The 108,967-nt window shown below is 42.0% G+C and overlaps 2 protein-coding genes across 2 annotated transcripts; one reads left to right on the top strand and one right to left on the bottom strand.

Annotated features, from left to right (window-relative positions):
* Positions 1-14,943: 14,943 nt before the first annotated feature.
* Positions 14,944-44,769, bottom strand: znf438 (zinc finger protein 438). The gene is made up of 5 exons (XM_088283568.1): positions 44,622-44,769; positions 42,783-42,872; positions 26,945-27,021; positions 17,653-19,434; positions 14,944-17,519 (listed from the first exon to the last, which is right to left on the bottom strand). The coding sequence occupies exons 4-5, from the start codon at positions 19,404-19,406 to the stop codon at positions 16,934-16,936; spliced, it is 2,340 nt and encodes a 779-aa protein (XP_088139694.1). The 5' UTR covers positions 19,407-19,434; positions 26,945-27,021; positions 42,783-42,872; positions 44,622-44,769; the 3' UTR covers positions 14,944-16,933.
* Positions 44,770-58,670: 13,901 nt separating this feature from the next.
* zeb1b (zinc finger E-box binding homeobox 1b) lies at positions 58,671-107,908 on the top strand. The gene is made up of 8 exons (XM_088283280.1): positions 58,671-58,774; positions 92,292-92,444; positions 97,600-97,761; positions 99,303-99,505; positions 100,386-100,491; positions 100,810-102,530; positions 104,087-104,267; positions 104,985-107,908. Exons 1-8 carry the CDS (start codon positions 58,717-58,719, stop codon positions 105,569-105,571), a joined length of 3,171 nt encoding a protein of 1,056 aa, XP_088139406.1. The 5' UTR covers positions 58,671-58,716; the 3' UTR covers positions 105,572-107,908.
* The last annotated feature ends 1,059 nt before the right edge of the window (positions 107,909-108,967 follow it).

Genomic DNA, 108,967 nt, shown 5'->3' with positions numbered 1-108,967 from the left:
CAGCCTGATTCCTCCAACGCTCTTCACTGGCAAACCTTCAAGCATGAATAATTACTAGGGGAGAGTACTGTAACGTATTGATCACTTTTGTTTAGTTAGCAAAGTTAGACAAAATTGATTTTCATTCAACTTTGTGTGCCCAGTAAGAGAGAAAAGTGAATATATATTTATATATTAATTACCAATTAATTACCAATTAATTACCCTAACATCTATGCTAATTTCTGTTAACCCGTCTTTCAATAAATTAAATGACATTGCTTGCTTCAAAATAAAATGTTTAATTCTCTTTAGTCTTATAAATCAGAAATGACAAATAACTTCAAGCCCAATATGCAAATTCTTTGGACACGAATTGTCATGAGTGTCTATGCATTTTTGTGTTCAGGCGTATGTAAGACACAACTTTCTTCAGGCGTCTTATTAGTTCTCATGTCCTCATAAATGATGTTGTCGCGTCACCTGTTATCAACCTGTTTCCAAGTCACAGCATGAGTTCCCAATGCAGTATTTCTCAATCTGGAGAACATTTCCCACATTTTTAGGATCCAGATTCTCAAAAGGTCAATATAGCGGACTTGGCAGGCAGCCTTGAAACAGCTGCGCATTTACTTTAACTAGGCAATAGATGTGTATCTAACACGTTACACAAGTCTCACGGCAACAGTGGAAACATAGAGCGAGTCATCTGGGGAATACCAGCGCTCACAAGTGTAATACAGAAAGTCCAGCTAAGTCACGTCTAACCAAGGAAAAAACAAACAACGCCGCATTTTATGGTCTTCCGCTTAAGTGGAACCCACTTGTATGTGGGTCTTCTACAGAGTGGTATAACTAATATTAACCGAAGAATAAGACTTTGCCATCCCTTCTAAGGTCGCTTGCCTGTTTTTGTCTTCGCATGGAAGCTGACTCAGTTATGCCAGCAAAGCCAAGCGTCATCCGTGACAACCTGACAGGTGGAGCAGTGCAGTTAAAGCAGAGATGGTGTCATCCCTCCGGCACGCTACTCTGGCGCAATGTCACTGCTTGATGGCAGAGAAGAAAACTTTAAAAAAATAAAATAAATAAAGCCAGCTAAACGTGCTCTTTATTTGATTGTTAATTATAATCATTATTCAAATACAATGCGTTTGCACGATATTAAATCATGAATTGAGTTAGCAGTGAGCATTACATTAAATCAAATAAATGCTTGCGTTGATTTTCATAATTCGCTGTCTCTCCTGTGCAGACCTCAAAGTGAATATATTTCCAAACTGTAGAGGGAGCCCTGGAGCAAAAAAGGTCACTTGGTGCTTTAAAGTGGATTATGTCACATATTTCCTGAGTTTGAGCAGGGCGGGACATTCATTATATTCAGTGCCCTCGATTAGCAGCGGTTACCTCAAACCATATTGTCGGCCACTTCAAATATAGCTCCGCAGATGGTCATTTCATGGTCACTTGAACATACAAGGCGTTTTCAGATTTACAGCCTGATTGTGTCACCTCTTGCGACGCTCCACTAAAGCAGCTTCTGTGGTGAACAATGTCCAGCTTTGTATCTGCAGCAAGTGGTGGCCGAGTGTCACATGGTCAGGTGTGCGAAACCCTACGCTCAGTTACACACATACACGTGCAGACACACACACTCGGGGGCCCAGCATTGGGGGCCGCTAGGGCAATGCACAAGCAATTTCAACAGAGGGCACTATTTATATTCCTTCAGGTATGTGTTTAACTAGTTTTGAATATACACACATCACCTGCAAAGGATCACTAATGTAATTTATTCTCTGCCAATAGAAGGGAAGTTGGAATTAAAAAGACAGAGAGCGATCTAATTTTCCAATCAAAGTGGTCGGTGCCTTACCAATTTATTTCATATAATAACACCACTGCAAACAGCCTTTAATTGCGTTATACTTATACGGAAAATGATCAATTGGACAACAACACATACATATTTGTTCGTGTGTGCCAAAATGCAGCGCCGTGATTGCCACAATGCAATGTTAGCCTAACCTCATTTAGTTCACGGTAAAAGGAGTGGTTAAATATTTAATGTATGGCAACCCCCCCCCCTCCTCCCTCTCCACTTGCGACAGCATCAGGTGTAACTCACTCCTATAATCTCTCCCAGCTTGGTGCACGAGGGTAATTATGGTCGAATTAACTGTAAAAGGCAGCGAGTCGACACCAGGCAAAGCTTTGTTGCTTTTATGTCTGCTTGCAAGTTTATAGACGTGCTGCTGCTTTCGCTCGCAAGCGCTCTTCGCAGTCTTTCTCCCAAACATTATTGCTTTGCCTTGAGATTAAGTAATTAGCTTCCATTCTGACGGTAAATAACATTTTAAGTAGACTTAAGTTCGAAATTTAGAGTTGCACACTACGTTCAGCTGCAATATGGCGGCGAGCAGAGAACATATGCTTGTGAGTGTTGATGTCGGCCTATGCTGTGAGTTCAAGGTTTACCGTCAAATTTATTCAAATTTCCCTTATATCAGGGGTGGGGAAACTTTTTAATTGGCGGGCCACAATGGGTACTAAAATTTGACAAAGGAGCAGATGATTGGAGTGTTTTGGTAACCTGACTTCATCGGAGAAAAAAAATACATTTAGTTTTAAATGAAAGTGAACTAAAGAATTTTAAGAATATATATGTCTTTGAAAAACCACAGTATTTAGAAAATAAAACATTAACAAGGTTTATTAATTTTTTTTCAAGTTCAGCGGGGCGGATTAAAACGTTTAACGGGCCGCATGTGGCCCCCGGGCCGTAGTTTGCCCACGTCTGCCTTATATAGTAGCGTTCAGCTAATGGATAGGAAAGAAAGTTACAAACTACAAAGTACGGTACACGATGCATATATGCAATGAAAAATATTCAAAATTTTCTCTGTGTTCAACATTACGGAATAGTTTCAGATCCTTGACAATTTTGAGGAAAACCATCCTTAACAATACAACACATTCAAGATAATTGACTATCTTACTAGTCGGTGACCATGATGTGCACTGTTGAAAGTATTCCCACCAAACTCACGAGCAGCATCCTTAATCAATGCACCCCCAACAATATAATCCACAGCGGTGAGAAGAACAATAGATGGCAGTGTTAAGCGTTTCCAAAAACGGGCGCCTAAACGCCAGTAAGCAGACAATTGTGGAGCGCTAAAACAGTGACAGTGGGCGTCTGCTTGAGCATCAAAGCGTGCACTCACAAAGACACAGAGAGGAGGATATATGCTTAAATGTCGGTTTTTATACAAGTAGTGAATTGTGACTTTAATCCATTTAGGTGCATGGCTCCTCCAAAAAAGATCCCTGAATATGTAACGTGAGTAATAAAGCAAAAGGAAGGCACACGCTTTACCTTAATCCCACACACTCATTTTTTTGTCACTAATCTGACAGATTAACACCCTTTTATTACCTGAATACGCCGCCTTCGACATCTTTTACCTCAAGCCGAATCCTGTTTAGAAGTATTTCAGTTCTCAGAGCATTTCTCCATGCTTGCCGAGAACCTTTTATCTCAGACAACAGATGAATAGGACGTGTGGAAAAAAGGTAAAATGCTACCTCAGCTAACCAACGTAGAAGACCTTTTAACTTTTAAAATTGTGCCAAGTGTCAGAGAGTACTGGAAACCCAACTTTAAATCCACATTACATTTCAGAGAGGATCACTTTCTTTTTATTTTGTTTTTCTCAAGGATGATGACAGTAAAACGCTGTTGAATTAGGAAAGCAAGGGACTTCAAAGGTGCAACTTTTTCATTTGTTTTAATCCTCCTGCATATTCACAGTTCACGCTTGACTAATTTACCTATTAGGGAAATGCTGCCAAAGCCTGGCCTAAATAGGAATTGGTGTCAAGGAAGTATGTTGCCGTGTTACATCCTGACTGAGAGAGAAGTTTTGCATTTTGGGGAGGAGCTAAATTTAGCCTGGTTTATTAGAGGAAGTCTTTACTGCATGTTTTTGTTTATTCGCATCTCTTTTAGGAACCTCTCCTATGTTATATTACAAAAGGCAAACCCCTGTCTAATATAAAAGTATTGTTGGGTGTCAAGAGGGAGAAGGAATGTTAATTTGAATCGGCCATAGCCCCGTCTAATCGACTATTCCAAAAGTTTGTGGCATTCATAGGCAATAAAAACCTTTTGCGGTGGGTGGGGCCCCAATTACTGGCCGATATTCGCAAGTTGCAAAAGGGGCCACTTATTGTACCGGAGCACTTTAGTCTCTGACTACCACTTCCCAATTTCTACATTAGAAGTGCTAAAACCGAGCTTAACCTTTAGCAAGGTCTTCACATAATGAGTTGAATGGCACCTCACAACACAGCACAGCAAACAAAACTATTTCAATCGACAAACCCCAAACCAGAAGTCTTGGTAAAGCCATCTCTAATTAAAATTGGTCTCCCATGATGAGTAATAACAATGTAATGAAATTACCAAATAACAGAGAGTGCAGAGCTTCTTCTACAAAAGTCAGGTTTTTAATTTATTTGATTTTTTTCTTCTTAAGTTTGCGCAATACAGATTTTAACAAGCATTATAATTTATTGCTAGAATGTTCCAGAAAAAAAATTCCACCAGTTGCTGAACCGACAGAAAGGACTGTACCTTTCAGGTAGACTCGCCGGGTATCCCCCAAAAAACAAAAGGTTATTGCAATGAATATTCCCAGCAAAATGAGAGGTTGTGAATGATTCACCGCGGGTGTTATCTTGTGAATTGAATAATCACCAGATAAAGATTTCAAGGGAACGACCACGGCGAGCAGAGACTCAAAGTGTTTGACTCAGGTTCTTTCCAGCGGGACCAAACAGGCGTGTTTCTGTCAATGTTTTCGCCGCACTTTCAGCATTGCCTCCAATGCACAGCTTGTTCACACGAGCTTCGCAAGATGATAGAAAATCTCCAAGGTTGGGCTGAGTGGGCGGAGGTGAGTTTTCGTGAAACAACTGTGGGAGAGGTGCTTGTTTCCCACAAGTCTTCAGGGATTCCCCTCTCCTCCGCTGTAAAAGCACCACTGATGGACGTCTATGTTTGGCAGGTGCTCATATACACTTGGCGCCTACCGTTGCCCACAGCCGTGAGGCTGTCAGGACAGAGTGCATCGCGAGTGAGCCGAGAACATTAGAATTGACATTATCTCGCAACAAATAGGCTATTTGCTGCTTGTTGCAGTCCGGAGAGGCTCATCAGGAGCTGCCAAGCTTCAGGAAGGGAGAGCTTGGAATCTTCATGAGGTGGATGATGGGGTGGGTGGTTTTAGAGTGGGTGGAAGCTGAACTAACCTGCCGGTTAATGTAAGCAGGAAGAGCCATGAGGTTGATTTCAGATTGAAACCAAAATGCAGTCATAACTCATGCAACATTACAAGGCAAGTTTGGAGAACTCCAAAATATTTTGCCTTTGTACTTCTTAGAATTGTCTACAGATACCAAAATATGGTGTCAAAGCACTACTTTTCTATTAGAAAGCGCTATGACCAACCAGTCTAAATAAACTATTCTTCATTTAACTTCAACATAATTCCATGGCACCAACATGCCACCCAAAGAAATATTTTGATATTAGACTGCTTTGGCGTGAGCACATGCATCATCTAAGCCACTTCTCCTCACGGGGGTCGTGGGCATGCCGGAGATCATCCCAGCCGTCTTCGGGCAGTAGGCGGGGTGCACCCTCACCTGGTTGCCAATCAAAGGCAGGGCACACGGAGACAAATAACCACAAACGCTCACAATCACAACCAGAGACAATTCAGAGCGGCCCATCAACCTACAATGCATGTCTTCGGAAAGCGGGAGGAAACCGGAATACCCGAAGAAAAGCCATACAGACAGGTTGGAAAACATGCAAACGCCACACAGGAAGGCCGGGACCGGAATTGAACCCTACACTTCTGAACTGTGAGGCGGACGTGCTAGGCCTGAGTACAAATACAGCAAATAGGTGAGTTTCCACCAATTAATAAAGTAAGATGTTTGTGTTTTAGAAACAATTGCTCCCCCCCACCCCCCATGGAAACACTGCAAACTGTCATAAAATGTTTATGAACTGCACAGGCAGGAAGCATTTGAGTAGTTAGCAAATGTTGATTATTCATAGGATAGAAAATGTACTTTCTATTGTTTGCTTATAAATAGTTGAGTCTCTGGAGTGCTTGCCCACCCGTCAAGTGTGAAATGAAACAACCAAGTAAATCTTTACTGCAATGCAGTGTATGAGTTGAAATGTTTGTATTGTCTTTAAAAGTCCTGCCTCATTGTTCCACTGCAGAATGATGTACATTGACGGTAACCGAGTTTGTTGTCCCAAAAATTACACCCGAACATATTATTTGATGAAAGCGTTTCTATATTCACACGCATGTTTACTATTGTGTGTATTGTCACACATCTGCAAGCAAGGCTGTACACTTCTGACCTGTTGATTTAAATGCTACAAGTATTGGAATCATTTTCTGGCCAGTTGGAGTATATTTAGTAAAGATGTGATTACATAAACAACACAGAGAGCGGCTCACCTTGTAGCCCATCAGAACCTTGAAGAGATGGAGCCAAATATTTCACTCACTCACTCACACGTCTCTGGAAATACCTTTTCACTGAGTGCCCCTCTTTTTGCTCGGTGTTGCGTAACCGCTCTTGTGTTGTATTATTGAAACGTTTGGCTCCGATTAGAGCAGCAGATGAAACGGCTAAATGCTAATGTGTGATTTCCCGTGGGGCCGCCCGGTTTCATGAGCTGCAGGTGTTTGTCGGGGAGGAGGAGGGCTTTTAAAGCACATCGATGCCAATTACACCCGCCATTGTTTGGATTTCGCGTTACTCGTCGGGCAGGTGGTCCAAGTTTGCATCAGAAATCCTTCAAACGTATCGACCCCCCGACATCCAAACCTGCTGTCGGCCCATCAAATGCAGTTGAAATCAGTCAGCTGTTAAATAAGAAGACAGTTGGGTGTAGCAGGAAAAACCTCTGCTATCGCCCATAACATACTTTTGATTATCTTCACGTAGGCTGAAAAAAGTGAGGCGACCGCGTCATTGTTCACAAAAAAAATTGTTATAAATGTGTTGGGGTTTTTTTTTTTTTGTACTTTACAGGCTGCTTTTGCATCTTGTCAGGAAACAGAAAGGAAGAAAAAAGAAGCAAGGCCAAAACAAAGAAACGAGAAATAAAATAATGAAATAAGGACAAAAAAGGTAGGCCAGAAGGGAACAATGGAAAAAGGAAACTAGAAAGGAACTAACAATGGAAAACAGGAAACGGGGACAGCGCGATGTAGTAGTGGATAGCAATTTTTGCCTCACAGAATTAGGTCTTGGGTTCGAATCCTGGTTTGGGGAGTAAGAAAGGGAGGGAAAAAGAAGGACCGGAGGGCAGGAACTCATTTAGCTCAAACAAATTAGAGTATCACTTTTTTTCCGTATACACGAAACCCACTCACAACCAGTCCAACATATAATTGAGCTTCCCTATCACAACAAAAATACAAGTCCACATTTGCATGTTTGCCACTTCGGCCAAGAAAGAGTGCAGACAGCTTCCAGCTGTAAGATTTTCTCTGAGCAGTGAGGGTCCATAGGTGAGTTGAGTGCACTGGCCACCCTGACTCCTCGTTTAAACCTCACTTCCTCATCTCGGCCCTTTACGCGACTGCGCCGCATTTTTTCTTGCTGTGCTGAGCATGCAAAAGTGCCTTCCGGGTTTCCTTCGCTTCTCCTTCATTTATTTTTTTCCCCCCCTCCTCCTATAGTACATCACTGCAGATTTATCACCTGACACTGTATTTTTTTTTTTTCCCGAAAGCATGCAAAAGGAGTGGAATTATTCCTGGATCCTGACAGGGCAGCCTCAGGGTGGTTGGGAACGGGGTTTGGAAAAAGGTGGGGCGAGGTGCAAGAGATGCGCACAGTAAAGGGAAGAAGGAAGGAGTCTGAAAAAAAAAAATGTGACTCATGTAAATGCTGCTGAGGAGAAGAGGGAGGGCAGAGGGGGATGAGTATAATTGATTCTGACGACCCAAGTCAGATGGCGTTCTTCCCAGGGGGGGAGACGGTGAGTGGATCCCAGCCAGAGTCACCGTTACGGAGGGCGAGGGAGGTAAAAGGGAATAAGGTAGGATGGAGGTGTGAAAATCCACTTCTATATAAAAGTAGTACGCGTGCGTTTACATGGCAACAACGTAACAAAAATTAGAACATTTGAGAAAAGGGCCATATGGCGTCTACTTCACTCCGATCCGAGTAGGCATCCAAAAACATGCATGTTCAAATGATTGAAGACCAGAATTTGTCAATAAGTGTCAATTTAAGTGGGAATGGATGTCTACAAAAAAAAAATACTGGGTTATTTTCAAATTCATTCACTGGGTTGCTGTGGATTTTGAGCAGATTGGGTTACTTTTTTGGACACGGGTTGTGTATGAAAGTTGAAGTCAAATTTATGGAACATTCTCAGAAAATGCTCATGGTGACTGACTGTGGGGTTCAAATTGAGGTGAACGCCAAAATACAGTTGGGTCGTTACTTGGGTCCAACTTTACATCATCCACAAGTGGAGATCTTGCAGCGCCTCATAAATGGACTTAAGGCGTGCCGATCTCCTACATGGACTTCAGCAAGTCTGTTACGCACCACCCTTGCGCAGACTTTAGAACTGAGGGAAGCCACTTTGATTGACTAGGAAATAATCCAGCCGTGTTCACTCCCACAATGGCGCAAACGCCCATTTCAACCTGCGCGAATTTAAAAAAATACCATCCGGAAGAAAACTCCAACCATGTATGGTCATAGCATGCTTTGTGCTTGACTTGCAATGGCCATGACAATAGGGCCGTTGGTCTTTGAAGGGTCGTTGGAAAATCTTGAAACAATAGGCGAGTAAAACAGTACAAGAATTAAAAATCCACGATTTGTCTTATTTGCTTGTACGAAACAAAATAGCTTTTAAAAAGTCTAACAAACAAAGCAAACTGCAAAAATGTCTCCTCCACACACATGCAAAAATTCAAACATTTCTATGCAGAAAAACACTCGTCTTCTTATTACCCACGCACCCATGACTCCTTGGAGCCAGACTGTGTAACCAAATTAGCCATTCTAATGGCTTCTTACTTGCAAACCTTGTTAGCTTTTTGCGCTACAGCAAACACAGACATCCTTGTTGTGAGTTGTGTCTAGAACTATTGTATTGATGATGGTTATTAGCCGCGCGTGTGTGCGTGCGTGCGTGTGTGAATATACGTGCTCCTCGTGTGGAGAGCGCGCTCGCCCTTCCAGCAGGCCTGATTCATTAACCTCATGTAGGAGACAACTCAGTAAATGTAGGTTACTGCTCAGTAATTCCCCAAAGGCAAAGTGTCGGCATTAGCATCCGGTTATCTCGCCATATTCCCCCAAGCTGAGATGACTCCGGAAAGATGCTCTCCGTCTCATTTAAAGCATTGTTGGGCACACACGTGCAAATGTTGACACACACGAAAAGAATGTGATTCAAACAGGAAAGGTAATGGAGGAAAGTGTCAACAATTTTTTTTTTTTTTTTTTTAAGTCCGGATTTTTTTTTTAAAGTTCTCAATAGATGTTTTGGAAATAAAGACAGAACATGACTGAATAAATCCATATATCATGTGCAAGATTATGAACCTGGACATGAAGTGGATAGCAGACTTTGAGTCATATGAGAAGTGAGGGCAAGATTAGAACAGATGGCAGGAGTTCCCCTGGGCGAATGGCGCCTGCCCCACTGAACACTGGGAGCTCTTGACCATCTGGACAGAAAGGCAACGAGCAGCATCCCAGAGAGGATTCCCCACTAAGTGACATGGAAAAGGAGAGAGGGGGCAGGCCCATTTGGAGCAATGTCACCAACATTATGTCCATGAGCTATGTGAGAATCGGGTGACAAGTGGCCTTAGGAGCGGGGTGGGGGTTTGTGTGTGTGTGTGTGGGGGGGCACATGTCCCGACCACATCCAGCAGTAGGCGCTCTCTCTCTACATGCATCTGTCCATTTTCTAAATCAGGGAAGGTAACTTAAATTCTACAGGGGTGGCACCATTTTGCATCATTGCTACTGTGGGGCCACATAGGACTACAGAGATCCTAAGCAGATGTATGGCAAAAATGTGATTTAAAATATGGACAAAATACATGCTCTTAATATTTGATAGATAATACATTTTTAATGTATGTATAAAAGAGCCACAATGCAACCCCAACAACAAACGGTTTGAAGCAAACAACAACAAAAAAATAACATTCAAGTACGGCACAAAACTGCGGAACATAAAATCAAGAAGCAAGAACTTTTTTTTTTCTCACAAAAATCTCACTCAAAATTTTAGTATTATTGAGGTACTATGCTTGATCCAAATCAGCAAAAAAAAAAAAATTAGGGACCTACACATATTGCGGTAGTAGCCAATGTAAGATCTGTAAGCGCAGCAAAGACATGTCTACTGACTAGTGGTGATTGGTGATATTGCAATTTTTATTTTTATTCATGGTTCTCACTCACCGGTTTGCATATTTGCAGAATTATTTTTTTTCAATTTTTTTTGTATTTTGGATTTTTCCCAGTTTTTCTGGGATCAAACTCCAAACTTTTTCTTATATTTTTTTTGTAGAAATCTTATATTGAATGTTTATCAGCATTAACTGAAAGATGTTTTGAGTTTGTAAAAAATATATATATTTTTTTTTTCCGCAGTAGGCTAAACCTCCGTACAGTTGTCTTCAGTCCAATTAAATTTAAGACTTAAGCACTAATGACGATCGTTGCCTACGTGATATGTAATAATAAGAAACATTGGGGAAAAGCTTCCCTGGTTTGGAGCCTATACCAAGTGGGTGGTGCCCAACTATTTTTAACAGGTGTCATACACACTAAAAGGTTGCGTGATCCAATCATCTGCCTTGGCAATCTCATGCTGGGTTGCAGATGGAAATTAAATCTCAACCATCAACAGTCAAAGAGTTCAACCTGATGTTTCACGCACGCACACATGCTGAGCATTTCTTGAATCTCAGCTGTTGTGGAGGAGGGCGGGTGAGACGGAAAGCTGCAGTTCTGAAGCATGCACGCTGGAAGGAAATCTCAGTAATATTCTGTAAGCTGTCCATCACCTCATGTAGTGTAAGCAATTGCTGGAATGTATGGAGCCAAGCTTGGCAGAATTACAAATCAAAAGCATATTTCTGGTTTTGGCTTTGGGAAGTGTGCAGTCATCTCTCATGCTCTTCAGGAAGCTTTAAATGGATCCAGACTGGAAGTGGAGTCGGGGCCATGGTATGTTTAGTTAAGGTAGATGATTTGAACCAGAGAGTTTATTTCTCTTATCTTTCCATCATGGTGCTTCTACATGAGGTGTCTATGAACATATAAACATGGAATATATAAGGAAGAAAAGAAAGACGAGCTTCCGTTTCGTGCGTGGTTCATTTGAGTTGTTTTAATAAGCACTTAAACTTTGAATTTTTTTTAACGATCCAAAAAAAAATTTGCCATTTGCAAACTATGGCCCGGGGGCCACATGCGGCCCGTTAAACGTTTTAATCCGGCCCGCCGAACTTGAAAAAGATTCAATGAATAAACCTTGTCAATGTTTTATTTTCCAAATACTGTGGTTTTTCAAAAACATATATATTGTTGTAATACTTTTTACTTTCATTTAAATTTAAATGTATTTTTTTTTTTATCCAATGAGGTGAGATGATCTTAGTACCCATTGTGGCCCGCCAATCAAAAAGTTTGCACACCCCTGCTTTACAGTCTTAATTACAAGAAACACTGACAAATTCATTGAGACTCTGAGTTGATAATAATACTTTATCTTTTCGGGACTTGTTTAGGGGATTTAAGTGGCCCATTTGTTTGCATGCTGTCGTAAAAGTAGAATAATATAGCTTGGCATATCTTTTCATTAGATTCCAAGTTTGTCAGCTTGGCGTGAAATGCATGCAAACAGGTGTTAGTATTTAGAGGAATTATAAAGTGCACAAGCGTAGGACGACCAGAATACGATTCTTTTGCTTGAAAATCACTTGTGGACCAGTTTGTTGGTACCTGACTGGATTATCTCAAAGTAGAGTGGCATCTTAATTTTAGAGTGATCCATTTTAGGAGTTTTGTGAGTTACTTGCCACTGCTTGGCCAATGAAGATACACTAAGCCAAAATCAAGAGCACCCAGCCATTTTCCTAACAGACCTTTATCTGGGTCTGGGTCAGGACAATTTAGATGTCATGAGCCTTTCATATTCGTAGTCAGCTGGGATAGGCTGACCGTAATGAAGACATAGAAAACGGATGGACATACTGCAGATGTTTCTAGGGCCTTTGGTTTGGTGGTAACCATGCCTGCTTGTCTTCCTCTCTACTCCATTTGGAGCTCCAGCGGATCGATGACTTTCTCCAGCCGCCCGTCATCAATTATTCACCTGATCAGCCCCGGTTGCTCATTAGATGACTAATCTCTGAGGGCCAAGGGAGACGGGACACTTTGAAACCTGAGCCCAGGACAGAGGCAGCAGGGGAAAGGAAGGTCGGCTCACGTGTCCATATTGAGAAAGAGACACGCAGGGAGGGAGTGATCCTAAATATGGGCCTACCGTTTTGTACATGTAGTTCCTGACATGGAGGCGCTTTATAAATCTTTCATGTAACCATAGAATCACTTTGATGACTGCGCGCACATATCACCGACACGCCACATGTGCCGACAGAGTCGTCACACATGTTAGTGTATCAAGACAGACTGGCAACCACCGGCGGGGAGGGAGCCAAGTGGAGTGGAGATCATGTTCAACAAAACACTGCATGTTGCGCTCACGTTACAACGCCACTTAAGATGTTCTCAATGGTCAGTACATCACTTTTTTTTTATGCGCCTATAAATCTCGGCCATTTCATCACCTTTACTTTTTCGGGTTTTGCCGCATATTGTGATGTTGCGTCCACTAATCTACATGCTTGATGAGAAAAGACCAATTCATATTGTTTGTGAATGACTAACACTAAAATGATCACATGAAGAAGGCCTTTCATTTATTGTTCTATCGTGAATTCTAGCCAGTGAGTCAATGCTCATGTCTGAATTTCCACCATTTGTCTTCGACTCAACATACCCTTTTAAATAAACTGTAAATGACGTCACACATACAAACGACAGTGGTAGAGAAGAAGGCTAATTTAAGCCTTCTTTAAAAAAAAAATTTCATTTATTTTTTATATAAATTTAAGCCATAGGCCTACAAGAGCTGTCATGGGAAAATGTCTCATTCCCCCCCCCCAAAAAATAAAGATAAAATAAAAATAAACAGCCTGCGTCTAAGGCCAACTCACAAGGTGTGAAGAAGCTGAAACCACACAAAGAATTGGACCCAAAAAAGGAAAAAAAAAAAGAACACTTCTGTTCTCCATTCTCAGTGATCACGAAGTCGGGGAGTGGAGAGGGAGGGGGGGGGGGGACTTTGATCAGACGGGTCCCCCTGAGATCCAGGCGGAGGTGAGAGCGCTTGCGTGACGGCTGCGCTGCGCGTTGACTCTGATTAAAGAGAAATATGCATCAATCTATAGCGCACTTCTTTTCATCTGCGCCCGCCACGTGTAACTGATGTTGCACCTTCGGCGGCTGAAGCAGCACCTGAAGTCGCTCATTTAGACCCTTTTGAGTCTTTGCAAAGTCGAGGAAAATAAAAGAGAATCGGGGCACGGTTGAGGAGCTTTTTGTCTTTGACGAGCTGCAGAAACCCTGCCAAAGGTGCCCTTTGACCTGTGACACAGAATCATGTGCTTCCAAAACAATTAGAGCCAAGGACCTGCATTCTGCACGGCTGTGGCAAGGCTCTCCCTTCCATTCGGTCCACTTATTTTCCTCTCTGCTGTCTTTTGGGACTTGGAAAAGAGTGGAGTTTCATGTCGCTTGAGAACAAGAAGACAAGTAGGCATCGGCCTCATCTATTAAATATGAAGCAATCAAAAGGAATACTGCTACTGTTCAAATGCTCGGCTTGGAACTTGATAACCTCACATTCCTCTGAACGTCTTCTCTTCTCTACTGCATTTATCTTGTAAAAGACAAAAATCACCAAACTAAGGAGCTGCTGATACAGTGGGAACTCTGGAGGTTTTCAATGATCTTTATGCATTTAAAAAAAAAGGTACTTTTTAGATAGTTTTTTTCACCTGTGAATGATGCAAATGGTGCAAAAAGAAAAAAAAAAGACAACAAAGCGTTTGAAAACGGCCACAAATAAACAGAAAGTGTACTAAAATCAAGGCCGGAGGGTTACATATCACACTATTCATCTTTTTAGAGTGAGAACATTTTCCGGTACCATGACGACTTGGAAGGGGGGGGGGAAGCGAGGGGTGGTTACTTGTTGCGTGCTGGTTTTAAAAAGTAAGTGCTAAAACTGCGCATCACACACACAATCCCTCATAAGGGATGGAAATTTCACTTAGAGAAGCAGCACTTCATCACCAACAGACATTTGTGACGTCATTGCGTGACAAAAACAGAACAACTTGTTCAACAGAGATTTTTTCACACACCAAAGAAAAAAATAAATACTTCAGAATCAAATTTCTATCCTATGTGTCTTGGCTGTGAGACAAACATTTGACCTCAGTCATCTGATGTCATATTTCAAATCAATAGATTTGTTGGGATATTAATACCTTGATGCCTGAAGATCTGTTGAAAACTGAGCATGGCAGATTGAAACGTTACCTTTGTGCCATTTTATGTCCTTTGAAAACGAGAGGTCTATTTCTTTGGCAAGAAAAGTTATACCTAAAAGTTAAAAACAGAAATAAGAGTATCCCATTAAATAAATTTCAGCAGAGAAACCCATTATCAAATTAAAAATATACACAGTACGTGATCAATAAAAAAAAAAAAAAAAAAATTAAACAAGTCAAGCCATGTCAATTGTCTCAGCAAAGCATTTTTTTTTATTATCATAAACAATTTGTTCTCAGGGTACACCAACAAGCACAAACACAAGAAACTTTTTTTTTTTTTTTTTTTTTAAACTTGTGGATGTTACTCATGTTATTGATGAGTGCGGGATTCCCACCTGCAAACTTATTCTGAATTCAATAAGCAAATGTAACCCTCAACGCAACCACTTCCCTATTGGGGTTGAGGCTTGCGGGAAAAAAAAAAAAAAAAAAGACACAAACACACCCACGCAAACAGGCATTCAATGAGCACTAGTGCACTGCAGTTTGGCCACTTCCAAACTGAGTGTTCTGTTGTGACCAACAAGTGCAGCAGATAATCTAAATATATCCGTAAATATATGTATACTGTATTTATAATTTTCCACAATATATCTATTGTATCTATAGACTACATCCATTTATATCAATATAATGTATATTCATAGATGGATACTTTCACTATGATTTTTGCAACATTTAGGTACATTCAATTGACCCTGTCATTTTGTTTTCATATGAAAACAGACAAATTTGAACCAGAGAATCTCCCAACCAAGAAACTTGAATCAAACAAACATCTCAGTAACACCTCATTTAACACAAGCGCACGAAAAGTCCTCTGTAATCATCTCGTATAAAATAGCATATTTTTCTGGACGACAGTACAGTACAGAACTCCACAGAGAGCGAGTCAATCGATTTCCTCAGGTGCATACGTGAGCCGGCAACAACATTAACTAGCTAAAACAGTATCATGTCAGTGGTTAAAAGCTTAAAACACAGATGTACAATCACTGATGTGAATAGAACCTTGGCATATCACAGAATACACAAACAGGCAATCAACGAGGAAAGAGATCTCGGCCACCAAACTGAAGCCACAGAACACATGGAGTACTTTAATTTATTCTTTTGAAGGCCACAAGGCAGTCACATGACTGCTGGTCAGGTATGTGCTTGGGTTGCATTTGGCAGCGGACCCTATGAAGGAGTATTAGAACAACACCATAGAAAAAAAAAAAATAAATATTGTGGTTTGAATTGCAAAATAAATTTAGAATTAAGAAGGGAAAAAGTGTAAAAATTGAGAGACTTACGGCACAATTCTACTCAAAGTTTCAATCGTCCACTATGCTAAATATTATGGGAATAAAGTTGTAACGAAGGGGGAAAATATTTAATTTAAAGAATAATAGTTGGAATACAGTTTGCTGAAAACATGTTAAAAGAAATGCCAGTTTGGGCACATTGACAGAGTTGCCAGTTTAATGTGACCGTGCAAATGTTTGTTTCTGGTAAAATGTGCACTAATCTGATGCGGTGTGTTAATTTAGAATATTCCAACTTAATCCAAATGTTGCCCAAATACTCCAACATACTGTATGACCAAAAACACTGCCTTTAATGCTTTTCTTTTTCATTACAGTAACAATATATTTGTTTAGATTGCGATGTGGTCTTACCTGATTATGGCCAACTGATTAAATGGTCTTCCAGTGTAGATAGTTTTTTTAGCTAAACTACTTACACCGCTCAGGACAAAAAAATAAATAAAAAATACAAATGAACACTTCCCATTGAGGGTGTAACACCATGCAAATTTTGAGCTGGTTTTGCAATATTGTCAGACAAAAAAAAAACTGTTTTGTTGAATAAACCCACAGAATAACCTTCAACCCGAGTGTGAATGGAACAGTGTTGTTGGATGCAGACGTCCCAGACAAGTCGGACCAAAACTACATTCATGGCTAGCACTACAATCAATTATAGGAATATAGAGCTTTGCATGGGATATTTGAACAGTTTTACAGTTTTTTTTAAATTAACATTAAATAAACGAAAAGTGCAACATAAAATGAACAAGACCATAGTTTATAAATGTGGAATATTGAAGGATGGGAGAAGTTGTGAAATGTGAGAGAGTTACTAAATCCCTGCCTTGCTAAAAGTTACAACCAGGCTCCATGTTGGGTATGCTAATGTGGACTTGGAACAGGAGTGTCCAGACCCCTATCGACGTCATCGTCTTCCAGGCCTGAGTAGGCACTCAGAGCTGCCCATAGTAAGCTAGGTTGCTCACAGTGGTGGTAACCCCTCCAGTGCTCCAAAACCTCTTCTTTCATTTTCAACACCTTGCTGCAAAGTACACAGTTCAAGGCGGAACCTGCTGCAAGTACCCCGAGGCATCTGACGGCAGCTGACGTCGGCACAGTCTCGCTGTCCTCCCGCGCACTTCCAAGGTGGTGGAGTGCAACGTGCCTCTTGAGTTTAGCAAAAGAGAAGAATTCCTCATCGCAGCTGCCACACTTGACAAAGTTACGCTTCTTGTTGAGCTGCCGCCAGTAGTGTGCGGCACGTTTTAACAGTTTTTCCTCAGCATTAAGACCGCCCGGTGAGGGTTGGCCACCTTGAAGTTGGATCAGGACCTCCTCCCCGTGAACATACACGAGGTGCATCTTCATGTCGGCAAAAGTGGGAGTGACCACTTGGCAGCGGCCACATTTAATCTGCAGCTCCACCGATTCTTCAGGATCCTGTTCATCTAATGCTTCTGAGTTGTCCCTGTTGGGAGACAATGAGTAAACTTTTGATCAATATTGACACACACATAAACACGCGCACAAAATTGTGACATCTCTGTGTGTATATTGTAGATTGCTCACACAATTTGATAAAATGACAAGAATTGTCTTACCCCTCAACAGCCACGTCCTCCTCATGACGTTTAATGGACGGCTCCACTGTAAGCAAGACCTTGTGCACCTCTCGCAGATGACTGAAATACACGCCCACATATCCAAAGGCCTTTTTACAGAACTCACAGCTCAGTGACCGACGAGCTCGGGCCTCGGAATGGTGAAGCTTCATATGGGTGCTCAGGCTGCCCGCGTGCGCGTACGCTTTGCGGCACACCGGGCAGACATACGGTCGACTGTTGGTGTGACTGTTCATGTGGCTCTGGAGGTGATGCTTAAACTGGAAGCAGCGACTGCAGGTGGGGCAACGATGGATGGAGCGGTTGCCGACCAAAATTCTGGAATGGGAGGTACCGCTCAGATGGAGAGCGACCGGGGGGTGATGTGGAGGACAATCTAGGTCCTTAGTCGCGGTGGGTGTGGGGAGCTGATGACTCGGTACAAGATCCAGTTCAGAACCATCTGAAGTACTGGCAGGCAAGCGAAGTAGCTGGGGAAGCGCCTCCATCACAAACAGGGGCTTGGGCTGAATGCTACGGTACTTCTTTGAAATGTCAACTTCTTTGTCCTTGGAACCTGAAAGGACGATTGATTGCTTATCAGGCACCCTTCTACGAAAAAAGGACAATGACCTCTTTTTCCGGGCCTCATATGCTAAGATGTCTTCCATTGTCTTTCTCTTTCTTCCTCTTTTCTTTCCCGGCAGTTTTTGAAGGTTACCCAATGGGATGAGTGGGTTCTTACTCGGAGGCTGATGAGCTGAGTTTGGCATCTGGCCGCTACCCCGAGTAAGAGATTTTTCGTGGATCAAGGAGGAAGGATCTTTGGGGCTCATGGGACCGGATTGGTTTAAGCAATCCTTATCTTGGGACAAGTTGAGCTTGGCAGCCGGAATGAGTGTGGTCTTCATTTTAGAGTATGGTAGGATGGGCAGTTTACCCTTAGGAGGGGAAGGGATAATCTGCACCGCTTTACTGAAGATGGCTGGCGAGATAACAGCGATGCTGTTTGGAGGCTGAGCTGACGCAGGCTTAGATTGGCACATCCTCATCATCGTAGCGCTTTGCTCCAGGGATTTGCCCGGCGACGTTTTGAGAGCAGTTGGGAGAATAGAAGGTGGGCATACATTTTGAATAACACCTGTCATGGCAGATTGTTCAGCTTTTTCTGGGGCTTGTTCTAATTGGGTTCCCGGGTACAGGACAGCATTGTCTGGTAAAAGGGCGGGGACAGAGATTTCAGAACAGGCCGGGTCTATAAAAATGACCTGCTCTGACGGTTCCCCCTTTGGCTTTTGATTTGGAGTGACCGTGCACTCTTCTTTCTTTTCCTTAATCAACGACGACGTGCTGCTCACTAGCTTTTTTGTCGCTGCAACCCCAGAGGCAGTTTTCACCCTTGCAGCTATTGGTGTTGACCTAACCTTATCTGTGATCCCTGCTCTTCTCACAGGCTTGTATCTGGGTATGGGTAGTTTAAGATTCCTTTGAATGGACTGGGTTTGTTGAGGTTGTTGCTGTGTTGTCTGAGAGCAGACAGGAGGGGTCAGTGCCACCAGAGAGAATGTGCCATCTTGACCAGCTATTTGCATCAGTGCATAATTTTGGGTAGGCACGACGATGGATTTAGGGGTGGAGCCGCTATTTGCTTCAGGGAGGGTAGGGGGAGGTTGGCAGGCTAAAAGTGCAGAGGAAGGGGAAGGCACAATGACTGGGGCCTTGGGGGCGATGCTGCGGAACTGAAGGCTCTTCATTTGAATGGCTGGATTCACTGGAAACCAGCTGAAAGACAGACCAAATTCTTGTATTAGATATTATTTGGAAACAAACTTTGAAAGACTGCAGATAACAGCTTAGCAGCACTACAATTGCAATTTTTCACTGGTTGACATGAAACTTACATTTTTGAGAAATCTCTTCGGGATTCAAATATAAGACAAAAAAAAAAAAAAGAAAGTATCTGCAATAGTGTGACAAGCTATCCATTTAGCCACATCTCTTTGGTCACACATAGCAGTTGTCCCCCCGAGGCTAAGGACAGAATGCCTTCTTTGATTTGAACTCAGCGGGTAGTCATAGTTCCTGCTGGGCCGTTGCAGTGAATTCCTTGCGTCATCCCCCAACTCACTTCCTGGAAGGTACAGCCAGTAGGAGCCTGATGGCTCCAAATAGGGTACGCAGTTTTCCCATAAAGCAATACCACATCTTTATATCAAAAGGTGGCAAAAATAAAACTGGAATGCGTCAAAGCTTAATACACGGCATTGATTTTCATAGAAGCATTTAGAAGAGACATCACTCCAAATCCACAATCGAATACTAGGTTTACGCATTCTAGAGGTATCACAATTACACTGCAAGAATACAAGAAAATAAACAAGAGAGAGAGATAACGTTTTTCAAGAAGAGGCAGTAATGAGAAAGACCTAAAGGCATACTGTTAAACAGCTGGAAGTGTTTTGGGGCAAAGAATATACCTGACCACATGATAGCTCCATAAACGTGGAGGTATTCCTTCTCTATATACAGTAGACAACTGATACGATTTTGATTGTGGCTGAACACTCAGAGGAATAAACCAAAGGTTGGCGTGGACTTCGGGGCAATTTATGTTGGCCATAGATTTGAACTGTGAGAGGAAATTTCTTCCACCATGTGAAATATCAGTAAGACATGTTTCAAGGAATGTTGGGTAATAATGGCTGAAAAAAAAAAAATTACATTTGTCCCGTAAAGTCTGAATCTGAATCGTCTTTATCAGCCAAGTTACTGTCAATGATGACTTGGCAGCAGTCATTCAACAAATACAAGGTTGCATATGAAACTTAAATACTCAGATATGACAGACATCTGATAACTCTACCAAGTGGAAATTGGAATGCTACAAAGTGATGACAGTGGTCTTGACAGTGGGAGTCGCAGGATAATTGGAAACAGCAGTCTGTTTTTTACTCGGTTTATTAGCTTGTGGGTTTAATATAAGCGTAATGCGACCGTGGCAGTTAGCATCTTGATGTGCGTCAAGAGTCTGTTGTAACGGAGAGAAGCCGGTCACTTTTCAAAATAAAATATTTTTCAGCTTTGAATAAATAAACCTGAAGTACTGCAGGTTTTTTTTTCTATTCCCTTTCATCTGTGTGGCCCCACGGACCGGTACCGGGCCGCAGCCTGGTGGTTGGGGACCACTGCTCTACATTGCTAGAACAGAAGGGGGCTGTAAAACCTACAATTGGTGTCACAGCAACAACCAAAACCTAACCTGACCAAGAACCTGATCTATGTATCTATAACTATCAAAAAACATCCATATGAAGCAATTTTCAAGCTAATGATCAAAAATGCAGTCTATAACCAAATAAAGGGTGTTCATGACATCCATCAGACAGAATGTGCGATTTTTGCAGTCTCCTGTTACATCTACAGAAACAGCTGCTGCCAATCTGTCAGTCAAACCACCTTTGACTCAAAAAGTGCAGTTTGACATTTCTTCTTGTTTTTCCACGGGGCGCATAAATCTGTCTCTTTTGACAGTTGAATGAGACCTGGATGGGGAGATAGCATTTGATCAAAACAGTTTACCAATTTAAAATGGCTTACGTATTTTTCGATACAGCTGCCCAACAGGTTCCGCCTTCCCCTATGGACTTCTGAAGCTCAAAGTCACGTCTAACTAAACTTTCAGTTTTCCACACTGTATTCATTTTACTCTAATCTTAAGACATCTTCCCTTTGCCAGCTCTAAATTTTACAGCAAGGGTTTATGAGGCGTCCATTGTGGAATAACACAGCAAAACATTGGAATACTTGTGGAAGTATGAGGTTTCATTTCACTCAATCTGCCATTGGATTTTGAACGCTATCGGGTTTAATCTGACTGGGGTCAAAGGTCAGGGGTAGGATGATGCAGAAAACTTGTTTTTGTTGGGGGGGGATTGAGAATGCAGGGGACAGAGAGAAAGGGGAGACAGATTAACAGGTGAAGCCAGAAGGGTGAGAGGTGAGGCACGTATGTTTATGCATGGAAGAGGTCAGGGTTGAATAAGAGGGCAGTGTGCGAGCAGACCAAGCATGAAGTGAGCAAATTAAAAAAAAATAAATAAAAAAATAGAACTTTGGACGCACAGAGCTGGGGCACATGCAAAAATGTAGCCCATGCAAAAAAAAAAAATAAGATGCCAAACAAAACTGGCTTCAATTAATAAGGTCAAGCCAGGTTAAAGTTGTACTCAGTGCATTTTTTTCCAGGAAATATAAAAGGTTTAAGTGCTTTAGAAAATAGTATATAAAATTCAATGCAAATCAATAATTAAATGGAGAAACATCTCACTAAATCCGGAAAATGATTAATTATTTATTATTTTCAAAATATATATAATAATAATAATATTGAATAATATCGCTTATTAGTTGTGAAGTCTTGTTTCAAGGAACAATGTATCTATTATCATGCTTATCCCGAGGCCAAATATCAAAACGTACATTTGTTGGATGAGAGAACATTTACGGAGAAACATTTCAAATTTCTTAATTTTATTTGGTCGTATACTGTTAGTTTTTTACATTTTCAAGCGCCAAAATTATGTTTGGAAGTGCTAATAACACTGGGAGCATTCTGAACCAATTTACTTTTATCCGGCCAACTACTTTAAAGGGTTGACAAGTACGTTTTTGGGATTACTATGTGCCATATTTTCTTTATTTACTGATTACGGTCATTGGAACGCGGTATCTGCAGGGCCTTGAAAATGATTTAGTACTTTTTTTCCTGACTGTTACCTCAACAAATAAACCCCTTCGACGCCTTTTATGGGGACCATGACTTATTACTTGCTATAAGGTGAAAGTAAATGTTGATCAGCAACAGTGAAAGCGCTTAAGGCGAACACAATCCAGTCTGGTACACTGGTGAAAGTGTTGTAAGTGTAAACATTTCAATTAAATTGGAAGTAATAAATAAATTGGAATACCTGCACTTTTTTTTTCCTTTTCAAGATAATTAGTTTAATATTGTAGGACTTTCAAATTTGAAGGTTAAGCCATATTTGGAGCGCAGAGATGTGTGAACTGTCTACTCGAACGCAAGACTTTTGACATGTTTGAGTAATTAGCTGAAAATTCTCTCTTTCACAATCACACGATTTCAGTGCCCAAATTGAATTGCATTACTTCCACATTTTTTAAGTCTACAATTAAATTTTTACGCATGGTGTCATTTAATTTATTTTTTTTTACCGTTTGGATTGACAGCAGGAAACATGACATTACAAACTGAACTTGTATTCTGAGGAGAGGACAGCAGAGAGCATAGTTGTGAGGTTTGTTATCTCCTCGCTCGGGAAAAGCAACGCTCATCTGGGACTCCAAGATAGGGCCGAGAGATGGAGCTAGTCTGGAATGAACTGCGTGTCCATGTTGTGAGCGGGAGGGGTAAAAACACAGCAGAGGCCAAACTCCCCCAGGTTTTGGCGCAGATGAAAGGCCAGGATCTAGGCTAGATAAGAGGGCAGATCACGGGGGGTCGGGGCCAGCCGGCTGTGAGAAGCCATGTCTAGCAGTCATCTTTCACAATCCTCTTCCTCCACACAAACGTAAGAGAAGTCAATACATGTGAATATTTTTAACAGTTTAACTATTCATTTTGAATCCACCTGAGCACATTTCTTTCCCCTCTGATTGCAAACTGCTCAATCACAATTGGTGAAAACAGTCAACTCCAACGTGTAAAACTGCATGCGAGCGTGCGAGTAGGAGAGTTAAGCTCTCTTGTGTCCGGAGCACGCGCAGTCATGGGGAAAATGAAATCGGTGTTTGCGGAGGTCCTCGATTCGTCCCATGGCTCATGCTGGATGAAACGACTAGGAAGACAAACAAATAGTGTTTTGATGGGATCCAGCTGTTACTTTTGTCTTTCCGTTGGGCAACGAGGAAAGGTGTTGCTCTCTCTCTCTCTCTCTTTCTCTCTACCACAGCACCATATGGTATGCATGGCATGTACAAACAAAACACACAACCATATGTCATCCACTGTCACCTGAGCAAATCAATGCACGGGAGAAATCCATTGTAATTAGGACCATGGCGATTTAGCCTGCATGTGGATGAAATGAATCGATATTGAGACCTCACCGCGAACCCGCTATTGCTCATACACATCCCTTTAACTGACTTGAATGGATTTAACCGCCCTTTTTTGCCACGGGTGAAAAAAAAAGTTCATATTCATGTATGAAACAAAAATATAAATCTAAATCCAAATCCAACCTAAATGCGAACGTTGCCTATTAATGTCAGGATGATATCAACCTCGAACAACCAGCCACACTCTTCAGCAAAGCTGTATTTCATCAACGGGAAGTTTCAATCACACAGTGATGAACATCACATGTGAACCAAAAATGAGCACATTTACAAGCTAACGCATACGTAATAAATATGGCAAAAGGATCTGGAGGTGGGTGGCATCAATGCGGAGTAAAGGTGACAGCAGTGTGTCCAAGAGCATGTCTAGAAATGCGTGTTCGTGGTCTCAAGTGTTAACACCCTACCCCTCCCCAGGCAGCCAGACTGTCTTAGTCATCCAGACTTTGCAACGCTAAACCTTTACCTGACCTTTCCTTACGCGGTGACATTTGGACCCATTCGAATAGGTCAAACAGCACTAAAGAGTGTGGAAGAAAAATGGAGGGGAGCTGGAAAAAATAAATAAATAAGAGAAGTTGACTGAGAACTGTCGGCAGCGACAAGAGGTGTCCAGGAAAATAATTAAAGATTTTCTTACATTTTCCAAGATTGAAATGCTTACAGAAAGAAAGAAAACCAAGAGGGTGACTGTATGGATTATAAAATATTGTGTGTATGTCCCATCTTAGCTGGGTTTTTTTTTTTTGGTGCTCTAAACAACTTTGCACTTAAGTTAATAACAAGGTGTGCTTTGGTACATATTGCCCCGCAGGTGTCTATATTCTCGTTCAGTTCCACCGCTCACCCGCGAGGCTGGCCTTTTTTTCCCTTTAAGAATAAGTGTCATTTCAAGTGTCTTGTCTCTCATGTTCCTAAAGATACAAAAAGCATCTGAACTGCAGGGGAGGAAACGCTTCCCCTTTCTACCTAGCTCGCCACTAAACCACTTTAGATTCATCAGCATTTTTTTATGCTCTTCTCAAATACAAGTGGGTGCAGCGTGTGATGCAGCTCTAATATTTAAACATTGCAATATACGAAATAAACACTTCAACACGGCATCTTAAAAAGAGTTTTGATCGGATTGGCACCGCCGGGGGGTGGGGGGGCATCGTCGCAACCTCGAATGGGACACAAACACCTTAATGATCATGCGACTCAATGGGACAAATTCAATGGGGAAATCTGAGAGGAAGGAAGATGCCTTCATGATAATTTTAGTCCCGATGCATCTCAGATGAAACACTGGAAAAAGGGCAGAGTGGCGTAGAGAAGCAGGAAAAGTTCTGCGCATCTAATTTTTGACTCCCCCTCCACCCCGCATCACACCGTTCTTAGTATCATTATCTCATGCAGCCAATATGAAAGAGAGTCTCATAGCGCTTTGATTTTCTGAATCATTCCTCCCTCTCTTCCTGTCGCCAACCCTCATCGCCTCTTCCTTTCCGCAGCTTTCATTCTCACCTCCCTCCCTTTTCCCCACTACCTGAGTAAATAAACAGTGTTATGTGGATGCTAATTACAGCTGGTTCAGGGACGTAATGGGCCCAGAGACAGATAAGCAGCAAGGTAGGAACAAGGAGGAATGAGAGGCATGGGAGGGGGGTGAAGGTAATTTACCTCAAGGACAAGCCAACAAGTCACAAATCACAAATGTTAACGTCGGACACACAAGTGTGGCTTTGAGCTTTTAACCCAACCAGTTGACTGAGAAGAAAAATGCGTACGCAACGTCTTGACGGACTTCAAATGGAGTCAAGTAGCACCGAGAGAAGAGCCACATGTTTGTGGTTCAGCTTGAGAGACAAATGGGAATGTTGTAAAACTTCCTTAATTACATCTGCTCCTACAGACATGGTGCCCAGATCAAAAGAAAAGGCACACAATTCTCGTGTTGAGGTGAGACCGGGCTCAGTTCAGACAGGAAATAAAACATTTTAAATAAAATAAACTATGAGTAACAATGGGGACTCATGTTCGAATTTGGAATATTTCTGACAGTCCAAACTTGTCTCCAAGTATGGATGTTGATAGGAAGTGTCAGATACAGATGTCATTATTTTAAGGAAACTTCACAAATAGTTGGGAGTCTAGTGTGTCTACCCACCTATCAAGTGTGAAATGACAACCAAACAACTTTTGTGAGCTGCCTATTTGTGAAAATGTGTTTGTAAGCCACTGGTTCTGAATTTGGCCCAATTGTGATATTGCAATTCATCTACGGGGGTTAAATAAAATAAAATAAAAAATAAAATAAATAAATAAATAGATAAATAAAATAAAAGTAAATAAATAAATAAATAAATAAAAATAATTGTGGATGCATCACAAGAATTGCTCAGTTCAGCAAGCATCAAAAGATTAAATCTACACCTGTGTTAGCGAGGAAAAAAAAAAAAGACCAGCATGAAGAGGGATTTTGAGATAGGCAATGGTAATTTTCAGAACAGTTGACAAATTGTACGCGGACAGTTTGACCATGGAAAGAATCATTGCAGTTTTCAGTTAATTCTAATTTTCACTCAAATGACGGATAGGAAGGTGAAACATTGCAAGAGACCAGGTGAAAGGATCAAGGGGAGATACGTAGCTAGAGGAATTTTTTTTTTAATGTTATCCTGAGTGGTTTCTTGATTAAAAGAAATCTTATGATCCCAGATTAGGACTCGATTGGTAATGACAGGTGCAGGAGAAACCTTAATGTTACAAAGACTTGCGTAAGCTTTTAATCTTGTGTTAAATCCACTGCAAACACCGACAGAGAGACAAAGTGGAAAGAGAAAGGTAGGAAGGATCACAATGTATAAGGGATTGCAGAGGAGAGGGAAAATTGAAAAAAAAAAATGTGATGGGTGGATAGATGAGCTATTTTTATAATGAGGTCAGTGTGAGCTATGGGATTTTTTTCTCTTGGGAATTACACACACATACATAGACAAGCTGTAGTGATGTATCCTGCTGTGCATGGCTACCTCCATCAACAGAAGAAATAGGCAGAGGTAGATGACGTAAGAGCGCAATACATTTTTAAAGATGTCCTTTTTGTAAGGACAAGTCACGTCAAATGAGACGATTGCGACCCTCATTCAAGATTCAAAGAAACTCAGATTACCTATTTGATGATTTCCTTCGTCATTAGGTGGCGCCTAGGCCGCGGTCGGTCCTGCCCCCCACCTCTCCGCACTCCCCCTGCAAACACATCAAGCATTTCACCTTGAGATTCATCCTGATGAATGTAATGTGCGCATACGACATCATCGTCTTTTCTCCAAGCATTCAACAAATGTCCCCTCGCCGTGTGGTTTGGCTGTAAAGTTCCCCAAAGCGAGGGTGACAAAGGTGAAAGATCTCTCAAGCGATGTTAAGTGTAAAGAGTAACACGGTGCGGCGACGAGTACATTCGTCAGGGACACGATCCACACGTGGCTTTGCGCATAACACACGCAGACACACTCCATTTAACAGAACGAGCGCTCGTTTAGCCAACAGTGTCTCGGCAGGCAGGGACACACAGGCTGCCCACTCAGTCAGATCCATCCATATTAAATAAATAAGGAGCGCTCTTGTGTGTAAATTATTCATTTAACACGCCTTATCCTCTTCCAACAACCTTGTTAGAGCAACTCGGGAGTGGAAAGAGGGGGGGGGGCACAAAGCGACGGTGCCGACACCGTGGCTCATGAGCGACTCAGCAGAACCTGTGGTGCATCTCTAAGCTCTCTGGGCGTTCAGTCATAAGGGGGCTAATTCGGCCTGACACCGCCTTTGTTTCAAGCAGAAAAGAACTGCGTACACACGGTAACGCACGTGCGCAAGGCCACACAATTGAGCTCACACTGGCATGCACAAACTTGAAGAGAAAGAGCATAAGAAATGAATTTTTAGCGTATATTCATAGAATAATCATTCTACTTGTCTGGGTAAATTATTGAAGAACGGGAGAGTGGCACACGCAATGGAGTAATTCAGTGGATGCTTTCCCGTGCCGCTTGAACTAAGATCAGAAAGCACAGGAAATCAACGGTTCACCAAATGATGCTGACAAGCCGCCAAGTTTTTAACACTAATATTTTACCTGTACCATGCGAGTTCTGCAAAAAAAAAAAAAAAAAAAACGATTGTTGATGATTACGATTTTTCGGGCATTACCATTAAAAACTGGTTTGGACCATTGAGAGATTTTTCTACACATTTTATTTGAAAATGGTTAATTACGTACTGGTTTATTTTGCCCGTAGTAGATTATGGAAATTTTGTTAAAGGCCATCACCGTATAAATGAATTTTAATATTCATAAGAGTATGAAGCAGAATACAAAAATTTGTCTATATAGGACAAACTAGTCAAACAATCATGGCTCAGCTTAAAAAAAATAAGTAAGATGGCTACAAACAGGTAGCTTTTGCTGCTTAACTCGTATTCCACAAACACGATATTAATAAGAATGCCATGTTTAGACTAGTATTGTGGTAATGAACATTTTATTGCAATTTTTACGGGGGGGTTGACTTTAAGGTTTACCTTTAAGGTTTGTTACTCAATTTATTATTATTATTATTTTATGAAGTTTCACACTAGTTTCTCAGTGACTGCAGATACAGATTCTGTATTGAATTTGTTCATAAGAAAAAATTCATGTTAAGGCAAAAAAAAAGAAAAGACTTCAAATTTTTTAATGCAAAGGAAAAATAAGAAAAATAAAACAGGTGTCCCACAGTGGCAGGACTGCAATCTAAATTTGCTGGGACCACATGAAAACATCGTCTCTATTCCAGGCCGTGGCTGAAAAATTACAGCCCTGCTCGTTCTACTCTAGCATTAAACCTCAATTAGCGCACGACTTCGCCAATGATGTCATTACACCAGGACTCAAGAGTCCCGAAAGTAAGGGTTACTTCTCTTTGGAAAGACAAACGCTTGTATCTGAGCCACTTTCACGTTTTCCCTCGAGTGGTTATACAGCCGAGAAACTTTCACTCAGAGTAAAAAAAAGGTGACATTCTTCAAATGTGTCTTGAAAAAACAAAAACAGGAGTTTGTTGTCTGGTTTGGCTAAATTTACCAAGACTGGTAATACTATCATGACGGAGCTTTTCCAAGGTCAGCCAGGAAAGACAAAAATAAAAGGTGTTTGACCTGTAGTAACCTGACAGAAGAACGTCCAATGGGACAACAACTGCAACGGGAAGGAACATCGAAAGGGAAACTTGAGCTTGTCGTCTTACAATCAAGAACAACATTTAAAAATCAATAACGATGGATTTACTAGACTATTGTTGTTTGTTCACTCAACTGCATTCATCATTTTTATTGAATTTATTGGAAAGTTTCACGTGGTTGTACATGCTCTAAAGAATACAATAATTATTCGTGTTATCACTCTTTAAAAGTTGCACCACACAATGAGGACAATTGATTCGAAACATCTTCTTGCATGCATACACTTAGATCCATTTAAATAAAAAAAACCTGATTAGAGTGTGAAGGTGCTGTCCTGTATGGCGAACAAAGGAAGACGTGACATCAACACACTCCTTCAAGGCAGCACCTCCTACTTTTCTTTTTCTAACAGTTTCCCCTCTCTGTAAATTATTTATTGCTGCTCACAGCAACTTCTCACCCAAAGACCACAATCATTCTCAAATCTTCAAAGAGAAATCAGTTACGTCTAAGTTTGTGTGTGGGATTTTTTTTTTCCTACTACCCAGTGGCTTAACAAAACTTCTTCTTCACTACTCACAGGTGAGAAGCAATGGGCTGAGGGGCCACTTGCACCGAAAGTGGAACAGACTTTTTTTTTTTTCTTCCGAGCCAAGCTCGGGCAAAAAACTTTGAGAAGGGGTGGATTTGGAGAGGGTGAGATCAAAAGCCTGCAAGTTTCTGGTGTGCGGATCCAATCAGCCGAGAGGGCCAAGGAGAGGAGGAGAGACAAGTACTTCCCTTTTAAATTGATCCCACTGAGACCCTCAAGGTTCCCCTCGCAGGACTCGCGGAAAAGCGCTAAAAATCTGGCCCGGCGGATCTGACGAGAAACGGGGAGGAGAGCGAGAGAGAAGAAAGACTGTTTTGGGTGGGGGGGTTGGGACGCAGAAAGAACAGAGAAGTGTGAGGGAGAGACGCCAGTTGTGGCAGATCAAGAGAGGTGAGGTAGACAAGGAGGTGGGCTCATTTGCCAAGGGGGCATCGAAGCATCAATGTGTTCCAGCAAAAAGCCAGTGTGGAGAGAGTGTGGGTGGTATCAGCTATCAAACCAGTGCTACCCATACTCTATGATGACGAGCTCAACCAAACGCAAGTAGATCTTTATTCTGCCCAGGTCTTGGCAGCAGAGACGTTGGATCATTTCAAGCTGGCCTGAGATCAGACCCTGGACGAAGATGGTGTCATTATACAGCAGCGTGTTCGGCTCTCAAAGGAACAAGCGCTATCGGAGCAACCCAGAGACTCTGCAGCCTGCCAGACTCACGACCGGCTAAGCGTTTGCCAACTTGTGCACAAAATACACACAGTGAAAGTGGATATGTATGCCTTTTCAGTCACCGAGATGTTTTTTTTGCGGTGACTACGTTTACAGTCATCAACAAAGAAAGGAACATCCAAAAGACAAATGTTAAATTAGTTCTCGGAATTGTATCATTAGGCTGGTAAGTTTTTATTCGCTTATTTAAGTTATTCGAGGAATCAAGAAAGGTGCACGACTTACTTTTGAAGTCTGGGCCGATTTCAAGTATATTCAGACAGTGAGCAGAATACTCGAGAAAGAAGGAGTAATTTAGATCTACACCCTTTAGGACAGGCGTGGGCAAACTACGGCCCGGGGGCCACTTGGGGCCCGTTAAACATTTTAATCCGGCCCGCCAAACTTGAAAAAAATTAAATAAATAAACCTTGCTCATGTTTTATTTTCTAAATACTGTGGCGTCTCAAAGACATTTTTTGTTGTAATGCTTTTGTCCACTTTCATTTCAAATGTAATTAATTTTTTTCTCCGATGAGGTGAGGTTACCAAAACATTCATCTTCTGGTATGGCCCCTCTGTCAAATTTTAGAACCCATTGTGGCCCGCCAATCAAAAAGCCTTCCCACCCCTGCTTTAGGATCATCATTTTATTTTAATTTATTTTCTGAATGGGACTCAGCAAGCTAAGCTTTTCCACTTTCTCTAACTTGGACAAAACTGTCAAGCATAGAACAGCTACACATAAACAGTTATGTTAACTGTCAGGAAGACAACGATAATCCAGCACTGAAAACATTTGTGACAATTTACCCTAGAATCCACTCACAGCACAGCTAATAAAATACGAGGAAGCGTAGCAAGACAATTTGTCTCGTCCGTGAAGCGCATTGACAGACCCATTGATGCCGACATCTCTTTAACATGAGGTTTGAGGGTGTTTGGTCTCCCCTTCAGTCACTTGTGAGCTGCAGAGCCTGGAAATGATTAGGCCTCGGAGGGCAATTAGCCCGAGCATCGGCGAGCTAAATATAGTGCAGCTTGGCCGTGCTCTGCTCCTGGGTCATGTCCACAATTCAGCCTCCACGCACATATGTTAGCACAATCTGGATTGTTTCATGACTGATGCGAAGGCTCCGCTGACTCAGACGAGATAACATAACTCAGCTGTCGATCAGGTGTCTCGTGAGGCCACGAGTGGGAACGAACCCTAAAAGGAAATATGTCCCTTAAGATCTCTTACTTTAATTCAAAAAGGCTTACTACAATAGAGCCTGATGTAGTCTATTCAATTTTTTTTCATCAAGTAGTTTGGCAAAATTTCATCCAAATGCTATGGATGGGATGTACTTTCCCACAGTCTTGCAGAGACTTAGTAAAAAGCAAAGAAAGAATGCTTGTCATTTTATAGCCTCCTGCCCTTTCAGTCTACTATCTCCTGCCCCTGTGAGAAAGAAAACGTCGATTTTATCCTTAAAAACAGGAGGTTCGCCCACTTGTTCACCTGGGACAGCTGTTGGACAGCAGAGGCAAACCAAGAAGGTTATAAGAGCCTGGGAATGTTTAACATCTAGAAAGCAATCAGAACATAGCAACTGCTCAGGGAATTGGACAGGAAATATGGAGAGTAACCCTTTCCTGCCTGAAAGGAAAGACAAGAGGAAGTCATTTAGCCTATGACAAATACGCAAACTGAAAAGTGAGCCCGTTAACAGTTCATCTATTCAAATTAAGCACCAAGTAAGCGAGTCACATCAAAACGTACGGTTTGGTGAAAAAAAGTATTTACCCCCAGTTCTGCCTTTTTATCAGAAATGAAAGGGCCTCGCAAAAAAAAAAAACAACTCCGTTAAAAATAAAGTGCTTTTCTTGGCTGTCCCAATGATGTGACAAATGATTGACACATCGTAAGCCACACATCCAGCCTCTGATTGGTTGTTTTTCTTTGGGCACTGTTGTTTTCTTGGATGCAAATTTCCAGGCACAAGATGCATCAAGCAGAGATGCCAACCCTTATGCTGTCGACTTAAATTGACAAAGGGCCCTCGGGCGCGCATTACTAGCTCTCCAGTTAACTTGCATTAGCTACGAAGCTTGTAGCAAGCTGAAGTTTAATTCTGCATCCAACGGTGGACTAAAACATCACCAATCAAATGACTCAAGTTGTCCGTGCGCATTTTTTGGCTACCTGACGATCGTTTATGTTTGCTATTGTGGTTGAATCAACATTTTTTTCCCTGACACGAGATGGACCTTTCCCCAGTCACAAGACAAATAGAGGAATTTCATCCTCCTAAACTGTAGCTGCTGACAACAAGGCTTCTCTTCCTCAAACCGGCTTATGTGGCAAGACTTGCGCGTGTGTATAGGTGATAGGAAGTTTCGTTTCCGTCCAGTGTTCCGCCTGGCCTCTTTACTTTACAGTCTCTTGTTCACTTTTTTACGGTGTACATAAACCATTTTGCTTTACTGCTAATGAAAAGCGAGGGTTTGTTGGAGATTCTGTGAGGATCATCCCTAATAATGTATCCAATAAAATAAACAAGTTTGCAACCACGATATTAGCTGTTGTTCAGAGATCAGTTCGGATAATAGAGTTGCATGAAAGGACAACTTTTCAGTGGTGCAGTTTTCTGAGCCTCGAAACCTTGGAGACAATCTAGATGGCTATTTTATTTAGTGTTATCATATTGAAGGGTTGTTTTGAAACAATGCTTGGATGATTAAACCAATTTAACATTCTGATGGGGAAATAGATCAAGAGAAAGTGACTACAAAGTGACAGCACAACCAAAATACAAGCATAAAAAGCACACTGACCCTAATCACATTTACCCTTTTACCCACTAAATCCAATTCCTTGTGCACACTAAATTCATACGCAGCAATACTTCTGCAGCCTGTAGCACCAGAATAAGAGAGACACATCCATCCATCACATGGTGAGGTTATTGTGCCAGTCGGTGTGAGTTGATGATGAAAAAAACGTTTATTATCATCTCCCATTTGCCACGAGAGAAATGAGATCATGTGGTGTGGCTTTACAATCAGCGTTGCCCCGGGTGACATTATTTATTGAAATAAGTTCAAATATGTATCGCGAATGCTTTATGAACAGAGCTTCTGTCGAAGTCACTGTTGGCTGCAACTCGGCTTAACATTGGCTTGCTCGCTCTTCACAGATGTCCCTTGTGAGAAGCGCCGAGGGGTTAACACACGAAAGCGTCGGAACGGTTTAATTTACCCCTTTCATGAATGGAAAGGATTTCCTTTCGATGGCCTATTTTAATGTATAGACAATTTATGGTCCTTCCTTGAGCGGAGATTTTCATCTTAATTACTTTGTTAATTAGCTGCGATTCACAGGCAAAGTCTCTCTACATTGCTGAGAGTGCTCCTCAACAATCTCTCACATCCTCTTTCCCATTTTTCAAAGCACTTGTGATTCTGATTTGCAAGTGCTTTGCTGAAGGTGGGATTTTTTTTTTTTTTTTTTATTTCCCCTCAAATGACAGCAAGCCCCAGAGAGCTCCAGCTATCGGTTTCCACTGGCCGGTTAAATCGAAGCGGAACATGGCTTTCTTTCCCTTCCCTCCTTACGTCCACGCAGTAGACTTTGAATCACATGGACGCATTCCACAAATTTATGTTTATCGTTTTCCAATGAAACAGTCAGACGGGTAGGTGATGAAATGGCTCCCTCATTCCGGGTGCTTCAACTTTGATGGATAGATCGACCATTTAACTAATCAGAAAGAACTGGACACCGTTAAAGGAATAGAAATTTGTAAACTTTTTTTTAGCCAAACGGTGTTCATTTGCGAGTGATGTTTAGCATTGTCTGATCAGCAGCTTGCGATATACGCAAACAGGTTGCGCTGAACACGAACAAGAAGTAGGCGTATTGGCACCGAGGCTCGCTTAAGAAGAACAAGCTAAGATCGAGGAGAGGCAAGGTCCAGCTGAGGCAGCTGCTTGCGATTACTCTCACCCTTCGCCCCCACCCTCTGGCAGGAAATGAGCAATCATTTAGTACTGACAGGTACATGCTGAACCACTGCTATCTCTGCTCTGAACCAACCAAATAATGTATTACAGCAGTTTAGTATTAACCTTAAGCCTCTTAAGTGTCAATGCAAGGTTGGGAGGTTTATATCTCTTCAGGTGAGAGTGTGTCTTTCCGAGCAGGGCGAATCATGAAGTGACCCTCAAACGATAAATGGACAACTCTTCCACTTTGCTAGAGAGCATATCAGAATCCATGTATGCAATTATGATGCAGTATCAAAGAGAACAAATCCGCCTTTGTTTTTTTTGTAATCCGACTCAAACATGTGAGGTGCTTTTCTGGTTGTGAAAAGCAGTCATTTAGAGGCCTCTGGTGAGTTGTGGAGGGCTTAGTGGGTCCAGCTGGACCTGGAGTGGAGCTGTGGACCTGGCTGAATGCAGTGCCAAGTAACAAGACCAGTTCCCAGTGACACAGGGTGCATGGAAAAAGGTGGCAGTAGAAACTAGGCCTTTCTTTTTTTTAATTATTTGCTCATTTCGATATTCGGAAGAATAAAACACAGACGATTAATTAGCCAAATAATAAAATTATATATATATATATATATTGAATAAAATAACTTTTTTTAGATCCCATAACATTTACAAAAATAAAGAATTACATGCAAAGCATTTCACTGTTCTACAGTACTATCCAAAAATGAGAAATTTTGCAAATATTTTTGGCAGATTTTTATAGATATTTTATGTTTGAATGTCATTATTTTAAGTTGTAAAGTGTAAATGCAAAAAAAAAAAAAAAAAAAAAGAATTTTGGTGATTTTTAAAAGAGCTCATATCGGCAGATGGAATCGTCCGGCCAATTAAACATCATGCGAAAAGAAAATAAGGGATTAAACTAAAGTTTTTTTTTTTTTTTTTTGCAGTCCACTATAATTTAATGAAACATTTTTTACGTAATGTCAAGACACATTTCAACAGACAGGCACAGAAACAAAAACAATCAATTAAAACAAATAATTCACAGATATGTGGAACATCGTCATTAGTTCTTTCACAAGCTAACCAGCTTCATCTCGAGCTGCATAACATAATGTATTTTACGATGGGAATTCATAGCCAGGCTCCAACTATTTCCCCGATTCACTGTTTCTATTTGACTTGTGCTTATACGGACTTACATATTTTTCAAATGACAGCCTCATTTTTAGTGAAATATTTCCACATGCTCGTAGCACCGTAGGGCCGTATGTGCAAATCTTAAGTCACACTGTAGCAAAGCGACAAGTTTTGTGATGTTAGTGTTTGTGGGAACAATTAAGTTTTGTTATCATACACCTATCATAGTTTGGTTTGGAAGAGTAAAGCCTAAACCTGGCTTGTTTTCTTTCTTGGTCATTTACACCAGGTGGCTACGTAGGGTAAATAGAGTGACATTGCAAAATGGTGACAATTCTACAAAAAAAGAGGAAGGTAACACATTACAGTCAGTGCTGTGTGCTGATAAACACAAATGGCTTTGAATCATCCCCCCCGTCCCCCCACCTCCATTGTTCCCATTCCATTACTGGAAGGAAGTGGTGATTCTGCTCAGCTCGGTGGTGTTGTGGTTGGTACCCACCAACCGGGTGCCCAACATACCTGATGGATACCAAATTACAAACAGCACAACAGGACCACTTTGTAGATTATGAACTAAAACTGGGCTCACAATTTTTGCCAAACAATCTCATTGCGATTTCCATCCAATTTGGCAATCGTATATACTTTGAAAAATGTTCCTGTTCCTTTACCAAAGGTGTACGTAACCAGCTGAGCGGAGCTGCGTTTAGTCGGGCTGATCTCCATGGGGCGATTTTGCTTAATCAGTGAAATTCGAACGTCATCATATCGTGAACGTATCACATCGCAAATGTAATCAATCAAGCACCGCTAATCCAAAATGTCCACGGATGGGAACTTGTAAACAAGCAGCGAGGTTTGTTGTTTAGTCTCTGACAGTCCTCTGCAAACATCTCTGTTGTGCAGCCCCCCCAGATGTCTCATTACCGCAAAACAAGCAGCGGGATGAGCAACACAGACGCCACCGTCCTTCGACGATGCCTCCTTTTCAATTAGAGGAGATTATCCCATCCAGAGCGGGTGATATGCTAGCTTGCCTCACACAGGACGGCCATGTGTCATGTCGGGATAAATTTAGTGAGGGGCCGAATTAAAGGTGATTGCACGAAGGGAGTTGTAGCTCCACATGAGTGCGCAACAAGCTTAATAGCAGGAGGTTGCTCTGGCATCTATAAACTTTACAACCTATGAGAATACGTAGGCAGAGACACAGTTACACACTTACTACCCCTCACAACCTCTCATAAATTAAAGCAATAGCATCCCACAACTCCTTACACTATGCAGTAGCTTTACTTGGCAGGCATTAATCAAATCACAAACCTAAGCCAAGGGGAATTTCTGCAAGCCATGCATTAGCAAAAGCAGGTAGATACCAGACACATTCATCCTTCTAAGACCAACGTAATACCACTGCGCTCATACCAATGCCTGCATCACTCCCTTTTACCAGATTAGGAATAACATGACATTTAACACGTGAGGAGAACTGACAACATGCAGATAAAACAGTGAGGACAACGAATCTGCCCTCTCTCCACCCCCCAAAAAAAGAAAAACAACAAACAAACCAAAACGCATATTTCTTACATATCTGAAACATGATCAGCTTGTTGTGCAACCATAGAAGGATAGTCTTGAAATAGAAAATGCAGCTGCAAAACAGTGAAGCTCGCTGCCTGACACTAACTCTGCGTAACTTTCCAAAGAGTCTGTGCCATAGCTGGAGCAACTCCACTGACCATGGGCGTCTGTGGTTAAATTGTGCTCGTCTACAGGTCCGGAGGAGGCGGGCAGGCTCCGCTAGTGCTGACACGGAGCACCCTTGCAGGGGAACGACTGAGTAATGGCAGGGTAACGTGATCCAGGGCTCGGAGGGAGTGGGCGCAACCGTGACGCCTAAATCATAGCTGTGGGAAGGAGAAAGGGAGGCACGCAAAATGTGTTTGCAAGACGGATATGTAGGAAGATGAGAGGCTGAGGAGACAAAGGGTGGAGTAATGAAATAAATTAACAGGGGGGCAGTATATTTTGGGAACCGCCCCAGAACACGGGATGCAAGGGATGCTGCCATTCATGAATGTACCGCACCTCTTGAAGTGGGAGGACCCTCTGAGGAATGACAGGGTGGGGCTTGGGTTTCATATTTTATAAGATAGTCGCAGACAGAATAAACACGTTTGAGAGCCAAAAAGACTTGCTTTGTAACTCTTTTCTAAAGCTAATGTGGTTCGGATCGCTCAACATCCCCCAGACACCGATACCCGGCACAGCTCCTCTGACGCTGTCCATTACAGTGATGGGTTAAAAGAAGGGACGCAAAGATTCATTGAAAATTGATAAATCGATTTACAATGATTAAAATATACATCGATGTGAAAAAATAAAAATGAAAGTATTGATTTGCAATGTCAGAGCCACACAAAAAAATGGTGCCTCAGGGACGTGCACCATTTTGTATGTGTAGATTATAGTCCGCATACTAGAGAAGCAAAACAAATCATTTTGTATTAAGGTTAAATTAAAAACAAAATTTTAAATCAATGTTTATTTGAAAGAAAGGCTAAGCACGGTCATGACCAAAAATATTCGAACTCACCCAAACAATAATTTGACTTATTGGATGGGACAGCAAGGTTGAAGCATACCAATATCTAAAGCTTAACAATAGATGTCAGATATAATATTTCTTTTAAAACACAAGTCTAATAAGACGAAGCTGAGAAACAATATTCCCCCGACTACTACTGAGCCACAAACTCATTTTTCCATCCACCATATGGTCCTCATTCATTATTCAGACTTGAGATGCGCTTTCCTTGTTCTTCTACCATCCGTTCATGACATATTTGGGCAGCACTTACCCGACAGGACAGGACACGTATAAGCAGACTTGTGTAAAAGAGAAAAGATGTTTTTAAAAGAGCCAATCGCAACAGTTTGGACCAATTAGATTAGAGCAGGGATGTCCAAAGTTCTGCTCGCGGGCCATTTCCATCCTGACGCTCGGTGGCCACCCCGCAGTACATCTCCACAGTATCATAGAGCTGTCGAAAATTAATACGTCAACACAACAACTTTTTAACACACGCCCCGTATTTGGAATGCTGCGTAATTGGGGAATTCCAGTCGTGACGCAGTAGACGGGTGCATGGAGAACTGTGCAACGCTGCTGCCAATATACACAACTTATTTCAAGAGGAGAAAGCTGCAGCGGACGAGCCAATTGGACTGTCAAGGAGCGCCACCTCTTCCCGGCTTCGAGGGGAGTCAGCCGAGTCTGCTACTGGTTAGCAGTTAGCATCGAGCTAGGTTGCTACTAGCTTGTATGCCCTTGCGTCTTGGAAGGACTCCGTGTCAATTGCTCTTGAGCTGAGGGGCATATTTTATTTAGCAACTCCATGACATAAAAGCTCCCATATGCATGTAATATACATCCATTTTCTGTACCGCTTATCCTCAACTAGCAAAGGCATTTTTCTTTTCCTGACTCATTCGGCAGAAAGCTGCATCGCAAATGACAATCAACATCAGTACTGTGATTCCAAAAATAAAGCCACAGCAAAAGACTTAAAATCATTTGAAAAAAGATTTGTAAGCATCTTTGTTGAATCATTTCTACAGACTGCTTCTTCAAAGCATTGTAATGAGTGGTGCTTGAAAGAAAAGAGTGTGCGCGCGCTACATCGGAACATGATCATAGTTACGATTGAGCGGAAACGTTAGACAAGCATCTAAGTTTCCTTTGCCTGCTTCCACCCTCGTCATCTCGTCGCGAGAAACCACGGTGGAGCTGCTTAGAAGCCAAAGTCAACTTCACAACCAGCTGCACGGCATGGATTTTGTTTACGCAAGGTGCCATGTTTACATGCCAACCCCTTCCTCACGTTTGGAGAGAATGAAAAATACGCCAATGTTCCTCTTCCATCAGAGCCATTGTATGTGACGCACCCTTAGAAGTGTGAGCGATTTGCCACGGTGAGCGTGATAAACGAGGCTGTCACAGTCCAACTGTGACCGACTCCTCCGAAGAGCTGAGAGCTGCACTGGGCCTGTGAAAACTCTTAAAAACGTGTCAGCTAACCAATTTTCCAAGTGAGCAGGAGGCTGCTTTGAAATGAACTATAAAGCATGAATCTAATTGTGCGCATATTTTACAGATTACGATTTACTTTACTGACTTATATACGAGAAACACACTCAGTGCAGAGTTTACAGACCTCTAAGGAAGACAGCAACCAAGCATTTGCAAATATTTGAACGATCCCCAGCAAGTAAATATTAAATCATTCATTTCCTATGCTGCTTATACAGCCGTCATTTAATCACGAGATGTGTAATGTAATAAGCATTGTAACAACAATGTAACAAGCCAACCCTTGTTGTATATGCATTCAAACAGGAAATTCAGAGTCCTCAGTTAACCTTTCATACATTTCTCAATTTAAATGAGTGTGCCTACTTTGTAAAATTGTCCCATAATTTCGCAAGGAACTGAATACTTGTACTTTTTTTCTCGGCTACAACTTCAGTGGAGTGTACGATTTTTTTGCCAAGTTCAATTCATTGTGCACATCGACAAATCTCATGTGTAACAAATGACTCGTATTTGTGTAAGTACAGTATTTTGTCATATTTGTTGCAGTACTGTATAAATTCCAAAAGAAAGCACCGTAGCACATGGCCCAAATCTAATCTGGAAAAATTCCTTGTGGTTTGTGGTTCCACTCGGCCAAGAAACTCACATGTGAACAAAATATTCTGCTGAGCTCGGTTAGACCTGGGTTTGATTTTTACGATGGTGAACGTGGCCTTAGTAGCTTCAATGAGTGGAAGATTTTGTATACAGTTCAGTTGCATTCATTTTTTTAATACAATAACTTTGCATTTAATCACTTTTTTGTATTTTTACATTTTTAAAGAATGTGTTAACGTTCAAACTATGCACAATGTTTCAGTGGCTTACGATTATACACAATGCACTTTTTAGGAAAAAAAAACAAACCTTCCCTTTGCATTTCATGACCACTTAGGCCTACTAGGCCTACTGTAGTAAAATGTTGGTCATGAAGGTGGTACTTGAAAAGCTAAGAATTTATGGAGGCGTCACCTGATGTCAAACGTTTGAGAACCACATCAGCTTTACTCAACCTTCGTTGGACCAATAAATAAATAATAATTTAGACAAATTATTTAACACAGGATCAGTGCTCATGCAATGCACTCTGACAATTACTTTCACATTTTCACACATTTTTAAAGAACTCATCTAAATATATATGCCAACCTAAATATTACAAATGCGAGCTTGGGAGCAATTATAATGTTACAAAGAGTGTGGAGTCTTAACAGCGATATTGAAATTAATGGTGCAAGAATGAAATTTGTATGGACAATTCGTATGGTCATACATAATTTTTCATCACCATCAAAAAGTTTGCTTATGCTTCTATTATATATAGATAAGACTCAAACAATGCACTGATTGCAATTCTCAATTTGGGAAATATATACGCAGAAAAGACGGAATTGCAGTAGATTGACATGAGAGCCCACCGCCAGAGCTCAAAAGAAAAAAAAATTGTAGGGGGCAAGTGAAGGGTAAATGCACGCAACCCTTTTGGGGGGGGCAACATGCGGTGACAGCTAGACATTGAAATGGCAACAGCTCCAAAAAAAAAAAAATTGCAGGTCTGAAGGGGTGCGAAATGAAAACTTCCTGCAAGAGTTGCAGCATGTGGGATTCGCTGACCTTTACAGATTGTTATAATGTGACAAAACCTGGCTTCCTGGCAGTGGTGAAAATAATATTTTGTACCTGGAAAGGAAAACCAAAACCCCCTCTGGAATATACACCACAGAGCGAGCTATTTCCAGTTTCGGTATGTTGGCTTTGCTTAGAGGGGAATTTCTCCTTCACTTCTCCTCCCCACAACGCATCTTCAATTTATCACAGCTGATCATCAACATCGAAGACGCATTTCAACTGTCACGAGCACAGTAATACACTACAAACATTCCAGTAAAATAAATATGCTTAGTCCTTGCAAGAATTTGAAACAAACCTTTCTTTTTTTTTTTTTCTACTCACTGATTACGAGAAACATCCATGCTGACATACGGCAAGCTCACAGTTGCCAAGCGTCGCTGATCAGGCAGAAAAGCTTCCAGTCACCAATCGATTAGGAAACCGATACAGCAGATGGCTTGTTTCACAAAATCATTTTCATTTCACATATTCAACAGTGGAGGAGCCAACATAAACTGCAAAAAGGCAGAGACTTCAAAAAACAAACTCGGAAGTTGATCGGACAAATGGTCGGTATTTTACATCAACTGTGGGCCAAACAAATCGACGACAGGACATCGTGAATTCCCCAACCCCTTGCCAAAATAAATAAATTAATAAATAAATAAATAAAATAACATAAAATAAAATAAAAAATAAAACTCCCATGTTAGCCTTTTAGCACAGGACGTTTCAGGTGATGTTACTATGTCAGAACATATTTAAATAAAAAAAATAAAAAATAAATTGCTGCAATTGGGCCAGAACCTCTTATGTCACAATTTTGTAAATATATTTTTTTCACAAATCCATACTATTGGTCAGTCCACAAATGCAGGTGTCACTTTTACAAATTACTGAGCAAACTAAAGTTACATTTGGCCTCTATTTGGAAGCCAAAACTGGCGGTCAGAATTCTGACCTCAAGCCAAATTGGGCAACTGCCAGTTAATCACTCAAAACAACTTGCTCTTATTTTTAGCATGCCGAACTTTTCAATCAAAGAAGGAATGTCATTAACACTACCACAACACATTTCTCTTCCTATGACCTACCGGCATAATAAATTCTCCATCAAAGTCCTCTTCATTAAAATGACATGCGCGTTCACCAATTTGAGAGGCAAAAACAACCTGTCAACTGACGTCAGTAAATTCTATGATTTAATTTTTGTGTGAATTGATGCAATAACTTGCTGAATACACATTACACAGGCGGGATTAATGTTTAACATTTGCAAACTTTTACTAAGAAGTTGAAAGAAACATCCAAACCAACTAGCACAGGTATATCCAAAGTCCAGCCCTTGGGTCATACCCAGCCCACATTTTTTTTTTTTAACCAGTCCGTGACATGCTTACAGGGTAACCCAAAAGCACCTATACACATCCGTTATTTCAGTTCAATTAATCGTTGAAGGCCTGATAAAATGTATAAACAGAGTGAAATGCATAATTCTCTCCACTTTCTACCCTGTGTTAACATCCGATTTATGAAACATATCACTTCATTCACAATTGTCCAGTCACATGTTATGCTTGAAGTATGGCAGAAAAGATTCACCATGTTACATACCAGTTTTCTTAGAACTAGGGCCTCACAATCCATCAATGCATCCCTACTCCCGTAGGGCACCTTTTCACAGCTTCGATCCTCAAAACCAGCCTGTAAAAAAGTGAAAGAACTGTTTAAGCAAAACAGACTCCTAAAACGGCCCCGCTTTGATAGAGCAGATCTGGTATGCTTTCGCATATGGTTCACACACAACTGAGCACAAATAAAATGCATTCATTATTTTGTGACACGAGACGTGTCCATCTGCAATTTGAATGTGGTGTCTCTTTTGTGCACAGGAAAAGACTTGATCACTTAATTTACCTTATCAGACCGTGCCAAGTAAAAGCAGTACAGTGGTAAGAGGACCTTGATAGAGAGTATAAAATTCTGATTACATGTAATCTCAGACGTCAGCACAATCACTATTGAGAGTACATCAGACGATACATTCTTTAAATCCTGTTCCGAATGGGTTGTGTTGGCGTAATAGCGACTGTGCTAGAACATCCTACAATTTGCGTGTCTTGTCTTGCATTTTGATGTTTATTACCACAGCAGCTGATAAATGAACACAATTATCCGGAATAGTAACAAAAAACGCCACTTTTGTACTGCAAAGAACTGGCTCATCTTAGCTTATTTCAGTGCTTCTCAATTATTTTCTATTACGCCCCCCTCCTAGCAAGAAGAAAAGAATTCCCCACCATCAACACCCACTCTCCACTGCAACTATAAATTATATCATTTTTATTGAAAAATAAACCTACACTGTAGTTAATATTTGCTGCGTACAATGTGCAATGAGAACACCACTGCCATCTACTGGACTGGATGTGCAATTACACTGTCTTGTAGTACGGCGGGGGAAAAAAGCATGTTCCCCAGGGTCACACGCGCCCCCTTCAGCATCGCACCGTAGCCCCCCATTATTTGAGAAGCACTTGCTTAGTTAGATGGTTGAAGTTCCTCTACAATCTGGTATCACGTGAAACTGTCAACGAGGCAAGGCATGCTAAAGAAAAAAAACAATGACATGGTGGAAAGAAGGTCTCCTGTATCGACTTTTTGCACGTGACTGTAGTGAGATAGACTTGAAGACCGGCGTGTAATAGTGCCAGAGAGAACCAGAGCTGGCACGTAGCAACATGATCCAGAACACAAACAATAACGTGCAGAAGTCAGCAAGTGCAACTGGTAAAATATTGTCTAAGATACCTGTACCAGTATGCCACAGTTGTCCTACAAGCGTGCAGAAATGTCTCGCTTTTTTTTTTTTTTTTTATTAAATTTGTCAGGCAAGATACTGTTGTACCTGGATCTGGCTGGTACTTTACATATACCTATAAATTGACTATAATGTGTGCATTATAGAAACAATTTGGTTTGGAAATAACAGTGACTTGTTTTCCTAAAAAGTTTCAAATCTGGAGACACAACAGGGACGAGTTCTACGCACTAGAGTCGCAGCATCCTCAATGCGTGCACATCACTTTGAGGTGGTTTGTGACATTTGCTTGCAGCTGGAAATCTTTATTTAGTGACGTTTGTCTGCGTAGCATCATCGAAGGGTTAGCGCGGGCCTGCTCTGCACTAACTGTACAGAAACTGACAGACGTCACGATAGCGTTCAACAACACCACAGTTGTTGCATGTGCATATTCACGTCAGTTGCATTGTATTGCATGTTGTAGTTTTTCCACTTTGACGGTGTTATACAAACAGTAAATGAAGACCTAATGCAGATAATCGAGCTACATGTCCAAGCTATGTTGACTGACAACAGTGCAAACGAAGCCCTGCTCGGCCTCGTTGACGTGACTCAAAGCAACTGTTGAATAACCTCGAATGGTTTCTCACCTGAATCTCCAGTGAACTGGAGGTAGCACCTTCACTCTACAGACGAAGACATTTTCGAAAATACTCTGCAAAACCGTCGATTCTCATTTCTGTTTCGCTCCAGCCATTTTGGGCCAAACCTTCAATGAGATCACCTGGGGGTGCTACATTTGCGGGAGTTATAATTTTCATTTCTCATTGTTCTTATCAAATAGGTTCATGCACATTTCAGGTAGAAAAGATATAGTATATAATATATAGCTTGATTATTTCGTCTTGTGACGGGTCAAAGAACGCTGATTTCTAAACATGTTTAAAGCAAAACACCTCACATGACAAGAAATGGTACAGCCCGCCTCTCTGTGAGTCTGCAGCCAAGCGCTCAGCTGCTGAGTTTAGTGCAGCAATGTTTTTCCCACTGGCGTGCGCTTGTGAGGAGCGGAAAGATGCGCGTAAATAATCCCACTCCATAGGCAAAGATTCTGGATATTAATATTGGTAACACTTTATTTGAATGTTGGTTCATTAGACTGTCATAACACAGTCATAATCATGGCATGACAGCTGGCATGAACATGAAAGCATCCTTATGACAGAAGTCATTAAGTGTCATTCGGTAAATTATGTCACAAAGTTGACATTGTTTAAAATTTCTTTGTCATCTTAAACAATGTCAACTTTGCATCAAAAGTGACATAATTTATGTCTTTTTTTTTTTTTTTTACAATTTATTAATTTATGACAGTCTAATAAACCCACATTCAAATAAAGTGTGAATTTAAGAAAATTCTTCCATTTTCCCGAGGTTAAAGTCCTTGAGGAATGGAGCGAATTGATGTACCACTTTTACTCTAATTGAAAAGAATATAAATGAATGCTTAGTTTACCATTTGATAATACACACATGAGCATCACTTTATTTTGTTCTGAAGCCTCCTCAGCTGACACTGACAGCAGTGCTACTACAACCAGCAAGAGTGTCTGTCTCTTGCTATTTTTGGTTCCATGCATTTGGTTTCATAATGAAAAAGGCTGAAACCTTTTGTAGTTTTGATTTGTAAAAAAAAAAAAAAAAAAGAATTTTGTTTTCGTACCTTCTTCCTTAATCAAAGTCTGTACATGTCCAGGCAGGAGATAAAATATCCCCTTGATGAGACGGGAGGGGACGCACTAGAAATGATTCTGGTAAGTTCAGTATTTGGGGGTTTTAAAGCATATGAATTAACTAAAACAATAATAATTCCTTTAAATAGAAGTAAACTATTAATAGTTGCTACGAGACATATAGGGGCCGTAGAAGTGTAGAACCCGTAAGAAATTGCATTTGTTTAACTAATTTCAAGTCTGCCCCTGAATGAACGTCGCAGCACTACAATTAAGAAGGCCACATTATTTTCATTTCAGAATAAGTAGCCTAAATCCATGAAGTCCATTTAATAAACAAATGTAAAACTTAATGATCAACTCACATGTGTGTTATAATTCTAAACACGTTGCTATCTGTGCTTTGATTGGCTGGACCAAGCGACATGGATGAAACCGATTGAATTGTGAGTGTGCAGGACTGGGCAACTCTTGCTCACGTTTGGTCAATGGTTTCGCTGCAGTTGAAAATTTTAATCTCTGGTGAACAGTGTTGCAGATCTAACGGCCAATCGAAAAATCACATGTGCTTTTCGTAACTACATTTTCAGTTAAAAGTGAGATTCAGAATGTTGCCAAGCCATACCGAAGTATCTTTATATATTGTTTTTCAGTAACACTAAATTATAAGTTTCCTTTGTATGTACCTGTGGAAGAGAAAGTGAAACGTGGTGCATCTCTACCGCGGAATGCATGAGAGAACAGTCAATAAATTCAACCGACAGTCTCTGAAATAACCACATTTTCTTTTTACTTCTAGTACGTTTCCTCTCTTGGTACTATTATAGCTACAGCAGCATGGACAAACCACTTCTTCCTCGACAATCACACTGTTTTGTTTGTGGTTCAGAAAAAAAAGGCATGCGTTAGGACGCAGTAGAAGCCTTAAAACATTGTTTCCCGATAAGAACAACACGGGTCGCATTTTTTTTTTTTTTAGGGGTAAGTCACCATCGATATTTTTATATTGTTTCTGTGCTTTTGCTATTCAGAGACTTTCCGCTGCTTCATTTGGTGTGTGACCAGACAACTTTTTCAAAGCCTTTGGTTAGGCACAACTTGTCATGCCTTTGAGAAAAACACATGTACAGTCTATTTGTGGGAGCTGACGACCAGGCTGGAGTATAAATAGAGAAAATCCAGCATAGTTGATGCCCATTGAAATGCATTGGGGGGTAAAATAAATAAATTTCAAACCCAAAGTATTCTACCAAAAATAATAAAGAGTCAATATACAATAGAGAAAAATTGTGGGAACCCCACCGCAGAAAAACTAACTATTAAAAAAATATTGAAATAAATATAATAGCGTAAACCCAATCACAGTTAAATCTATATTGAAGTCAAAACCAAAATTGAACAAGCTGAGTTGGAGTACCCACAAAAGAGCACATATTTATGGCTACAATTGTGCTGCTTCAATAAGTACAACAAGTAGGGACAATAACCTACACGGCGCACCAATGATTACATTTTCTTGTCGAATGAAGCCATAAAAAGATCATTCCCTGCACGTGAAAGTCCACGCATATTCACACACACTCTTTTTGCTAGTGTTTCACACTGCGTTCTTTGGGCAGTGAAGCATGATGTTGTCAGCTTTGCAATTTGAGTCACCTGGGGCTACACACGTCTCCTTCTGTTAACCACTGTCACGGCCTACTGAGGATCGTCTGTGACAGGTGCTCTCTGACTGTGTCAGTTTGTTTGCGCGTGTTGTTGACAAACGGTCAGAGAGAGAAAACAGGCATTTCTGCAACTTTAGGCTCTTTTTCCTCATCACTCGCATAAAGAGAAAGCAGGAGAGTGAAGGATTGAGAAGAAAAAAAAGAGAGGCCCGGTTGCTTCTGTTTCATGCTGATAATGCCGTGTGACTCGTATCAATATTTCTCATCTCTCTGAATAGGATATGAAATAGCTTTTTTTTTCTCTAAGCCTTGATGAACGACACAGCTATCACTTGCCAGCATTTGCCGAGCCGCTAACTGTAACTCTTGATTAAATCCTCCAAGTATCAACGCGAAAGAGACGTTAAGGCATTTCAAATTATATTCGAAGCCATCAGTAGTGCTCGGCTGTATATTGAGCTGCATGGGCCGGAGAGAAGCGCTTTGAGGTCTTAACCATAGAAAAAGTAGTGGTGTCATCCGACTTGGTGATCAATAAAGGGATCTTTAGCTGAGGTCCAAATAGAATTAAGAATTGCTTTAGGATAATGACATTATCGACCAACATTCAGTAAGGCGTTTTAAGCTGTGTCAGGTTAATTCCCTTCTATGAAGGTGCGCAGGGAGCCGGTCTGAATCGCATTGGATGGTCGATGTAATGTTCTCAAAGACCATGCCGCAGCAGCAGCGCTATCCTCAGCACTACTGAACTTTTTACAACGTATGATGATTATGCTTATATTAAGCTATTAGAGAAATGTGGTGGGGAAAAAAGATTTCTCCAATCCACTGTCACCTCTGTCTCATACAAAATGGACACAATTGATGTACGCACTGTCCGTTATCAACATATTCCTTGATTCAACACACGATGGTAAATCTAAAATACTCATGAGTCACGTTTGAAAATCAAAGTCTTACACTTGTCTATTACCACGTCGTTACCACCATGCGGCGGACACACACCTTTTACAGAGGCGACTTTCTTTTACATTTGTGAAAGTAAAAATGCTTTTAAAAAATCATGACACAGTGAAGCATGTCTTACAACATTTTACCAGCAGACAACGTGAAACAAGCAAGAAGTCCAGTTTCCTCTCTTTGAATTTTGCAGCTCCCCTGGACGGTTAAGAAAGGTTTATTACGTCCATGAAAAATGCACCTGAATACATAAGTTATTTGATTTGCATTAGTCGAACTCGATTGGGCAAAAGGTACTCGGAGTGACACTAATCTTATTTACAAAGTTCAGTGCACCCCCCTTCTCCTCCCTTGAGGATGCATTACATTATGGGACTGCTTTATTTAACGTTAAAATAAGTTGTGTATGTGGATCCAATTTTTTCATTTTTTTGTCCTCTGCCAATATGTATTTTTTTTTTTTAGACAAAGCACTCTGATTGACCCGCCTCTTCTTTTGTATTCCCTCAGTGAATAAAAAAGCTGTACCTTGCTCATTATGAGAGACATTGAGGTGTTTTGATGTTTGGGGATGAAAAATACATTTTCCTTGACTTAATTATGTATGTGTCCACTGTCGAGTTGAAAACTGCTGCTCATGTGAGGGATGTTTCAAGCGTACCTTTTTGCCATTGGCACGGAATGCATTACTTCCCTATTACCGGCATGCCTCCCGTTCTCTCATATGCAACCTTATGGAAATATTAAATGAAGTGACTGCACACCTCAGTGGACACATTGAATAAGCATGAGCATCCTTGCTCATGGTCCACAACGTGAGGCTTAACTTGATTGCCATTTTGGACTCCTTTTAGCTGACAGGCTTTAATACCTATGAGAGTATTGGAGTTAGTGTTTTTTGGGGATGGAATTTATTAGTTGGGATTTGCCTGTAAAAATATTGAATGAGATAATGTAATTTAAAACCGTTTCCAGGCGTGAATATCGTTATTTTATTTTATTTGTATTTATTATTATATTATTATTATTTATTTATTTTTAAATATCACAACATTCAATAATTATGGTACACTTTTAACGTTATTCTTTGTGCTTTTTGGGGGCAGCCTCGTGCAAATGATAAATAAAAAGTAAAAAGCATCATTTCCATTTTCACTCCTGGTGGCAGCACTTCATCACCATCAGCCCTGAATCCATCCATTTTCTATATTGTTTAGCCCCACTCGGATTGAGTAGTAGCATATCTTGACTTTGGGTGAGAGGCAAAGTACACTCTGGACTGACCGCCAGCTAGTCACAAGCCTGTGATTTGCACAAATTGATCTGTGCATGCGGCACATGAAGCGGACACAAGGCAAAAAAAACTCAGACATCAACTTCTTCACTAAAACATTATGTGCTGGTTCTCTGATAATGACGTAAGACACCTAGTCATGGTTCATTTTATTTTTGGGGCGGCGGGGGCGTGGGAGGTGGGTGGACAAACAGCCACCTGTAAATCTGACCAATAAGAGAATTCCTTTAATCACAAATAACTAAAATGTAATCATTTCAATTTGTTCGAGAAGACACAAAAAACGTTAGGGTTGTGTGAACAACAATATTTTAATTTCACTCCTACAAGAGTGTTGTTTGTGGTGTGCAGCATTGAGGCTTGAATCAAAATTGTGTTACAGTGGTGATGCTGTAGTGTAATTCTAACCAATTGCACGCCACCATATATAGTCAAGTTTACAGATAGCTATCATCTCATATATTTCAATTATATTTGGTCAATATATTTCATTTTTTGTGTCTTCTCATATGTTCACGGCCCTGACACTGTTAGATCAACTTGGCAAAACGTTTGACTTAAGGAATAGGAAGTCACTCCAATGAGTCAACAAAACGTATCACCCTCCGAAAAAAACCCGAATTGTATTGGAAATTTGAGCACGCTAGATTTGTCTAGTCCATGAAACAAGAAATATGCTAACTCAAGCAACCTTTCGCAAAGCCACCACTTACTCAATTCGGAAAATCTATTTTTGTGAATGAGTCAAACACAGCGGCAGATGTCAGATTTACATCTGAATTTTTGGGCGTGGTCACTGACAGTGTCATTTTTCTCTTACTTGAATCAGTTCCCATACTGTGACAGTACAAGTGAAAACAAGTGTGAATGGCTGTCTCAAAAGGCGCACTGTGATTGACTGGCAACAAGTCCAGGGTGTAGTCTTCCTTTCGCTGGCCGACGGTCCAGCTCCCTCTCAACCGGACCAGGATAATGGATCGATAGATTTAAGGGGTGTGCTTGCGTTTTTGTGTGCACATTAAATTTTGTTGTAGCTGTAACACTGTAACACATTTTGGTGTGCAATGCCTTGCATATGTTTCTAATAGAGACTTCGGGGTCTTGTTTGGCTCACGTTTTTGCGTACAGTTGTAGAGCGTGATCTCGCAAGACTCAAGATTGAGGTCTTCGGTTAGCATGACACGTTTTCGGAATGCGAGAGGAAACCCCCTGGTGAGTGCATGTCCCCTCACCTGCACAAATGAGGACCGCCCCTCTCCATTTTTCATTCACAAAGCTTAAATGCTATTATTGCAGTCATTTCCTGGACTGGGGTTTCATTTTGGGGCTCCCTTTTCACGCCTAAAACTTCCAAGCAGTTTGTCACCTTTTCATCACCTTTCTCTGGCTGTTGTAAATGAGGGGGGGGGCCACCATTGGACCCTGAAGTGGTCACAGGGACGCTGGGCTATGAAATTACATGAGGCCGACAGCCTAAAGTCCATGCAGTCGTCCCTTAATGAAAATTGTTTCACAGTGCAGGCTGCTCAGAGCAGCGAAGACAATCTGTTTGACAAGCAGGCTTTAATATGCAAAGGTTGAGTAAAGGGACACCCATCGTAATTGCCTGGCATTTTGAATGTTCATTTATAGGACTGCGCCACTATTCATGCATAGACTGTAGACAAATGTTCTGATGTGCTATGAGGACATGTGGGAAACGAGTAGGTGTTTTTGGTATTCATATTTATCCAGAGAAACGGTATTGGCCTATCACAAAGTGGGACCCAAGTAAACATAAACCACCTACACGTTTCTCAGATTCAGCCTTAAACCTGCACCTACAAACAAGGGAACGTAAAGCACACGCTTGAAATCTTTGTGTATTGTTATCAACAACGGAAAGTCACACAAGTAAATGTCAGATAGTGATCATAAAGGATTAAAAAAAAGAAAATAAAAACTAATTAAACAGATTATTTTTTTGAAATGACAATATATATATATATATATATATATATATATATATATATATTTATTTATTTATTTTTTTTATTTATTTATTTTTTATTTTTTTTTATTTTAAGAGAAAATATTTTGGCCCACTCACGAAAAGACTGTTGCTGAGTTTGAGGGTAGATCTTAGAAATTTTAAATGGTTTAAATCACGGCAGGGCTCAAAGTAGCAGGTTTAGAAATATTATAAATATATATATATATATATATATAAAATGCTGATTTCTGTTTGCCCTTTTGTGACCTTTCACCTCGTATGTTATCATTGGAAATTATACAGCGTATATGAACATTGTGGTGTTTAAATATACGTGTAATTCTCTTATTTTACATACGCAAAGACAAATTAAAACGTGTTGGATGAAACAACAGGTTAGTCATTGCCATATCGCTGCAGAGAACACCTCAGTTCACACCAATAATTTGACAGTCGAGTGAGAGTCATCCAGAAAAAACACCCACCTTGATACTTGGGAGTTTTATGCTTAGTTTGATGTGCACAGAGCACATGGACCCAAGAATGCTAAAATGTAACAGGCGCTCCAATGAATACAATATAAACGTAAACTGGGCTTTCTACAATTGACAGCCATAAAACATGACTGGGGCAAGGCTTTCTGGGCCATTGCAGTTGTGTACTGTGTGAGCGTGTGTGCGTGTGTTAGGATAACACACACACACATCCTCCTAGCCAAAACAAGTATATATCTTGGACCACAGTGCAGACAGCGAGCGTTAGATTCACCCGCGGGTCAGGAACTCTAAGTTGTGCGGCCACCCACCTTTGCAGAAGCATATGATCAGGCTACATACATGTCACTTCTTCCGTGTTATCCCGGGTGTCAACATGTATTATTTTGGTTCTCTGTTTCTTCTCCCAAATTATGCTTGGGGTGTGGCGGACTTCAACCTTTGTGTCAGTAACTTCCTGTCTTGAGAAACAAAAACCAAAAAAAAAATGCAGGAGGAAGGTGGAAGTGTGGTGAAATTTTGCTGGCCTGGTGGAGGAGAAAAAAAAAAGATCAGATTGACATCTCATCCTAAATTTGTATTGTTGACTTTTGCATTGTGACTGCAGCTGAATACTTGAGCTAATATTTGTTTTGAGAGTCCCCCCCCCCGAGGACTGAGACACCCCCCCCAGAGGGAGATACATGAGAAAATTCTCAGGCCTGCAACTGTGAGAGTATGTAAATAGTTTGTGTATTTTTAATCATGTTTTTTATACACTATTTGTATCAATGATAATTACACACACAATCACAGACACGCACATCATTGCTTCAGCACACATGCGCACACCCACACGCTTGTTTTAAGTTTCACTTTCCATAGGTTTCGTTTTTCTCTGAATAAAGTCCAGAGGGATGGGCGAAGGAGTCAGTGAGAGTGCGGGAGAGTGAACTGGCAAGACGTCTACTTCACTTCCTGGCTTCTCCTCCCATCGCGATGGAGAAAAGACAAAACCTTCCCTGGTTATTCCTCTGGTTCTCTGCATTTAATTCAGTCTAATGAAGGCGTCAGGACCTTTTAAACCTGACAGCAACAACGTCTGTTTATTTGCTGCAAGTAGGATCATTAGATTAGTCTTTCTTTGGAAAAAAAAAAAATCACTGATCATTCTCACCACTCATTTTGTGCAGCGTGGCCTGGGAGTTCACCGATAGGCTAAAATTGAGCCTTCCACTTATCTCAATTGCAAAGTAGACTCCACTTGTGCACTCTAAGTTTGCGCTTGTGGCTTTTAGCGGGATAACAGCCTCGACTGCAACTGAGCAGAGCGCCGCCGTGTTGTGTGTGTTGGGGGGGGGGGTGGTTCGGTGGTCTGTGGAAAAGCAGAAGAGGAGAACCTCACATTTAGCAGCCGTCTCTCGGGAGAGCTTAAGCAGTTGAGTTTGTTCTGTGTCGCTCTATCACTGCCACAGCTTCTTGTTCCTCCTCTCACTTCGGAGTAGTGCAGGGTGTACCTTTTTCCGTCATCCTCCTTTTTGCACTTTCTGTTCCTCTTTTCTACTCTCATTTCCTCCGTTCCTTTACCTTACTCTTCATTCCTTCCATCCTACCCCCGTTTATGACATGTAGCTGTTTCATTTTCTCTCTTCAGACCGTTTCTATTTGATGTGCTCTGGCCTTCTCACCTTACCTCTTAACCTGTACATCCAGCTGATGCTCTTAGCTGATAGCCCAGATGGCGGTACTTTAGTGAGGATGCACACGACCGAATTGCTCTCCGGCCTCTCTGCACTATTGCACAATTGCACCTCTGTCACCCGTGGCTCGGCTGTCCCACTGAGCTGATCCCCCCCCCCCCCCCGGTCCTGGTGGAGCACTACGAAGCTCAACCACTTCTCACATTAATCTCCTAAACTATCCTGCACCTAAGAGGATCAATACTCATTTTCAGGGAGCAGCATGATCCCTTAATGTAGTAGAGGATGGCTGCTTATCCCTGCCCTCATCCTTTCGGTTTCAACTCTCAATAGGAAGAACAAGAGTCTGCCTTTCATTTCGTTTCATGAGCCGCATTAGCAAAGACAATATCTGAATGTCAATGTCATGGTAAAAGTGTGCTTTTGGATAGACTCAAGCGGTGACTGATCCGGGGACAGTTTCCAAACAAATCCAAGATCAGTCTAATCCAGCTGGCAATTGAACCATCAAAAGATTCCTCCGTATTCACTGTACTTGTTAATGCTAAATACTTTATACTAGTATTTTTGTTTCCAAAAAATACTAATTGGAGCAATTTCCGCTCACCACGTTTGTTTTTAATCCATGTTGTTGTGACTCAAAAGAGGAAGAATAACGGCTGGCATTGCCTTCATTCATTTTACTTTACCGACAACAAAGACGTGATTATCCCATCTGTGTCCATTTGACGTTATTGCTCAAAGAAAAAAAATATATATATATTTTTTTGCTACTCAACCCCATCTCTGTGGTTAACCCTACTTCCAGTTCTCCCTTGGTGTGGTTTGTATGGCCAGAACCAAATACTTTTGGCCCTAAACAGTATAATGGTGATGTAACTGCAGGAAGTGTGTAAACAGACAGTTGACTTACTGAACACATTTTTGGGATTAATTAATGTGCACGGTGAGCATGAGTTTACAAATCCATCAACTGATTTGAACCAGAGAATGGACCGTATTCGGTTTCCATTTGTATTTTACTGCCGCAGTCTGTTTTATTATTACCAGCAGTGTCCTATTGAATAAAATTCCTCTTCTCACACTTAGCATGTCTTTTCATCCAAGACATCAGAAACCCTGCATGTACCTATTAAATTGCATTCTCCATTTAATTGTGTCAGTCTGGGCCAGTTCGGGATTTGCCAGAGAGAAAAAAAAAATCGCCAGTTTTTCTTTAAGACATCAGACGCTGTCTTCAGGCTGTTTTACATTACGTGGAGTCGTACTATTGTTATTCTTTGTTTTCCACAGGCGCCGCCTTCATGCTAATAGTGCTCCAAGGAAAATGGGAAAAGATCTGACTTTCCATTGGATAACAAGCATCTTATTTTCCATGCTCAGCGTGCAAGGAGCCACCGCTATAGCACCACGTGGTTCGCTGAGAGTTTCACCATTGATCTTTGCTGATTCAGACTGTTTCTGGGGCCTTCTTTCAGCAAGCTATGCAGTGTCTGGGCAACCGCCCCTCCCCTTGTCAGACAATTATTGGAACAGTGCAAGTTTGGAGGTGTTGTTTATGCTAAAGCTATTACTCTCTGTCTGGTCAGGCTGTCCTCAGAGCTGGCCTGCTCTGTGCTTACTGAATTATTCAGTCCTCAGAACTGCCAATCGTCTTTGGGTATACAGTACATGTCGCTGAATGATGAGTTGCACTAAAAGGGAGACGATTGCCTGGGGGCTGAAGAACTTGAACATAAAATCATCCGTCATAACATCCAGTACAACTGCACTATCGAACAACATCCAAAGTGGGCACAATTTCAAAATTGTGTCGGAAAGATTATTATTGCTGGCTTTTGAGTGACACTGTCACCGTATAGGTGACATCAGTCAGGGATGTGACACAAAACAAACACATTAGGCAGGTCAGGATAAGAAACTAAAGGTGAATTACTTAATCTGAAGTGGGTAACACAGTCCAACTCCAACACGACTGACCGATGACATGCAAAAGAAACCGTATAGTTGTCTGCTTACCACCTCAAACCGACTGCGACTCCCCTGACCTCTAACTGTATATGTGATTGAGCCTTAACACCGGGGGTGGGCCAACTTTTTGATTGGCGGGCCACAATGGGTTCTAAAATTTGACAGAGGGGCCGGACCAGGAGCAGATGGATGGAGCGTTTTGGTAACCTCACCTCATCGCAGAAAAAAAAAAAAAAAAATTTTAAATTAAAATGAACAAAAGCATTATAACAAAATATCTGTGTTTGACACACCAGAGTATTTAGAAAATAAAAAATTAACGCGCATTATTCATTTAATTTTTTTCAGGTTTGGCGGGCCGGATTAAAACATTTAACGGGCCGCATGTGGCCCCTGGGCCGTAGTTTGCCCACACCTGCTTCATACAGTCCATAAAGTTCACCTTTCCTTTAACAAGAAGAATTCACCTCGGACATGTGACTGTTTTTCTTCAGTTTGCTCAGAGCGTGGTGTGATAAGCATTGTGTGTTTGTGCACCAAGGTTTCATCTGATTGGAAGCAGCCTGAACCTGCTGATTGCACTGGCATGTCTATGTCCTCCTCGTCTGAGGTAAGCGCTACTCAGAAGAACAGCAGGGTCTTTCTTTATGCAGAGGATTGAATCAGTGATGAAAATCTCATGACTTCCTCCTCTTGCTAACACACATTTCACACACTCAAATACTAGTCAAGGATGGGTATTAAAAAAAAAGAGAGAGAGAAAAAACAAAGATGCATTAATTCTGATCACATAATGGGTGGTAGTGGAATCCCAAATAATTGGCCGATAAATGAATTTGGATGTCATAACATGAAAAAATAAAATAAATAAAAATCCAGTAGAATAACTTGAAAAATGACACAAAATTCTCAAATTTTTGTTTTCACGTTCAGATGTAATGGGGGGGGCCTTCAGAAAGGGACAGTCAAGATTTTAGTTTGCTTTTAGTCGTTTGAATTGGACCACAATTTTCAATTAAACTAATGAAAAAATTCACTACACAATGACACGGCCGTTTAACTTTGTTCAGTGGAATAAGAGTGCAGTTGGCCCAAGAAGCACCAAATTGTGCAACTTCATACTACAAAGGAGGTGACACATGAAAGAGAGACAACTTCAAGAATAAAATTGGAACATTTCAAAAAGGGTCTTTAAAAAAAAAAGGTCATACTTGCCTTCACAGTCATTGATAAAAACAAGTTGATTTTTCTACTTAATTCATATTCCACTAACGTAATATTAACCAGAATGCCGTTTTTACACTAGTGGAATTGCATAGAACATATTATTGTAAAGAAAATTATTGACTTGACTTGCCCTTTAACGTTACCTTTGATAAGTGGGAAGTTAGAAGGTCTGGTTGGACTAAGTGAGACTATGAATTTTACTTCATATATGAATCCAATAAAGTCAAAACATCAATGTTCTTTGAGTCATGAGTTTGTTTAGGCAAAACATCAACATACACATTAACATCAACTACACTGAAGTTCCTGTTGCGACTTTTTTTTTTTTGCTTGTGGCATCAGGGGTTGTCATGGTGTGTCACCTGCATGATTTGTTCGGAACACATTTTGCACGTGATGCTGTTTAGTGACACAACCCAACCTTTTCTGTATTTATCAAGGCTTGAGACCAGCTGCGGGTGGCTATCGGGTCAACGGCCAATATTGAACCTGTGCCGTCTGGATGAAAGTGACCCAGTGCAAATACGCCACTGTAGTAAACTCACTAATTAAAATAAAATTGATCAATGTTACTTAGTACTTAATACTTACTTAATTACTTTTACTTATAGCAATTCTTGTCTGGTTACCAGCCAGTCGTAGAGCAGCTAGACAAACAACCATTCATATTCACACCTATGTGGACAATTTACAGTCTGGAGACAGACATAGACAAATCATTTGCACTCAAATTCATACCTAAATAAATTTTTTGAGGCTTCATTTAACACACCTAGAATATTTTTGGAATATCCTAAGTACTCGAAGATCAAAGGCGAGTGGTTGAGGCTGTATTCGAACCGTCAATCTCAGAACTGTGGGGTGAATTAATATTATTTTTATTTTATTGCTGTATAAATACAGACTATCCATATTCTTCATCACTTTTCGTCACTCAGGTCGTGGAAGATATAGTTTAATATATGTATTAATAATTTCATTTCAGGGTAGAAATGAAGGAGTTATTTAAGGCATTTTTTTTGTCAAAATGCGACTTAAGCCATTTGTTTAAGAGGGAGACAATATAATATTTGCCATTGGTATTTGCATATTTGTGTTGTTGCAGTTTTAGCTTTGTGGACGCAGTTGATTTTGCTTAATATCTACTTAAAATTAATATCAGAAAATTACTTTTGATACATAAGTATACTTTAAAACTTTAGTCCAGTATTCTTCTACAAAGTAATTTATTTTTGTACTTTTACAGACTTTCAGGTAATTTAACAGATTTTTATGTTCTTTACTGCAAAAAAAAACTGAAGAAAATGCAATCCACTTGTTGCGAATGGAATTAGGTAAAAAACAAAAAAAATTGGTGTTGCACGTGTGCGTTCAAGTCATACATATAGTGGTGCTTTATGACGTTGACATCTTGCAATGCGCATCTATCATCTTTACCTTTGATGAACAAAACAAAGAAGACTTAAAAGAGCAAACCTACATATCTCACTTCCTATAGAGGCTGGTCAGGTAAAGACAAGCACAAGCTGCCGACCGTCTCTGTCTTCTCACTTGCTGCGCTTCCTTCGATGGGACCGGTGTCTGCAACTTCGGTCTGGGGAGGTACACGGGAAGGTGATGTCGTAAAGTGTTAGTGTCGTAAACCAGGTGCGGATAAGGGGAGGTGAAGGGGAGGGAGGACACCGAGGGGGAGAGGGGGTGAGAGAGGAGGTGACTCTCCGGCAGCATTTAGACACAACGAAAGGATCATGGCGGATGGCCCCAGGTGTAAGCGCAGAAAGCAGGCGAACCCGAGGAGGAACAACGGTGAGTAAAACTAATTCTGACGGGGAGCTTTCCGTTCGGAGGGACAGTTGGGAGGTTGTTGCGTCCCTCGGTTGCTTCCGTGATAACTTTGGATGTGCAAAAGTGTGTTTTTTAGTCACTGAAAGTGCTGTGAAGTCGCAAGTGAGCGCTGCCTATGTGGTGTACCGTTATACCTGGGTCGAGTCTCGCCCTCCGCCTAGCGGCTCGCTGCACCCGAGACCGTTATTTGCGTCTCACCCTTATATAAACGGGCGCGCTGTTATCTTATGTTTGCATTTTAGTTTACTTCCCCCTCCTTTCTAGAGATACAATTCACGTGCTTTAAGAACATTCTGTCGAGTTTTTTTTTTATCGCTCTTCACCGGTCCGCTGCACCCGAGACCGTTATTCGCACCTCACCCTGTTATAAACGGACGGACAGCTCTTTTATCTAATCTTTACACGTTTTCTTTTATATATGCACGCTTTGCCTTTATAAAAAGAGATACTATTGACTTGTTTTTTCGAGTTATAACCCTCATGGTCAAACTCGGACCTGTTTCTACCTGGTTATTACTGTTCTCGACGGGCTGATTTATTCCGCGAGCGTTGTTGTGCTTCTGTGGATGGATTTGTGTTCATCAAAGTGAAAAACAACAACTCTTTCGTGCTTTCTTTTGATAATGTACTCCCGAGCAGGTAGCGTGAGGGACACTGTTGCTGCACCGTTGGGCGGAACAACTCGTGTTGCCTTATCAGAGCTGGTCAGCAATGCGAAGCGCTTTTAATAACTTTATAAAAAAAAACGTTGTTTTGGGATATAAGTTATTAAAAGTGTTATTTTGACCACTTATTTTCATGTTGCCCAACGCAATCGCCGCGTACCGGTTAACGCGTCTCTTTTGCATATTATTTGAAACGCTTTTTTTTGGGTCTTTTTTACTCTTTTTTTCAATAACGGTAAATAAGGAACAGAAAGCTTATCAGAAAGACGTCGAGGTTTGACTCAGGTTCCGGAGCGCAAGGCACAGCTCACGCGCCTGTTTATGTGAGCTGCGCGCAGTCCATATAAGGACAGCGGCTCTCCGCCTGTGGCGTTGGGAATCCTTTTGATTCCACTTGGACTGTTGTCACCTCACCAGCTTTTAAAACACAATATTCGTCATTTGGCGCGTTTGTATGTCACTGTCACACATACTGCATGCATTGCACGCACATAATTTGAGTTGCGTTTCCCCGGTGCATTGAGATTGGCAAGTGACACAAATAAAGTACCTGCTTCCACGCTCTCTACTTTCCAAAAATGTGAGTTACACTTGCATCCTTTTGCATGTCTTTGTGTTGTAAATGTGCAACAGTGACAAGTGACGTTGTTGTTTTGCATCATGTATTGTGTATTGTGCCACCCAGTGTAGCTTCAAGGAAGTATTGTGATGCTGGAAATAACACGTGTCGTTTTGTAGTCTCAGGATCATCTCCATTGGACAAGTATGTTTAAACTCACAAGGAATTTGTCTAAGGTAGTTAGGACCAAAACACAAAGCAAGTCATTAAACAATGTAGTGTCCAGTATTGCGGTAATACTGATCAAAAACAAATGTAGAAATGATGTGGAGTGACAGCTATAATGAGCTATGAAATGACGAAGCAACTGTTTAAGAAGTTAATGGCAAGGCGGAAAAAGCGAGTGGAATGTCTGCTGGTTTTTGGTGCGCTGAGCTGGAAAAGTCAGGGATGGTAGTTGTGGGTGGTGACATACGACCAAAACATGTTTATCTCTGCCGTTTCCATTGGTGATTTGTCACAGCGTCATCCAAAAGTGTCTTGGTTTTTTTTTTTTTTTCCCACTGTCATCTTAGTTTGTTATGAGGCGTGTTCAATGTGCTGCGTCGCCTCTGGAGATTGGGTGTAAATATGTGGACACGCCTTAGATAACAGCACAGCTAAGACGCAGTTTTTTTTTCTTTCTTACAATCACTCTCGATCAGAGTTTCTCAAAATTGAGGTTTGCAATTTTCTCCATTTTCAATTAGACTTTCTGATTTGTGTTGCAATAATCACAGCAAATGGAACCAAATTCACAAAGAATTCAGAATGTGTACTAGCCCCTTTGAATTGACAGGCTTTTAGAGAGGCCTATTGATATTTAAAGTCCGTGACCAGGCAGATGTCTTCCTTGTTTGTTACTTTGACCTCATTTGCATTTGCCTTAACATCCATACATCCTTTTTACCTTGTGACCTGTCATGCAAATCAGCATTATGGAAATCATATGAAAAGTACGTTATATATATATATATATATACTTTTTTTTTAATAATAAAAGTGAAATTATCTTAATGAAAGTTGAATACAAATTTATTTAGTTTAGACCGTTAAAATTGTGGCTCATCAATGACGTCCAGTGGCTTTTGCCAGGTTGCTCGCCATCATGTGTCGCGGCGATCAAGGTGAGCTCCATTCTCCGCTGTAAACAGAGAGGTGTGAACAGCTCGCAGGATGACAGGTGTTTGCAATTGGTGGGATACTACTGCTCCCTTTGTCGCGTCTCTCCATTCCGCTCCCCTCGGGAATAGTTGCCATTCCCTGCGATGGTAATTTAACACAGCAAGTTGGGAATAGAGGAATGCGAGCGGTGTTAACATTCTTTGCAAAAATAAACAGGGCGTCCCTGGGATGGTTTTTGGACTCTTTCTCCATAGCTGTTGCATCAAAACATTTACTAAAGTACCATTCTTCTTTCCTCCTTTCCTCTGCACTCCTTCACTTCACCCCGATGAATCACCCATCAAATAAGGAAAATGAGGTCGGCACTTGGCAACTACTCGTGTGATGTTGAGGACTTGTTTATTGGCTTGATGAAACTACGGTATACGGAACGCGCTGGACTCTGTCACCACGCCTCAAAACTTTTTGAATACAACCACATGCTGTAAGTTTGCTCGGGAACAATACAAGCTGTGGATACAGTTTGTCAAGTGAAACAAGCAAGGGCATCGAAGGAGGTGGGGATTGCCTGTGTAGCTCCACATGCTCACATTAGTGTTTTTAAAGACGTGTTTACATGTAAAAGGTTCACCCCTGTTGTGTGAAGACTTTAGCGGAGGAGGAAATATATCATTTATCTCACGGCTTTTCACCAACTTCCCCAGCAGCTTCATTTGAAAGTGCCAAGTAAGAAGAAATTGCCCCCGCCTCCACACACCCTCCTCTCTCCCCAAGCTTCTCCTTTATTTTGGGGGGGGGGGTGAGGCGGAGGGGTTAAGACACAGTAGCCATGGGTGCTGTTGATTGCCCCCTGACCTAGGCACCCAGCGTGCCTAGAGTATGACTTCACTTTCCTCCCCTGTGCCATTGTGAGGCTTCCAGCATGTCCAATTGTGTTTGTGTTTAAGTCTGCTCAATGAAAGGGGAAGAGCGGGGGAGGAGAGGGAGGGCGTTTTGGAGCCCTCGGCCCTTTCTCCTCTCCCTCCTCCTCTCTGTCCATTCTTTGGTGACCCCTTAAATTGTGGGCTATGTGTTCCCCGTGGACTGGCAAGTGGGGGATGGATGGAGTTGGTGGGAAGCGGCAGAGGTGTCCAAAGACGCTTAGAACAGGTGACAGCTGAAAGCCTCCGTGATGGCAGATAAAAAGCATGACACATGTCAGTGGCACTCTTGTACAGTAGATACCGACTACGTGTCAGGGAGTAATACTTGATCACGTCAGTAACATTTTTAAGGGAAATGTTTTACGGCTAAATGATATTGTCAAGGCAGGAGAATTACATTCTTCAGTGCGCTGCTCTTTGAAATTACAATTATATGATGTACGATCGCACCTCCGTTAAGGCTGCTTAATGATTAGCTGGCCCCATGGAGGCAGAGAGCATTAGCCTATAAAAAGGTGCTCTTCCTGCATAAAGGAGGAGTTTTAAACCCAGAGTCAGTTTCAGTAACCCCCTTAACTGCGCTTGGATGTGCTTTATTGTGGTTTGTGTGGTTGAATGCGTAAATGAACCATTGTGAGTTGAGGCTTTAGTGAGAAAGCCCGAGGAGAAAGAGCCTAGTTACCTTTGCAGTTAGCCTGCTCTACCTCATTCACTTTCAGTGGCAGAAGAAAAGGCCCATTCAGCGGGCCTGGCATGGGGAGGGAGAGCCCTTTTCACACTGGGCTTGTGGGAAATTTCTTCTCCATACTGTGCATGCCATTTGCATATGACCCATTCTTTTCCTGAAGGTCCCCGCAAGGGAGGAATCCATGGAACGTAAGCAGAATTCATCAAATCCTTCCCACACAGCCTAAGGTCCTGAAGGACCCACATTGTAGCACTCTGACAATTTTATCTTGTAAATGTGGCTTACATCGGCGTCACGCTTGTTCCCTTTACATACTGCTCATTGCATTTCTATCCTGTGTATTTTATTGGGCACATCGGTGGTGTCCAACATGCTGTTTTTAGCGCCAGGGTGAAGGCTTAATATGGCCTAGTAGGCAGGAGCTTCACTGGGTCCGAAGCATGAGCCATGAGGACAATGCAACAGGGGGGGGGGGGGGTGCACACCTTGAACCCTCCCCAAATGAGGATGACGTACCATCCGCAGACCAGCAACAGTGTTTCTGAAAGGGGAGTAATATCCTGGAGTTTGCCGGGTGCGGTGGGGGTAGCTTGTAGCGACGCGTCAGCTTGATGAGCTGAACAAAACAACAGCCGTTGCGCACAAGCAAAATGTGCACCCCCCCCTGTCCCCCCTCCTTGGAAGGGAAGCATGAGCTACTTCTTCCCAGGGCCTGTTGAGTATAGTCCACTATATTTTAGTCAGACCATGATCGTAAGCATGAGTGTATTATAAAATCTAAAAGTCAGTTGCTAGGAAATTCTGTGGCGATCAATAGAAGGCATTCTAAGCGGACAAAAGGTGACCCAATAAAAACTAATTGATCCATAACCCCTTTTGGGTCCCCGGCTCTCTCTACGCTTGGGAAACTGACCAAGACAGCCACGACCCTGATACAGACACACATGGCCTGACACCAAAGTTGTGAGTCATGGGCACAGGTGGGTTCGCAAGATGACTTCAGCCACACAAAACCTGCCAACTTTTCTTTCATTTTCTTCACTCTGCCCTCTTGGCCGTTTCCAACAGGTGCACGGGTGAGATAATGTGATGTGTGTACTGAAGGAGTGATTACCTCTTAATTGCCATCCTTAGTCATATAAAGAGTACAGTCGTACATTGTCTGTGGTGCCCCGAGTTGTACTGTCTGTGTTTATTTTTAATCATGCATTTGGTAGGTAGGCCAACAGTAATTCCCTTCGGGTCTGTCTGCAGACCCCTCCTTGACCACCCCCATCATTACCGCCACCTCCTTTCTCTCCCCCGCCTGCCCATCCATCCGTCCGTCCCCTCCCTCTTGCTTGTGGTCCTCAGTGGAGCGGTTAATGAAAAAGACTGGACGGACACAATAGGCAGAAGGCGGGCTCAGTAAGGCGCTCACGCCAGCTTGTGTTGTGTGAAGCAAAAGCTCTTTAGGGCAAACCTCTGCTAGAGCATCACTTCAGAGCACCTGACTGTCAGTTTGTCAACTTTTTTCCTTCCACAAAGATGTTTGGCGGCTAGCCCCCTCTAATGTGCTTGACCTTATTGTTGTCCCACAGCGGCTCGGTCCACAGGGATGAAATTGGATGACATCAGATGAGAAGTAATCCGTTGCTGTGCATTGTGCTTTGAACACGGCCTAGTGGCTGGCTTTTTGCCAGCCCATTATGATGACCATATTGATTTTCCTCTCCATAGCACACACAACTGATAATGGCCCTCCTGAGGGGGCACACATTCATATTCACACACTGATTCCAGTTGCGCAGCCTGACTTTGATGTCCCAAGGGTCACAATGACTAACAAATCGAGAGTACTCCTGTGTCCCCCCGAGCTTGTACGCCGAACGAGACGGGCTAGGCGAGAGCCCTATGACAGCTCCAGCAAAGAAAACCTTAGTCACCCTGTTTGTTAGTCAGAAAGAGGGCCGTCTGCTATGCTGAATGTCAACATGGATAAACATCCACACAGGATTAATGAGAGGAGAATGGTCTGCCTGAAAGCAGAGGGAGGGTGTAATAGAGGGAGGCATGGAGCAACCGCGTCGCCCCATTTAACCCATAAGTATTTTTTTTTTGGAGCTCCCAGTGGCCCCTGAGTGTGACCCAGTCCAAGAAAGCCAGGCGCACTCGTATTTACTGTATGCTTCCTTGCGAGAAACACAAAGTAGGCTCGAAACGTGTTTTTAATATAGGATGCTCGTATTTAGTTGGCACGTAATCATCTTAACTGCTGCTTAATCACTACCCAGACCGATTGACCCATTTCAACCTGCGACTGACTGACATGCATGCTTCTTGTGAAATTTGGCTTCACCTTTGTCTTATCACAGCCTTGGGTCCGTTGTCTCACATTAAAAGAAAAACACATTGCGTAAATGTAGCAGGAGAATGGGATGTACATCTGTCCTTTTACTCATGCTGACGAACAAGCCCCACAATCCCTCCACCCTCACCCCACCTAGTTCCTCTGGCGCCAGAGCTTCTGCCTGCGAGTCAATGAAGCAAGGCCTTTAATTGATTATGTTCTGAGTTGTACAACACTATTAATTAGCGCTTCTTCGTCACTTGTTTGCTTTCTCCTTCTGTTCCCATCATAATAACCTTCATTAGCTGTATAAGATGTTAGCGCAGCGGCAGTGTGATTTAACATCACCGCACATTACTCCCAACGTTTTCGGCTGTCCTCATTGTTGTGCCTCATAAAGTCTCACTCATTAGCTTGTTTCAGAGCCCCCAAGTAGTCTTTCTTCCTAGCCCTCTCTTGTTCTCTTATTCCAGTCTCTTGCAGCTGCCTTGGCTCGGATTCTCCAACACCAGCAGGTGCTGTAGGCACGCAGCTACTCAGCTATACACCGCTCATAAATAACACCTGACAAAAGTATGAGAGAGCCACAGCACCAGCCAGAGTGAGGTAGAGAGGAGATTGAAAGTTTCCTCTGGCAACAGAACAGGGTGTGTCTCATGGTGGAAAGCTGGCATTCCAAATGCGGAACGGAATGTGGGCTTTTTTATTTTAAGTGTGTTTCTCATTGCCAGCTCATGCCAGCCTCTCAGTAAAGCCCTCTCATGCAAATATCTGGTAAATACACCTTTTTAAGCACAAGGCTCTCGCTAAGTGGCTGTAAGGAGGAACTTGAATTTAGAGAAAGGAAGCAGAACCTTTTCTTTAATTAGGATGTAAGAGCTTGGAATATTGTTAATTATGCTTTTAAAGCAACGGAAGGGGTCAGAAAATAAAATACACGCACACTTTTATCATCGTCGCTAATGAACCAGCACTCAGAATAAATGAATACGTAAATCACCTCAAATCAAGGACCTTTATTATAATCCCAATCAAAAAGTCGCCTTGCTATTAAATGCTTGCCAAATGCCAGACGCATCCGGCTTCATCCAAAGTTATTGATCAGCCTCTTGCGGCGAAGGTTAGTTTGTCATTTTCTCTCGCCTCGCCTAAAACAAAACCAGGAAGTGTGTGGGAGATTACGGCCCAGGATGCAACCTGAAAGCCCTTTATCTCTGTGAAAACAAGAAGCTTCCTGCGGTCCGGCTCCCATCCAGGCTACACCCCCCCCCCCCTCCTCCTGCACACAACCGCCCCCCAGCACCTGTGGCAACCTATTTAAGGCTCCTCATCAGGGGCTGTGAGGTCCAAAATCCAGAAGGTTACCGTACACAGCCGTTATGGATTGGTCGACTTTTATGAAATAAATCATGAGACGCTTGGCTTTTCTCTTTCCTGGCATGCTATTAAAGTAGATAACACAAACCAAGTGAGAGAAACGCATTAGGTTAGCGCCAAGTGAAACACATCAAGTCAGCGCAAAGTAATTCTTGATCTTTGTTTTCTCGTGCCGGCTGTTTGATGATGGTCGGTTACATAAGATAGGCAACCTAACATCACAAAACAGTAGTATGCATTGATAGAGAGCAAGCCAAGCTCCACCCTTCAAGGAAAATTGCCGCATCAGAAGAATAACGGTACATTTGTCTGTCTGTGCCTTTCAGAAAGATCTCGCCTAAGTAAGACATCACAATGTTCAAAGTGAGCACTCGCAAAGCCGTTGTGGGTTTACGCATTCCTATGAATTAAATTATGTTGATGGCAGTGCAGGAGCAACGCAGTTTATTCAATTAAATGTTCTGTAGCTTGAAATATGTGAGCAAGTTATCGTTTACAGCTATTATTTGCTTTTTACTCAACATATCAACTTTAACTCATTCACTACCAGCCGAGTTAAAAAAAAAAAATGGATCTTTGACGTCTTTACCCGTCCGTCAATGGCAGTAAATGAGTTAATGGTATTGTGTTTGCCCCACCGATGCCAGCAAATTCTCATGGTGATTGTGAAAGTATTTTATGACAGCCACTGATACTCCATTGGCACTGTACTAAAAGAACGACGGTGCAGTTTGACGGATTATCGTGATTTTAAAAAGTCAAGAATTCAATAACCGCTCATTCAGTAGCGCACAATATGATTGGCTGCTTGCAGAGTTGAGTAAACGAGCCACTTTAACGTTAATTGTCTCCAATTAGATGGGATTTTTTTTTTTTTTTGAGGAGTTACATGTGGAGGAGACGAAGGGTGGGGCGGGCGGCAGTGCGAGGTTAGATTATAGAGGGACAGTTATGCCTTTGCTTTTGCAGAACGTGGACTTGTGTAGGTGCCAGCGTGTATTAGTTTCTCTCAAGGACAACAACAATAACAAACTAAAGTAGCGCTGCTAGTGTTGTCCAACAGCAAACTCAAATCTTTGAGTGCACTCTTAGTGTGAGCTGAGTGGACCACATTTATCCCTTGACGAAAGGAAAGCCATCGAGTGCCACTCTTGCTGGTATTAAGATTGAGCTGCACTCCTTTGGAACAACACGCGCAACATAACAGAAGACTCGTGCTGGAATGTTGTTGAGAATAAGTCAACAATAATCATTGTTTCTTCTTAGACTCATTCTAAAGAAGGTCTTTTTCGAGTAGCAGGTGACCCCCTTCGAAATAATCGATTTCTGCAGGCAGTAGTGACATTTAAAATGGATCTTTGACTTCTATAGCCGTCGATGGCAATGAATGAGTTAAAAAAAGGGATGAAGGACACTTACTGTCGTGTCTATCTCTGACTCTCAGCACTTACAATCACCTCCATACCGAGCAGAGTGTCTTTACACAGTATGACAGACGCCTACAAGAAAGAAAAAAAAAGCCTGCCCTGTTTGCCTGTCATGTCAGTGTCATCATCCTCTGGAAATTCATGACTTATATGAGTCACTTTTACGCTACATGCCTAGTTCTGCCTATCCAAGAACAGATTCCAAATTGGATCGAATGTTTTTGCTGATGTAGCAGTGTCAGATCAAAGATTCTCTGTCTCCCAATGTTATGATTATAAACCAAAAGTTGAGCCATGTAGAACACCCCCACGCTCCATTGAGTTGCTGCCACAGCTGGCAATGGCGCTTGGTCTTGACAGTAGCCTGCGCAGAATTTCAATGACCCGCCTCCCCCCTCTGTCCCTCCTCACTCTTTATTATGCTATCGCTGCTAACTGGCTCCTATTCACTGCTGTGTCCTGACTTCCCAAAGGGACCTAGACAAACAAGGGCTATTGAGCCACTAAAAAACCCACCCCCCTGCCCGCCTCGGTCCCTCCGCGTTTCAGTGCCAGGCTGCAGCGCGTCTTGCTTGCCACCGACGCCAGCAGCAATGGGCACCGCGCCATCGATTCTTCTGCTCCTCACAGTCTTCTTTTAAAGGGATTAAACATAGACTTAACTGAGTGGACTGATAAATGGCTGTCGTTAATGTAACATCTGAATCATGAGGGGAGCTGGAACAATGTTTGTTTGTGCTTTCTTCTACTTGGCTGCGAGTTGTGTCCGTGTTCCAATGCGATGCGCGCGTGAGGGAGAACTCACTTATCTGTAGGTGTGGTGGTAGTTAGGTGCCGATTGCAGGCTGACTTCCTGTTGTTACAGTCCATCAGGGAGATCACGGGTGGGGGGATGCTCCCATGAGATTACCCCGTGAGAGTCACATGGTGAGGCTGAAATGTGTTTCAAGACAAAGCTTTTTGTTTATTTTTTTCACTCTTTGTGGTTCCGTTTCATAAGCAATCTTTCTGAGTGGATTTCTGACCTCCACTTGAATTATGACCTGATTGTGAACCGGCTTGACTTACCCTTTTTTTTTGTGTATCACTCTCCCCTCCTTCCCGTCTTTCTTCTAATCAGCAAATCTTTAAGGAAAATCACTTCTCTCCCGAGGGTGCCTAATTATTCTCTCTCTCTCTCGTCTCTCGCTCTCGAAGCTGATTTGTTTGTTTATCTAAAGAAAAACACTTTGTAAAAACGGTTTTCCTATGGCACAATTCAACCTCTCAGACAAAGTCATCACTATAACTCTTGTCTCAACATAACTGTTGTTGTCAGTATCAAGTAATTCCAATTAAGTAGCGTCCCTCTTTTCCTTACTTTGTCAGTGCTTTTATAGTACCTTTACTGGATCTGACTTTCTTCATGCCTCTGATTGGCTATAAGGATCATCTCATTTGGGCCAGCACCATCACAGCTGGACAATCTTAAAGTGTTTCGCGGATAAGGATTTTTTGTAATGGTATTGCAGAGGACTGTGTGTTTATAGGCTAAATAAATCCAGGCATGACTGAAGGGACCAAAGCCTGTTGATAAACAGGAAGGCGTTTCCAATGTGGTAATGGCCCTGTGGTCTAGCCTTCCTTCATCTCTCCCTGACCTGCCTGCTAATTCAAACCACTGCTCGTCTGATCGGACGTCTGTCTGATAAAGCTATTGAATCAGGACTGATGTCCAGCAGGGTGTGGCAGTAATACAGCGTCTAGACAGGTCGGAAGGTGAGCAGATGACTCCAACGTGATTCAGATCTTAAGGAATCTCACCTCTCCGCTGGTCCTGACTGCTGATGTGGAACGGCATCTGCTCCTCTGGAGTACGTAAGGGTCAGCTCTTCAGGAGGACAGGGAGTGTTTCTCAGGGCGATGCACATTATTACGGACGCGCACAATGAATCCTAAGTGCACCTCAGAAATAACATTAGAGACAAGTGAAGCATACACCCTGGAAACAAGGTAGCAGGTTTATATTTGGGTCAGGCTTTATCAAGCCCTCTTCATAAGGAAGGGCAGAGGCCCAGGGCTGGATTCCACACAATAATTGTATTGCAGCATGACAGATAACGTTGATGTAAAGCTGTTTATTGTTGCCGATGAGTCTATTCAACACAGCCATGCTCTTTCCCTTGTCCTTGGACAGCTTATCCCTCAGGCAGTGGTGGCTGTGTTTTTATTAAAGTCCGGCTTTAAATGGACCAGATCCTCTGATCGACAAGCAGATTACCCAACTAATAAAACATACATCACAATCACATAGATAGTCCGCCCCTGAGACTCTTGCTATTAATATACAAATATGGAGGATTACTGTCTGCTTGTGTCCATGGTCGAGGAGAGGGGATTAAGGTCCCGGACCAGACAGATTGGATTTAATGTGTGTGTAAGGCTAAATGATTGCTGTACTGCAAAGCCCTCGTGGCCTGATCTCTGCTCTCTTGCTGTGACATCATATCACCCTGCAATGTTTCTGGATCCGTTTCATTCATTACATTTGGTTGGGTCAGTTTGGATGTTCCACTGTGTCACGGATTATCACGCTCAGTTTTCATCTGCATCATGCAGTTAGTCACTCACTTGCCAAAAAGTTAGATTAAATGGTAGATTTTTACTTGTTGATTTAACGAACTAAATCCACATACTACGACATTACGCATACAAATCACTTGCACCTAAAACACAAAACTGGCTACAAGACACAAATATGACTTAAAAAATTTTCATTTTTGGATTTTTTATTTTAAGTGTATATTTAGTTTATTTTAAGTGTTTTCAAAAGTAGAATATCTCAAATTGTATTGTTTTCTAGAGCCGGAATTCCAACAAAGTGACATATGATTCGTAAAACATACTTTTATTTAAAAATATACATTACAAAGTTAGTTTAATCCGATGGACAATCATCAATTTCATAGTCTAAAGCGTACTTGACAAAGAGAAATTGGAGCCAGTCTGGCATATCTATCTATCACTATTTTCGATTAACTGTTGCTCACTCTAATGCACTATTGAATTGCACAATTACATGGTCCCAAATAAAATAACATTCCAATAAAAAATGAGAATGGTAGATTAAAACACTAACCGGTATTTTTTTCTCTCCAGAATATGTAGGTACAAAAATATAACAATTACTTTGTTAGGAGCTAAGACTCAAAAGGTTGGTGAATCTAGGGAGTCATCTTCCGTACAACTGGAAGTCCCGGCTGCTACCATCATCCATCTTTATGGAAGGCGTATAATGTGCAATTGGTGTGTTGGGCATACTTGGAATCATAAAAGGGGAAGAAAACATGTGCGGGGTCCTACACCAGAGATGTCCTAGTGATAGCACCAGATATACAGTACGTCCTTTACCTGTTTTAACATGCGGACCACACACACTCCAACACGTACCGCATAGGCTATTTATTCCCAAGGGCGGCCAGCGAAAGGAGAGAGAGCCCCTTAATCATGTCCCTGTCCCATGTCCTCGTTATCACTCACGATTAATGAGCTCTCCATTAATGAAAAAAAACAGAGGGTGCCAACCTCTTGCTGAGAAGAGGGAGGCAGGTTGTGTACATGTGTGCGTGAATGAGGGCCGCTGATACTAAACGTTCCGCAGGTGCAATGACATCACCCTCGAAGGTAGATGTGATAGCCGTCGCACCTCGGCATCGTTAGAGATAACCGGGCGTGTACGCTCGCCGCTTTGTTTTGATTGCGCCCGCCCAACCTCTTGGCTCTAATCCGTTATGCCTTTGTCTGTCCGTCCTCTTGTGTGTATCAGGAGGCAGGGAGGTATGGGATAGGGAGTGCTTGATGAGACACTGGAAGAGAAGGAGTCGAGGGCGGCAGGTGCAATGGACACCCGGCGCAATCATCGGCACGCTGCAAAATCTGTGACAGGAAATCAAGGTTGTCTTGGCAACCTGGCACTATCGATTAAGCGTGGGCCATCTCGGAGCTTCCATCAGGGTCCCGGTGGAAATGTTGCCGTGTTCGGGGGGGATGTTTTCAAAGAATATAAGAGGGCTGAGAGGAGTTGAGGTCAGGGTTTTGTAATTCGCCACGCTTGACCATTTAGGACTTCCATGTAAAGATGATCATCAGGTCTATACTCGATTTATGAATATCACTCATTTACTGTCATTGAAACACTCTTAATAACACAACTTTACACTCCCCTCTATATGAATGAGTGGATGCAAGCCATTCGGTTTTTCCAGGCCATTGGCTCACATTGTGTAGTTTGATTTAGAGCACGTGACGTGCATAAAAGGTTTACCTTGCTATCTCCGCTTTGCAAAGCTTCGCCTGCACACTGTGATTTCGCCATAGTTGTACACCCAAGTGAGGATGTTGCATAAGTGCAGTGGAGATGTAATCAATAAACTGCATTGATTTGTTAGGAGGTGTATTTTCGGCTGACTCTTCTGTATTCGGGACAGGCTGCGCTTCTTTGGCCTTAGTCTCGCGTGACACGAGGTGAAATAGTCCGGTTCCAAATCCCAAACAGATGTGTCCTCCCTCTGTGCTCTTAACACACAGGTGTATGGTCACAGGAAGAAAAAGGGGGATTTTCCTCATGTCTCATGGTTGACTTTTTTTCTTGTACTTACCAAACACGCATACACGAAACACACAATCATTTGACCAGAGAGCAGCACTCTGTTGCAGTTACGAGGGTCCTCCAACCAGATTAACCCTTCATGTACCCCCCCGACCCCCTTTTGTTCCCAACACCTTCTAAACTGTTATCACATTTAGCGCCTTACATTGCAGAACCAGGAGCAGTATCTGTAATTACACTCTGAGGTCTTGGTCAGTTTAGTTTTAACCAGCATGAAGGACGGTAATCTTCGAGTAAGGTTTCGGGTTTCATTTTGGCCGTGCCACCACAAATATTGTTGTAAGATATGAATTACAGGCATAAAACAATTTTTGGGTGAGAGGAAAGTTTGAACCTCTCTTTAATGTGGAAAAAAGAGCTAATATAAGCAATCAGACCCTAGTACATACCATGGCATATATATTCTTTATAGCTAGAATTTGAATTTAGTGGGTTAGAGTGAGTGAACAACTTTAGACCTGAGCAAGCCGCACAGATGGAAAAAAAATGCCGCATGTCAAGATGCTAATTGTCTTGATCGCACTATGCTAATATTAAACACACAAGCTAGCCAAATGAGGAACGAGAGCACGTACGAAGCCCGGCCTCCCCCTCTTGCCGGTCTGCAAAAGTTATGGAGTTGTATGAACCGGTTGAGGACCACTGATTTAGAGTATCATAAGCAATTGGAGGATGCTTTTGGGATGAATTGCGGTAATCCACAACTACATCTATTAAAGCCAATTGCAAAAGAAAAAATGTTGCAAGAATATTGAAATATAACAAGAATCAAATTTGATACTCAATACTATTTCTTGAATATTTTGTCTCCTAGCAACAAAGTTGGTAATAACAGCATTGAACTGAATTCAATTGAACTGATGGTGGCCTCGAGTAACATCTTAGCGCAATATAGCAGGCTCCTACCATCACCGCTCCTCTCCCATCTCTCTTTATTTGGGGCTATTTTGGGCTGAACGAATGCGGCGGCAATGCTGCGTGCTGAGTGAGTCAGCGGTCATTAGGGCGTGCAGACAGTGGTCTGCCGGAGGCCACAGGAGCCAGGCAGTCTAATGATGAGGCCAGTGAAGTGCCAGGGTCCTGAGCGATCAGGACTGCCTTGAGATTCATCCACTTAGCTCCCTTCCCTTGGACCCAGGAGGTTGTTTTTTTTGTCTTACTATGAAGCTGAGACAAGATTTCACTTTGTCGTCCTGTTTGAGATACGTGTAGAGTGCCCTTTATGCCTAATTTAAATGTTTGTATGCTTTCATTTAATGGTTCGACAGATCATTTGGAAGTGTCAGTCGTTGTGATGTGAAAGTGACTTTAGCCCACGGGATGGGAGGCTCAACCACACCGCTTGGTCCAGTCATCCTCCCCCCGGGAGAGGATGCCTCTCAACTGGAATGTAAACATGGCAGCTAAATAAACTGCCTAACACAGAGACGGCAAGGGGGAGAGCGAAAAATAGAGAGAAGGCACCCCCGGTTGGAAGTGCACCGCAGTTCCCAGGAAATGATCAGGATCAGGACAAATGCGGTTCAGAATTTGAGAGGTTGCTATTGAATATTTATCGAAAGGGCGGAGCACGCACGGCGGGTGCACGGAGGGGCCTATAAGGACAGCTTTGCATTCCTTCCCCTCCTTTTTTTTAACACCTTATCTCAACCTCTCACTCTAAAATAAGAGGCACTCAAATCGTGTCACATGGCACCAGCAGTCAATCACAGCAGCTCAAATACTCTGCCGAACATGCCGGATGATGTGGTCATGTTTTGCTTTCCTGCAAAAGTTAGGCGACTACAAGGACAGCGTTACCCGTAATTTCCTGCAGGATAGGACGCCAGCCGTGATGTGAAAAGTCATCATTTAGGGTTATATTGGCTATGTATGTCACAAGATAGACGCAAAGCACTATTTTGTCAAGATGAAACTCCTCAACTCAGGAGGATTGTTGAAAAACAAATCAGAATAGCAAATGCTGAGCTTCAGATGCCTAACTGTTGGTGCCAATGCAGTCACAAAAACATCTTTTGACCACCCCCAGCTCACTCGAATCCCCCAACCTTGTTTTGATGTGGCGACTTGACAATTGAGCACAGGTGGCGCCAGCTGCTGTAACGAGCTCCCGTTATTTGCCGTAACTCGGGGCAGGTGGCAGCCATTACGGCTCTATCGCAGGCCGCAGACTGGCAGGTTCTGTCGTCACCGTGCCAGATTCTGTTCTTGGTCGGCTCTCAACGCAACTATTGGCATAGCTAACGAAGCTCGGCCGGCCGAGCGCGGACTCCCACTACCACCTGTTCCTCTACAACATCAGCAGGACTTTCCCAGAGGCGCTGCTTTAGATCCCGCTGCTCGGGTGCATGCTTTCTGTTGTATTGCTTTTCCTCCCATGGCAGATCAAACCTTAGAGGTCTGTGGAGGCGTACAGTACGAGATTCGATGCCAACAAGTTGCTTTTTATAACTCTGTAGCCCATCTGGATATTCCGATCCTGTTTGAATTTACTGCTGGAGAACAGTCTTTACAACTTCATTGAGACTAGTTTCTGAACCAGAGTTGAAGACAATACATTTAGGGACACTGGCCAATCTCTTATCACTCTACATAAAAAAAAATGACATATTACCTGTTGATGCCTTTTGGCTCTGATTAATGTGTATTGTAAAAACAAAACAAACAAAAAAAAAGAAAAGAAAGCAAAAGCCCTCTGGTCTGTTATAAAAATAGCTCACTAGTGATGGCACACTACTAAGACGTAAAACAGAAGAAGAATTTCAACCTTTATTTATTTAATCAAACATAACATGGTATTTGTGTGTAAATATTGTATATTTCCCCCCAAAAAGTTCAATAGGGATTTTTCTCTTCATGCATGTTACTTCTCCTACTGTTGTTCTACTAGAATGTAGGCAATCGTGCTTCCAGTGCAACACCTTTTAATAAGGGCAAAAGGTGTACTAGTGCATAGACCTGATGAAGTGAATTTCCCTCGTCAAAAAAAAAAAATCAATTACGAATAGTATGACTGCTGGGGTGTTGGTCGACGACACATTATTAAATATTCTTTTTATCTCCACTGATTTACTAAACAATCCCAAGCAATTTGCCAGCCCTTTAAATCCATCACTTTACACCACTTTTTGCCTTCATCACTGTCTTCATCCACTCCATACCATCGTCCCTTCCACCACCTGGCATCAAGCCAGAGGTGCGAAGCCGCCCCTTAACCTGGTGTCTGAGCCTCGACTCATCCTTTATTCATTCCCATTAAAGTAGCATGAGAGTTGTTCTCTGCCTGTAGACGCTGCTGTTTCCCCCTCCATTAGAAAGACAAACGGCCACAGTGTGAGTTTCCCTTGCAAGTCTTCCATGCATAACTAATGTGCAGGCATGAATGAAATATGCAGGCCACCCCCCCTCAAATACCCCGATACCTGTTTGCTTCATTTGTGAAAACACAAAGCAAATTCCAGTGCTGTGTTAGCGATGTTTTCTGACTGATGTCTTAAAAAAAAATCTGACTGATTTTTAACTTGGAATCTTGCAGTTAAAAAAAAAAATGTGTTTAACCACAAATGACTGCCACCTCATCAGCAATGCCTTCTGTCTCTGATTGGTTGTTTTTCCTTTAGCGCGGTGGCACAAACCTTCAAATTGTCTTGATTGGGCAATTCACCAGATTACACTTTTTCCGAGGAAGTATGACAACAAAAACGACACAATTCGTCTTCATATGGTAAGCAAGTTTTAACTGAAGATCAGAAGACTCAACATATCCCGCTTTTTTGCCCGAGATGAGCCAGTTTCGGGAAAAAAATCAGCTTCAAGAGAAAAAAGGGCTGCAGGTGATAGACGGAGAGGTTGAAAATAGTGATGAAAATGACAATAAAAGTGCCATGCCAGCAATGCTGCCGGGGTGATGGACAGGAGTTTGCGATTTTTTTCGCCCCGCTGGAGGAATTTTGAGCAGGGAGGCGTGCGTGTGTATGCTCAATGCGTGGCGAGGACAGGTTAATTAAATATCAGCATATCACACGGGCTACCATCCCGAATTGTGTCTTTTTCGCAGCCTCGGGCTTGTACAGGCCGCACGTCAATAACATGGATGGTAACAGCACAACATTTGCTGATCTGTGATGTGGAGCAGAAGGCAACCGGAGAGGTAATCCAGCTTTGGAGGAGCTGTTTAAAATGAGCGCAGCCATTTAAGAGAGGTGGATGAGGAGGTCAGGATTTTCCCCTAATCCTCACACTGCTGCTGGCAGAGGAGAGTGACGGGGGCAGACAGGCGGTAAACTTCACCGCTGTGACTGTATGTTTAGAGAGAGAGGGTCAGGCCGGCACCGTGCCACTCTAGTAGCGCTGCGCGTCAGGCTGCTTTTGTGATCGTTCAGCATGGTGTCGTTTTTTTGGGGCGGCTTTGTCAAACTGCATGGACATGAGCGAGGGGCTTTGTAATCATCGCATCTTGTCACTTAGCATCTGCCGTCGCGCTGTTACATGGCGACATTGCGTTTGAAAACACGCAAACACATGCGGTGTTTGTTGCACTAATCACTATCCTCACGGATAATGGGTGTTACATAGCAGGTGAGCGTCCATTGGTGACAATCTAATCTGATGGATTATACAGTGGCATCAAAGGCTCACGGATTCATCTTTAACAGGATGACAACATTGCATTATTGACGTGGTATACTGTACAATGAAAACAAAGTTGTATTATTTGCATTCATTCATTGTGTTTATAACTCACCCTCATTTGGGTTGCGGGTCAAACAGGAGTGCATCGTAGTTGATTTTGGGCGAGAGGTCGGGTACACCCCGCATGGGTCATCGAAAGCAATCGATTCCACTTGATTTTTACAGATCAGCGACTTTTGCTTTTTTAACTTTGCTGTGTGTTTTTAATTGAAGGGAGTACAAATAAAAAGTCATCAGAAGTAGAGACTTGATGCACCTTATAATGATCATGAAATATATATCATATAATGAAAAATAATCTTATATGTGCACTGAGTTCCAAATTCTGTAAATGTTGCGTGACTTTGAGCGCACCCCTTGACTGAATGGCGGGAATTTCCTGCCGAAAAGCTGCTTATATAGAGGAAAGGCGGACATGACTGAGGATAGCATGTGGACGTTAAAAGGGGAAGCGCGCCGGTGAAAGACGAATGCCTCCAATAGGTACCGGTATGCACCAAATGAACTCGGACCTTGCCATCATTCAAACCGTTGAACATTGGTGTAACGAGCGGGAACCCGGCATGTTAGAATTAATTTAATACAATACTTCAGTAAACTACATCCAAACTCAGTTTTGCTCCTGCTGCCGTGCATAAAGGCGACTGTTATGTTTTAAACTGTATTAAGATAGCATATTTCTTCATAGTTTCTTTCCGAGAGCCATCTCCATACTGAACTCTCACACACACACGAGACCACCCTAACCTCGCAAAACAGCATTGTGATGTGTTTCTATATGCCCTATTCAGTACTGAATTCCATTGCACTGTCTTCTTTATTTATCTAATTTATATATTTGTCTGTATTATTGTTGTATTGCACTGGAGAGGGGAGCCCTCTAATCTCGTTGCACACTTGAGTACAATGACAATAAAGGGATTTCTATTCTATTCTATTCTATTCTATATGTTTTACCATGCCTGCGCCCAATAATACGGTGAGGTGAGTCTTGTCTGTGTGTCAAATACAGAAATAGCACCGGTAACTGAGACAGCACCTTTTAATACGGTGGTCGGGAAAATACCGTATATGCAGTAAGACAGTGACATCCTACCTCACCACATTTCCAGTGTGTTGTGAATTTGCGGGTGACTTCGAGCCTTGCCCAGTTGACCCTGAGCGAAAGGCGGGAAACACCTTGAAGCGATCACCAGTTAACGCAGAGTACATCTACACAAAGATTCACTACGAAACATGGCACATTTTTTTTTCACCCCCAATATCCTAAACTACATGTGCAGCTTTTCAAGTAACTAATCAATTAATGATGATGAATTGAACAAGTTACACTGCATGAACCATTTTTATAGGCCAGAAGTGAGTCAAACAGGCTGATACGGGCATATTATTCCCCATGGGTGCCCTTTTTTGAGTGGCACATTTTTTTGACCTCACATGAACCGGTGCATTTTTTGAAAAACATTTTATTATTATTAGCAAGAGCTAAGTGGGTGTGGCTGCTGAGTCCATGATTGATTGTGTTTTTACTCATGATGCAATGTGGAACATTAGCAGTAATACACTGATTATGTTTTTAAACTGTCACTGAATGTGAGTTAATTCTGGGATGGAGTACTTACTGGTTTCACCCAAGCTATTTGGTCGGTAATGACGACTTAATTCAGGACACCATGTGTAACTTGCGTGTCACAATGGCTTGTGTTACGCGGCATGACACGATGCATCATTGCTTTGTATGTTGTTTCCATTGATGAAAGTGAGCAGTATTTATTGGTGAGAATCAAATAGAATGAAAATGTACTCTACAAGGAATACGTGACTGAGAGAAATTAGATCACGAGGCATTCTTGGAGTTGTTGCGTTTTGGAAGAAGTTATTGGCTTAATTTTCATATCTTGTGACAGTCAGGCAACTCTGCTAAGCATGGTGACATAAATTGCCTTCAATATGACAAACAAGTTTGAAAATTCCCCTTTTTGTGTCCAGCTCAAAAATCCCCTTGTTTAAAATGAGAGTTTGGGCAGTGGGAAATAATTATGGAGCAAAATGGGCCGGTCCTTTTGCTTTTCAGACAGTCTTGCCCTGTTTTGTTAAAAAAGTACAACAGCATGGAGTGGATACTTCCGATCCATTATCCATCATAATCTTTTAAAAGCGTGCCAATTTTTTTTTATAATTGTAACGGATCAAAATCATGGTTAAATTGTACCAGTTGGTTCACTTTTAACGCTGTTGTGTTGAAATTTCGTGTGATGTAACTATTGTACAATCCAGTGACAGGCCGTGCATTTGGCACTGTGCCACGCACATTATGTGGGGTAATTTAGAACCAATACTGTTCTAATAGGATGACGGAAAAAAAACAAAAAAACATTTGGTAGGCATTGTTATGTAACAAGTTTTGCTCTGACCAACCAATCAGAGGACAGCAAAAATGCTGACGTGGTTAAAGGCCAGCTTGCTGCTCTAGTGATTCTGAACGCTCATGGGCAGATTTATGTGGCAGCATAAAGGCTGGAATTTGCTGGCCCTAACTGCTCACCACTGCTATTTTCCACTTAAATCGCTATACATTTCCGAAATTAAAAATCTTATCTTGTAATTTTAATGAACCCAACCTGGGCTCATTACGCACTCTTTTCTGGCTTCTCAAGATTTAAGGCCTTGTAATACGGCATTTGAATGATTCTGCAGACAATACTACAAAACAAATAATCTTCAGTATATACATTATTTTCTGCTGACAAATTCAATGTTTCTGCAGAAAAACGTTCAGGGCGCCGATAAACTCGTCTTGTCTTGCCTCACCTGTTGATTCGTTGTCACTGAGCAAGTCACAAGATGTCTAACAGGATTAAGAGCGAGACTAGCTTCCTCTAAAAGTAGTCGCCATCCAGCCTCCTCGGGCAGGCAGTGGAAGTGTGGTGTCAGCTCTCTGACGCCGCACACCACCCCCCCAACTTCCTCCTGCTGCAAAGATAAAACTTCCCCCAAGCCTCCGGGTTTGGCATGAGAAGTGTGGTCTTTCTTCTTTGGTCAGAATATGTAAATGAAGGCTAATTATGAGCAACACAAGCGCCAGTGCCTCACCTACAATAGACTATTTCGTCTTTGGAAAAAGCCTCTGCTTTTTAGTTTTTTTCCCTGTTGATGTCCAGCACCTGGGAGGAAGCAGATGTAGGTGGTGATTACAGTTCAGAGACCCCAAAATAAATTTTACACCTCCCTTGCTTAGGTTCTTTCTCATTCCATTCTCTTTTGCAGACTTTATCGAACCTGTTGAGGTGGAACACATTCCATTGTGGGATACTGACGTGATCATTTTGATAGAATTCCAAATTGTGCAACCTCAGAGGCGTCTGACTGTACAGAAAACAGTGCAGCGAGATGACTCACGTTTCAATAAAGTACGACCTTGTGTGGACTGTGCGCACACACCGACGTCTCAGCTCACTCCGATGAGTAACATTAGCTGAGCATTGCTGAATATGACCATGTGGCCTTTTTTTTTTTTTTAAACCTCTTAACCCAATGTACAGTATGTGTGCAGGAGTCCTCCAGTTGCTCCGTAGAAGCACATCAATCACACAGTCCGCTCCTTTCAACAAGATGCGCACGCGGAGACAGTAAAACAGACACACTCCTGCGGAGTTTATTAAAAGCGTTATCACTGATCTGTCTGCAACAGCTGTGCACCGAGGCATACAAAGAAAAACGAAATATTGTATATATACACACTCCGTCTTCTGTCACACTCTTTCTTGGTGGCGAAATGCAATCGAGGTCCTCGTCAAATAACAAACATAAATGCACAGAATTGTCTGTATTTCCCTTTCCTCTGGACTCGAGCACAAATCAGCCGCGTTGAACAGGAAGGCCAATGTTTAGGTCACGCACTAGTCAGTGGAATTCCCCATGAACTACAATTCTCAGTCACATGCTTTAAAAAAAATAAAAAAAATAAACAACACAACAACTCCATTTGACCTATATCAGCCCCTGTGCCAAACATTTCCAAGCGTCTTTTTAATGTCACCTGAACATCATCAGCTGCTGCGTCGTCAGTGTGTGAATGAGCCGTTACCTTTCCATCATGACTTTCTCTTCCATTGTGCGTGAATGAGAGGACTGCGTAAAAGCGCTGCGAATCCCGAAAAATAAAAACATGTTTTTAGTATTAGTGAAGCCCCATGTTCAGCTCCCCTTATAAAGAATTCAAAACTTGCAACTTCAGGAATGTGAGCCAGGAGCCGTGTCAAGAAGCTTTAACAATTATAACGTGATTTGGTCAGTATCGTGACTGTTTTTCATTTTTCACTTAAGATGGCATTTACTTGGTACACGCCATGTTTAAAGCAGAGAACATCTGGATGTTCCCTGCCTAGTTACGTGATTGGTGACATCACATGAGAATCGAGTCCCATGTTTGCACTTAGCTATGTATCCTGGATCCACCCTGTTGGCTGTTGCATATTGGAAAACATTAGACGGGAAACTTGCATCAAGCAAATACTAGAAATAAAAAATTTAAAAAAACGCTGTATATGTGACCTTAATATAAATGTGTGAAGTTTTAAGTTGAATCGACTATGATTTTTTTTTTTTATTTGGAGTTGGTTGACACGCATGTCTTGCAGCCTAAAACGAAGAGTTTTACTTTTACGCAATAAACCAAAAAAAAGTATTTTGTAACTGCAATGGAAAATGTTTCTTTTTTTTTTGTTTGGCCATTTATTGAAAACAACAAGATTATCTTTTCCATCAAAATGAGGAAAACTGCATGTCAAGTGTTGGGACTATGCACGTGTGGCTGAATCACGAGCAAAACAAATTTTGTTGTCTTGAGGCTTTGGGACCTTTGTGTAATGTTTCAGGATACTTCTGGGTGGTTAAAACTGAAAAGAAAACTGGAAAAAAAACATGCCACCAGACAGAATAGTTTTTATTTATTTATATTTATATTTATATTTATTTTTTAGAGTTCCTTAAAAAAATGTAATATGATCAATTGCATGGGTGTCACAGATTGTTGTACAGGATAGAGAAGGCTGCAAAACTGCCCAAGGAGTCACTTGTGAAGGAACAAACTAGGAATTTTAGTTTTGTTGAAGACATTTTCAGACATGCGTGTATGCAATATTTGTTTGGATTCTTGGTGGAAATAGCACATCTGTGCCATTAAACGAAGCAACAAAAAAGCTATTAAATTAGCCAAGCCCTCAACAATCATGTTAACTCTTTCAGAATTTCCACCACATCCATTTTTGAATCAGTGTTTCATGCTGAAATCTAATTTCCCGCCGCCGTTCCTTTTACCGAGCAATTTACCTGATGTAAAATGCTTTTTGACACTCAACACGTTCCAGCAACAATGGTGAAGAAGACCTTTTTTTTTTTTTTTTTTAACTTACGGTGCCATCGGAGGGAATTTGACATTAATGCATTGCGCAATATGCAGAATAAGATGATGAAAGTAAAATTCCAAACCAACAACTATGCTGACAAAGGGTATGAACTCAGGTCAGTCCGAAAAGTCGTTGTTCTGTCAAAGTTGCTATCTAGTAAATAAAATTCACCCACGTCTGTGATTGGCTGTTTACCAGTTCTGGGTGTAGCTGACCCATGATCCTAATGAGGACAAGCACTTAAGAAAATGCATGCATGGATAGACTTATCCTCTCATTTTCATTTGAAGTTAACATATACAGTAAGTGATGTGGCTTAACACAGTCCTGACTAACTGTAAGACCATTATTGTCGATGGCACTTGGATAGTGAGAGATCTGTGACTATCGATTGCCCCCAGCTGGACTGTCAATACCTCCGTCGAATTCCGACACAGTGGACTAATGGTCTCCCGGGCCGGTGGCAGCCAGAACGCACGCCCACACACCATCCCAGCACCTCGGGGTGTAATGAACACAACAATCCATTAATACATCAATACATGACAACCTGAGTTTACCTGCTGCCTCAGCCGTTTCACATTTGACCAATGTGTTGCCGGCCTTTTGAGTTTTCAACTCTTTGGGGGGGATGGTGTTGCAAATCGCGGTGAGCCGAAGAAACAAGAATGAGACGGGCTAATTTGACCGTGTTCTATGAGGTCTAGCATACAGTATACATTCACTCTCTTCTCGCCTGGTTTAACAAGATCTATTCCTCTGACTGTCCCAACAGTCAAGTCGAGTGCGGTGCACCCTCATGGTCATTTAACAGCAGGGTAATGGTGTGTATGGTGCTGCTTGACTGCTCCTCAGCTCGAGTCGCCCTGGAGGAGGGTGTTAGGGAACAAGCGCGAGGGGCGATGTGGCAGGGGGGGGGGAGACCCTCCCTGATCACATGGGCAAAATCCACTTTGTAAGAGAGAGAGAGGATAGAGTGAGGTGACAAAAGCCCTTTTGTGGATGCAAGTTTACGGCATTAACCTCTCTCTCCCCTAGCATCACATGAAGAACAAGAAACTACTGTGACAACTTAGCAGTAGCCCGAGGCAGCGTGTTTGATTATGCGCCGTGTGTATGTGTGTCAGGGGGGTGTCCGGGATGTTTGCCCCTGGGAGTCTTGTGACTGAGCTGACATTCTGAGAAACGGGGAGTGTGGTCAGCTGTTGTCAAAATGCCACAAAGGAGAAGATTTGCTCCGAAAGGGAAAAGCTCGCTCTGCACTTTTTTTTTTACGTTAGTGTCAGAATTAAGGGGAACCAAGGTTGCTTGTCAACATGCATCTGGGCCTCGGCTTCATAAGAGGGTAAAATAAATGATGACATTTATAATTGTAAAAATAGCCAATGAATTTAAAAAGCCCATCCGGGGCATTTCTGTGCGTTCGCTTGTCCACTGCTGTGAACTGGAGTGTGTACCAATGTGTTGTGTGTGTGCGGTGCCTGCCTTGTTGCCTGTGGCCTCGCGCCCCCCCTCCCCACCCCCACGCAATGAGACATATGTCAGCCAAAGCCACAGCATCAACACCTGACCTTTTTAATAAGAAGCATGCAAGTGGAAAATGCATGAGCAGCAATATTTATTAATGTTTCTTCACCTTCAGTCCTCTTCTGTCATTTAGTGTTAATGAGTGCGTACGTGTTATTAATCAGCGCTTGCTTTTCCATCCTTTTATTCCAACGCATTTTCCAATCCATCTCTCCTCTGTGTTCTCTCCATCTTTACTCGTCGTCGTCTCGCTCTGACATTTTGTGGCACTCCCTCCCAGGGGCAGCCATCACTTCAGATGAACATCGCGTGCGACAGGCCAGCTTTGTCTTTTTAAGCCATTAGCACTTCCTCTCCTCCCACCTTACCATCATTCCCCCGCCCGTTTGCATTTTATGCCCTCATTTTTTGTTTGGGTGAGCACATCATTCACTTCTGACCTGATATTATTTTATGCACCCTAAGGTGGAACAAAATCCGGTTTGGGATTTTGGCCTCTGATTTAAAAAAAAAAAGATTCTCACAGGGAGTAATGGAAATAGAATTAATCCACTCCAGGTTCAAATTTAGAGCACAAGCTTGTAATGTTTACCACCTGTATTTTCCTCAAGAGCTCTGGTTTAATTCCAAATCGTACAACCTCAGGTGCATTCAACTTTCCGGTTAAACTCTAATCTGCGTTAAAACCGCCGTCTACGTGACGGCGGAGTTGACATTTGCTGATGTTGACATTCACCCTCTAGTTTGACTTTATTGATAGCCATGTCCAATGTGGTTTTCTTACAGGTAAGCAAGATTTAATGAGATTTTCCAGTTGGAGAGTTATTTGGCAGTGTTACCCTCCCTCTCTCTTAGACCCGTGTAATTCTCCATGCTTTGCACTCCCCCACAGTAAACTGTCAGGCCTAATACAGGAAGGAATGTCCAGTCACCTGCTCCTAAAATGCAACAGCCCTGTGCTACACTAACCTAATATAGACCTGCACCGCACAAGCAGGTTGGATAACGCTATTATTGCTCATTGCGTATATTTAAACACACACCTCATCGCACCCCATCTCAGCTGTAAGGCATAGTTTAACACTGTGGACATAAAAATGAAATGAAAAACTGGCTTGATTTTCAAAGTCCAATAGAATCTTTGTAATTTTGTTTGTTTTTGAACTCCAGAAAACTATGTAAGGAGACGCTTGTTATTCAAGACGAGACTTGAGGGCAGCAATATGACAACTGTGGAGTTATAATGACAAAAATGCTTAACGAGCGAGCACAGACGGTGAGCAGTACCAATTTCAGGATGATCATAATTGGGGCATCGGGTCGGGAATTGATCCCACGCAACCAGCCGAACTACTAATAGTCGGAAATATTCTTGTATGATAATTGGTAGAGGACAGACCCACGACCGCTGTTGATGACAAAGAACATGATTGTCACGTATCTTGATGCGTGACAATATTGGTATGACATCAATGGAAACCCTTCTGGAACAATCCTACATGCCAACATTAGTATGTGCCAACTGCAAAAGACATCGTCCATGTTCTTTGTGATTAGTGGAAGGAAAATGAGGACCAGCTGAAGAAAGAACTAAAGCGATTCCATTCCAGCTTTCGCTCAAAGAACCTGCAAGAAATCCTTGCCACAGTGACGGAAAACTCAAGCCAACTCCAACATTTATGACGACGGTAAGGATCTACGCAACGCCGCCAGTGACAACAGCTTCTGCGGAAAGATCATTTTCCAAATTGAAGATCATAAAGAACAGTTTCCGCAGTCTTTCGGGAGGGGGAGCGGGGGGTCTCTGTCTGACCCTCTCCTCCTTGTCATTGAGCAAAACAAAGAAACCAGCGTGAGGATATAAAAATGTTTAACAAGATGGCCAAAAGGAGGGCGCTTATCTGAAGTAGCAGAATGATCCCGTTTGCTTCGCCTCCTTTGTAAATAGTTGTATTTCATAAAATATATTGGACAGTTTATTGTCGCTCCGCACCAGGCTGGCGTCCAGAAGATGGTGTACCCTGCCGCTCTCCCAAAGTCAGCTGAGATTGAATAAAGCAGAACAGAAAACGGACAAATGGAGTGACAATTTATTAGTGTGTCGATCGTGTTAACTACATTTTTCAAGTTAAATATATCCTGCTGTGTTTTTCCTTTATTTTATGAATAATATTGGTGACGCATTCCCTTGTTTTTGGATTGAGCACAATGTCCGTGCATGAGCATGACTAAATGGTCACATGTGCAGACAAGACAGTATCTGCCAACCCAATCATATAGCTGTCATTTGTGCTGAGAATAAAATAACACGCTATGTAATGGATGCAAGAGGCTATTTAAACAGTCTGGATACCTTAAGGCAAGGACTCTAATAATATCTTTACAGGGCACCCACTCAAAATGTCAACCTGAGACACAAAATTCAAAAAGGGGAAGGGCACCGCTATACGACTCTGAAGCTTTCAGAGTACATTAGACTACAGCTTCAGCCTGAATCGGGTTTGACAGCAGAGGTGACAATGACATTTCATCCCCCCCCCCTTTGGCACTTGAATGAGGCTTGACGGAGACAAAACTCAAAAATCAAATGAGTTTGTGTTTTAAATGCCCGGCCTGGAATTACAAAGGATTTTACAGATGCTAACTGTTTTACATCATGCTTTCCCACTTTACCGTTTATATTTTTGTGTCAACATTTATGGACTTGCATGCTTTTCCATGTCCCAACCACCTTGCATGCAACGTTTTCATATCACATGCCTTTACCGTGAATAGCCAGGTTGGCTTACTGGTTGAACATTCTCACGCCGCAGATAACAGCAGCAGGGCCTCTCCACCGAGGGTGGCTGAGTTATAAGTAGGAGGTAGCGTTGGGTTTAGGTGTTTGCTTTGGCCACTTGTAATGGCCTCTGCTTTTAAACGGTCTATAAGAACGCACAATAAGTGTCACTAAAGTGTTGCCAGTCTCAAACCCTACAGAAATATACTTTTATCACTACCTGCTCAAACAGGGGTGGGCAAACTAAGGCACAGGGGCCACATGCGGCCCGTTAAGTGTTTTAATCCGGCCCGCCAAACTTCAAAAAAATTAAATGAATAAACCTTGTTGTTTTATTTTCTAAATACTGTGGTTTTTCAAAGACATATATTGTTGTAATGCTTTGGTTCACTATCATTTAAAATTAAATGTATTTTTTTTCCTCCGATGAGGTGAGGTTAACAAAACATTCCATCTATCTGCTCCTGGTCCGGCCCCTCTGTCAAATTTGAGAACCCATTGTGGCCCGCCAATCAAAAGGTTTGCCCACCCCTGTTCTAAACCCACGGGTCTTATTTCAAATATCCATTTGTAGCACTGGCACCTAATTAAGCATGCGCAATAGGACAAAATGTACATTCAATAAAAAACGAAAAAATTGTCTATAATAGGTAAAGTACATGGAAAGCATGGCAAAAAAAAAGTTTAAGGTTTTGGATTTTCCTAACAAACACTATTTTACCTGTGTCATCATCATGTATATTAAGAGAACAATAGGTGCCATTAACATCAGTCTTGTCATGGAAAGTACCCATCAGACAATAGATGAACGACCCACGGAGGCCAATTAACAAATGGGCTAAAACCTTGATCTGTTTCATTATAAAGACAAGAGCACTTGTCTTAACTCATTAAACCTAGAGCAGCTTAACTGAATAGACTTAGGTAAAGTCACCAACTCATTTGCATAAGATGCCAAAACACACCAATGGGATACAGTCATTTCCTCTCAGGGTGGCACTGATACGTTGCAAACTTGTATTGGATCGACTTAACAAGAGCAAAGGGTAATTGGCGTCTAGAAAGTCAGAAAGTAGTAGTAAAGTGTGGATTTGCGAAGGGATGCCGTTATGTTTTCACAGCTACATGTATCGCTCAACTACTTGAAGTACACATTGTCAGAACCAAATGGCCCGGCAAATTTGAGGCGCTCTCAGTAAAGGCTAACCATGAAAGGTCCCCAATTCTTTCACTTTCTCGACACTTGAGTTGACCTTCCTGACTCTGGAAGGAAGACTGTTGTTTTAACAAAAATCAGTGGCATTTACCTCGCCGCTGACTGAGGCGCCTCACCTTGAGACGGCATACTTGAGGTTTTGAATGGCACTGCTTTGTTTTACTTTGGTTCACGCTGGTTTTTTTGTAGTGGTTGGCTTCCCTGAGAAAATAGCATTGCCGAGCTACAAGGGCAGACTCTGTGACGGCAAGGTCTCTATTCTTTAAGAATGCCTGTGGTAGTTTGCACCGCGACCTGAGTTTGCACCGCGACCTGCCTGCTGGTCCTTAGTGAGCTGGTTAGATAAGTTGTCTACCTCAGTGAGGGAAGCTGTTCTTAAAAATACAGGAAGTTGTAGAACAAACAAATAGTTGATCCCGTATCATTTTAGAATTAACAGCAAAGAAAACTCCATCATTTGATGTTCCTAGAGTGTCACGGTGCTGCACCCAAGACATGCAGTTTCTTTGAGAGCGGCCTACAGTAACACAGAAGGATAAAAGTGCTATTCAGGTGTTGATGTTCTAGCTGCATCTCTCGCATTGCCTCTGGTCTATTCAAAAAAGTATGCTTTTCATCAAGATCTGCGCTGAATCAAAATGTAGTATGTGGTTTACATGATCTGATTTGAAACTTGGTCTGAATGCACTTAATTGCACCTATGTGCTTTGAAATCAGCAAGTGAGGTCTCAGGTTCGACTTTGGCCCCCAGTCTTAATGTGTCGGGTTCGCATGTTCTCTCCTGTGTTTGCGTGGTTTTCCCCAGGTACTCCCGACTTCCTCCCACATTCCGAAGTAATGCATTTGAGGTCTATTGAAGACTCTTAAATTATCCTCAGGTGTGAGTATAACTGGGGATTCTTGGTTGTGCCTGCAGTACGTGCCTTGAAATTAGCTGGTGAGCCCAAAGTCTACTGGGATAGGGCCCAACTCACTCATGCGTGACCTTAATGAGTACAAGTGGAAATGGATGGAGGGAGTAATACCCTTCTTTGGACACAACTTTGTTTCTGGGAAGATGTTATGGTCGAGGGAACCATTGATATTGGCATCTATGTAATTTAATTAAGTTTCACACACACAAAAACTGAATTTGTTAGCATAATATAATCTGTCAGAAAAACAAATACATGTGAAACGAAGATGCCTGATCCTACAATTGGGATATCTGTAGTCAGGTCATGTTTGGTTGAGGTTATTTAGCTTGCATTGATTGTAGCACATTAGTCAAATCAATAGAATATTTCAGTGAAGGAGTAATGTGTGATCTCCGGCCACAGGTCACGGACTGCGCTTTCAGACTATTATTTTCGCAGGTGGTTCAATGAGGGCTGCAAAGGGATGGAACCTTTCCAGTAAAAAAAAAAAATGGGAAGTTAGGCTGGGGAATGTTGGAAATGGTACATATTGGAATATCTTTACTGTATTGGAATTCATGGATATCAATGAGAAAAGAGATTATATTTAAGCATACGTATTTCGTCATCCATGTTACATTTTTCTAAACCAATTTTACCATTGGAGTTTCTGAATTCCCATGAAAGATTTCCCGGACTTTAGTAAGACGAATTCCCACACAAGGCAACCTAACGGGAAACAGGCTATGCATCACCTCTTCCACCTACCAGTGAATTGCCTCTCGCATGCGTAGGAGTGGTCCTCCTGTTGTGTGTTAGCATGTTAGCGCTAATAAAGGCAGCTGTCCAAACGCTCAGCCGGTTGGCCAGAAGGGGCTACAGCTTTTGTTGATGCTAGGTGTTACTTTGGCTGTCAGAACACACACTTTTGTTGTAAGACTGCCAACCATTTGGAACAGGAAGATTCTCCACTTGGAGACACCTAACACTACCCACCCAACCGTTATTCTTCCCCTAACCCACTTGCGTTTTTCTTCATTCCACTTTGTATAGCACTGCTGCTTTTGTTACCTCCCATTTATGTATTGATTTTTCTCACCACCAGATCATTTTCTCTCAACGCCGCTGGTGGAGAGTGTTGCTTTGTAATTGTGTTCCTGAGATGGTGTGCTCTTCAACAGGCCTTAGGAATTAAATATTTTCACGGAAATGCCTGCCGTCGTTGATTGTTGATGATGGTGGATGAAATGGTATTCCAAGCCATCCATCTGCCTGTGACTAACGGTCATAAATGTGTAAAATGTTCCGTCCGGCCCCCTTTTATTGAGAGATGCTGTTTTTTATTGGAAATTTAGTTGGACAGAACTAGTTATGTATGAATTAGGGCAGATAAAAAGTAGTAGGGCCACTACCACTTACAAATTCAGCCAACATTTTTTTGGTGAGAACTCATTTCTTTGGTGCCATTTTGCAAGGGTATTAAGGAACTATTTTGAGGTGATGAGAGGAGCTTCATTTAACCCTGGGGTGGGCAAACCTTTTGATTGGCGGGCCACAATGGGTTCTAAAATTTGACAGAGTGTTTTGGTACCCTCACCTCATCGGAGGAAAAAAATACATTTAATTTTAAATGAAAGTGAACAAAAGCATGACAACAATATGTCTTTAAAAATTCACAGTATTTAGAAAATAAAACATTAACAAGGTTTATTCATTTAATTTTTTTCAAGTTTGGCGGGCCGATTAAAACGCTTAACGGGCCGCATGTGGCCCCAGGGCCTTAGTTTGCCCACACCTGATTTAACTTATTAAAACTGAGAAAAGTGGTGCATTTGCCGCCATCTTGTGGCATGTCTTATCTTTTTGTTTGGGGGGAGGGGGGAAGTTGACAATATCCTGGCTTGAGACTGGGTTTGTAGGAAAATTAAATATGTCAACTTAAACACATAAATAAATATCGCCCTACAGACAAAAAGCAGACAATGTAGGTGGTGTTTATCTCTGAAGGTGATAATCCAGCGTTTGGCTAAGTTTGTTAAAGTCTCGCTGCTAGTTAGTTTGTAAATGTATTCTGTTGATCTTTTGGCATTCTTAGGAAAAAAAAAACAAAAAAAACCCCACAGTGGAGCCAAAGCTGGATCCCCCCAGCTGACTGGCTGAATGAGTAAAGGTTCTTGGGATTGCGTCATGGTAACACAAAGCAGATCATAGCGTGGCACATAAAAGAAGGTTGAGGGATGACAAAGCTCTCCTGATGAAGCTCACTCCCATTTTGCGACCGCAGCACAGCGTGGTGACCCCTATGAAAATAACACCGCTTCTTCACGCTCCTCCTCCTCCTCCTCCTCCTCCTCCTCACACACCTTTTATCTCAGCACCCGCTAAACACCTTCAACCTCCTTGCCTCCCCCACACCGAACCCCGCGTGATTCAATTTTGCATCCCGACCACTTGCAATGACCTACATGATTCCAAAAAACTTGACTGATTGAGACATCGTATTCCAAGATACACCTCCTCCCAATATTAAAAGGCTCTCCAGAAAGAAGTGGGCGAGAACAGGAAACGGAATGTTCAGGTGGTGCATATCGGCCGAGCGATTGCAGCTGGTGTGTGTGTGTTGTGTGTCAGCGAGAGATAAAGTAGCTTGGCAGGTAGTTTGAGCGTTGCGCTGACTGAGCCACTCTCACTAGAGAATCGATTCGGCCTGTTGAGAGAATGTTCAGCTCAGTTCCTCAAAGAAATGCGGTGACGTGAGATGGACCGGGGCGTTTGTAGAATTTACACAGGAGGGATTGAGAGAGTTGTAGGATGATGGACAAAATAAAAATAAAAGAAAGGAACTCTGTCAGGTGAATACTTTAGTGAATATGTCTCCAAGGTGTGCACACCAGGAGCAACACAATGTCCACTGGATTGTGACAAAAAATGGCAAAAACTTAATCACATTAGATTTTTTCCATTAAAAAAAATTATTTGATATCTTTCACACTCCACGCCTTGACATACAAATTTTAATTTGTGATCTGTATTATGTACTTTTTTGGACTACTAACCATGGACCATTTATATTTAAAACTCACACTATTCCTGATTACTCTTTTGCCTGTTCGTCTCCTAGAAAAAAATAATCGAAAAAACCTGCAATCTAATCCGACTTCCCGTCTTCTGCCTGTTTAGTGACCAACTACAATAATGTGGTGGAGGCTGGCACAGACTCAGACGATGAGGACAAGTTGCACATCGTGGAGGAGGAAGGCAGCCTGGCGGACGGGGGGGACTGCGACAGCACCCTACCAGACGACGAACCCCCCAGGGAGCACTGGGATCGAGGTGAGACCAGCTGGATGCTTGTGGGCCGCATTATCACACGCAGTCTGCAAAGTGTTCTCTACTACTTCGCTCCACTGAAGAAAACATTTTGTTTCCTGCGTGGCATTTTAATATTGGTACACACAGCGATTTTCAACGCTCCCTCTTTTGGTACGCAAAATGACTGCCGAAGTGCAATTCAGTTTTATTTAACTTTAAAGAGCAGCACAGTTGCATTTAACATTTTTAAGTTGTTTTTGCCTTTATTTAGGGTGGATATAAAAAGACGACACGCGGGAAAACTGGGAGTGTGGCAGATTTCAGATTGATGTAAATTTGGTTGCAGCACACATGCCACTAGTTTAAGTGCCACAAATAAAGTTCAGCTGTTCTACTCAGCTTTTCTTACCTCTGCATCAACTGATACAGCTTAACAGCACTCACTTTCTCTATATTGCATTCTCTACGGAATTAATAGGCTGCAATTTGTTAATTTTGTTTAATTTGGATACTCTGGCTATGCTTAAATAAAAGTTTTTTTATTAGATTTAGAGAACTGGAAAAAAGACTTGTAGTTTCTGCCATTGTGAGAAAATAATTACTTTCTTCACGCGTGTATTCATGCAACAGAGCAAGGAAATAGGCACTACAAGCGGCCGGTTTTCAACCAAGACAGGAAGCGCAATATCAAACAAAGACAATACCAACAATGCCAACAGATGAGAGACCTTCAACTACACAAAAGAAAAAAAGCCTTGCAAGCAAAGAATCACTGGAGAGGTTTATGACACTGGTGGGCATTGTAGTGCCGCTGTGAACTTTTTTTTACCTCCATGTGCTTGACCATGACGTCAGAAGCAGCCAGATCCAAAGGGAGGGTTGATGTCCCCCCCCCCCCCCCCGCCCGCTATCCGCCAACAACAATGATGTTGCTGATCCAAGCTTGGAGAACAGAATACAACATCATACTCATCGTCACAAACCAAATCTTTTCGGAATGGATTATCCTATTGATAAATCAATCGATTCCTCTGGGAATGGAGTGTGGACTTAAGTTATATTTTACTGTAGGTTCTATAGAAAGTCAATGACCGAGCGGTGTACGGTGTTCCGGGCTAATCCCAATGCTGTGATGTCATTCCTCTTAGCAACTCTCCAGCTGTATCGTCTTGTGTAAAAGTTGGAGGAGGAATAATGTCATTGGCTTGGCCTGGAACTGTGAACATTAAACATTTTGAAAAGCATGAGTTACAGTGACAGCTCCGCAAGCTGGCTCTGCGCCACAGTTCGCCTTGTGCAAATGTTCATTTTGCCTCCCTTTGCGTGTGCTCGTGCACATTTTGCACACATAGAATGTTTTCACTCTTTTGTTGCCGTGACTTAAACACAATCGGGCAACATCGTTTGCTCCTTCTGATGAAACTCAGGGAAAGCTGCAATCCTTTAAATAAACAACCTTTTTTTTTTTTTTTGCCTCATCATGCTGATGGTTTCACTCCCGAGAACTGAGATTCCTGCCTTGAAACGTGAGCGCCACCCACTAATCTTCTCAGCGTAGCCCAAGTTTGCTTCAAATTAAAGCCACGACACCCCTCCCCGCGGGATTGTCGCGCTCTAAACTTGTTTTTTTTTTACCTCTATTCCCCTCCTCCTCCTTCTCTTTTTACACCCTTCTTCTCCCTTGCTGTTTCTCATATTCTGATTCATTCCTCTTGATTATATGGTATCATGGGCGCCTTGCTCGCTGTCATTACTCATTCCCTCCTAAGTGATTATGCTTTGGTGGGGCGGCCCAGTGTGGATGTACTAAAGTGTAAGCCAAGATCAGGCTGAGTAATTCAGGGGAGGAAAATGTAGACTATTGGCCTGGGAGGACTCTCTCCTTTATTTCTGAAGCTGATTACATCTCGCAGAATGAACAGGGTGGAGTCGGAGAGCTTTGATATCATGAGGCACTTATCCACTTGGAGTGTGTGAAGATACAGAGCCGAAGGCCTTTTGAAAAGATCATCGGGTTGTTGGTACCCATCTGTCGATGACAAAAAAAAAAAAAAAAAAAAAACAATGGTCATGGAAGGAACTTCAATCTGACAAAGATGAATAAATTACAATTGACTGAAAATTAACCAATGAAAATCGGTCATTGCTTTTGAATTAGGATTCAACAGAATTATTAAAATAAAAAAATCGGAAAAGCTTGGAAATGAAAAATAATAATGTAATTTTGTCTAATTAGCATCACAGGTGTCTACAACCAATCACTGATTCAGTCTCTTTAATCGGTGACAAGAAGTCACTGTGCTACCCTAAACATGGACCAGTAGTAGCAAAGTAGTTTCAGAGGAGATTAGAAAAAAGAATTATAGACGAGCATGTTGAAGGTAAAGTAGGACAGATAATATGAAGGGTCACATTATTTTTACGCCACGTTATCAAAGCAGGTATATTATTACTTATAATACCAGAATCTTTTCACACAAGTGTTGATACTTCTACCTAAGTACACCGTGCGAGTACTCCCACCTCTGGTCATTAGCGCAACGCAGCGTTAATCATCACTCCATGTTTGCACGGCATGCATTGATGACAGCGACCGAGTTGTTTTCAAATCCACTTTAGTGCAGAAGGGATTCACAGGGGAGAAAAAAAAAAAGCACATTCCTGTCCGCATTACGTCATGATGTGGTGTAAAAAGTGAGCCACCCATCTGCATAGGAAAGGAAAAACCTCATGCGAGCTAAAAAGGTAGTTTAGCACAGACAAAAACAATAGTTCTGATAAGCGAGGGCGTTCTTGTTCGAGAACTTGTCCAATTTTTGACTTTTGCAGTCTTGCAAATGATGGGAGAGGATCAGAACTGTGACTTGCACATCCTTATCACTGATATGACACCGCATATATGGAATAATGAGGACCTGCTAATCAGCCTGGATCATATTACAGAAAAGGACAATTATTTATTTATCTTTAAAATCTCTAGTTTGACTCTACAGCACAAAACATTCGTGCCAACATTGTCCAATTTGGATTTTTTTTTTCCCCCCCAGTGCAGCGGTGCATTCACGTTTGCGTCAGCACATAAACGGCCCGTGTGATGTTTCATGTCAAGGGAGGTAGCCTTGATAACACGGAGCCACTTCAACGCCCCGGCTTCACTCTGCGCCTAACAAAAGAGACGAGACCGACAAACAAGGAGTCAAAACAAGAGCTTGTCGCACCTTTTTTCGCGGCCCCCCAGCTGGGACCGCACTTAACAGTCAAGCGCAACATTTTGGAGCCTGGAGGTGTGCGGCTCAGAAACATACAACTACGTCAGCATTTCCTCACGTTTCCCTTGTTTATCCACAAATAAAAAAAAGGAAATGTTTGGCTTCGTCCCAAGTTGACTGACATAACTTGAATTGACTTAGGAGGAGTCGGTGTGTGGGGTGCGATTGGTGGCCGGATGCTCATTGTGACGAAGCGTATTTTCGTGGCGAGCGGGTCTCGCCTCTTCTCGCGCACTGAATCATTATGTTGTTCATATCGTCCTCATTGAAGGGGAAAACATTTGTATCTAGTTTGAATTTTAGTCCTTGGAAATTTTAAGACCTGCCCTGTGCATCCAATCAGAAATGCAAGAGAAGCTGAAAATAATCATCTTAAATTTCATTAAAAATACAAATTGGTTCATATTTCTGTTTAAATCAAGTCATCTAAAGTCATATATTTTGCCTTATTTTTTTACAGCAATGATAATCTTGTTTTAAGCAGCAGGAAGTTGTGGGCTTAAAAGGAGTGAATTTTATCACAACAGAGATATCATATAAAATATTAATCGTAGCCACGATAGTAATAGAAGTGCAAAAATCTCTTGGTTTTCTTCCATTAGGGTCACGTGAGCAGCACCTTGTGTTCCTGACACTCCAGTGTGGGAAACAAAATTCTGCAATTCTCAGCTGTTACATACCCACACTTCCGTTCGCCAATAGACAACCTCTTTGACAGGATTGGAGCTTGAGTGTTTAGAAGGCACCGTCCAATTCTCCTAATAACCATAGAAACAAATGACAGTGCTCATATTGTTTCACGGCTTTGTTATGGCGCACCAGAGGAAGCCCTGGAAGATGACGAATATTCACAGAGTGTTGGTGCTCCACCTGTTACCGTCTCCAAGGAGAGCATACAGCTGGCCTTGTCCGTCAACACACGCAGTCCTCTTAACACAATACGAAAGTAAAGGAGAAAACACTGCAACGCATTTTTTTTCTGTTTTTTTTTTTTAACAATGGTAAGCCAGCAGCCTACTACATCTTAATAAAATGATTCCCACGCAATCTGCTTACGTATATATGCTCGTTCACTAGAAGAAAAGTTGCATAGTTAAAGTTTATCCACTTATAAGTTGGGAAACGTCAAAATAGCCATAGGCCCGCTGGATGTTTTTTTTTAGGGCCTGCCGCATGTTCTAATAATGACATTAAATATGGCCGACATCAAAAGGTTTTGTTGCAGACGATCCCAAACTGAGATTCAGATTTTTTTTTTTTCCTCTTTCATTGATTCAAATTTGTTGACTTCCATCAGATCAATATGTTTAACTCATTCACTACCAGCAAAGTAAAAACACATTTTTGACGTCTTTAGCCGTCAATGGCAGTGAGTGAGTTAATCACGTGTCATCCACAAAAGTAAAATGGCCCGGCTTTGGGACAGGAAGCTTGCTTGCATCCAACAAAAAACTAGAGCTACAGGCTAGCTCTGCTCTTACAATGGGAACAACAGGTTAAGTTTTTATTTCAGAAATACTAAGTGCAGGCTCCTCAAGAGCAACGTGTGTTTCTATTCTCATTAGATGTACATGCATATACTGCACCCAAGCCCAAGGTCATGATTTATCGGTAATTATGTGTCCCTTACTCTGCAAAGACCTTAGACAAAGTGTAAACACCGGTTTACCATTCAGTTCTTTCACAGAGCATGATGGTCATACTTTGTATTAGTCCCTGCAATCTTCGACGAATGAAAGCCTTCATTGTTTGATTTTGTGCGGCTCAATACATGAGGTTCACCTTTTAATAAATCTGCGCCATTGAGCGTGGTAATCGCGTTTCTTATGCTGTTATGGTTTCATAAATGCACCTTGTGCGCAGCGCATCCTTGGAATTTCTAACGAGTGCATTCTGTCGCTTCCTAGTGAACGAAGACTGTGTGTCAGACGGCGAGGATGACGTGAGCACAGACGCCTTGGTGGAGGAGATGCTTCAGCAAGGGGACACAGCCGTCATTTACCCTGAGGCCCCGGAGGAGGAGCTGCAACGCCGCGGCACTCCTGACGCCAGCATTCACGATGAAAATGGTATAGGACCGTTACCAAAGTGCTTTTGCTCTGAAGAAGTTTTTTGGTCTATCTGAAACACATGGCACTGATAGACGCAATATACCTTGTGCTCCTCCATGGTCTGATGGATGACTAAGAATGCCCCTGAGATGCTCAATAGAGTTTATGTCTAGAGAAATGATTCAATAGCTCATCACCTTAAGGAGCTATATTGTGATTGCAGTAAGCAGTATGACAAAGTGTGAGCGCCACATGCCAAATTTGACACATACTTCCCATTCACACTTGAGACTTTGACATTGAGTCACGTGAAACCACGTGGGGGGGAAATAACATTCACAACCAGCCCCGGCAAAAAAAAAAAAAAAAACTTTTTGACGTCTATATCCGTCAATGGCAGTGAATGAGTTAATTGAGCACAATTCTGACTTTTCACTCAGGGCTGTACTCACTTTTGTTGCTGCCTATTTTGACATTAATGGCTGCGTTGAGCTATTTTGCATGGACACTAAATTTGCAGGTCTTATGAGGGGTGCTCACTTTTGCAACATGCTATACACACAGTCATTTGGCAATGTGAAATGTCCAATAGTGTAGTAATACTGATAAATAATAATTGTGCAAATAACGTAGCATAACCAAGCTTGATTTTTCATGGATTCATATTGCCGCATTAACTAGATTAAAGGTGAATTAGATTTTTCCTCTATGCAGCCTTCGGAAGAAAAAGATTCGACAATCTATTTTTATTTTGGCTGCAGTGAATCTCACATTAATTCTCTACCTGGTTGCATCTCACCTCCGGCGCCAGCCATCCCCCCCCTCCTTCATTAGCAACACTTTGCAACATAATTACCCACACCTCGCTGCTATTTGTAAAAGCAGCACGCCAATTGACTTTTGTGGCCTCTGGCCATGTAACTCTTACCTGCTATAACAGCGGGGGGAAGAGGGGGGGGGGGTGTAAGCAGAGAAACGGCAACACCTGAACAAATCTGTCACATCTGTGTGAGCACTGACTCATGGCTACCTGTGCGATAAGGTGTGTGTGTGTTTCCATCCCGGGGCCCTCACCTGTGCCGCAGGGAAACTTAATACATCACCTGTTAAAGTAATGTTTCACCCGTGTGGGAGCTTGACTACTGCGGGATTCAATCCGGTCTTTCCAAAATAATTAATTCTACGATCGGTGATGGGAAGTTTTTTGATCTTTTTTTTTTTTTTTTAATTCTACAGAAGTTGAATCGAATCATTACATTTACCAGATTCTTTATTCCTCCACAAGTATCTGGGTGCAGAGTGTAAGCACTTTTGCCACCTTTATAAATGGCAGAGGGTGTAATTTATGAGCCCAAAAGCCAAAATGGCATCCCTGTGTTATTTTGTTTCTGTTGTCTCGGTCATCAACTTGGAGCCATTTGGTTACCTGTGTTGTGTTTACCTGCGGGGGAGGAACTCTCACTGGTTGGTGCGAAAGTAAAAGAGTGTTGTTTCACCCTTTCCCCCTCCACTATCACATCTCCACCTGATGTTTTTTTTTTTTTTTTAATTCCACTCAGGAACTCCAGATTCCTTCTCTCAGCTGCTCACCTGCCCCTACTGTTCACGGGGCTACAAGCGTTACAGCTCCCTGAAGGAGCACATCAAATACCGGCACGAGAAGACCGAAGAATGCTTCAGCTGCCCCGAGTGCAGCTACACTTTTGCACATCGCGCACAACTGGAGAGACACATGACGGCACACAAGCCAGGAAGGGATCAGGTAATTGAATCGGTTCAAGAAAATAGCGGCCTCTTAAGAGCGCAATTTGAATCCTTGAATCTAGTAGCCCCATAATATACTATAATAAAATATAATAAAATATTATAAAATATAATAAATTATAATAACATTTATTAAAATATAATAAATTATAATAAAAAAATTATAAAATATAATAAAATAGAAACGCTAAATAAGCCATATTTAATTATAGGATAATCATGTTTTCCAATTGTCTGCAGAATTATTTTTCTTCTATTATAAAATATACTCCCAATAACGGTCCCACACTAATGTTTTTGACATGATTTTACAAACGTAGAAATTCAGACAAACTGTTCTGGAAGTGGATTTTTATAGGTTGGCAGCTCTGCTAAGGGGCTTATGTCACTCATTTTCAGCTTTTTTTTTTCAGCTTGCAATTCACCTCAGTGTCTTTCTTCCATTGTCTAAAAATGAGGCATAAACACACAATTTGTGGTGGTTCAGAATCAGCTTTTAGTACTCTTTGCTAACAGCTCCTCGAGTGTGACTGAGCTTTCCCCTGAGAGCTGAAGATGAAAAGACTGTGCCGGGATAGAGCTTTGAGGAAAGGGGAAATATATATAAAACTGATTCACCTCACATTAAAAAAGGTCATCTAAAAAATAAATAATAACAAAAGTGTGACGTCATCGCCACATCCTTTCACAACGTGATACTAAATTACACAACCATCCATGGAAACATACCGCCATGTCTTTTTCCAAAACATGACGCTCAAACGCGAACTTTTGTCCCCGATTGATTGATGACATTGTGTCATGAATTAGTAGCGGTTCAAAGGTTATGTTGTCATTGTGTATCTCACTGACTGACCCCTCTCTGCCTGGTTCAACAGAGACACATCACACAGTCGGGAGGCAATCGCAAATTCAAGTGCACTGAATGTGGCAAAGCGTTTAAATATAAGCACCATCTCAAGGAGCACCTACGCATTCACAGTGGTGAGTGGCCAATCCTCCGTCACCATGGAAGTGGAGCGTGTTTTGTGTGCGTGTGTTTTAGCCAGTTGCCGATAATTATCCTTCGTGTTTCAGCCTAATGTGTACGCCTCGTTAATGTAACTGTTTCTTTAAGCATTATGACTGAGCAATTAAAGAAGGGCATTTCCCAACTGTGTCATTACGTCAGCATTCCAACATCAGTGAAATGCATGAGAGCTTTTTTTCCATCTTGCGTCTCTCGCCCGGTCTGCTCATTTAGCTTCATTAACTAATGGCCACGCATCCTTCTCACTCCCTTATTTGCTCTGTGCCGCGCAGGAGAAAAACCCTACGAGTGTTCCAACTGCAAGAAGCGCTTCTCCCACTCGGGCTCGTACAGCTCGCACATCAGTAGCAAGAAGTGCATCAGCCTCATCGCGGTCAACGGCAGACAGCGACTGGGCAACGGCAAAACCCAGACCCAGGTTCAGACGCCAATCCTTCCCACATCACCCTCTGTCCTCCGCACGCAGATTAGAGAGAAGCTGGAGCACAGCAAGCCCCTACAGGAACAGCTGCCCCTCAACCAGATCAAAAGCGAGCCTATGGACTATGAATACAAACCCACGGTTATGACCTCCCCGGCTATGGCTGGTGCGAACGGCGGAGTTTACAGCGGAGGGGCAGCAGCTCCTCTGCAGGGCACGGTGCAAGCTGTCGTCCTGCCCAACGTGGGACTGGTGTCACCCATCAGCATCAATATAGCAGACCTTCAGAATGCTCTCAAAGTGGCCGTGGACGGTAATGTTATTCGCCAAGTCCTGGAGAGCAACGCCAAAGGCCAGGGTCAGGTCAGCTTGGGGTTAACCACTGGAACGCTCCACCCCTCCCAGCAGCAGCTCATCTCAGCTATTAGTTTGCCTATTGTGGGCCAGGATGGAAATGCAAAAATCATTATCAACTACAATTTAGACCCCAACCAGGGCCAACTCACAGCGCAAAACCTGAAGAAAGAGCATGAGCCCTTCTCAACTCCTCAGCCAACCACAGAGTCTTTCAAGTGTCAGAAACTCCCTGAAGACCTGACCATCAGGACCACGAGGGCCACTGATCCAAAAGAAGAGGATAAAACCACTAAAACTTGTCTCCTATGTGATAATTGTCCCGCTGGGCTGGAAGGACTCCATGCCCTTAAACACTGCACGAAAGAAAGTCTCAGACTCAACGGAGAGTCTGCTGTTGCCGCCCTGCTGTCCGACGGAGGACTTTCCAACCAGCCCAAGAACCTCTTGTCCCTGCTCAAGGCCTACTTTGCCTTGAATGCAGAGCCCACCAAGGAAGAGCTGGCCAAGATCTCCGACTCAGTCAGCCTCCCAATTCACGTTGTTAAAAAGTGGTTTGACAAAATGCAGGAGGGTCAAATATCACTCGGTGCCCCAACTCCCCCTTCAGAGGAAGAGGATGCCTGCGATAACAACAGCGTGGTCTCGCTCATCCAGGGGAAAGCCTCCATGAGTCCGTCTGTGACTCAGGACAGTCCGACAGAAGCAACCCCAGCGGAAGTCAACGGCAGCCACAGCTCTCCGGCTTCTCCTTTACCACTAAACCAGAGGGGTGATGGTCTCCTCCAAGACTGGCCCCCTCATAGCACTGACGCACCACTAGACCTATCCCTGCCAAAGCCTGACAAAGAGGAAACCGAGGCCGTGGTTGTCAAAGCCCGCAATTATCCCCCGCCTTCCTCTGTCTGTACCAATCTGGTTGAACCTTTGAACTTAACTTGCACAAAAAAAGATGCGTCGCCACTCTCATGTTTAGGCTCCAGCACTGTCGCACTGTACGCCAGTCCGCCAAGTGCCAAACCCCTCAATATTGTGACCACTCAACTCCCCACGCTGGTGGCCATTGCCGACCAGGGCCGTATGCAATGTCTAAGGGCACTTACCACCAACAACAAACAGACTATCCTGATCCCGCAGCTGGCTTACACCTACACCACTACGGCGAACAGCCCCGCTGGAACCGAAACGCAGGAAACCATCCACCTCAACGGGATTAAGGTTTGTATCATTCACTTTTAAACACGGGGAAAGATTCTCTGCCGACAAATTGATGAACAACCGTATGGCTCGATCAAGCGTGTCTAATATATCTGACTGCTTGATATATGTTACACCAAGGGAAATTTTGTTAAAAATTGGTCTGGTTCTGACTGGTAGTTTTTAAAACCCATCACAGTCAAGAACCGAAGCATGAAAGAATGCATACGATACTTTGTAAAATACCGATTATTACTTTGGGAGCGAAACGTATTATTGTTTGGTAACTCATTCCGATTCACTTCTTCCTGTGTGAGGTGATCAAGCACCTTCATTTGATAAGAAAGAGATGAATTCCAATAGAAACTTTGAGTTCAGTTCTTTTTATTTTCATTTTACACCACCTTTGCTATCCAGAACTGTAACAACATAGTAATAACTAATATTAAATAAATGATTTAAATGTAGAATTGATAGAAGTCATCTCTTGATAAAAATAAAATAAAATAAAAATAATGATATAATAATAATAATAATAATAATAATAATGGCCCTCAGGAGTAGCTATTCATTGTGCAGGCACCGTAATGGTCAGGCAGTGATGGATGTAGATCTCTGTGGGTGTGTGAGTGATCTTCTGGTCCGTCACCCAAAGGACACAAGGATGCACTTTACTGTTGAGTCCCTTATTGATTGGCTGGAATCTTTTTCAACGCAGCACCTCTGCCTTTCACATTGATTTATTGTTGGTGTATTATACGTTTGTGTTAAGTGGATTGGCGTTGGACTAGGCTGTAAAAAGAAAGGCGCGTATTGCTTTCTTATTCACAACTCATTGTCTTTCCCCAGCACCACTGGGTGTGTTTTACAGTCTCGTAAGTGAATGGAGAAGTTGTTTCTTTCTTGACACTGGAAAGTTAAGTGAAATGCTTTATCAGTTTTGTAGAAATGCTGATCACGCCTGGGGTGTAAGAAATATTGAGTCGCTTACAACACCTAACCAACGGTCACAATTATAATCACAAGCGTGTCGTGTGTTAATCAATATACCAAATCAAAGTAAACATTTTTTTTAATTGCATACTTGCATCATAAAATAACTTTTTCACCATCTGATGTTGGTGACCTGAATTTAGATGTCGGAACACGGCCTTATCTTTCACTGAACCTATGCTAGCGTAATAGTCAATTATCAAAAAATTTATTATAAACATTTCTAGGCATGGAAAAAAAAAATGTTCATACACTATGTTTGACTCTAAAAAGCTACATATGGTCCCAGTAAACAGTAAAATTTGAGCACAGCTTAAAATTCTGCACAAAATTTATTATGGACAATTGCACGCTGAATATTTCAACTCTCACTTTTTACTCTGTTTACTTGGACCAAATAAAGTTTGTTTGGGAGTGAAATTTAGTCTCCGAAATTTACTGCGTATGCTACGATGCAAACCCGTATTTCGTAAACTGGGCCTAGTCAGTGACATAGTTGGCTGCATTTTATTTTCTGAGTCATTCTTTGTTTTTCCCACCTTGACACCGTCAGCGTCAGTAATAATGTCTCTGGTCCCCCCCAGGAAGAGAAGCAGGAAACGAGCTCAGAGGGCATGTCTGCTTTGGAGGAACACAACGACTCGGACTCGGGCCCTCTGCGCAAGAAAATTAAGAAGACCGACAGCGGCATGTACGCCTGCGACCTGTGTGACAAGATCTTCCAGAAGAGCAGCTCGCTGCTCAGACACAAATACGAGCACACAGGTAATAAATGGCAATTGTTTCATTTCCCAGCCAACAAAAGCAGATCGCGTCTCACCATCAGTCAGCTTCTGGGCCTCGGAACATTGAGTCAGAGTGCAATTGAAGGGGGATTTTACAGCAGGTATTACTCAACACGCACAGAAGAGTTCTGTGACGATCTTTCCGCCAACTCCACAAACTCTGCACTGCCAGCTTCTCGGATGAAGCGTCAAATTCTGTAAGAGGCGAGCTCTGGTAGTGATTTGGATCGTTTTGAGCCAAGTGCAGGTCAACCCTCTCCGAGGCGATTTACCATTTTCCCCTCGTTTATTTCCCCGATAGCTGGCGAGCAACCGCTGTTTTCATCTCCGAATGAGTTCAGTTTAGGTGAAACTAGCCCTTCCATGTCCTGGATTAAGTTTCCTCAAAGGCTTTGAAGCAAAATTGTTTTGCTTCATTAATTCGTTTTCATATTATGTTCACCTTGGAAACAAAGCACTGTACAGTTTTCCTCCTAATGCTGCTTTTTTTTTGCACAACGATCTTATTTTTTTTCCTCCAAAATAAATTACACTTACAGCAGGGAACACCATTAATTGAACCTTTAAAAGTACTCAGACTTAAATGACAGTGTCGGAGATGTTCGTATTTAGTATTTCGCAGTGAAAACGTATTGTGCAATCTTTGGACGAAGTGTTGGGTTGATCCAAACTTTTTTGTTTTTTTTCTTCTCAACAGGGAAACGACCACACGAGTGCAGCATTTGCACCAAGGCGTTTAAACACAAACACCACTTAATCGAACACATGCGCCTCCACTCGGGGGAGAAACCCTACCAATGCGACAAGTGCGGCAAACGCTTCTCCCACTCGGGCTCGTACTCGCAGCACATGAACCACCGCTACTCTTATTGCAAGAAGGAGTCCCAGAGCCAAGGCGGAGGAAGGGACAGCCCGGAGGAGGACACGCTGAGCCGGGTGCGGGGCTCGCACCTCGCTCCTTTCCAGATGGACTCTGACGAGCGAGGGAGCAGCACCAGGGAGGACGAGGAAAGCGAGGAGTTCGAGGAGGAGGAAGAGGAAAGTGCGGTGGACATGGATGACATCCAGGTGGTGCAGATAGGGGACGACGGCAACGTGGCCGAGGAGAAGACGGCCGAGACGGAGGACGCCGCCGACACGAGACAAGAAGCGGAGGGAGACGAGGCGATGGCACGAGAGCGAGAAGGCGACAAAGAGGAGGAGGAGGAGGTCATGGGAGAGAGCGGGGGAGACGCCATCGCGGCTTGTGAAGACGACGAGAGGCAGGAGAAAGAGAGTGACTAAAAAGACAAAGAGGAGCAGTCGGACTCCTGCTCGCTCGTGACAGCTCGCTTCAGTTCACTACTGTGTAGAAATCCAGGTGTGCCTGAAAATTGAAAAAAAAAAAAAATCCTAGTGACTTTTCCACAGGAAGAAAAAGATTTCTCAAATCCATTTGTAAAGAGAAAAATATGAAGAATGCAAATTTTACTAAAGGAAGGAAATGCATTATACAGACTTTGGAAGCTAGAGCCGACGAGTTTTAGATAATGTTTTATTACTAAAACACCTTGGTTCATTTCTTTTTGTCAGTGTTACTAATTTTGCCACTCATATGTTAACCCTTAAATGCTGTACAGTTGGGAGATATTTCTATACCTTTGTATTGCCAATGAACATAAAAAAAAAAAAAAAGTCAGTATTTTATTAAGTTGGAAGGAAAATCCTGTGCACTACAAGTGGCTTGGTTTACGTGACGATCGAGCAGTTGAGTTGTGTTTTCTACCCTTCAGTATTAGCGATGCCACCACCACCACCACCACGTCACACTTCTTTTGGGTTATTTGTGTTTCGGATCAGATTGTGAGCCTTAAGAATAAAAATCGGCAAGAGGACGGGTCTTTATAGCCATTAGTGTTTTTTTTGTTTTGTTTTTTTAACAGGTTTCTGTACAAACCGTTGACATTTTGGGACAAAAGCGATTTCACATTCTCACATTGGTATAAACACGGGGGGTCGAAGAAATACAGGACTCATTAAACAGACAAATTTTATTTTTATTTTTTTTAATAAGACCTCACTATTGTTGTAGCATCAACATAATTGAATTGATTGAAGTCAATACTGTATTCGCGAGAAGAAATAAACATTTCATGACTGCGGTTCTAATTACCAGGCTCCTTTTAAAAACGTTCTGCTTTTATTTTTGTATTTTTCTCTTTTTTAACAGCACAATCATGGTTTACGTTGAGTACAGTGACAAAAATCAAGCATTTATCAATTGAGGAAAAAACATTTAGCAAAGTTCAACTGAGACATTTTGCCATAAGATTAATAAGGATGTAAAGTTTTCGTTGATGAGCTTGTTGCTATCCAAGTTAATAAACAGGCGGAAGAACCGTAAAAACCTTTCCGTCTTTTGGTTTTTTATTCTGGTACTGTCATTCTTTGCGTTTTACTTTTGTACAAGAGAATAAGCATTTTCCCAAAATGTCAAAATGATAAATGTTTAAAGGTTAGCTTTTAAAAAAAAAAAAAAAAAATTTTTTTAAACGTATACAAACACCCCCACACCTGAGCCTTATGCAAAAATAAAACAAGAAAAAAGAAAGATGCATATGAAAAGTGCCATTATGTTATGGAAGCTGAGCAGCTAAGATCAGGTATTAGCCGGTCCCAGATCAGCCAAGTCAAGATTTCCACATTTTTCCATATTCCAACTGTTGCATCATTTTGGAAACGTATTTCTAATTCGAGCGGGAATTAGCACACATGACTTCTAAAAGTGTGCGGCCTTCTCGAAACTTGTTCAGTGCACTTGTTTTAACACACAATGATCAAATGTCTCTTCAGGTAATGTGGGCAAATTCCAAGAGTTTAATTCAACAATGTTTCAGTATTATTTTTGGCTTGTTCTGTTTTTGTTTTGTCTTTTTTTTTTCCAGTTCCTGTGTTTGTACTGTTATGTCCAGCATTTGCAGTATTATTGCCCCTTCCCAAAAAAGAGATGGGTTTGTCTGTTTTAGTCATATAGAACTTTTATATTTATGTGTCTTATTTTTTTATATTTCTTTATGGTTTATTTATTACACTATGTAGTGTACAATACTGTAGTTTGTATTAATACGATAATATATTTTAGTATGGGATTTGAAAAAAAAAAAAATTCAAAGGAAACTTAACCACAAGCTTGAAACAAATGAGACTCCGGCATACTGAAGTATGTTTTGTTTTGTTTTTCTCTCCAACAAATAACCCCCTCCAAGCCTGAGAAATTGGAACCTGTGACCTCTTTGCATCCATGCTCATGTTACTTTAGTTTTCCTCTCTTTATATGAAGCTACTGAACTTTTTTGAACAAATAATTGTATGTCTAATAGCATGAGTGTGCTGTTGTATTGAAGGATGAACCGTAACCACCCAAGCTGTCCTGTTTGCCAAGCCAAAATACTATTGTTCCTATGCTTTTCTTTTTTTGGTGCCAACATGTTACTTTCTACGTCATTGTCAAGACCATGCCCACTTTTATAAACCCCTCCTCTTAACACCATCCTTTTTTTTTGTTTTTTAAAATTGTTATCGTTTTTTCTTCCTTTTTTTTAAATGACTCCCCATCTCACAATAAAATACACCAAATACAAACGTGTGGGTTTGTGATGATGTCGTCATAAGGGTTTTATATTGTATGTTATATTTAAAAAAAAAAAATTCAAATTTTTTTGTAGCAGACTGATTGCAACGAAATCGAATGTTATATTTATTTATTTTTTTTCTGATAATTTTTTTTGTCGCAGGCCGATTGTGATAATGGACATTTGTTTGGCATATAGCCACCTTCAGAAAACTTGTCCAGACTGTACAGGCAGCAGGTTAAGAATAATTTAACGCGTTCTATGAAAGCAAAAGAAGTTGAATCAACATTGGGGGGGAAAAAACGGAACGGAGCATTTTTAAAATTCAAAATAACGTCTTTTTTCATCCAAGAATATGTAGATTTTGTGTGCTTTTTTTTTCTCGAATCACCCAAAAATTTTGCCATCATTGACAGGGGTGCTTTCAGATTTGGTTTGCTGTATGACCTTTTTGAAATCCAGTGTTAACTCCATATACTACTTGGAAGAAGCGTAGTAATATTTTAATTTGGGCAAAAGTAGCATTTGTCATCATTTTAGGTTAACCACAGGAACTTGCAGTACAAAATATTTTTAGAGGGTACGTCAATTATTTTCTGAAAATATTTCATCAAATGGCTCTCCATACTTTATTAACTTCTTGACTTTTCCACATATGTTGGGCCACAGAAATCCGGAGTTGCCAATGACAGACCCGCCACGGTACCATCCTCATAATTATGATGCATTTTCAAGACACAATTACACAACTACATACTGTTGCTTTGAATTCCGCACAGTAATCTGTCGGGAGCATCCCATTCCAATCAGCGCAGTCTGCTAGTTAGCAGCCCTGCCCAAGGTCAATCCTATTGATCCAGATTAGATTTCCACTCGGGTCAACCATCCCCCTCCTTCAACAACATCCAGCCCGTTCTGCCAGCTTGAATTAATTATGCAATGGACAATAAGAAATCCATAGCGCTTTGAGGAGTTGAAAATGATACAATAGTCGGTCATATTTGATAGGTGTTCTCCCGAGACGCTTCTAACGGGATGTTTTTAAATGATAGTAAAAGTTGGGCGTCGG

The sequence above is a fragment of the Idiotropiscis lumnitzeri genome, chromosome 19 (assembly GCF_059441095.1).
Source record: "Idiotropiscis lumnitzeri isolate Australia: NSW breed Sydney's pygmy pipehorse chromosome 19, RoL_Ilum_1.0, whole genome shotgun sequence".
In the NCBI taxonomy this organism is placed as follows: Eukaryota; Metazoa; Chordata; class Actinopteri; order Syngnathiformes; family Syngnathidae; genus Idiotropiscis; species Idiotropiscis lumnitzeri.
This window is presented reverse-complemented; position numbering and strand designations above follow the sequence as displayed.

Coding starts and splice junctions, on each gene's coding strand:
- znf438 (XM_088283568.1), bottom strand. CDS start 19,406: ATGAAGAGCCTTCAGTTCCGCAGCATCGCCCCCAAGGCCCCAGTCATT. Junction 17,520..17,652: donor GAGGACGTGGCTGTTGAGGG/GTAAGACAATTC, acceptor GTCTCCCAACAG/GGACAACTCAGAAGCATTAG.
- zeb1b (XM_088283280.1), top strand. CDS start 58,717: ATGGCGGATGGCCCCAGGTGTAAGCGCAGAAAGCAGGCGAACCCGAGG. Junction 99,506..100,385: donor ACAAGCCAGGAAGGGATCAG/GTAATTGAATCG, acceptor CTGGTTCAACAG/AGACACATCACACAGTCGGG. Junction 100,492..100,809: donor GCACCTACGCATTCACAGTG/GTGAGTGGCCAA, acceptor TGTGCCGCGCAG/GAGAAAAACCCTACGAGTGT.